This window comes from Phalacrocorax aristotelis, chromosome 2, assembly GCF_949628215.1.
Source record: "Phalacrocorax aristotelis chromosome 2, bGulAri2.1, whole genome shotgun sequence".
Classification (NCBI taxonomy): Eukaryota; Metazoa; Chordata; class Aves; order Suliformes; family Phalacrocoracidae; genus Phalacrocorax; species Phalacrocorax aristotelis.
Genome location: NC_134277.1, coordinates 46,300,159 through 46,444,337, shown reverse-complemented (window position 1 = coordinate 46,444,337; position 144,179 = coordinate 46,300,159). Strand labels below are relative to the sequence as shown.

The 144,179-nt window shown below is 43.4% G+C and overlaps 1 long non-coding RNA gene across 3 annotated transcripts; it reads left to right on the top strand.

Moving 5' to 3' along the window:
• The first annotated feature begins 39,562 nt into the window (after positions 1-39,562).
• LOC142053890 (uncharacterized) lies at positions 39,563-108,669 on the top strand. 3 transcript variants are annotated; one of them, XR_012659358.1, is made up of 4 exons: positions 39,563-39,663; positions 41,576-41,634; positions 70,627-70,733; positions 106,806-108,669. It is a non-coding gene; the product is annotated as an uncharacterized LOC142053890 (long non-coding RNA). The 3 variants fall into 3 exon arrangements; XR_012659360.1 differs by having other exon boundaries at positions 70,624-70,733; XR_012659359.1 differs by lacking the exon at positions 106,806-108,669 and adding an exon at positions 71,070-71,629 and having other exon boundaries at positions 70,624-70,733.
• Positions 108,670-144,179: the final 35,510 nt, after the last annotated feature.

Sequence of the window (144,179 nt, the reverse complement as noted above, 5' to 3'; positions counted from 1 at the left end):
AGCAAAATAATGGAAATCAGTGCATCGGTTTGGACTGATCTCAGTGGCAAGAGGACGAGGTCCTAGGTGCTGGAAGGTGCGATAAACTTCTGTGGGCGCTCAGCCTGCTCTGAACAAGATTGTTCAGCTCCCAGATGTATGGGCGCCTCCTCCCCACATGTAACAAACCCTTTTTTTGCCAGAAAGAGCTGACAGGGAACATGAAGGGTTGTCATTGATTCCCTCTGATGCTCTGAAAATGATAAAAAATAGTAACCAGATGGCATTGGAAAGCAGGGTAGTAGGGCTGGGCTGTTCATGCCTTCAGTGGACTGGGCGAGTCTGGTTTGGGGAAGCGCACAGTGCATTTGCAGGCATCTGATAGTTGCTGCTACTCAGAACCAACATATTCTGGGGCTGAAATCCCACTCTTCCGCCTCTAGAAAAGCACTTTAACCTGCTTCAGAAAAGGACGCACAATTCCTCCCTCTCCATGAGCTCGCCAGCTCCCAGGGGAAGAAGGTGCTGAGACGTGATGTCTCCCTACCTGCTGTCTGCACCAGTGATTGACTAACCAATATGTAATACGAAGTGGTGCATGACCTCAGTGTGAAAGGTCAACGTAAACAGTGTCCTTATAAACGTTCCCTATAGAAAATAGGTACATGGATTTCCTATTCTATTTTCCAATCTGCGCCGGGGGCTTAATAGGTCAGGACCAGAGCAATTCATCACCTTTCCCCCCTGTCCTTTGCCTTCCTAACGTATCAGAGATGCTCTCCTGCACTTCTGGGCTCTGGCTTTGCTAATGCCTCTGGAAAGATAATCTGTCGAGAAAGAATGTGAGAATTATTAAATCAATAAACACGGCTAACCTTTCAACTGTGTCTGTCCAAGGAGATCTTACCACTGCAGCAATCGCCTGCTTTAACAGATTGAAAGCAAAGTGTTCTTATTGCATATGTCAAACGAGACAGGAAAAAGCGTGTTCTTTCTCTGTCAGAAGAGTGAAGGTGTCCATGGGGGCTCACAGCGAGTTCCTCCTATGCCCCAAGACTGAAAGGCTTTGTGGTGTTATGGGGAAAACAAGCCCTAAACTCTGTATGAAATTCTCCTGTGTATACCCAGCTACTGTTACTGGGGGAAAAGCAAACACGTTTACATATAACCAGATCAAAATACATGAATAATGCCTAAAATTATTTTAACAACTTTTGATAGGTTTGGTGGGGGTTCCTTCAGCAGGAAATTCTGCTTTTTTTTTTCCAAATTGTCTTCTGGAAGCCAAATGCAGAACTGCAGCACATGTTTGAGCCTAAGCCTGCCAGGAGATGCAGTCAGTTGCTGGGGCGTTTTAGCTGCTTAATAGTGAGGGGATGGCTAAACTTTTTGCTGTTCTCATGAAGGCTGAGCTCGCCAATAGGCACATGGCACCTTGGCTTGTTGTGACTATCAGCAAGAATTGCACGTGCTTATTTCATTATTCACTTTTAGCGAGTTTGTTTCTTTGGTCTGCACAAGAGGTATCTGTTCTCAAAGCCAAATCTGCAATGTGGCTCTGCAATAATGACTAGGGAGAAGGATTTTCTTCATTCAGGCAATTTCTCCCTCCTCCAAATATCAACAGGATTCCTCAGCTTCCTGGAAAACACATGAATGAACTGTTAATTGGTCTGGTCTCTTGTATTAGAAAAAAAATCTGATAGAATTTGTATTTGAGGATCATCCCTTTTTACATGCCTGCAGGAATCGAAACTGCTTTCCAGAAGCTATTTCCAGATAGTATCAGCATACATTCTGCTGACTTAAAAATAGTAAACTCACTGTTTAAAGCACAGAGTGAAAATCTTTCTTTCTGTAAAAGCAATCATGTTTATGGTTTTTATAGGAGAAGTGTGATGCTGAACCACCTTTATCTTGCAGCGTGAATGGGCCAGGCTCCCATGTTTTGTGTACGCACTCGTGATGTACCAGTGAGCTTCCCAGAGACTGCAGGAGAGGGACTTTCAGGAACAGTATTATCAATGCTAATCCTTTTGGGGAAAAGTACACTGAAATCCACTGCAGCTCTAAATGATATAAGTTGTAGCAAGAAGTGTTTGGCTTTGGGTTTTTCTCCCTTTACACATTCTGAGAAGCAAGAAAAAAACTTCCTTTGTGTGGTTTTTTTTTCAGTAAGAGCTGGTACTACAAGAGTAATGTGCACAGTGAACAACAGGGCAACACACAACATCATTTCCATGGCATGGAGTCCTTTCCCAGCATCTGTTGCTACCAGCTGCAATGCACTACACTGACTCACATTCCCTGGCTCGGCCCAGCTGCGGAAACACGTTGATATGACTTAGCATTGTAACTCCTCAAGACGTCTTAATACTGAAAAGATGTACCAAGCCCTTAGTCATATCCTGGGCACAAACACAGCATTTAAGTTCCACAGGCCAGGCTAAAGAAGCGGTAATTTGTTAAATTGGTGAAACATCCAACAAAACGGATTAGCGCTCCAGCAGGAATATAAGCATGCCAGAAGTCTTTCAGGCTCCTTGGGGACAAGTTGATGGAGAAAGCTGCATTGAGCCCACACTCAGCCTTGGTGGGACTTGCCCGAGCCCCCAGGACAGCTGCACAAGGTACCGTCCCCTTCATTATATGCAAGCACATTTAACTATTGCACCATCCTATTGCCGCCGTGCACTTGAGCTTCCTCCAAGCAAGCAGCAATGTCAGTATGCTCCATCCTTCCTCCCCACATCACCCATAGGACCCGTAGGCTCAGCCAGCTGGCTCAGCCCCTGGGACTGGAGGCAGCAACGGTGGGACCCAGGAAAGCATCCTCTGCTGCCCACTCATCTCCCTGCCAGGGTGCTGCCCGAGGACACAGCCAGTTTGGTGGTGATGGAGGTTGGTGTTGCATCAGTGCCTGTCGCTGTCATATCGGGGTGGGCTTCTCTGATGAACCAGGCACCTTTATCACCATAAGAGTTGTCGGTCGGTCAGTCTGGCAGTGCAGCATGGGGGCAAGGGGGAGACACAGGCTGGCACAGCTCACACTGAAACCCTTCCAAACCTGCCGCTGAGCAGCAGCACCTCCAGAGACTTCCCTTCAAACAGGAGATCCACAAGAGCTACGTGCCAAGCTGCAATAAGAAACGGAGGCTACAAGTTGTATAATATTTACATTTAATACAATCCACTGACATCTGACATTTTTCTGGTAAATTTTACGTGGGCCATAAACACTTCTAGAGCACTGAGTAAATTTTAACTCCTCCAAAGGTCTTTTGCGCTGGTGGTATCTGCAATGAAATATTTTGCTGCCTTACCCTCCATTTGCGTCTGTTCCAGCATCAGGATCTGTCATGAGACTCCTTATGCATCCTTGGTGCGCCGATGCTTCAGAAGTATCCCCCCTTTTTGTGTTTTTGCTGTGATATTCCCCACTATCAGTTCCACCCTCCCAGACACAAACATCATGCAATGACAAACCCAGACTTCCTGCACCACAGTCCTCAGAGCAAGCAGCATCCTCCCTCGGAGGGCTTTGCACAAGCCATCCTCACGGCTCCAGCAGCACTATGCTTTCTTGTGGTGATTTGTACACAGCTGCCCTACCGATGTAATGGTGTCACTAAGAGACACCTTTTAAAAAGCAACAAAAATTCAAAAACAGGGAAAGAAAATTAATAGCTGAGCAACCAGACCACCTCTTGTAATGAAACAGAAAGCAGATAGACCAGGAGAACCTGAGTCAAATGCAATGGCTCCAGGCTCCGTCTCTAATCCCATCCCCTCAGACCTTGGAAGGAGGCCAGCAGAGCATCCTGGTATCTGAAACAGTATCCGACCCTGAAGTTTGTACCAATTTGTGCTCTGCAGCCTATTAACTTTTTGTTAATCCTCCCCACATTGTTCTACATCTTGCCTTCCATCACGGAGAAGGAGGGTTTGTGGCAGTGCCAGGGTGACTAATGGCGAGTCCCCCCTCGAAACTGGGGGATGTTCAAGTTACAGCCAGGTGCGGGGCTTAATGGGCTTTGGTGATGCTGCCAAGACGTAATTGCCGTAAATCAGTCTGAGCCTCATGGAGACAGTTCCCTGTGTTTTGAAGTCCATTTGCCCTTATTGCTTGTTCAGCTCCTTAATGCATTAATGATAAGATAGCATGGGGAATACGCAGTACAGTCATGCCACACCCCAAAATCCTGAACTAATGAATCAATACTGCGCCTATCTGGTCTGACCATGGAGGAGAGGAATGTAGAGAATACTGGATGCAGGGGAGATCTCTCTTTCCAAAGGTTTCTTTGCCAATCCCAGGGGAGGTTAGGCATCTTTAAGGACCGTGGGGGCTAGTTTGCAGAAGTATCTCCCAACTTTGCACATGACTGCAGTACTCCTTCCTTTGCTGCTTGTCCACATGGGTATTATTTTTATTTGTGCCTACCAACGCTCTTCAAGTGCCTTTCTCAACCGAAATGTGCTGCATTAACAAAAAGACAGGGAGAGTACCATGGAAGGACCGGAATGCTTTTTCCTATGTCAGGCAAGCTCTGGAAATCAGGTTGCTGAGTGGTACTTCATGGCAAATAACCCAGCTTTAAATGGGTTCCTGAAGGTCTTTTGACCTTCAGGAAGGCAAGGTCAACTGCGGGCAGTGTCCCTGCAGGTGGCTTGGAGGGCTGTGCTGATGGTCACCGGCACCACCCCCTGCTGCTGGGGCACCCAGAGGCCGTGGCGTCCCTCAGCAACACAGGGTGGCTGTGTGAGGGCCAGGAGAGCTGACGAGCCACGAGCCAGTCAGCAAAGCCAGGGGAGCTGGCGCTGCCTTGTTACTGAGTGACTCCCAAGGAAGTTATTGGGTTTGCCTGCGGATGAAAGAGCCAGGGCACTGTGCACTAGCAGCGGCTCCCTTTGAGCTGGCTGTGTCTTGGCAGGGTTTTCTCCCCTCCACCCCCCTGATTAGTGCATTATAACCGCTTGACAAATCACTTGTGCTTTATTGACACATTTATGCTGCTGCTTTCTTCTCAGCCAGTCAAGAGGATCCTGGCTGCTGGCAACAGGCACTCTTGGGCATTGCAAACGTCACCTGATGCAAGTGTCACCCTGTAAGAGTGAAAGAAGTAGACATCTATGCAGAGTCTATCATCCTTTTGATGCTGACATCATTTTCATTCTGCCCATTTCCTCCTTTATCATGTAAAAATTTTAAAAGCAGGGAAACCCAGACAGAAAGGGCAAAGAGGTAAAAATCACTGCCTGGTTGTTCTTCATCACCTAGTGCAGATTAAGGCAGTGAACAATTTCTACCCACTTAACGATTAAAGCATTGAACAGCCTCTGCCTGCCCCAGTCTGATGGCACATCTCATTCCTGTCCTTGTCATCAGCACAAGGTAGGGGTTGGCCTGACCTGTATCAGCCAGCACAGCCCCAGCAGGAGAGCTGGGATGGATCTCAGCGTGGGCACAGTCTAGCTCACCCCCCTAACCCCTTCCCCAATGCCTAAGCCCAGCTGGTGGGATCTGTGGTGGGCTTGGGAACCAGCTGTCTTCAGATAAGTCATGAAGCTGACTCTGTGGGGTTTCTTATCTTGCCAGGGAGAAGGATGACCGGTCCAGCTCTGCTTAGTTGTCATAAAAAAAATCAGATGAATAATGGGACAAAGTCTGGGCCGCTGTAATTTTTCTCTAGTACAAAAGGCAGTCCCAATACCCTTGTTCTGGTTTGATTTTGAAAGACTTTTTTAACAGTTGCCTGTCGAGAAGCTTTATGCCCCAGATCAATTTGTGTTCTGAGTATGACAATGTACCTGAAATGACTCTGCAATCTGGTGTCACTAGTAATAAAACTCATTTATTCACTCTGCTATCTTTTACTAAATTGCATGCATTAATTCCTCAAAATACTGTGGACTGGCTAACTGGGAGGGTCCTTCAGCAGCGGTCCATGTCTTTGGAAGTGAAGGTCAGGAGCTTTGTTCCTGTTGCTGCCTGTATGCAACTGGCCGTCACCCAGGGCTGGCTCCATTGGTGTGTGCCAACAGACTGCTATGTTCTGCTGCTGCCAGCAGAACTATGTGAAAGACAGGAGATGCTATACCATTAGCAAGTGATATTTCTTGCAGGTTACAAAGCAGAGATGTCTCGTCACAGTGTGGCATCGGCTCCCTTTGAGGTGTGACTCAGCTTGGAGAATCTGCTGTATCAGAGCACGGGGCTCGACAGGGCTGGGGCTGTGAATGATGCTGAATGCAGATGACCAAAGGGTTGCAGGCAGGTGCTATAGAAGAGGGATAAATTGCCCAGCTTTGTTAAACAAAAAAAAATAAAGCCATAATATTTAGACAGAGAAAAGCATTATAACTTACCCAGTGCACCCACTGTTGCTGTGGATTTGTGCCGTTTGTTATATTTTCAAGTGCTTTTCTAGTCTAATGCTAAATAACCCCAGATTTTACTGGGCCCCTTAGGAGAGGATTTCACAGTTCAAGAAATTTCTCCATAAGGAACCATTCCTTATGCCTCCACCTGAATTTTCAGTTGTCCAGTTTCACACATTTCTCTGCATTATATAGCTCCCAGCCTTGTGTGGCCCTGGGGATTCTTCTCATTCCTTGGTGCCCAATCCTTCAAGTCCTTGGAGTCAGCAATTATGTTCCCCCCAGGTGTCATTTAGCTGAGTGATGTGTGTTTAGTTACTTTAATCTTTCCTCATAAATCATCTTGTTCAACCTTCTCTCTCATTTATGAGTTTTTCCCTCTCTGCCCTCTTTCCAGTATTACTGAGGCATCTATAAATGAATTTAGCATCATATTTTCAGCCTTGTGGGGGAGGACCGTAATTTTCTTGAATAATGAGATGGCATTTACTATATGATAGGTATTTTCTGAGCTATATGACTCTCCACTACCATACTTCTTTTTATATCCATTATCACAGCTGGGTTTCTCTCTGCAGTACAGATTTCCTATTAATTACCCCCAACCATCAACTCTGCTCCTTAAATTGGACAACAGGTTCTGGAATAGGTACTAAAATGGTTTTTTTGTGCCCTACATCAGTCTGAGCATTACAGAACTATGTGACCAGCAGCAGGAGATTATTCAACATCTGCCTGTCTTGGATTTCTAGTGCTCTTCTTTGAGGCATGTAATGGCAGGCTTGCCCAGTATCTCATCTCCAATGAGGCTGAAAAATTTGGCAGTCCCTGTGATCTTAACTGAGAGGATTCTTTTCACAGATGAATCCACACTTCTAATATTTTTTTTTCAAGTACAAAACTGAGACTGCAAAAAGGTCCACAGGTCGCCATTCCTCTCAGTTACAGGCAGGTGCTTGAAATAGATGCTTCGTCTGGAAGAGTCCACCAAATTCATGCAGGACGAGGCTCACTCCACCACTGTTGCAAGCACAAGACTTGTAGTACAGAAGACCAAAAGCTACACAAATATCAAAATGCTTCAAGTAAAGAGTAATGAAGGACACTACTCATGTCCTAAATCCCCACACCAGCAAGAAATTTGTTAGCTGAAAATGTCTAAGTGAAAGATGGATCTCCATCCTTACAGTATTTTTAACTGTTCTTCATTGTGTTTTGCCCAGATGACTTCAGTTATTTCATAAATCACAGCTCCACTGAAGACAAGCAAGGCACCAAGACATGCCCTTGTTCAGGGATGAGCAATACTGAGTTGTCACTGTTGGTGCGGAGAAAGGTTTTTTTGATCCCCTCTTAAAGGTGGCAGGTCTAAACCCATATACTCAAACCTCTGCAAAGGCATCAGAATAAGTGGTGTACTCAACCTGGACAGTTGTAACCCCACTTTTTAATACCCTTATCTAGCAAAATACATAAACACCTTACACATAAGGATAATGAAACAGAAGCAGGTTCATAAACATTGATAGATCAGGGTCCACCTGTCAAAACATGGCTGTAAATTTGTTCCTTCACTTGCTACACTTCAATGGACTTCACGTCCATATACTTATTTGTTCTGGTCTGAAATTCAATACAGAGCATCACCATTTATGCAGCAACAAAGCCAGTGTTTAAGCAAAGTGCTTTATGTTTTACAAGGATCAAACAGTTGCAAAGAAGTATGATGGAAAATGTAGCTTATAACATGAAATCCTTGGTGCACTGGCAAAAATGCAGCCCTTTCTGTGGAAACATGGAATCATGGTCCATATAAATGTTGTATCATAGTTTGGGTTTCAACAAGCCCAAAGGACAGGGGATAACAGCCTGTGTCCTCTGTTGCAGAAAGGACTGATTTCTTTCCACAGGAACGCAATCATTAGAACAATGAAAATAATTCATCAGATTAAAGTACAAATAAATCCTGCCCTGACAATTGGATGTTATCGTGTTCAATTTCAACTTAATTATTTTTGTATTTAATTACAAAATGGTTAATTGCTTCATTTTAATTATGTACCTCTTTTAATTAGATTGAGGCTAAAAAAACCTGATAAGGCTGCTGCTACCCCACAGCCCTTCTATTCTTCATTTTATCTCACAGTGTATCAGTTGCTTTCCCTTGCTTTGCTGTCACTTTCCTGTGTCAGGTCTCTCTCAAATCCCCTGCTTCATATTTACCTTCACTTCAGCAAATGCAGTTTGATGCATCTGTATTTGAGTGTTTTTTATCTCAGCCCGTCTGGGTAATTCTAATATCAGAAGAACTATTGAAATATTTATGCTTTGCTTTTGAAGAAAGGCACCTTACATTTAAGAACTGGTCCAGCTGAGATTTATGCTGACTGAAGTCCTGGCTCTTCCTTGGCTTCTTGCTGCGAGAAGGGATGAGTCTCAGAGAGTTTGCAGTCTCCCTGGGAAGTCTCTGGTGGCAAAGTGCCGGAGGTGGGCTCCTGGCCATGGGAGAGCACCAGCGGCATGCACCCCGCTCCCACCTCTCCTATTCCCCACTCTGAGACCAAGCTGAACAGAGCGTGGCCTGGCCTGGTGTCCCTGCCCTCACAGCTTTCAGGCTCAGCAACTACAACACAGGTGGGGCTGGAATATTGCTTGAGTAAAACTGTACCGGGCAGCTGACGTCTGCCTCATGTACAGCTGCCATGCCAGCTGTACACAGCAGTGGTACCCAAGCAGCAGCCTTATGGATTGGAAGTAAATATATATATATATATCACTAAATACATACATATTTAAATACAATATCACTGTCTTCGTCAAAAGGTAGTGGACGATTATAGAAGCATTCATGGTGGAGAGAGCTCACCTTTCTCACAGGACATTCCCCCTTTCCTCTGAAGCTGAGTCATAAAATAGTTTTTAGGTTTTAAATAGAAATGCCTAAGTACCTGAGGTGTCACCAGTTAAAGCTTTCAGAGAGGACCCTGGGCTGGGAAGGAGGAGAAGTCTTCTGGTGTGGTGCCAGGAGACAGATATTTTTGTACAAACACCAGCAGACTTGCATGGTGTTGGGTTTTTCTCTCCTCCTCCCAGAGATGTCTACTCCTGACCTGGGGGCACTTTCCAGCTAAGTCCTGCTGCAATATCTTGTCTCCAGAGATAAGGTATTCGTTTTTTGAATAAACCTGGCCTTTAATAAAATGCCTGTCTTTGTCCTGATAGCTAAGCTTGCCAGGAGTGTGAAACAGCCGACTGTGCTGGTGGTTCTCCCGGGGTGCAGAGAGAAGGGGAATTGGGGCAGTGGTGGTGGCAATGGTGGCAGCAGCTCTGCTCCTGGGCTCTAGCAGAGGGTTGCCAAGCTCCCTGAGTGCTCAAGTGAACAACGATGAGCACAAAAACCGGGCTTAAGCTAAAGTTGTGGTTTTCTCTGCCAGCTCCCCACCTCCATGCTGGACTAAGCAGAGGGTCCAACTGCCCCCAGGCCATCGCTGCTGTTTTGGGTCAGTCCATCCTGGAAAAAAGGAGATAAAGTTTTCAACTCTTGACAGATCAGTGCCATAAAATTCAATATTCAAGGGGCCCTCCCAGATGACTTAACCTTCCTCACTTTTGACATAAACCGTATTGCGACATGCAGCTCAGCACAGGGTCAGGGACCAGCAAGCTGGTTTCAGGGATCAGAGGTCAGAATAACCTGTCACAGCTCCTTCCCACACAGCCTGAATCCAGCTGTGCTCAGCAGCACCATGGCTGCAGCTGGGCTGGCATCACAAAGAGCTATAATCCAATTAACTGATGTAACATGGGGGGAAAATGGGGGAGGAGGGAATATGGTGGTATCATGAGAGAGTTTGAGTGAAACACTTTTTAGCCACCCTTTCAAAAAGCTCCTATCAAGTGCTTTATTTTTAATGCTTCAATTTGCTTTCCTCTTCTTGATTGTAATACCTTCTTGAACTTTGCAAATAAAATGTGCTTTCCCTTTTGATTTTTGTCATCATCTCCCTGGCAAGTTATCAGACTTTTAATTCCAAGCCTCCACTTCCGCCGCCCCCCAACCCCGACTACCAGCAGGGTGAGAAGTTAATAAAGTATTTCTCCTGGATTCCCTGCTCTTCAGTGTATCAGCACTGTGCCCACAGCCCTAGACAAGGTATACTAGATCAGCTGTATTGCCTCTTCTCTTCAGAAGAGGAATGAGTTGTTAACCAAGGTCCAGGACTGGGTAAGTCTATCACAACCTGCATTATACTAACCTCTCCTCTGTCAAAAGTCTTCTTCAATTGAAGCAAGGTCATAGCCCAGTGTCTGCAATGCAAAATGTTCCTTTTCCCCAGGTGTCTCAAATGACTGGAAGGAGAAGAGGTGCCTTAGGGAGAAAATAGGCAGCACTGGAAACTAATACGCAGCCCTTAATGACAAGGTACAAGGAAGTCAGAAGTGCTGAGATCCTATCTATATGGAAATCACAATCTAAATCAAAACTAAGGATGCTAAATTCTGATCACTAAAGAGAATCACAATAAACAAGATGCTCCAGAATAAGACTGGACAGCAGAGAAACAGAGGCAAACTGGGAAGCTCTTCTCCAGGTCATGGTACCAAGAGGTGAGCTCTTCCTCAGGTCTTAGCTGCAGTGTATGTCCTGCCTCCCCACTGGCAGCTCTGGGAAGACCCAGTCATCAGTGAGGATCCTTGCCCCGGCAGCCCCATCAGAGACACTCCTGAACGCTACCACAACTGCTTAACAAGAGGAAAACAATCACAGGGTATTGGCCACAGGGAAGACCAGACTAGACCAGAGCAGAGGTTTAATTTACTTGGTAATTGTGAAAGTCAGATGTGAAGCTGGGGATGGTATGGGTGCCTGGTACCCATGTATTTTGGGGTCAGCAAGAAATAGGAAGTGATGGAGCCACCACACAACACATTAGCCAGACAACTCCATGGGATGTCAGAGCTGACCCCATCCCCACAGATACCTTCTTCAGGGCTGGGGAAGTGAAACTTCATTCTGGGGAGCATGAAGACACCTGTGAGGGCAGTTAATTGAACCAGTGTCACTGAAAATTACGTGGGTAATGACAGATAGTGTCATCTCATGATGCTGTTTCAGTTACCGGAACAAAGGAGAAGAGAAGAGGGCAGAAATAGAAACAAATGGAAGAGAAATTTCTACCAGATGTCAAGGAGAGGGTTTTATTTTTATCTCTCCACCTTTCTTCAATCAGAGAATAAGCAGCTTTTGCCACCAGAAGGACCCTGACCAGAGACACGGCATTGGCACTGGTGTTATGCTGAGGTCCTGGAGGTCCTGGCATGGTGTGTTAAACACCTGCCATTGCTTCCCTGGAGTCTTCCTCTTCATCCAATGCCTAACTGGGGAGCAAGCAGGTATTGTGCATGGGCTGCCTTGGCAGTGGGGCAGCACCAAGGTATCTCTCAGAGAAGCAGCACTGAGCACCAGCCTTGGTATGCCTGCACAACACTTGCATCTGTGAGGAAAATGAGGTGGAATTTGATCTCTGCTGCAACCACTGGCTAAACTTCCCCTGATTTCTGAAGGACTGGGATTTCACTCTGGTGATGTTTCATTTCCTTGGCTGACACTCCTTCCAGAGGGGTTATGCTTTCATGTGCTGCAGCCATCTCCACTCCTTGGGAAGGGATGTTGACTGCTGCAGGCCAGGTGTTATCTTATTGTTCCTCCACCTGAAATATTAAAATCTGACCTGGGGAAAGATAGCACGGAGTACAAACTACCAAGGACTCTGACTGTCTTGCTCTCACTCGCTGGCTGTGTTTTTCCTGGCAGCCAAACTAAAAGGAGATGCAGCCTTGGTAGGAGCAGGATGCTCACAGTATGTTCCTGAGCTGCCTGAGACCAGAAATGGGGGCATGTACAGGAACAAGGGAAAAGCTAGCTCTGCCCTGGTGTGGCTTTGCTGTGCATAGCAGAGGACAAGCCAGCTGTCCGTGACGGAGACTGGGCCACAGCACGGCTTGCCCATAGAACCCTGCCCAGCAGCTACAACTGAGACAAAACAAGAGAGTGTCAAGAGCATCTGAGTAAAGGACTTCTGTGCTCTCGGTGGCACTGAGGGTTAGCCTATTTCTGGCTCATTCTGTGATAATGCAGCTTGTGTTTTGGATGCTTGCTTGCACTTAAGCCTTTTAATCACTTGTTCATTAAGAAAAGGTTTTCAGGACACCTTGCTGAGTGGCAGCATCTCATATACCTCTGAGGAGAAAAAGCAGCCACTTAGTCAAACACTCAAACCACTCAGATCCTAATGATAGAATAGTAATGAGGGTGAAGTGTATTATCAACTTAATGATAACCTAAGAGATTTGGCACCCGTAATATGGGTTCATTCTTTAAGCCCCGTAGCAGGTTCCTGAAGGATAAGTGAGATGCAATTTGTAGGGGCTGGGAACTGGACCAACTAAATTGCATTTTAAAAATGGCTTAGTGCAATTGAGGAATAGTGCAAGATGGTGAAAAAAAAAACCCTAAACCTTCCTTGTGGTGACTCATGGCATAACAGAATCAGAAATCAAATATACAGAGGCGAAAAACCTTATGAAATGCATACTATTTTCTGTTTACCTCTGTGTACTTCTGTCTTGATGTGTAAGTCGACTTTTCTTAACTCGTGTGCTGGAAGAACCAATAGTTTCAGGTGGACATGGAAGTAAAGGCAATGACTAACCCTACCTTGTCCCCAGTTATCCAGGACTTGTACTTAGGGCTGAACCCTTCCCCTACAAGGCTCCTCTTGCCATTGCAAAGTTCCACCCCGGCAAAGCTGGTAAAAAGCTGTTATACAAAAGTCAGATCACAGCTCTAATTAGAATAGATACCAATTTACTTTTTTTTTTCTGCCCAAGTATCAGAAATTGAATCTCTCGGTCTTTTCCTGTTTTGTTCTTGGATCCTCACTACAGGGCAGCCAAGGTGCAAGGCATGAGATTGCCTGTCCTGCATTTACCGCAGACTTTGCTCTGGCTGTGGGAAGATGGGGAGAGATGCCGTGACACCACACCTCCATGAATATTGTATTTGCTAAGAACTGATGCAGCTTTACATACTTATATACACAAACATATTGATAAGTCACATATAAAGCACATTCTAATGCAATGCCATGACAGGCATTGCCCACTGAAGCAATTTGCGACTGCTTTAAAAGATTCCTTTCCTGACAGAGTGAATAATTTCTAATCCACGTAGACATGGGCCATTTAGTGTGGTTTACCTTAAAGAGTGCTCCTCAGCTTGGCCAAAGGGCAAAGCAGCTTTGCTGCAGGCCCAGGGAGCCCGGAGACAGCTAGCAGTAAATCTGGGCTTTAAAATCTCCATCTCCTCAAATATAGAGTTAGTTTTGAGGTGAGTTCATCTCAGGTACTTGGAAGTCTGGCCCAACCATTTCTGGGCCATCCAGGCAGATAACATGCTGTGAAAACAAACCAAGGCACGAACTGCCACAGCATATTAAAGGATGTGAATCTACTAGAGAGTGTCCAGAGGAGGGCCACCAAGTTGGTGAAGGGTTTAGAGGAGAAACCATATGAGGAGCAGCTAAAGTCACTTGGCTCTTCCAGGAGAAGAGGAGGCTGAGAGGAGACCTCATCACAGTCTGCAGCTTTCTCACAAGGGGAAGAGGAGGGGCAGGCACTGATCTCTTCTATCTGGCAACCAATGATAGGACCCGAGGGAATGGCAGGAAGATGTGCCAGGGGAGGTTTAGGTTGGATATGAGGAAAAGATTCTTCACCCAGAGGGTGTTGGAGCACTGGAACAGGCTTTCCAGGGGGGCAGTCATGGCACCAAGCCTGACAATATTCAAAAAACACTTGGAGAATCCCCACAGAGATATGGTGTGAATTTCGTGATTGTCACATGCAGGGGCAGGAGTTGGGCTTGATGATCCTTGCAGGTCCCTTCCAACTCAGGACATTCTATGATTCTTGCACTCAGTTGTATGAGCACATGGGTGGCTGTTGAGGACCAAGGGGGACAGTCATAAGGGGGAAGGCTTAAACTAAATGCTTCTTAAAATACAGATGAAATTGAAATAGACTGCCAGCACGAGTCCAAAATTCTTAGCATAACTCCAAAATGCTCAGATAACTGCATTTTTTCCAGAGAGGGTGTTTCAGTTTTGCTTGGACTATGTGGTTTCAGAGCCAAAACAGACCTCGTGAAACTTCCCTGATTAGGGGGGAAAAAGCATGTTTCAGTCAAACCCATCCTGGTGCACCTACAGACATGGGTGGCCTTGGAGGAGCTGGTTTAAAAATGAGGCTTGAACTCAGGAGCTCTGATTTTCAGTCCCAAAGGAGCAGACATGTAAATACATCCTGCTGGCTTGCACACCTCATCATGGGGCATCAGCAGTGGCTCTTGGCAGCCAGGGACAGGCCTGGTCACATGGAGGATGCTGCTGCTTGTGGCAAAGCTGCTTTGGGGGGCACAGGAGTCCCAGGGAGCCAGGTGCATGGCCAGCATTCTCACCAGAAGACACCCTGCATGGTACCCGTGCTACTGGGACATTGCTGGCAGCATGTTCTGAGCACGTTGGTAGCTGTCATGCTAATACTTGTCTAAAGACATCTTCCCAGAAATGTTGTTGATGCCTCACAGCACTCTGTCATCTCTCATCATTGTGATCTACATCTTGCAAAACCCTGTCCAGTAGCAGAAGGATGATGTGTGCGCGCACACTATCAGGTATCACCGGGGGCTTTTCTCCAGGCAACAGGCTTCCTTCCTGGGTGTGTTGTTCCCTAGCAGCTCCTGGCACTGCCTTTCCTTCTCTGAGCTCAGGCAGATACTGTGCTACCACAGCACGGCTCTGGGGCACCTCATTGCTTGTTTTGAAGGTCTGGAACCAAATTTATCAGAGAAACACAACATTACTGTCATTAGTAATAAATACAATGAATGATAATTTCATTCTTTGAAAATGAAAAGGCATCAGCTTTTACTAAGGTTTAATTTTTCCCCTCAATATCTTGCATGTCTAAATTCAGACCTCTCCAAATCAGCTCTGTCTATCAGCCACCTAAGGCAGTTCCTCCTGTGGTGGTAGGATTGTTCCCCACAGTGACTCTGAATCAGCTGCCTGGATGAACCCTATACTCTCGCTGCTAACCTGAAAGCACACATTCCAGTCTAAAAATTTGGATAAAAAATATTGGGTGTTAATACGCAGCCCCTTTGCTGGTGCAGGGTGTGCACATGTGGAGGAGAGGAGGACAGGGCACACTGAAGGAGCATGGGGAGCCCCTCAGACCACCCACTGCAGCAGCCTCCAGCCTCCAAGTCCCCCTGTCTGAAAATACCTACCAAAATCACAGGACATGGAAAAGCCACATTCCAAGTCTGCTTTAGGATTGATGTGTTGCTGCTTTTTTACAGATAAAGCAGTGGAGTGATAATTAATGAGACAATATGAGGATGATACAATCCGGAGTGAAATCCCGGTTTAACTGAAGCCAGTGTGGTTTTTGCTTCCTGTGTAGCAAGAGTTCACATGCCAGCAGGGAAGCGAAATAGAGGATGAAGCAGCAGTTAATTGTTCTAGTGTTTTTCACTGTGACCAGTAGGCCAGGGACTCCTCTCTCAGCTTTCTCTTTGCACCCACTTTCATCCCTTGCTCCTGCAGGCATATCATGCTGACAGACATACAGAGAAACCCCTAAGATGGGACCCAGCTGCAGGATGCCGCAGCCCAGCAAGGAGTTTGTTTATGAAGCAGATTGCAGTGCAAGGCTAGCTCAAATGCCAGAGGAATTTTCACCTTCGGAGGCTGCTTTTCCATTTCTGGTCACCAGACATAAGATAACAGGAGAACAAGGGGAGGAAGGACTGCAAGGTAGATGTGCCTGGCGCTAGGCATCGCTCCACGCTCTGGGTGTTGGTGTAGCAGGAGATACCCATAGAGAATTCATTCCCCCATCTGTTCCTCTGTAGATCACTTTAAAAATTAACTCAGTCTATTAAAAAGAAAATGTGATTGTTACAGTTAAGTGGCTGCAGTGCTAGAGATAGTTCATCCTCCCCCCCCCCCCCAAATTATATCCAAAAATGCACAATTAATAACACATTAACTTAGCTAGAAATGAAAGAGAATCAGTATGGGGTTTGTTATAAATACATTTTATTTTGTGTAATAAACAGATTTTTTTTCCTGCCCTGTAATATTGCAGAAGGGATAATTCCTCCCTCCATCACATTTCACATTTTCCTAGTTTCAGACAGATTAACACAAATGACATTTTGTGCTCAACTCATCTGATTTTAGAAAGCATTCCTCCATCAAGTTCCACTATGTTCAGATAATTATTCTACAAAAATATTCTTAAACTAAGTGAATGAGTGGAGCAAAACTACAGTTACACCAGCTAGACACCCTCTTCGTGTCCAGCAGAAAATGTAGAGCACAGGGAGCTGCCAGGGTCCTTCCACCAGTGGAGGGAGCGGACACCTGACAAGGTCAGTATTTATATACAGTTCACAAGTAAGGACATAATCATTAACAACAAGGTAATACAAATAAAAATAAGTATTAATGTTCCAAAAAGCTCAAGGCCCATTAATATTTCAGCAAAACTGAATCCTTCGGAGCCCAGATCCTTCTTTCTAATAAATTCAGTTGTCAGACTCTGAGTCATTTACTGCAGATGCTGACAGTGCTCTATCAGTACCCAGGATAGGCTCTGCTTTGGTAGAGTTTTCTTTCTTTGTCTTTAAATTGCTCATGTGATAAAGCCTGCTGCTTGAGCAACAGGTCTTACACCAATTAAACCACTTAGTTTATCAATTTTTTTTTCCGTAGCTAAAAATAATAAATGGTTATGGGTAGCACTTTGCTCTCTATGGACCTGATCTGGGATCAGTTCTCTTATGAGAAAAACACTGCCTGAAATGAGATGTGAGCTTTGCCTTGTTACACTCTAGAGCACAGAGCTGCATAGCAGTGCTCCAGAGAGCCATTTTCCAAAATAGTTTCCTTGCAAGTATTACATTAGTGTCTTGGGCAAAGAGAAATGTAAAAACATCTTTGTGAAATTACCAGTAAATCTGACCTTTGAATGTCAAGTTCCTGTCTCCGTTTCACAAGGTGGTTTCACCACCTTTGGATAAGTCCTACATGAAGGTCCCAGTAGTGCCTGACCTGGCTGATGCTGTATCAATTCCTTCTCTAAAAGGTTCTTTGCAAGATGTCCCTGCAGTTCTGAGTTACTAACTTCTCTGATGGTGTCACTTAGATATTTATGGAAAAGTCACAAAGACACTAGACCTGTTGGTATCAATCCTTGCCCTTCTTTGGGTTTGCAACCTAAGGGGTAGGGTAGTTTCCACAAGTTAGAAGAGATGATCAGCAGCCATTAGCAGTCAGAACAGCTTTTCATTCTCCAGTAAATAGCCAGGAGGTTGTGACCATTCCTTTTCTGTTTCATTATTCTACCTCTCTGCCAGTGCATGGGCTGCTATGTTTCACGTGATGGTTCATCTTAAATCCAGTTAGCTGGTTAAGTTGGTGCCGCACTTGGTGGTATGTGTCCTTTGCTGCAAGCAGTGCCTGTACTACAGAAAGCTGCCCTGGCTCCCTGTTGGCTTCTGGGTGACTTCTGTAGTGAGAAACTTAACTTCAGAAACACCTCGACACTGATTCAGTTTGGGCAATGTCTGAAAGTTCACCCAGGGAAGATATTTGGTGTTGAGCCTTCAACCCACCCAATGCAAAAGAAAAGCTCAGCTGACTGCCCCAAAGGCACATGCAAGTTCTGCGGCAGGACAGGCTTTGAGTCTGCTTTCTTAAATCTAAAAAATGCACCTCCTGTTAGCCTTAATTTGACTGTTCACAGTGTCTTTTTGCAAAACACAACAGAGCTGGCTTTGCAGGCCCAAGCCACTCAAACCCACAGATCAGAGCAGCCCTAACTCAGGAAACCTGGATGGACAGCCAGCCGTACCCCATCCGGTCTTGCCTGCAGGCAACCTGCAGCCTCCCTGCAGTGCTTCCCCACGTTGTCTGGTGGGTCTGGAGGTCCCTGGTTTCCTGCAGCCACCGCCTCAGTGGTCCCTGTCCCCACGCATAGGTGCAGTCCCCTACCAACCCTCCTCCCAGGCTGTGCAGGGATCGAGCTTGCTGGCCTATTCACCAGGCATTCACCCTTTCTGTAACAGAGCCCACATTTTCTGCAGGGAATACTTGCACAGACAAAAATGTAAACAGTCAAAAAAATTCCCCCAAAGGAAAAGGTCAAGAGAAGAGAAAAAAAGGTTTCACTGAGGTTTTTCAGTAGGTCCCAGTGGATCATTTCATTGCAGGCAACTAATTTGTGGGACTTCATGCCAGAGGGCAGTGTCAAGTGTCACTGAGTTTCATACAGGTCCAGAAAAAGTTAGACCTGCATTTTAAATTATGGCAATATTCAGAATGACAATGGGTTTGCTTTAATCACCAAGCAACCTGCTCTGGGAATGTAAACCCTCGTGCTCCAGGACCTACCTCTCAGCAGCAGAAGTTAGTCTATGAGGAAACGGCCTTGGTGCGAGGGGAGGGAAAGGTTTTTCTATATTGCCTACATGAAGTACTGCCTAAATTAATCTAACAGCCTGGACTCGGGTGCCAGCAAGCATTGGGATGTAATGGAATGAACAGAGCTGGTGTCCTCTAGCCTTGGCAACCACTGCTGCTCCTCACCTGCTGGCCTTTTCCCACCTCTCCTCCCCTTCCGTAGCCAGCCATTTTCATCACAGGTACATGTAAACAGCAGCCAGTTTACATGCTATATTCCCAGATACGCAGTCACAGAGTGTGAAGACTATTTGGTAATAAATACTGAGATGTTATGTATATGTATATAATACATTTGAAGCACAAACAGCAGGTATTCTTAAATGTATATGCCAATTATTAGTATTCTTTGGCTGTTTCTGAAAATGTATAGAGAATAACTCTAATAAAAGCTATGTCAAAAAAAGATGGGAGGGATAAAATCCCTGTGAATTTTTAATCTGAGAAATAAAGAACATACTGTTAATACAGCATAACTGTTTCATTAAATATTTAAAATATACCTTCCATACTAAATTTGTATTTTAACAAATATCTTTTCTGTTTATAAACTTGTAACGCATTTTATGAATATTGCATAGAGCCAGGAGAAACTTCCTCAATAAAAAGAACTTAATCCTTACATATTCAGCCTTTTGAGCAAACATTTCCATTTTATATCAGGATACATTTGTATTATTCATTAGAATTTATAAATTTTCTACTTAGAGATAACGTAATTACAAATGTTTCTTGCAAATCTTTCTTACTCCCCTTACATACTATTTCATTTAAATATCATTCTGTTATTTACAATTGCTTCATTTTAATAAGAAAAGATGCTCACAACCAATTATTTAATTGAATGGTGCTTCTCCACACACTATTCATCTCTTTCAAAATAATTTGCATTCTGTGTATTTGGAGCAGATATCGGAAAACATTATTGTCATTTTGTCAAATAATATTTCTGGAATGTGACACTATTTGGGGCAAGAGCTGATACGAGAATGGAAATCAACAGCCTCATCAGCCTTACCAGGATTATATCCTCCTTTTCTACATGGAATAAATATCTTACTGGAGGCAGACCTTCAGCTGGCAATTATTTTATGCCCCTGAAAACTGAGCTGAAAATGTTAATTTGGTAGGGGTGCTTCCATGTGCTTCATTTTTTCATGTTCTCAAAACAGTCAGCAAATCCACCAGAAACTGGCTGAGAGGGAAAGCTTCTCAGCCCCACTGTATCTCAGTAAAGACATCCATGCAGTGCTCCTTTTCCTCTTTATTTATTTTTCCTTTTTTTTACTATTTTTCATTTGCATTTAATGAAAGTCCAGGTTGCATGAGGAGAACAAAAGGAGCTGAATAATGGACTAAAATAGTCTGTAGGCAAACAGCATCTCTGTAGTACAGCAACACCCTTTCACAGAGTTTTGGCATGGGTTTTTATGGTGTGTTTTAGGGTTTTCCCCATTTACACATCATTAAACTATGTATGAAATAGTAGTTACAAGAGGCTAACTAGCATTGGCTGGCAAAAGCGGTATTTGTGCCTTGATGCTCTTCCAAACACAAATGTCAGATTTTCAATTGATATAAAACATCAACATTGATGCAATCATATTATCTTAGACCAACGGGGTGTGCTCAGACCTCAGTTCTGCAAATACCAAAGCAATTGGTGACGTGTATTATGTAAGATCTCCTAAATGAGTGCTTAATTTTGCATGGTTGTCTGAGCAATTGTTACCCCTTCCTATGGGCATGTGGATTATGAAACATCTTTAATTATCTCAGTATACTACTGGGTTTTTTTCTACTTGACCCCTCCCTCACTAATTGCTCCTCAAAATCCTGCTCATCCTCATCATAAATGCATGACTGTCTCATTTACTGCACACTGTTCACACCCTGCTCTGAAAGCAGAATTATTCATGCCTTCCTGGGCTTTGCTGCAGCATACGGTATCAGTGTTTCACAAACATTTAACTTACTCCCACAGTGCTTCTGGTGAGATGAATTATTACTGGAGATGGTTATGCATAGAGAACCAAGACACACTGAGTGTATGGTCCAAACTACCCACTAATTCAGGGTGGAAGGTTTGAAATACCTAAGGCTTATCATTTCATAGTACATCATATTTTCTACAGCACTTCATATGCTCAGAAAATAGCTTCTATTGATTTCGGATGCAACTGTGCACGCCAACGACTCCTGCCAGCCCAATCCTGAGATTTCAGCCTGGATACAGCAACATGTAAACTGCCATCTCTGAAAAACTTGGTTCCTGCGGCTTTCCACCATCACAAAGGGATTTTGTGGCAGAAAAAAGGCCAGGGTAAGATCCCAGGAGGGGATTTGGCTGCGCCATAGAAGACGCCTTTCTTTGCTCACGACACCATGTCCCATGTGCAAACCCATGCTCCAGCTGATGTAAGAAATGAGATGCAGAGAACTGCTCAACTTGCTCCACAGCTCTCATTCAGTCCAGAAGCAAACCCAGGCTGTGCGTAACACTGACCCTTTGCATTCAACAACATAGTTGTCCTTTAGAGAACACAGTTTGGCCATAAGATGCTGTAGATGTACAACAGAGTCAAATGAGAGTTGTCTGGACTGCCTTAGTTATAGCAGCTTTCAATGTTTGAGGAATTTCCTTTATCAGCTTTAAGACAGCAGATTTTTCATATAGTCTTCTGCATTCTTTTTCTAAGAAAGATGGTGAAAAATTAATCCCATCATTTAGCATCAGATAACATCCATATCGTTCATTTGAGTTGGTAGAAATTTCTATATTCACAGCATAAACCTGTGACACTGGAGCCAGCCAAGTAACTGATAACAGTGGTAAGGTTTTGTGGACCAGAAGTAGATGAGACAGGTGAGATTCACGGATGATGCACATAGCTGGGGAACAGCAGAAGTCATGGATTTGGGAATCCATTGCAAGCTCCAGATGCCCGCTCCTTGTCCTTGGGGGCCAGCAATGGGAGCAAAGCTGCTGAGAGCACTGCAGAGTGACATTGCCTCCTTTTTACACTATTTATGCAGGCATTTCAGGTAAGTGTCAGGTGACATCCGTCACCACCCTGGTCTTGGGCACTCTTGGGTGCTCTGTACACATGTACTGCTGTTACTGAGGTCCTGGAGATGAGAGGTGGCATTGAAGCACGTTGTGTGGTGTTGGTCCCCAGGGAGATTTTTAGCCATTCAGTAGGACAAGTAGTCAATAAGCAGATGCAGCCCACAACGGGTTTATTTTTCGTATTCTTGGTTTTTTAAAAAAGCCTGGGATGGGTATGGTAAAAAGCATCTCCTTGACACAAGGTCTTGTTTGCAGAAGAATTTCCAGCCCCTACCTTGAAGCTTTCAAACTTCAGCTGAGAGATAAATGGTTTTCCTCAGTTTCATTCTGAGAAAAAAAAATCAGTGAGCAGTAAACATCCAGCATAGAAAACTTTAATGCAAATGGTTAATACTTTCCTGTGTTCAGAAAGGAATGTTTTACCACAGAAAATACCAGGTCTTTTCAGTAAAAGGTAAATCTGTAATTAGAACAACTTCTGTAGTCCTAAACAGTAATTTTGAATAATAGTATTTTTCAAGTAATTTTGATTGATTAAATAATGAGCCACAAGCAGGAATCCAGAAAGATCAATGAAAGAGTTATTAACATTTGATATGCAATCCTGAGCCTGAAAGCAGGTAAGCGTACCCTGTTTTGCAGCAGGAGGCCAATGCATTCCAGGAGCATCACCTCCAAATGATCACTGAAATGCTTTTAATCTGATATTTCATCTTATACCTTTCTTTTTACAAGTGGCTACCTGACCAACAGCATTAAGTTGGATTTCCTGTAGACACAAGGCACGGGCAGATGCTGGCTTCATTGACAGGATCCCTCTTCCCTTCTTAGCCCCTTAGTCTTTGTAGAACCTACCTGCAAGACCTTTGGCAGATTTTATCGGAAAAGGTTCAAAAGTTAGCAGAGAGGGCAAACTGACATGATAAGGTCACATGCACTTTTATTAAGGAGATGGACCTAGGGAAGGTGTGTGCGTATATAATCACTATATACAGAAGGGCACCATATACAGAGCACAGCTGAAACAGCTGGAGCTGCGCCAGTTGACATGAGCCGAAGATTTTGCATGTATTGTGCATTCTAGCCTTTCACTTGCGTGGCACGCGGAGAGTCCAAATGGTTTGCTTTTCTTAAAGCAGCGCACCACTTGAAGTAGATTTCTAGGACATAATTGCTGTAGCTGCTCCATGTATTTATTATCTTCGCACAATAACTGACTCCAAAGCTTAATAGAATGGGATACCATTTCTTGCACAATAGTGATGCCTTGTTAAATTATTCACATTATTTATTTGACAGATACTAATAACCGTTATTTGGTATTCAAGAGAGAGACAAAAATGACTATTTGTTACATTCCTCCATTATCTAATATTCATAAAACGCATGTGATGCAAAATGCCTTTCTGATGGATGGCCGTCTAGGATGTGTTTACATGTTTTGCTTTATTAACAGAAAAAACAGCTACTGAAACTTATTTACAACTGTCCCCTGGTGCCCAGGCCAGCAAACTTCACTTCTAATCACTGAACCTCCCTCTTCCACATTCAGAAAATATCCTGATTTGGACCACGTCCCACTCCCGCGCTCCTTGGCCTTTCCCTGCATGCCTGCCAGCCCACTCTCATGTCTGCAAAAGTGTGGGCAATGGATTTGTGCTGTGACCCCTCTGCACAGGGTTGAGGTCCCTCAGGAGGTCTCACTTACCCTGGAGGTAAATTGATGTTGACATTTGCCTTCAGAGATGAAAACCTATTATATGGACATCGGCTGTGTTTCCCAGCCCAGCCGATACCCCACCACGAAACAGTACATTCATAGGCTCGATTCATATGAGAGAATGGGCTGCAGGCAGGATTTATTTTCCCATTGTCCGTTCCCATTGAGGCAAGAGGTATTTACATGTGTTAATAGACATTAGTCATGTAAATCCCCGGTTCATCAATGGGAAAAAGGACTCTGAAATGTGTTAAATCTGATTTTCCAGAAGATTCTAAACAAGCCGCACCTAATCATATGCTGCTATCACTACTCCTTTTTTGGTTTTAAGAATGTTATTCTGATTATTCAGATATAATGACCCAAATATATTCAGTTATGCAGAACAATGAAGGGAAATCAAGTGTCCTCGATTCCCTGACATGCTCCTATGGAAATAACTGATCAAATCTTTCAAAGTAACATATTTTCTCATCTTCCGTTTTAATCATCACATTATATACCACTACTGTTCAAATGCAAAACCACAAGTTTAGTTTTAAATGCACATGCAGCAGCTTTCTTGTTTGATTTAATCTTTTTAAACCCCGCAAACAAGTTATCAGCTGATTCTATAACCTCAAGCAACGGGCTTTCATTCTAATTAGCAAACAGGAGCAAACAAATCCCAACAAAGAAGAACCGTTCCAAGTTTCCTTGCCAGTACAGCCCATTCAGGGCACAGCAGCCAGGCTGTCAGCTCAAAAATGAGAATTCCTCATATTTTCATTAATAACTTAGACACTGATTTTACTTGCAGATAAGCCCAAACTAAATGGGTTTACAAGTAGGCCACATGTTGAAATTAGAGTTCAAAACTGTCTTGGTAATCCTGGGATCCTTCCTCCAGCAGGAGATGCCATCCAATAAATACAGGAACAAAGTAAGAATAATCCACTGTACAAGCAGAAGGGCGGTTAGGCAGCAGTGCTGCAGAGAAGGATGTGGGCTTGAAGGGGTTTTCAACCCAAACATTAGTATTGGTGGTGTGCTCTGGAACAGCCAAGACATGAAACCACCCCTCACAGAAGAACTAAATCCAGTCTTGGATTTGGTAGGCCTCTACTGTTTGTTGTCTTAGACTGCAAGTCTTGGGGGCAAGAACACACTTTTTTCTTTATTATTGTCTCTGTACATCACATAGCATTATGGGATCTATGTTAAAGTTAAGGCACTCCATCAGTGATGAAGATGATTATGATATTTACTGACTCCACAGCCCCAGTCAGAGACCCAAGAGATGACGAGGTCTGACCTACAAGTGGGATTCCCAAGTGGGACATGTGGGAGCCACAGGGCAGGTAACTCTCCTCAACCCCAGCTCCTGCAGAGCTCGCTCCGTGTCACACATGAGGGTGAGAACGAAACATGGCGCATGTCATCCAAGCTACTGCAACAGAGACACATCTGTGTGCTTTCCTAAACGTTAAGCAGACAATTTGTCAAAGAACCTGTCATCAGCTTTTGGGGAAGACAAATACGCTGATTCCAGAGGATCATCCTCATCCATAGACATACTGGCTCTTCTGAAGGACTCCAACAGTCCTGCAATGCAGTGCAACCCTCCAGTATCAATCCAACCTATCTGTCTGGTCTTTTTTTAATAGAATCATAGAATCATTAACATTGGAAAAGACCTCTAGGGTCATCAAGTCCAACCACCAACCTAACACCCCCCTGCCTCCTAAACCATGTCCTGAAATGCCACATCTACATGCTTTTTGAACACCTCCAGGGATGGTGACCCCACCACCTCTCTGGGCAGCCTGTTCCAATGCCTGACCTCTCTTTCAGCAAAGAAATTTTTCCTAATATCTAATCTAAACCTCCCCTGATGCAACTTCAGGCCATTTCCTCTCATCCTATCACTAGTAAGTTGGGAGAAGAGACCAAACCTTTTTCATCACACTGCCTGAAAATTGGCTTGGTATGGAAGGCAGACAGACAGACTGTGGTTTCCCAGAGCTTTTTTTTGAAGAGTATCCTCTTTACCACCTCCGTTTCCTGGCATATGACTGATTGAAGGCAGGGGTTACACATCGCAGTTGGTAGTTCAGCAGTCTTGTAACCGAGTCTCCTCGGCAGCCCAGGGTGAACCCTGGCTGGACCTGGTGATTTGTTGCTATTCATTTCATCAGCTAGCTCTAAAACCTTCTCTTCTGACAGTTCAATCTGAGGCAGTTTCTCACTCATCCCCAGTAGGAAAATGCTGTGGCGTGGGAGGCTTCCTGAGGCTCCCCTCCAGCGAACACCAGCACAGAGGGCTCGTCTGCCACTGCTGTTACAGTCCTATTGTCTCTAAGTGCTCCCATTACCCCACGGTCATCTGTTGGCCCTATGTGTTTGCTGGCATGTGGCCTCCACCTGATGCAGTTGAAAAAGGTTTTATTACTGGATTTTATGCCTTTTAGTAAATTATTCCACAAAATCCAGTTTGGCTTATTTTACTATGGTTTTGCATATGATTGCAGAGCTTGTGCTCTTTTACTTTCTCTGGTTTGGACACAACCTACGCTTCTTAAGGTTGTCGTTGACAGCCTTCTTTATCCAGCTGCTTACCTTATGCCTGTCTTACTTCCTTTCTAAAATATTTTCTGATATCTGGAAATACCTTTACTATGACCCAGTAAATATGGTGTCTTTTGAGATAACCTCCTCACCACCCTCAAGCATTTTACCCTATTGGCTCTTGCTTTTAATTTCCTTTTAACAAGCTGCATACCCACATGTCACTGGTCTCTGTGTGAACCGTGCACACCTTTTTCTATCAAGCACCCAGATTCTCTACAGGCTGCGTTATTACTGCACCTGGTGGACATTTCCACCAGGCATGATAACCCACTTATTGGCTAAACAGGTTAAGGACAGGCACCACCACCTTCCCACTGGCCTCATTCCTTTGGATTTGGGGAAAAAGGGAGAAGACTCTGTTTCTTTTTTACCTATCCTACTTTAATCTGTCTGGTATGGACTCTGGAGAGTGAGGGACTCTCCTTTTCTGGATTTGGGGACTGAGACTCCTCTCACCCCCTTCTAATCCATTGCCTTGTCTCACTCAGCTGGAGGAAGCAAAGTGACCGAGGCTGCCCTACAATTCTGTCCAGCCTCCATGGCTCCATACCACCATGACCCAACAAATGAATGAGCCAGCAAATGGCACCCCCTATGGAAACCAGCCTGCTCCACTGCGAAGTCTATGGTCAAAACAAGCAATAACCTCTTTACAGCCTTTAGTTTTGACTCCTGTAAATTCTTCTTTTATGATGCCCGCTCACTAAATATTAATCTTCAAAATGCAATGGCTCATCTTTTTATATGCATATGGCTGGACTCATCCCTGTATGCAGGAGTGTTCAGTAGCTTCCTGTGCATTACACAATCCAATACAAAATCTGCACCCCACTCTTAATGACTTTGTGATTTATTGACTTGCACATCTTGCCTCACTTCAGCTCGCTGAGATTTATTTATTCCTTTTGTACATCAGCTTGGGGAAATAAACAGCACACACATCTCCTTTGCAACCAAATGCATGATGGTGATACAACAACAAAATCATCATTAAGAAAAGTCTTTCCTTCCAGGTACTCACATTCACTACTTTTTCTCCAGCTTGCATAACCAAGCCTACTAAACACTGAGTAATTAGCCCTGCTCAGGATTTCTCCCTAATGCCATTATCCTTAATGGCACTGGCAAAGATTTTGCTTCATGTTCTCCCTCCATTGATTGTGTAATCACCAACACGTTCACACAAATTTTCTCCTGGATGTTGGAAGAGATGTCTTGGTGTAAATTAATGGAATTTGAAAAGCTCTTAGCACAAAATTTTTCGAAATTTATTCCCTCGTTATCTCTTGTGGTTGTCCGCAAAGCAAACTATTCCTCTTTTCAGGAAGAAAGAGATGCACTCTCCTGCTGTGATCCCAAGCCACACTCCCAATTATTTTCCTGAGACCCAAAGACCTAAACGGGCTCTGAATCCACCAGTCCGCAAGGTCCCTCTACACTTCCAGGAAACCAGGTTTGTTCAAAGAGATCCTTCCCTGGGTGATGTGGACATGGTGTGATGCTCTCTGTGCTCAATTCTGCTCTGGCTATTCATGCACTTTGTGTATGCTGGCCAGTCTCATGTGTAGGAGAAAGGGAATAAAAAAAGCGCTGTTGTATCTATGCCCCCCAGTAACCCCTCATTTTCACAATATAACAGACACTTAAAAAAAAAAAAAAAAGGCCAAGATTAACTAAGTCCCAGGACAACTCACTGGACTAGCCTCGCAGTAAAGACTGGGTAAGCCAGCCCCAAAATCTGAGGAGGAGGGATCTGTGCCCTGAAAAAGATGTGGTGGCCATGGAGACTAGCAGCACACGGTAAGGTGCAGTGAGATCGCATGGGTGGCAGGGCTGGCACACCCTCTGGGTAAGTACGGGACAGGTAGCTGAGACCCTCTGTGAGGGTTGCATGTCCATATCCTGGCTTCAGAGGGCCAAAACTCGAGCAGAAGTGTCATTCCTATTAAGTGCTCTTTTATCAAGACCGTTTGGGTCAGCCTCCTACCTGATCAGGGCAGAGTATAGACATAGGCAGCTCAAAACCAGACAGAAAGCCAAAAATAACCTGCAACCACACCTTTCTTTCAAAAAACGCCTCTGGCTATTTGATGGATTTTGGCTTTGGAGGCACTGACCGCTCTATACTGAACACAAGCCCCTTGGGATACTTGGGATCCCTCAATGGTGGGGTCAGACAGAGGCACACTTAACCCTTGCGACCCTCCCTTGCCAAAGCCCTGCACTAGGTGTACCACCCTGGCCATGCTTCCCCAGGCTGCCCTCGTGTACACCACGCGTCACTGATGACACTGAAATGGTCAGGGGGACAAATAACATGCGAGTACGCATGGGGCAGTCCAGGTGGCTTGGACTGGTGGGTCCTTTCAGTAACATACGACACATCTAGAAGCAGCAAATGCTAGTTGCTCCTAGTAAAGACAGGCCTGAAGCCTGGAATGGGTCCTTCAGAGAAATCCAGGGACCCCAATGGCTAAAGAAGAAAGGGCTATTTTATTTAAAAAAAAAAAGTAACTAAGCACGTCTGTATGCAGCACTGGTGAAAGCAAACTGGGAATAGTGAGTGTACTTCTTACATCCATGTTACCAGAAGTATTTGGAAAAAGTCAGCAAGCACAGAAAGAAGAGAGCCCCAAACCAATCGGACAATCAGAGAGCTATTCTCTGGTGAAAGGCTGGGAGTTCAATCTGTTTAGCTCATCAGAAAGAAGACTGAGCAAAGATTTGATGGACAGCAAAATAAGCACTCTAAGGGAGGAAAAATATTGGGTATTAAAGAGTTCTTTTAACTTCATGGAGGAAAAGGACAGCAAGTATCAGACTGGACGGCGAGCTCAGACCTGTTCCAATCGGAAATGTGGCATGCATTTTTAGCATGAAGGTTGATGGGCACTGGAAGCAAACTGCCATGGAAAGTTATGGATTTCCTCACCCTTAATTATTTCAATGAATTATTAAAGTCTTTCTGAAAGATATGCTTCAGGCAAACATGAACATCCTGTGCTTCATACAGAGGTAAGTGAGTTGCACAGAGGGGCAGAGGAAGCAAGAAGAAATGAGAGTATCTTTCTGGCCTTGGACACAACCACCAAGACTAACCTTTTTCATGCTCTTAGGGGCCCAGGTTGCCCCCTCAGAGGAAGAAAACAGATTTTTCTGGACAGCAAGTCAGACCTGGGGGTATGTTTCTGCCCTATACAGGGGAACTTTGATGACTCCAATTCTGGACTTACTTCAGTGCTTGAGGACTTTTGGTAGCAATGCAGAAATCAGGAGAGTCTTCTTTTTGTTTGCATTTTTAGTATTTGCAGAAATATCTCTTCGATTAGTCTTCCTTTCTAACATGCATCCAGTCAGCTGCAACTGTTTGAACTATTGCCTTGTGGGTTTTATCTCCCTTTTCTCTATTAAATAATCTGTCTTGTATCTCTCGTTCTGTAAAATTAACATTATTTGTAGGACTTTTGCTGGTGTTTACTTGGTTAACCTTTAAAACTGTACTAACCACCAATACATGTCAAAACTGGTGTCCACACGCTGCTCGCTGCTGTTGGATGCACTCAACAAACACTAGCTGGCAGCACCACATTTGCTGCATATATTAGCACATTAGCCTATAAAGTTATTGCTACCAAAGTGCATTTCTGCTGTTTAGTTGAAATCCTATCATCTTTATCCTTGCAAGGCTTTTCTTGGCTGAAGATGAGGTTGTTTTTGTCGTTTCCTCGCCAGGCACAACACAAAGGCCTTATTGACTATTCTTTCCTGAGTGAAGGAAGATACCAAGAACAGTTTTGCTTACCTTGTAGGGTCCAGCGCATAAAAGACTTACACTGATACCATTTTCAGCACAGTGGGAGCCAGGGCTTCTGAGAGCCTGGATTAGTCATATTAATTCTGAATTCTTTATCATTGCACCTAATACACGTCAGCTATTGACAAAAACAGTTCTTTCTACACACATTTTCTACCCTGTTACTTCTGCCTTTAGGAAGCCAGTGTCCACAACCCTGTGAACTGGGAACTGCCTCTGGGAACACAATTTTCCCCTTCCAAAAGGCTGAGAAAGCTAAAGCTATTCCTCACCATGCTGAGGAGGAACCTGGCAAAAGGTGTGCCAGAGCTGGGGCACAAGGCAGCAAACGTCCCACTGATGCCCACGGAAGGATGCTCTGGGGACCCCTGCACTGCCTGGCAGCAGGCGTGTGCTGGTGACAACCTCAGCCGCAGATCTCTGCTGTCTCTCAGATGTTGTCCCATGTAACCTCCTGATATATACATAAAATCCCCTGGCTGAAGCTGGGTGACATTTCTGAGCCAGGATAGTTGGTCTGGCCAGGGCATCCACTTCCAGCTGAGCTGGTGAGGATGCAGGACATAAGCACCTGTTTTGTGCTGGTCACTCAACACCTGCAGAAGGATGGGTATGACTCCTCTCCCACTGAAGGCAGGAGGGAAGAGGGAAGCTTAGTGTACAGCAGTTAAGGCAATATGGGCTACATCCTTACCACGTCTCATCATTTGCTTACTGGGATGTAGCCAAATGAAAATACTGTAACTTGGAGATGGAAATTGTTGCTGTTAGCTCTGAAATGAGAACAGACACAACAGGACAGAGGAAGGTCCACATGGCTAATGGCAGAGGAGCAATGTAGTGGGTAGTGCTTCTCTGTTAGACACAGCCTCCAGGTAATAACGGCTCAGAGGGTGCCTGAGGTTGAGGTAGTGCCTTCATATGTAACAACCTTTGTGGGGACTTCTTCCCATCAATCTACATGTCAATCCATGTAATTCCAGAAGCATCACGTCCTGAGACAACCTGTGGGCTGCAAGAGCAGCGTCTCCCTCTTTTTGCTTTGAATCTCCTCTGAGATTTCAGTTGGTGCCCCCTAACTCTCCTGCTGGTAGAGCTACCACAGACATAATTCTTGCTTTGGAGGCAAACCATACTACCAAGACCTTAATCCATGGTATAAATTACAGCAACCTTTGGCCCGTCCAACAGATGCCAGCGCCAGGTGGCACTGGAAAAGGAAATTGAGACTGGTCTCTGACACCCACCTTTATTCCCTTTGCTGAGCTGCCTCCAGCTTTGGCTGACAGTCAAGTTCTACAGCACAAAAATCCTGACACCTTGTATATGTAGCTCACATGAGCAGCTCTTCCTAAAGAAGAAGCCCCTTGCAAGCCAGGGACTTGGCCCAGGAGCAGGTTTTCCTTTCATGAGAAATGGTTGCAGGTTCAAACTCTAATTTGTTTGATAATTTTTTATTGTGCTGGCCAACATGAAAGAAAGAGATTTATTCATGAAAAGGACAACATCAGCATCTATTCCCTGTGCAAACAGATGAGAAAAAAAATATCTGTAAACAGCAGAAGTAAGAGAGAAAGCATGAAGAGCAGCATACTAAATTACCCCTGCCATGTGGGTCACTTTGGAGCATGTTTTTATTTTATTTATTAAACAGCTTCTGCACAAAGTGTGTTTTGCTCAACTAAGGCATCATACAGTGAATACTAAAATGATGCTTTAGCTCTTAAGTGCTGGGGGAGAGTAGAAACACCCTTTTTATTCCTGGAGTTATTGTTTTATAAATAAAAGGTGCTGATGATACTGTGTGTACAACACAGATAGGGCATAAAGGATCACTGCAGTGCCTTGATAGGGATGATCTGTAGCTGAAAACCCATTAATGCAGACAGTAGGTGAGGCAAACGTGCTGAAATGTCAGGATGTGGGATGCCAGGAGAACAACCCTTAAAATAGTTCCACCAAAAATAGCCTCTGTGGACAATAGGAGGTGGGGGGTGTCTTCATTTATTTCTATTACCAGCTCCTTGACACGCCATCCCTCGAGCTCTCCCAGTCACAGACGGAGCAGGAGGCCAGGCAAAGGGCACAATTCCATCCCACACATATGTGGCACTGCTGCAGTTCATGTAGGGATGGGAGCACTGGTCAAAAAGCAAAGCCCACTGCCCCTGGTGTGCTGGGACTGCCACAGCCAGGGGAGGAAACAGTCAGCTTGAATGGCTGGCAAATACGCTGGGTAAAACTACAGCTCCCCAAATGCTTCAGAGCTGCTCTCTGCAAACAGCAGCAAATCCTCTGGTGGAGCCCAGAGGAAATAAATTGAACTGTGCCTACAAGCTGACAGGGTCTGTGCAAGAGGAGGGGACGAGTACTGATGGTGTGGCTCTGGTGGGGAGGTGGAGTCCTACACTCCATCATGCCCAGCACACCCCTATTCAATAACTTGAAAAAATCCCTTCCCAGCATATAGGTTACCTGGAAAGCTGGACCAGCCCTCAGGGACTGCAGGTGGTACCCACACAGTCTTCATTTCCCTGGGCAAGCACCACTTAGATGGTTTTGGAGGAAAAGCCATCGCTCAAGATTAAAATAGAACAAAGCTTCAGGGGGACTCCAGAGATGCTGGGTGGTACCAAAGTGACCTTAACAAGGGTTAAAGGGAAGGACTGAGCAATGCTTTTGAGCTGCCAGGTACATTCCCCAGCCACATCTCACAAAAGCATGAGCCCTAGAGTTCAACTGCATTCCCCCACCCAACTTCGGTTTGTGCAGGAAAAAAAGTCCAAAAACCAGGTGTGTATGCAAGAACCACATGTCCCCAGAGCATGATGGCCGGAGGACTAGTTATGCCAGACTTAGTTCTTGGTACACACTATAGGCATGACCCAAGGCAGGGAGAGGAAGCCTCCAAACAAAACAAAACCATAGGAGATACTCACATTTTGGCATGTGGTGAAATACAGTGATGTCAGCAAAGTTTCATTTGCAATATGTGCAGTGAACATAGGTGGGAACTCAGTGCTTGGGTTTGCAGCCAGCAGCTTGCGATTCAGTGTGATGACTCAGGACTTTCAGTTTCTCTGCAGGCAAAGGCTGCTCAGACCTTACCTAGGCAGAATTTCCATTTTTCATGATAAGAGGCCATGTCTTGCTCTCCTAGTTCTTGCTCTGATAAAGCTAATTTTGCTCCCTCACAGCATTTCAGAAGTTTTGTACACAACCATTGTAGTCCTGAAAAGAGTTGTAGCCATTGTTTGTTGGCTTTACTGTCACCTTTTCTGTGCTTAAAACAATGTTTTCACACTCTTTTTTAAACCAGCTGGTCTGGTGCTGTATCTGCCAGATCTTCCTGGCAGACCAGGAGGTGAAACAGTCATTCCCATATTGCCCTCCCTCAGGTATAGATGTTAAAGGCAACTCTTGCTCCTGATGTCAATTTTGTAATGTGGCCGTGGAGTATTTCCATGTACCAGCTGTGCAACATCACTCTGTGCAAGTCCAAAGGTCCTCGAACCAGAGAGCATTCAATGCATCCAACACCTCCAGTGCTTTACGTCTCTCTAGGTGACAGTAGAAGATGGGAGTAAGATTTACAGCTACGTCAGGCATAATTAAATAACACAGGATTTGGAATAAGTGAAGTATAAACAATTCACTTCAGGTGTCAGAAAGGATGAGGTGGAAGTAAATCTGAGTGAAGCTTTGACTTTAGAAAGATTTGAGTGAACACAGACATTTCAGCACTTGGGAAGGTATCGGAAGGAGGCAGACTGTAGCCTTTGGAAGCATAAATCATAGACTGTATCTATCTTCTCCAGTCATTAGGAAAAAAGAATGAATGACAGAAAAAGAGAAAGGAGAGGAGGTCAACAGAGAAGGGTTAAAGGTTAATTTCCTGATTGCCAGGATATGAAAGGCAATGGCCCCAGATGCCTGTGAATTTCCTTTCAGAAGAGGCATCATCATTTAATGCACTCTTTTATTACCGCTCTCATGTCAGCTTCCTCGTGTTCCCAAACGGTCTTTTCTTCTGCTGTTAATGTGATAACAATTCACATACCATTGTCTTCTGATGGACCTTGGTGTTTTTCATGTGTTAGGGTAGGGCAGTAAATCTGTTAGAAACATAACCTGCTCCTGCTGAAGTCAACGGGAGCTTTGCCACTGATGTCTATGGCAATGCAGAAGGTCCGATTCTGATGACTAATGGCATTAGTCACATCTTTACTGGAACCTGTTGTTTATGAACAATTCCAAAATGTTTGTTCAGAGAGCTCGATTTACATGCAAACATTGCCAGCTTGTACTCCATATTATGATATCAGGAGCTCTCAAACCCTGGTGTATGTCACCCGCAGTCTGCAGGCTGCCCGCTGCTCTCATTTTGAGTGAGGGATTTGCATTTTGGATGGCAGGTAGCATACAAAGGGCTCTTTCTTACAACATGCGTTGTACAGCATGGGAAGCAGTACAGAGAAGCAGTCTATATCTAGCTTTCAAGGTTGGAAGGTTACAAGCAGGTGGTGAGAGTCCTGGTACCTCCCTGCTCCTTTTCCACTGCTAAATGAGTGGGCAGTCAGATTGGAAGGGATGAGCAATAATGCCTTAGATTCAGCCAATTCACCTCAGCCATCCTATAGAAATAATAAATTTCTGTAGACTGTTTGCTATGGGCAATGGCCCCAGCCCCATCATTCCCTGATGGAGGGCAAAGGACATGACAGGGGATGTGCCTTGCAGCTATGTAGTCACATGTGGATTGGTACCTCTCCCTGGGTTTCCTAGGTCCTGCCCCATAGAGGGTTGCTGGACCCACATCTGCTGCAACAGGGTTCAAAAAACATCCTTTTTGGGATTGAGGGAGGGAAGTAGGGGGCTGTCTCCTCCCCAGGTTCTCTGGAAAGAGGGGCAGGAGCAACTAGCAAGCTCTGAAGGCCTGAGCTGTAGTACGCTGCCTTTAGCACTGCTCTTACTCGAAGCATGTGGCCCCACGTGGATACTAGATGGGGAAATCGTTTGTGTTATGCCTTGACCTCTCAGCTAAGCTTAGGACCCAGTTTTGTATATGCTTAGTTTGTGGTCACGAGTGTCTAGGACTTATATAGACACAGCAGAGCGAGGCAATATTATCTCTCTATTGCAAGGACAAAGGGGTGGCGGCTGGCAGGACAGCAATGGTACCCACAGCTCAGGATAGGAACTAAAACTGACTCTACAAAGTCTTGCCCCCAACACAACCACAAGCTCACGCCTCCCCTTTGCAAGGCTTTTCAAGTCAAGTTCCTCTGCTCAGAGACAAGAGAACGAGTCCACAGTACTAAAATGGCTAAATGGGGCTTACTGGCTTCTAACTGGGGTAATACAGCACTTACCCCCTTTTCATGTACAGCAAATAAATCACAGTTCACCTGCTGCTTTTTGGAGAGGAGCCTGAAGTGCCTGCGTAATCAGAAGGCAGTTCTGAACACGTCCTGAGGGTTGCCTGGTGGCTGGACTACCGCATCTGCCTGCCCTCGAAGGATGTGAGAAACTGATGCACAGATCCAGTGCACGCAACTTAATTTTGTATCTTCCAACTATGCCAAAACAGTATTTTACACTTCAGCAGAGAGCTAGTCTCTGCGTAAATGGGCCACTAAACAGAGTTATGCTGTATTGGCACTTCTCAGAACATCAGGCATGGATATTGCCATTTTTTGGGATGTGGGTTGTAAGATGAATAGATTTCATACCATGACTTCCAAGCCTCCCTACTGGGACTTCTGATCAACTGTCCTATTCACCACAGTTATGGCAGTTATTTATGTTAAATAGATTAAAGGCTGAGCAACTTAGATTTTCTCTGAGTGATGTGTTGTTTCAGCTTCTTTTACATTAAAATTTGTTTGCATTAGTGAGGAAATGCCATACTTGCATTCCCCTGGGATAAAAATTTGCTCTTGGACTCAAGTTTACCTGTTTCTTGTTAGAGTAGAATTGTCTTCTGGTGAGGGGGTGAACAGGCCAGTTCCTGGTGACCATTACTTATTAAAACACTTAATTCTTTGTGCACCTTGTAAGGTGACCCCTATGGCAGAAGCAGTGGAAAAGACTTTGTAATTTCCCATAAAAATAATTCTAACACATTTTCAGCCGAGCTCTTTTCCCACAAAGGTCACCAACCAAATTCCTAGAACTGTCCCCTATCAGGCAACTAGTACTTCTCTAAGTACCATAAGTTGCAAGACACAAAAGTAATCAACTCCTTATATTATTCACAGCTTTGCTATTTATTGGGATTAGAGTCAGACTCTTCCGAAACACTTCCTAGCACTGTTTAAAGACTTTCAGTTTTCTGTTTTACGTAATTTAACCACTTTTGTTCAAAAATAACTCTGCAAGTATTCTTCTACCCTAAGTATGATTACATTACTAAGGAAATTCTGGAAATTTCTATAAATAAGATGACAAATCTTCCTCTGTTTGATTCAGGCTGCTTGTGTATGCTTTCTTTCTCTCTCCCTGCCCCACAGTATTGATCTGTGCTGCTGATGAATTAGTAGATTGGTTCTTATTTTCGTACAATTACCAAAACTTCTGTTGTCCCCCTTGTAAGTATCCCTTAGGTAAGGAGGGAGAAGCTACAGGGGTGTCATACTCAAGGAGGGATGCAGCCCTTGTTCTTCAGTGCCTTTGCCAGGCTATGAAGCCCTGTGTCCCCACCACAGGCAGATGTTTACACCTGTCAGCTCTGCAGCCTGGGTGGGAACATCTGGCCAAGGGACAGGGAGAAGAGCTGGCAAAGGGGTGTTTCAGGTGAAGGTGAGCCAAAGGCTTTGCCCGAGTACTGACAGGAGCAAAAGAAAGCAGGGGTATGCATTATACTGCTATTGTAACCTGCTCCTCCTGAGCTTTGCTGCTTCTTAGTAGCACTAAAGGTTTAGAGTATCTGTGCACCAGAAAGCTTTCCTAAATCAATAGTCTCCTGTTGCTACATAAATACCTAACTGGAGCAAAGATGTTTATTTTCAAAGTGGGAGATGTTGCTCCTGTGACAACATTTTATTATAATGATTTTGATCCTGAACCTGCAATCTTTACACCGAGACAAGACTCCCCTTGATTTCAGTGCAAGCTTTGTCTGACTGAGGATTTCAGAATTAGCTCTTTGCTTTTATTTTTATTGAAAAACAGGCCAGCACTTGACAAGGAAAAAACAGTAAGTGGATCATGTCAGGGAGACAAGTTTCTATGAGAAATTTCTAGCAGGAAAAACACAGCTTTACAACTACATGGCAGTAAGTTACAAGGTTAAAGTGTTAAGAGTTTTCCAGGAGAAAAAACCGCTAATGCACTAATGTGAAGGGTACCTATTCCATCAGGGGAAAAGGCCCAACCCGGCATACGCCTCTTGTACCTCTTCATCAGAGACTACACCAATGACTAAAGGTTGAATAATAAGAAAACACGTCCATGAAAATTTGAAACATCCAGGGAATGAAACACGTTTTGACCCAAGAATTTTTGAGGGAAGGTTGCACATCAGTCTGGCCATACTTTATGCCACCAAAGGGGCCCTGATCCCAAGCGGGCTGTAAGCCTACCTGGTAGCAGCAGCCCTGCACCAGCATGCTTCCCTCCATGAGATGCATAAAACCATGCCATTTGCAGAGGGGAGCCAACTGCACACAAATCCTGTAGGGATGGGCAGCACTTAAAGCTCTATAGCTAATAGGAATTGCAGATGCTCTGAAATGGCAGCAGAGGGGCTGAGGTGGGGGCTGCCCGCCAGCCGTGCTGTGCTCTGCAGTCAGGAAAGAAGCACCAGGGGAGCAGGGCAGGTGCAGGAGGCTGGGGGCACTCGGCATGGGACAGGAAATGCAGAGCTGGGGCTTCACTTGGTGCCTGACACCTGTCCCCCAGCACCAGTGGACCCCAAAATAGCCTGTGACAAAATACCAGCAGGCAAGGATGTCCACTGGCTTGTCGGGCGATCAAGAGCAAATGGGGTGTTTGGATGGGTTTGGGTTTTTTTCCTAGGGGTGGAAGGGCAGTTTGGGGAGTCATGGAGAGTTTTTTTTTGTTTCAAACCAGAAATTCCCACTGGGAGCAGAGGGTTGTGAGTACATCGCTCAGCCTGCAGCCGCTTGCTGAGCCCTGGTGTGCACCTTGGTGCCCCGTGGTCCCAAAAGTTCATCCCAGCTCTGGTTTCTCTTAAAGTAAAGGGATCGGTGCTGCTGCAGCCACAGACCCAGCAAGGGGGAATGTGGGGTTGCATTCTCCCAGCGGGGTGATGGTGGTGTGCTACATTAAAAAGCATCAACCCCATTGCCCAGAAGGGGGGTACAGGTGCCAGAATTAGGTAACCCAGTGATCTCAGGCACCAGATTTCAAAGGTGGGGAGCAGCAGGGGCCACACATCCGTCAAGCCTGCCACCCCTCCAGTGCCCAGCGCAGGCAGCAGGCAGAGGCAAGGCCCTGGCAGGGCAGGTTCCCCACACCCCCCCGTTAGGAGGCTGCACCAAATAGTGATCTTCAGAAGCAGAGGAGCACCAGCATCACTCTGTAAAAACGAGCGTTCAGCTCATCCTTACATGCCAACCCGTCTCAATGGGATTTTGCAGCCCCCTTGCTCCTGCTTTTTAAAAAGAGATAACAGCAGGGTCAATATTTTTAATTAAACTCATTCCTTTATAGCCGTGAAGCACAGGCATCTTCCCTCCGCGAGCAAAACGCGCTGGTGGCGAGGGGGCTTCTCCCGGCGCCCCCCGGGCCCCCACGCTCCCCACCGCGCCGCTCACATCCCCGCGGGACCCACCTGCCCACCTCAAGCAGGCCTTGGCACACCATTTTATATTCCCCCAGCCCGCCACACGCCCCAACCGCGGGTACCTCCGGCCACCGCGGCTCTCACTGCGGCGCTATTAAGCGATCGGTACCGGCCCACGGAGGGGGGGTGGGGGTGGGGGGGAGGGGACAGGGCCCCACCCGAGGGCGGCACCTCCGAAGGTGCGGGCCGGCAGGCTCGCCCGCAAGTCTGGCGGCGGCTGCACGGGGTGGCCCCCCGCGGGTGGGCGTGCCGGTAGCTCCCCGCCCCGAGCCGGCAGCACCGGGCACGCGGGGGGGGGGGGGGGGGTGCGGCTCGGGAACGGCTCCGTTCTAGAACGCCGGTCCGTGAGCCTTCCCCGCCTTCCCCCCCCCCCCCCCCCGCCGCCACCACCACCACCGCGGCGTTCTAGAACCCGGTGTGGCGTGGCGTGGCGTGGCGCGGCGTGGCGCGGCGCTCCCCCCCGCGGCCGCCGCCCGGCGGGGCCCGCCCGGCTCCGCAGTGTAGGGGCTGCCCCGTCACCTGATCGCCGCCGCGCGCGCGCGCGGGGGCGGGGGTGCCCGGTATATACGGCCCCGCCGCCCCCGCCCCTGCCTGCCTCCTGCAGCAGGGGAGGCTGCGAGCCGCCGCCACGCCACGCCGCGCCGCGCCGGGCCACGGCAGGTGGGCGAACCGGGGTGCTGCCACGGGGTGAGTGCGTGGGCGGTGGGCGCGGGGCTCCGGTCCCCTCCCAGTGGGGGGCGGGGGAGCGCCGCAGCCGCCGCCGTGGGAAGGTGCCGGTGGGCGGGGGGCTCGCCCGGGCTGTACCTGTTGCGGGGCTCGGGGGGCTGGGGGCGTGGGCGGATGGGGTGCGGAGTTTGGGGCGGGTGGGTGGCCTAGGTAGCCGCCCGCGCCTTCGGGGCGCGGGCGCGTCGCGCCCATGGGCAAGAGCCCCACCGACCTCCGGGGGTCCGGCCGCCGGGAGCGGAGCGGCTTCGCCCAGCCCGCCCGGGGGCTGCGGGGGGCGGCGGGGGCAGCCTGCGCCCGGTGGCACCGGCATTACGGCAGCCGCGGGCGCAGCCCCCGCCCTCGGCTCTCTCCGGAAAGTTTCTAGAACTCCTTCAAATGAGAAGTTGCATTGAAAAAAAATAAAATCCCGAGCACCTGGGGACCGGCCCGGTAAGGGTGCTCGCGTGGAGGCTGATCCTGGCGATCTGCCCTTCCCGCACGATTGCGCCCAGGCTGGCGTGTGCGGTGTCACGGGAAACACGCGTGGTCCTCCTTCAGTCCGCCGGCAGCGGTGCTGGGCACGGCGTGGTCGGGTCTGCGCGGTGCCGGGCAGCAAAGGCTCGCCTTCCTGCGAAGGGCTGCAGAGAAAATGGGTTTGCAGTGCCTCAGTTGTTGGGGCACGTGGGTTTGGGGCTTTTATTTTGGTTAAAATCCTCCCAAACTTCTGCGACCATCACATTTTAGCTGCTATTTTCCTCAGGAGGATCAAGCAAAAGCACAATTTTCTCTTTTTAAAATTTTGTTGGGGAAAGCTGGTGTATGAGAGAACTAATTCCGATTATTGGTGTGTTGGGGATAAGCAGCCGCTCTCCAGAAGCACGCCTTTGCCGGGCAGATTTTGGGATGCAGGTGCCGTGCGCCATGCTTGTGTGCGCAGGAAGGTTCCAGAACGGCGGCGCCGCCCTTTCCCCCAGCAAGGCAGGCGCTGCCTGCTCTGCGGCGTGCCCCACAGCACCCACCTCTCGCTAGGGACCACGCAAGGGGAATGAGCAATCAGGCTTCCACACTGATGCAGCACATCTTGCTGTAACCTGGGGCGGGGGATGACAACGTAAAGGTTCTGTGCTGGGTGTATGCGATGAGGAGGAGATGTCGGCTTCCCTCGTGCAGTCGTCGTTTGATGACCAAGCTGTAGCTCGGTGCGGTCATTAGCAGGGAACCACCAAAAAAAAAAAACCGCCGTTGTTGTGTTGCTTCTACTGAAGTGGTTTTGAGAAATCCGGGTTGCTACAGCCTGAAAGAAGTTGAAAAACGGCAGTAGTTGAGGATGCTCCCTTTTAACAAGCCCTCTCCTCCTGCAGTAGAGCACTAGCTCTCTTTGTAGCATAGGCGTTAACATGCTCTATGCAGCAGGACAGGGTCTTTTTGCTTTCTAACAAACTAGACAAAGTACACAAAATCAGCTGAGAAGGGTTAGACCTACTGGGAGGGAGAAGAGGAAAAAGTGTTTGAGGAGACCTTGATTTCAAACATCACCTTGTGTGTCCTAGCGTTTGTCCCAGCCAAGCAGGGTTATTACCTCCTGAAGGTGTGAAATGCATGGCGTAAAGGCTTGCTTTTTTTTTTTTCCTTGCTGCTTTAGCAGGAAGAAAGTAGTTATTCATGAACATGCATTTCAGGTGTTTCTTAAACATTCTTGCATTACAGCTGTAACACCAAGAGGTTAAAATACCTAGAACGTTTGTTTCTCCTTATCCAGTCTCTCACAAACCGTATTTAAAATTAGAGCATTGTTAGCAAAATCACAGGTAGTTCTGGGGAAGCGGGGGATGCTTTATGATTGAAAGTCACAAAGTCAACAAATAACATCTTCACAAATACCTGGGTCTTGCAGGTCTTCAACGTGGTTGGCACTGCCACAGCTACCTTCCTGCATGCGGCTCAGTGCAACGTGTAAGTACGAGAGGTGTTCTATGAAATTTTTGTGTGTGGATTTTGGTAGATGAATGTTCTTTTCCTCCCTTATTTAAATAGGTGGGTTGATTGCGACAAACGGGGAGCGTAGCATATTGCAGATGTTTTTGGTTGGGAGGCATCATGGGTAATACCTGAAAGGCTTTGCTTTTCATTAAAAAAAAAAGTAACTAGGAAAGAATTTGCCTGTATTTCCAATGCTCACATCACAAGCACCTATTCCTTGTGAAAGAATGAGATGTATTTCAATTAATTGTGGCAATGTTATGGCTTTTCTTGAGCCATTGAAATGTCGGAAGGTAGGTATCCCAAGGATTTAATGAATACCGCTCAACAGTCAATGAATAGATGAAAACCGCAAAGCAAAACTAAGGTATGGTAACAAATACAGCTTATTTCATGTGAGAATAGTGGTTTCAATGTAATAAGAATATAAACTGTCTTACCGGCATGAAACATCTATGTATTAAATGCCTGTTCAGAAGGGAAGAGTTGGCCACACTTCACCACAGGTTAAGTAATCTTGGGGTTAATAGGGTTCTGTCAAATCCGTACTGGGAAATACTAATGTAAGAAGTGATGATTCTTCTCAATATGCCTGCATTTTACCTTGAAAAGAAGTCCACATTTCTGAAAACTTAGTACTGCGTAGATGCATGATGGCTGTCTGGAGATGTAAAGTAGGTTTTAACAAGATGCTGTGGAGGGGAGAAATAATGGATGCTTGTAAGATCAGTTTTAGAAATAGAAGGGGGGAATTGGGCCTTTCCATGAAAATAGTGTCCTACCTGATTATTTTCCCTTTAATACATCAGGCTAAATGATGCTCCATTTTTGACTGGGGTTAACATAATACTGTTGTTGGCTAGTCTTAGTCAGGCTTGCGTTTTAAAAGACAGGTGACGGCTACAAGTTCTCAATGAAACTGGGTGTACGTAGAGAGACCTAGGAATGTGTGCTATTACTTAAAATTGTTCTGGAAACGGGAAATATTTTCTGTACTTTAGCAGTGTCTTCAGTATTTTCTCATAGTGTGTACTTGGTATTTAATGTTAAGGTACAGCTGCCTCAAATCAGTCACATAAATAGTGATGAAGTAAATGTGACGTTCTCTCACAGGAAACTTGTAATTTACTGTTATGAATTAGGTGGTTAAATTCAGATGTTTGTTGAAAATCTAATAACTTGGATTTCACAGGTATAAAGTTTTTAACATTCTTTTCACATGCCATGCATTTGCGTAGTAGTGTCAATACATACGCATGGTGCAAGGAGAGGAAGTCACTTAATTTTAACCATTACACTTTATATATCATATGCGGATGGAGCGAGGTTGATGGGGGTGTGTGTGTGTGTAAAAATCCTTGGTCTCAAAATACTTGTAGTAAAAACAGTTGACCAATCTAGGCTTGCCTGTTTTGGGGAGGGGAGTGGGTGCTTTGGAGAAGGGTTTGAGTTTTTTCTTTTGGTAATTCTTCATTTTTAAATTGGTTTCCTAGTTTAAGAAACCAGCAAGGGAGGGGGAGATACGCAAGATGTTAATACAGGAAAAGGTCCATACTATCCTCTTCCTTCATTGTTTCATTCATGGGGTTTTTCCTCCTCGTGTATGACCTGCCAAAAGATTACTTGGGAGGGAAAGAAGAGAGTGTGTTTTTAAGGTAGATACATGTAATCAGAGGCGATGCTTAATTAGAAAATTGTAATACAGCCCTACAGCCTAATGGAGTGAGAAGATGACAATTCTCAGCCAGCTGGGTGGGGCACAATGCAGTGCTAACTGTAAGCCTTTTGTCTAATAAAAATGTCTGAAACAAAGTGATTGTCTGGCAATCAGCATCCCACTTGACCTTTTTAAAAACCGGAAAACAAAGTTAATTAATGTATCTTTCAGTCGCCACCCGGTACGTCGGGATTTTTGTGCGTTACTACAGAGCTTTGACTCTTGCTGCTTTGGTTCCTATCGCAGCAGTGGCTATTCAGACCTTGAAAGATTATTTGTAGAAAGAGTGCCTGTTGAAATTATTAAAGCCTTGGAGAGAGAAAAAAAAAAGCCCTGTAGACAGCTGCTAAACTACTTTGCCTGACTGTTTTTAAGGTTTCTTTTCTTGTCAGTGCAATGAATTGACTTTACCAGAGTTTCACAGGGTTGCTGGAAAATACAAATCTTGCCGTTCTTAAGCTGCGCTTTAAGTCTCCTGTATTACTGAATAGTTGGAATTACTAGATAATTACAGAAAACCTAGTGCATTATGTAAGTTAAATGAAGGCATTGTTTTAAAACCTTATTTTAATGAGGTAAGGCATTCTTAATTGCTCTTGCTAGAAAAATGAATTTGAGCTTTTTTAAATGCTGAAAATACTGCATGATCATTAAAGAATTTGTAGCATTTCATAAGCAGGATACTTGCAAGACGCTGGTTTTGGTTGTGGGTTTTTTTAGGGCTCTAGAATGTAAAATCAAGTCTAATAATCCCAGACGTGTAAACAGCTATTTGTTTTGTTAAATTCGAAACAGTATAAATTGTATAGCTTGTGCAAGACTCTAATAAGCCTGAACCTATTGAAAACTGTGGTGTACAAGGGTCTGATTGTTCTGATGCAGATCATCAGTGTGAGGGGAATTTTTTATGTGGTTGTGAGACCTTGGAAATAATAAAACTAATATTTGTGCTGGTTTGTTAGTCCATTAAATGCTTAATTACTTCCTTTGAACACAATTGAGGAGGTTCATTTACAAATTAATACTTGTTTTTAATGCTAGGTGACAGTATCACTACTGAAATGCAGAATTCTCTGTGGTTTACGCTTTCTGTAGAGACAAACAATTTAATTTGCATGTATCGAAAAGAAAATGGTGGCTTCTCATCTCTCAGTGAAGACTGAATAGAAAACTGATGTGGTGATGTCTTAACACTGGGGCACTGTTTTGCCAAGAATAATGTATATGCCGATGTATCATCGTAAAATTAGACAAACTTTAAAATGAGCACTGAACATCTTGAGGTGCAGTTATGCTGCTGTGCTTAATATCTGAATGTTATAATGTGTGTCTGCATTAATAGAACACACTCAGGCTTATGTGTTGTATTATAGATAAAACAGGGAATAGGCTAAAGAGGGGGAATGTAAGTGCTATCCAGGAACTGATTTTTCGTAAGCTTTCTGTAGGATATTCAGTGCTAAGATGAAAAAGTAAAAATGGTAAACGGTACACATTTATCATCTGTGCAGTATTGATCTAGATGAAAAGGAAACAAGTGAAAATCAGCATTTTAAATAGAACTTAAAAATGAACCTCGAAGACTTTGAAACCTGTAATCAGTGTAAATTGGAGGGGAGGAGAAGGAAGGGATTGGGGGAACGGTTGCAGGAGTAGAGCACATGCTCTACTTCTTCAGCTCTATTTAAGGAAGCAGGTATCGTGATGGAGAAGATAAAGCGACCACCTAAATTTACTGGATTTCAAAACAACTAGTAGCACTTGTGAATTATATGGGGTATTTCTGCAAATCAGTGTGTTGTGTCTGTGCTTTGTTGGAGCAGCAGACCTATTTGCAAAGCTGTTTGTTACATTCGTTTTTATTATAATAGGGCTTATATGGAAATATTCCTGCAATGCATCTAGAGAAAAGACAAATGGCAGCGTTTATAGAAGGTGGCAGATTATACTGCAACACGCATGTAGGGAGGAGGGGGCTGGTGTCATGTCGTCCCCAGCCCCCTTATTAAAGAGAGATTGACGTTATTTTGTTTAGTCCAATGTAACATGCACCATATTTAATGTAAAGATTAACACAATAGGACCCTTAACCTGGTTAAAGACTCTGGGTCCTGCCCCAAGGTAAATAATGAATATGGTTTTGTTTGCCTGGTGGGTCTTACTGTGTGCAAAAATAGCTGGGAGTCTGTTCTTTTTTTCTTTTTAACTGCTTGTGTCGCATATATATCAGTTAAAATAAGGGGTGTTCTGGAAGAAGTTTGGCTTTCTAACAAGCCAAGAGACTTGGATTTTGTTGTTTTATTTCAGCTGAAGAGCCTGATCCCATTTTAATAATTTTATACTTAAAGAGCAGAACCATCAATTTCAAGATTAAAAAAAATGAATGGTGACCTCTTTAGCTGATGTAAAGCAGCAATTGCTCTGGTGATCTTGTGCTGTATATCCTCTGTAGTGAATGTGGTCCTTAATAATTCAGGAGTATATTGTTCATTTTTGTGTAAATTTGGAATTTAGTTTCTGTTAAAGCATAAGAAGGAAAAACATGAATAAGGAAGGCAGATGAGGAAAAAATGGTAATTTTTTTTCCTCATTGGGAAAGACTGCTTTCCCTGCGGAATAGGTTTAATTTCTCCATTTTTCCCTGCTAAGGGGTAGCGTATGAAGGGATGCAAGTATTCGAGGATGATATAGGCTTTATGTGCAGGAAGGGGCAAAGCTGGACCTGAGTTTTTTGGTGTCCTGATGGGTTACACCTCCCCCACATGGGCCCACCTAGTGATGGATAGGTCTGGCTGAGTTTTTGGTTGCTCTTTGTTCTGGTGAAAACCAGTGCTCATCTTGGAGGCTGACAAATAAGAAATAGATTAAGGATTTACTAAAGTGTGAGCTTAAATTAGACTGCTTCTGAAGACAGATCTAACCTAGATTTAGACTGTAACTGAAAGAAAAGGTGTGCATTATTTGGTTAACTATTAAGGTAATGATGCCACGGTCAGTTTTGGAGCATATTGCAGTAAAATGGCTGCCTCCAGTTGTCTTGGCTGTGCTTACAGCAGCGTGAGCTCTGCCCCGAATCCTTCATCAGTGGTGGTTCATGGTCCCAAAGGCCAAACTGAGAGCTCCTCGCTTTGAGATGCACCTTGTACTTGCATCCTTGAACAGCTCTGTTAGCACAAGCTCAGTGTTTTCACTCAGTTTGCTGGTGTGCTATGGACTTTCATCCTGAGCTGCTTGACTCATCAAGACCTCTTAAAACAAATATTTGCAAGGTTGAGACAAAAAGCACTGGCATTGCTGCAGGCAGGAGGAATGGTGCTATCGACTGCAGTTGAGCCGCCAAGGCGTGCCCCGCTGGTGTCATGTAGTGGCTGTGCATCCCCTTCCCCTTGCATGATGTCCTCCCAAGAGAGGAGAGTCTGCAAAAGGCACCATAAGAGTCTCTTACCACCTGCTTTACAATTCAAAGCTAGGTAACTTACCAGAACAGGGTTACTCGAGCCTAAAGAAATTAAAAATCTCTGTGTAGCAGTTAGTGACTCTTGCACACATCGCACAGCTGCTCAGAGGCGATCGGCAGCCTCGCTGTGCCGGAGCATGTACTAGAGCTTCAGAACTAGCTCTGGTTGCAAGTTACCCTTGAGAACTTGTTTGTTTACTGGAAGCCAGTAGAAGTGCTCTTGGTGTGCTGTGGTAGGTATTGCATCAGTGGAGATGCTGGTGGCTGTGTCTTAAATCCCTGCTGTTGACTGATCACCAGGTCCAAGTAAGCCTGAGGAGCTTGGAGCTGGCACTGGTAGGGCAAAGCTTGCTCCCAAAAGGAGAATGATGTTGCTGTTGATTCCAGAAGTACAACCTCATCACATCTTCCAGTGGTTCTCTAGCTAGGTGGTGTAAAACCAAAACCAAACCCCCAAAAAAACCCAAAACCATTTTCCTTCAAAGCTTCCTCTTTAAAAAAGTTAGAGGTATTGCCTGGTGACTAACTTCAGGATTGCAAGCTGGTTGTGCAGGGACTTAAGACAGCTCAATCTGTCACAGATGCCAAGCCTGACCTTGGACACACAGATAAGCTTCCCTCCAGCACTGTTTTTCTGGCAAAGAATTGGGTGACATGGTGGAAGTGGTGTTTATTAACTTCTTGTGAGCATGCTATCAGGTCTAATGTTTGTAAAGATGTTTATGATGCTTTGGGAAGAAATGCAGCATGCTTCTGGCTGGCACTCCTGCTTCATAACCCCCTTTGTAGGGGTGAGGTGAGAAGCATGGTTTGAGTTTCCACTCCTCCAAACCGGCTCATCATGGGCTCCTTTGAAAAACAAGGACGGCTTTCCTGGATAGAGAGATTGATTCCCCAGACCATCTGAATGCATTATTCAGCCAGCTGTCAATATCAGAGCCTGGTGGAATAAGGAGCGTATGGGGCTGCATGCAGCCTCCTTTTGGGGGAAGGAAGGGTTTTTTTTCCCTTGTTCTGTGTTTTAAGTGAAAGCAATGTCTGCTGGCCAGAGAAGTGACTGGGAAGCACTGTGTGCTCCATAGCCTGCAAAGGGGGCTTTGACACTGCTTGCAGCCGAGCAACCAGAGCGTGGATGGGATTTACTGCTGTGAGTGATGTGCCCTCTTCCCTCTGCGGTGCGCTCAGCAGGAAGGCTCCGCATCTGCCTGCGGCTTTTGCCCCTGGACAGCGTCACTTGCTGGGTTATGGCGGCTGTCGTTTATCATCACTCTCTCTGACTGTAAAAGACAGTCCAGTGCTCCTGAGAAAACAACAGGAGGATTGGCTATGGCCAAGAAGCAGCTTGCAGGGTTGGCAGGCTTTTTTAAGTAGGGAAGTAACTTCAAAGGAAGAAAAGGAGGTTGAGAGGGAGGGAACAACCCCCAAAGACTTACAACAGCAACTTTACATTTGCACAGAGTTGAAATTTGCATAAAGAATGAGAAGTGATATAAATAAATGTACCTGAGCACAATTAGACATAGGAATTATTAAAAACAAAAACAAAAAAAAAAAAACAACAAAAGGCAAGAGGGCATGTTTTCAGAAAGGTCAGGAGGATTAAGATTCCTGCGAGGGAAAGCCAATGGGAAGCGAGTGGAGTTTTCTGGGCAGGAAGATGCAGCACATATCAGAAAAGGGAATGGGTGGGTCACCTGGATGCTGCAGTGGGCTCACGGGGACTTGGAGCATGTCAGGCGCAGGGGACCCGGGAGCACGCTTCTCATCATCAGTGGGCCAAGGGGTTGGTGTCCAGGTGGATAACAAAGAGCCCATATGAGGGTGTGTCAGGGTTGAATGGTAATGGGATTAAGAGCAAATTCTCAATCTAAAAACTAACAAGTCCTTGTACTTGCTAGCTCAATTTTCTTCCCGTTAAAATCTGCTGGCTTTCTGCTTTTGGTTTCAGCAGGTACAACTACTACACTGAAAGTAAATCACCTCAGGGTGGATAAACTGCACAGGCTCACCATTAGCCTCTCTTAGAAAGGTGTTGAGTACTTGTGTAGCAGTTTATACTGGGAGCCATGGTGCCCTGTACTGCTGCTGTTTGGGTTTTTTTCTTTTTTTTAATTTTAGGGCTTGTCTACTCATGCAATGTCAATGCTCTGGAGACCTCCTGGTTTCCCTTCAGGTACGTTTTCAGCAAGGTTAAAGTGACTGTATAAAGCCCATTTGCCTAAACCTTGAGCAGGGTTGATGAGTTTAAAAGGTAATCCAGCAGTGTTAGGAAAACAGGCTGAGGGCCACTAGCAAATTCAGCAAACCCTTCCATCAGAAACCAGAGTGCAAAAGGGCATCTAGCAGGGTGCAGCATGTTACACAAGCAAGGGCATTGGGAAAGCCTCTGGCATCTGGTACCTGTACTGCCCCAGTGATACATGCAGGACCTCTGGTCACTACCAGCAGTTGCAGGAGAGCAGCCTCTGACTTTGTGCCACGTGTGTCCATTGTGCATTAAGTCCTTGCAAGGCTTGGCTGAAACATGTGGCAACTTGCAGTGGAGGAAGCCTGTGGAGTTGGGGTGCAAGTCCTTCCTACTGTGCTGCCTTCTCCACCAAGGTGCCTTAAAAGCCACTAATCTGTCTTGTGGAAAGTGTGTTTGGGGTTTTTCCTGTTGACTGTCAGCTCCCGCCTAGTCACATCAGCATCACATAATCTCCTGCCCCCATGTTTCTCAGTTGCCATCTCGGTCTCGATGACTTCCCCTCATGGTTCACCTTGTTCTTCCCTGGCTGCTGCTGTGCCTGCAGTAGATCTGGGTGCTGTTACAGGCTGGCATTCCTGTGCAGTGGTGCTGCGAATAACAGATGGTACAAGAACTCACATCTTTGATGCATCCCAGAAGAGGCACAGATGCAAGTTCAGGCTCTTTAGGAGCAGGGATTTCTGAAAACACATACCCGATGAGCAGCAATGGCAGCAGCAGCAGTAGAAAGCTTCAGTAGGTACCTCCACCCACACCCCATTTCAAAATAGTAACACGAGCATTCAGCAGTTGGTAGTTTAATGTGTCCTGGGATATACAGATTTTTTTTCTTAAAGCTGGTTTTGCTGGTTATTCCAGAATCATGTGATCAAAAGTTAGAGGTTTTATTTTTCTGCATCTTGAAGGTTAAAGTGGCAACAGTTTTTGTGGTGTTTGACGCAGGATCTAGCCATAGCCTGAGAGCACACAGCTTCCCTTTGGTGTGCGTGGCTGGTGGATGATAACATATCAAATACCAAGGAACAGCTGAACAAAAGCTCTTTTTAAAACAAACAAAAAAAAAACCTAGGCCAAACTTCACAGAGGCCATAGCATTACTGGTTCTTAAACTGGTTTGCCCTGTTGGGCTAGGATTGGAGGCCACATTAGATGCATGTGCTCTGTCAGGGAGATAGAGAAGACCAAGTAAACCCTGTACTCCTGCTTGCAAAAATAATCCAGGCTAAGTCAAGCCATTCCTTAACACCACCTGTCCAGAAACTTGGTCAAAAATGCCATTTCTGCTACTTTGATTAGGTCAGAAGGTGTAACATTGGCGCCTCAGGAAATGCAGAAGGAATGGGATGCCTTTTTGGCTGTAAGGTTGCCTACAGTTTACCTGCTGTTATGGAGCCACCAAAAATGCAGCCAAGTTTTTGCTACAACCTCATAACAAAGTTGGTGAGGGCAGTGTTAGAAACTGTGGTGTTTGGTTGCCTCAAGGCTTTTGGGAATAGAAAATTGAGGTGATGCAGGAGATGCTTCTGACAGGCAGAAAAAGGGATGTGGGTTGCTTTGCAGGTACCAGTTCTTGCATTGTCTGCATCTTGCTTTGCATTGCTTGCTTATGTTATAAATAGATCAAGTCAGGAATATGCCTCCCTTATACGAATCTGCAAAAAACACAGTATGCTTCTGGGCGTTGTATAGCTAACCTACAAGGGGTTTTGTTCATGTATCTGTTTCTGGAGGGGCTGGGCGCTGTGTGTGATCTGCAGCGCTAACAGGAGTGTAGGCAAGAGACGAAAGGCAGAAGGGCCTTTGCAGAGAGCGGTAGGGGAACAACCTTTCCATGGCTCTCACCCAGACTGAGAGGAGTTTAACCCTGCAAACTCTGAGCTGTCAGAGGATTTGAGGGGGAGAGATGGGGAGCGCGTGGTTTGGCAAATCGGCGTTAGGGGTTAATGCTGCTCAGAGTGTTTTGACCCCACAGGCAGGTGCTCTGGGGCTGGTGGGAAGAGGAGCCAGGCTTGGGACTTCTCTTGTTTGTGCATTTGCCTATCTTTTTTTTTTCCCTTGTCTGCCCTTGCAGCCCAGTCTAAAGCCATACTCCAGAGGCTGTGCCCTCTCCTATGACTGAGTAAGCAGGGTGAGGCCCCTCATTTGCTGGAAGCATCCCGGGGGGAGCAAGGGGAGCCAGGCTGCGGGGTGCTGAGGCATCCCGGCTTGGGGACTCCCCAGGCAGCAGGAAGCGCAGCTGTGCCCACAGCCCCTCTCCCTCTTAAAAATAAACCCGTAGGGAATTCAATAAAAGGTGAAACCCAACGTAGTAATTCTAAAGAATAACTAATATTTTTTTATTGGGAAGAAATTGTCTCTCTGTGTGAGTAGGAAAAAGGAAAATGTGAGAAAGAGCCTGTTCTGTAAGGACGACAGGGTGTGGCTCAAGCATCAGTAACAAATGCTGGAAGAAAAAATGCTCTTTGTTCTGCAGTCAGGTGGGTTGACAACTATTCTCACCCATCCCTGGCATGCATAACACCCAATGCAATTAAAAGATTGGAGAAGGCTTGACATACTGAAACTGCTGCAAATGCAGCAAAGAGGTTCGTTCAGCCTAGAATCTTCTTTTTTTTTTTTCTTTTTAAACAATTAAGTTCCAAAGCTCATCAGTATCAAATTTGGTGTATTTGTGTTTCATACAGCTGCATTGTTCTAATATCAAGGTTTTGTGTGTTTAATGCTTTAAATGGTAAGTTAAAACCCTCTAGCACTAAAATTTATACTGGCCTACATGTGACTAGAATTGGACCAAGGTGTGCGTTGAAGTGTATTAAAAAATGTGTACATCCATATACTCATGCAGTACAGCAAAGTGACTCGTAACGACAATCTTACTGATCAGAAAATAATTTCACAGCTCTTCCTTTTAACCTGCTCTTGTTTGTCTGATAGGTTTAATTACTTTTCTTTTAAAAGATTAAATAAATACAAAATAAAAATACATTCATTGTTGCTTTCGAATTGCTACAGGCTAAAGCAGTATCTTGAGCTTAAAAAAACCATCTATTATCCTCTTTTTTTAATGCTTTGTTAGTTCTGCTGTAAGTTGGTTTGATTAAGTGACTAAAATGTTGGTGTCTTTTTTGTGTCGTGTCGTGTCCCCACCACCACCCCCACCTCCCACCCCCCCCAAAGCATTGGAACTATGGAACTAAAACTTGGTCTCTGCAGTTGCTGGCAAGAAGTGAAATCCTTGCGTAAGTGAAATACTATGAACTTTTTTGTCAAAAAGCAAGTGGGAATGAACATATAATGCAACAAAAAGAGGATATGACCTATATACCTCTCCTCTCTCTTCCCATTTTAAGTAAATCCTTGTAAGTTCAGGGTCAGGAATTTGGACAGCTACTAATTTTGTGTGTCTGCATAAATATATGTATATTTTCATATCTTCTAAAAACGTCTTATTTCTTTTTCTGGGAGGAAGAGAAATCTACTTGCAAATTTACATCTTGTGACATTTCCTTACAACTGCACGCTGGTGTATGCACTGGTAGAGGCCAGCCCATCATTTCTTGGTAAAAAGAACCTTTCAGCTCGGTTACCTCCTGTAGAGAGCTAATTTTCCAGCAGTCAGGCTTGATCTGGATAAATAATTAGAGAGTGCAAGAGAGAGACTAAGATGATCACATCAGCGCTGTCTGTAATTCAGTTAATACAGCCAGACCCTGTGATTTCGCGTCTGCAGCGTACTTGCGTGGTCTCAAAAGCCGCAGAGGCAAGCAAGCAACAAAGCCAATCGGTTACATTTGTCTTGGAAGAATTAGCGGCACTTTTCATTCATTTGTCGAAAGCCAGCAAACAGCTGCAGCATGCATCTGCAACACGAGAAGGTGATTCTTGACACGTTCGCTCTCCCCGCACCCCCCCCCCCTTCCGTATGCGAAAATTTCATCACGCAATTAATGCTGGGGTATTTTTTCTTTGCCGTTTGAGACCTTGTGGTGGTTTTATTTCATTTAATATCAGTATCTTGTATAGCGGAGTGAAAGCTGACTAGGTGAAGCCTACCATTTTGGCATTTCTCAATTTTTAAAAAGCTGGTCGAAATGATCTGATAGCAGTACTAAACTGCAGAGATGCGCTTGGTTCTTGAGTAAGTGGCAGCATTTCACATGACTCCTAACATCAGTGGAAGAGATCCAGTTAAAGCAAACTATGTTCTTGTACAGTCTTTGAGGATACATTTGTTATTGATGTGTATTTTTCTCCTGTGTATGGTGCTACAAAGGGGTTAAAAATACATCTTTGGTTCACTTTATTCCCAGTGGTAGCTCCATATCATTTATACATGGATCAGATTAAAATAGGTCAATATGTTTTGTGGAAGGTCTTTTGACACTTTGGTGCATGACTGCAGTACACCTACCTTGAGAATGAATGGACCCGGAGGAAATCCATGCATTAACAAAAACACAGCCTAGGGATACTTTAGGATCACATTCCTTTATTCATCAACTAAATCAAAGGCTTGACAGAGGATACTTTGTCATCAAGTCAGTCTAAATAATACTTTTTGAGGTGACAGATAACTTCTGCTGAAGAAATAAAACCTTGTATTTAGATAAGCAAGAAACATCCCAATCATGTGGATTTCTTCTGTTCTTTACACTGCATCATTTTGCATTGAAATGTATATGTATATGCTCTAGCTGAAATTTTTCAGAACCTTATTAAAAAGAAAATTGTGTATTCAGGATTTGCCTTATGTCAGGAAGTCTTTGTCTGCCTGTTTGCTTTATTGCAGTTGTTTACTGCCTTGAATTGATTTTGGCTACCAAATCAGTATATTGAGGATGGCTGGGGAAGGCAGAGTGGAGGGGGGTGTGCAGTTCTGCAGTTAGCAGGACCAAGAAGCTGTTTGCTGCCTTACGGTGTGTACGGGTTTTTGCCTTTTTTTTTTTCCCTTGGAATTTCCATATTATAAAGAGGAAGAGGCTTCTTTTTGATATAATGGAGCCATTAACATCTATTAATAATGCAGACAGGGTAAGTAGCTGGAGTTGGAGCTCCCTGGGGGCCTCGTAAAACAGATGTGCACTATATCTTCCCGGATTTGATAGCTGCTGGGGTCGAGGGGGTCGCTGTGGTTCCCGTTTATTTCCTCTGGCAGCGGTTTTCTAATTTAAGCACCTCTGTCTCCTGGCTACAGTTGCCTGCTGTGATGTGGAGGGGGTGTTCGTGCATTGTCATGCCTGCTGCCGGAAAAAGGGGCACGATCAGAGTCGCCCCTGCCTCCCGGCTTGCTCGCTCTCAGTGCCGTCTTCTCAGATGTGTTTTCGGTTCAAGGTGGTGGAGCTGGGCTTTTCTGTTGTGTATATATTTTTTTTTTTTTGCAAAAGAAATTAAGGTAAGCATTTCTTCCTCCTTGCAGCTGCAGATAATATTTCTTCCTTCCCATGCAAAAAAAAAATTTCAGCTTGCAAGAGCATGTAGTGTATCGCTTGAGGTGAGGTCTAGCCCCTGGTGGGAAATGTAGTTGCCGTATCCCCTTTTTCAAGATTATGCTTCTCAGTTTTAATTGAATGTATTCATGGTGCTGCCTCTGAATAGATAGTGCTGCATGTTCTTTCTTTAGCTGTCTGCGTTTAACTCGGAGAGGGTGGGGTATACAGAAGGACTTAAAATATTTCATTTTCTTTATGCTGTTTCTTTAGTTGCAGGTTACTTTGCAAAACTAGTGAAAAATATTAGTGGCCATAGTGTATGGCAAAAAGTCTTTATAATCATTACTGTATCAGATGTAGTTCATCATAGGGGTTTGTGATTGTCTTCAGACAAATGAGAGAGGTGAATGTCTGTCCTTGTATGCACTTGCATAGCAATGTAGTCTTGCTGTGCGCATTTAAATGTAGAGGTATGCACTTTTGCTAGCTTGTCGCAGATGCGAGCGGGGGAAAAATCCTGGAATCCACTCTGGATCATTTTCAGCTGGTTACACCAGCTGCATATTACAGGTAAAAGTTGAGAAGCATGCAGAAAGGTAACGTAACTCCTTGGAAAGGAACAGACAGAACAGTTATTTCTCCACCCCTTTTATTCTTCTATTACTATGTATGCAAATGACCATTAGTCTTTCATTGCAAGGAATACTGTATTACATAGGGAACCATAATTTCTGCTGTATATCCTAAAGTAATATCCTCAGCTGAGAATCAGGTTGCATCTGTCTTTTCAGAAAGATGAAGATACATCAGGAAGAAGGAAACAGCAGGGGTGTGAGCAGGGTTTGGGTTTTTTGGAAGTGCTGCGTAACCCAGTCTATGGGATTTCAGCAGGGAGCCTTCAGAATAGGGTGGATGGACCTTACCCTTCTCCCAGTTCATTGAAAACTTAAAATAAAATTTGCCTCTGACTTTATCACATGCTTAAAAATCCTTGCTGTGCTGCAAGGATACTGCACTGTGTGTTCTTTCTCTGTACTGAGACACTGCGTATTAGCTCGCCTGTCCCTGTGAATGCGCACCGCTATACCAGGCGCTTCGCTTTAAAATGGTACTGGCTGATCGCTGCCAGACCTGGGCTAAGCGGGTGTGAATGGACGTGTTAACTTGCCTACCTGGCGTAGTTAAAAAGCATACATTTTTATAAAACTTGTTCCTCAAATATTTCTCGAATAGTGCCCACATCCAAAAGTTGAAAAATAAATAATAAAAAAATTGTATGTAAAACTTCAAGTGGGGAAAAAAAGGCTTAAAAGCCAACCTGCATTTTTATATAAAAACTTTGTTTTATCTTCTCTTTTATTAGATCCAGGATATACTTGCAGATAGTTGTATTTTTTTAATGTACTGATTGTTCCTCTTATCTTTCTGATGGAATTCCAGGGTAATGCTAATGTCTGTAAGACTTCAAATATAAATGCATATATTTTACAAAACATCTAAATTAATTCATTAAATGTGTGTAATTTTAAAATGAGTATATTTGCAAATAATTTTTAAAAATAGAGCCATTTTTCTTGGGGAAAACTTGCTGTCTGTTATTTCTGGGAATTTTGTTTGCTGAATAATACAGAACGTTTGCCCCTCATTACAGAAGAGGTCAATAAGGCTCATAACATAAGTCAAAAGAACAATAAAATACTATATATTTTTAATCATATACTTGAGTCAATGGTTTTTGTTGATATTTTGCTAACTTATAATCTATTTGGTAAACTCTGCTATGAATTTATACAACATTTCTATCATTCAGCCCCTTTTTTATGAAATCAGTGTGTGAAACTACAACTGCTGTTAGTGCTTAATGATTCCTTTTCTCCTGGCTCTATAAAATAATCCCTTCAGAATAAATTCAAGACCTAAAAATTAACCAGCATAAGGAGAGATTGTGGGACTGAGCTCTGTTTTCTAGTTTACCTGTTGTTTGTTGAAACGAAACCAACAAACCTGAAACCTTCTTTTTTTGTTTGTGTTTTTTTGTGTGTGTGTGGCACCAGTCACTTACCTGGGCCCTTTTTGGATTATCAGTGGCAAAAATTTACATCCAAAATGCAGCTCAGATGTGTAATATTTGGTGTTTTAATATTTAATGACTAATTATGGTTGAGATTATATACAAATTCTTCTTTGCCCTGGTAAGAGTTTCTCTGTGAGATGAAGAAAAACTATATAGGACTATATGGATTTTGTGGTGTTGGGTGTCCTTAGTGTATGCTTTCCACTTATTTTCCTGTAAGGGGAAAATACATACGCAGATACGATCAGTAATAGGAAACAGTAATTTTCATTATTTTTATACTATGATAGTCTTCTGGGTGATCAAAACCTTTTTTTTTTAAGGTATAACAATAAACAAAGCTAGAAGGAAAATGGTCCACTTAGGGAACTTTGCTGAATATAAAAATACATTACTAGAAGTCAGGCTTCCGCATTCTTTGGGAAACAAAGGAAAGAGGATCTTTCCTTTGTTAATGGTATTTATCATCTTTAACTCATTAGTTGCTGAATGCAGAGATGAAATGTTGGAGGGATTAGAGATGATCCCTGATAAATTTTACATAGGCTCTTTGACGAATGCCTGTGTGCTGCTATTTTGCAGATAAAATACACACAAAAATACATAAGCTGCAGGCATTGCTCCTCTTTAATGCTCCTTAAATAACAACAGATTTTTGTCCTCTGTTGATGTGTGTGCTTAATGCCTTCTAAATAAAGAAAAACAATTGCAGGATTCCTTTTTATCTGAACTTTGGGTGCGCCCTTGTGTAAAATGGAAATGCTTTGAGTCATCCATGAGAAGAAAACAAAGTAGAAGGTGATATGGGGCTGCTTTATTTGACAATCTGTGTTTAACCTCTTCTGAAAATATATCATAATTTTATCTGAGCAGCCTTAAATTTTTGAGAAGTTAACCTTTTTTAAAGTTACTCTTCAAAGCAGGATCAATTATGGGTTGACACAGAGCAGTATATAAATATATGGATATATCTTTTAAATTTATTTCTTTTTCCTTTTTATTTACATGTTGAGTGAAAGGATATGTGCAAAATGCAAGGAATGCTTTTTTCTTTTCTTTAGGTAGGCATAGCCTTTTGCATGGTGCATATTCTTGGCTTTTTCCAAGTCCAGTGAGTTCTTTTCTATCTGAATTTTAAAGAACGGTGTTTCAGTGGATGCTTCACTACATTGTGCCTTGCTTGCATAGGGCTTATAAATGCATAAATAATTTGCACAATTTTTAAAATTTATTCCCATTAAATCATATATATGTGTTCCTTGAACTTTCTGTTAAGGGGAAAACAAGTCTTCCTTCCAGTGACTCTCATGCTTTTGTGTGAGATCTTGCAAACCACTAACCAGGATCCTTGCTGTAGCTGCTAATGATAACCTCCAGCGTGTTGATGCAAAGGGAAGAGCAGAAATCTAACAGCTCACACTCCAGACACCCACGCTGATTGCAACAGAGGAAACTCTGTACAGCAGCAAAACAGAATAGTAAATAAAGAGTAAGAAATTGTGAAAATGTGGCAAGTTATAATTACAAAGAGAGGACCTACATCCAGCTGAACACTTTTTTCTGTACATGACACTAGCGAGACTATTTTCAGGGGAAAAATCCTCAAATTTAGGTATTGTGTTTACTTTTCAGAAATGTATATTTCTGTCTCCTGATTTCTGATTAACCAACCTTAAAAGGAGGGGCCCATTCTTCTCTGGATTATGGCTCTCGTACTCTTAAGAGTCAGGACCAGGTAGAAAGAGATGTAGCATTGGTAGCAAGAGCTGAAGAGCAGCAGTGACCCTCTGCGGATGTAGTTTTCCCCATGTCTCTGTTTTGTTTAAGTCAGATATACGCAATTGTACATATATTTCTCTTTCTGTGGGGCGTTCTGCATGTGGCAGAGTGGCTGCGAATGTTCCTCAGAGCCTGCAGGGATTCAGCAGGCAGGTTTCATGGATGCGAAGGGACAGTGCTTCTGATACCCTTTCAGTTTCCACATGCAGGTATTTGAATTACTCCTCGCAGAATCTTGCATCGGGGAGAAGATTATTTGGATCGCAGGATATAAATTAATTCTTTATTGAATGTGCCTGGAAAGACAGGAGGGTGCATTTGTGTACAGAATAGGAGACAACTACTGATTAATTATGCTATAAACCACACGTGGCTTATAAATGTGCATGTGATAAATGTCTGTATTATACACCCTTTTCCATTTTATCCGTGGACAAACCATTCATTTGTCTACCTGAGGACTGCTGCAAATATTCCAAACACCCATCCCTTTTAAAATAAAACCTGTCGAGATAGTAGGTTTGTTTTTTGTTTTTTTTTTTTTTTTTTTCTTTCACCTTGCTGAAATGGTGAATTTCCCCCTCCCGCAGATCATGCCTGTTTCTTGCTCGTAAGAGGTTTGAAGGTGACTGGCATGTTGTAAGCAGCCTGACCTGAAGGAGGGGGAATTGGGGCCCCCCACACTGGCTGCGGGGCACAGTGTTTGCCTTTGCGGGAGAGGTGAGTGCTGGGCTCTGTGTGGGAAAGGAAGGGCTGGGGGCAATGCTTTGGACAGAGCCCCTTGTCTCCATCCCTTTCAAGGCCTCTGCTTTTGGCCCTCTGATGGGAGGGGGAGCGTTGCATTTTGGGGTTGAAGGAGTTAAGCAAATGTGACTTTGTACCACCCTGCCTTTTATGCCTGCATTTAGTAAATGGTGTTTTATTAAAATGCGAAGTCACTTTCCTGACACTGTAGCTGCTTTGCTCTGACCTTCCCTCAAGGGCACCTGTTATCCCAAAGGTATGGTTTTCATCCTTGAGGAAATAATATCACTGTCCCTCCCTCCTGCTTGTTTTATGCCCCAGCATTTCATTTCTGTGAGAATCAATGTATCTTCTTTGTGTGTTTAGACCACGAACACTGCATAGGGAGATTAAACTACTGTGCATGACAATTATGTGTACATGAAACTCTTCATTAGCCTCAGTACTAAAGAAAGAAAATAAATGTCACAGAAAAATTTCTGCCCAGTTTTGCTTCTGCAGCAGATGAGTGGGAGTGTTGAAGTACCTCTTCTGACTCTGGAGCGGCAGCCTGCGGGTTTTCAGGCAAGCCTCATCTCCAGTACTAGATGAACAGAGACTGCAGCATGCAACCGGGTGGTCCTGGTTGCATGGCTGTAGCAGGAGCTGGGGTACCTCTCACGTGAAGGTGTCTCTGGGCCTGAGCATCTCTGCATCTGTATCGCTCTGTCTGTGATTTCCTACCTCCGAAATCAAGCAGCCAAGCCCAGTCATTCATGAGACCATGACCCCCAGTGGAAGGGCTGGAAGTACTCAGTGCGTGGTGAGAGGGGGCTCAGGTCTTGCATTCATGTTGAATCACTGCCAAAAGCCAGGCTAAAAACCCACTGTGGCTGGCAAGGCGACGCATCATTTTCTGCTTGAACAGCAGAGGGGTTTTTCTCAACATCTTGCAAGCTTCTTGCTCTGTTGGAGATGAACTTTGAACCATTTTAAATTCATAAAACATCTAGGAATATGCAGATTTTCATATCAAAAGTCAAATCCAAGAGCCTATTAAATACTATAAGTATTCTATAATTGGCTTGATTAGGCTAATATTAACTCCAAGTGACACTTCAGTGACATCAACTGTGACAACGGAAGTGACATTTCTGAATTGCCTTATTTTTAGGGAGAATGTTGATCATGGCTTTTTCAATTGTTGCTGTGGCATAATGCTCATAGACCAACATATTTCTGGCAAGCGTGACATGCCCCTGCTCTCTGGTTGCAGGGGTGTGGATGGTCAGACTTGCTGCTGCTCGGTAGGGTTCCTGCACTGACAATATGCAGCAATGGCATTTCTGTCAACAGAAACCCATTGATTTCTGTTAACCTAATCAGAATTAAAAGATTTATTTAGAAACAGCTCTCTATTAGATACTAGTAACGTTTACCAAGGCAAGGAGGAATAAAGACTTCCAATATTAATGGTAAAGCCTGTGAAGCAATGGCTTCAGAGGGCTGAGCATATGATAAAAGACCATCAGCAGTGCAGCAATCCTTTCTTTTTTTTCTCCTTAGCAGTGACTGCATGTTTTCAATTCTGGTGTAGCTTTCAATGAATAACAGTTTCAAGTACTTTGCATCTAGAGAGGGGCAGCTCGTTCCACCATCTACATCCCATGTCGTTCTCTGACTCCCAGGCTGATACCAGATGTAGATAGGCATCTTTGCAAAGTGCTATGCAAGCATTCATTAAGCCCCACTTTAGATCTTGAAGCTTGTGTTAGCCTCGATAGTATAGGCCAATACTCTTCTTTGAGCTCATGTCCTGTCAGGCTTCATTCCCAACAGTCTGTAAAGGCAATCTCTAAAAATGTGTTCCCTAATCAAGAGCCAATGACTGTAGGAAATCTTTTTATTGAGGGGAAAACTGTAAAGCTTTGGTGAAACTTGCTCTCTTTTAATGATTGTTTCAGCTACATTTATAGTAATGCAGAAAAAGATGGATGCAGAACAATTCTAATCGTGAAAGTGATGGTTTAACTAACTTCTCGTCTTGGTAGATCGCCATGATTGGGGTACCACTTCTCAAAATATTCAATGCAGAATTTCTGGTTTGTTTGTCATGTAGGAAGTGCAATATAGATTGTAGCTAAGCAGATGGAGTACTGTCATTGTCTCTTCTGATTGACTAGAAATAACCGTATCTGCTGTGTTGTTGTTCTGTTCTCTTCACCTAGTAATTTTAGCTTTCAAGACCCTTGAGATACAGGCGTGTACTTTCTTAGTCTGTTCCCTGGACAATGGAGCCTTGGTCAGCCTGGCTGATAAATTCTGCTGTAATATATGATATAAGCCTGGGTAGGAACCTAATTAAATTGGCCTGTGCTTCCCTTTTGATTCACATCTTTCAACCATCGATTGGACTTTTATCCGATATCTTCTAAGTAACTTGAAGGAATGCGGTGTCTGTACAGAACCTGTACTGCAATATAACACGTATCCAGCTTCCTCCAGTGTACCCAACCATACGTGCAGTAACTTAGCTTCATACCCAGATCTTAAATATATTTTCTTGATATATTTTATATAAAAAGAACATTTACACACTAGTTATTTTCCCTATATACTCCTGCTTTATTTCCTTTCCAACAGGCTTATTGAAATTAAGCCTGTGATAAGTCTGTCACTCCTAAAAATCAGAAATTCTTGTCTGTTGTTCTCATGATTACATGAGATAAAATTTATAAGAGATACTTACTACAGATTTGGTTTAATCCAATTACTTGATTTTGAAAGTGAGGCTTTTTTGTGTTTTATGGCTTTTGTGGTCTTAAATTCTGATGTTGAACATTGCCTGCTTTGCTGCCATTGCTGATAGCAAAGTGTTTTATTAGTAATTTAATATTTTCTGTATAAACATTCCAAAGCCTCCTTATCCTTACTGCTTTGGATATGACAGTGTGAAATCACGTGTGATTAACCAGGGCAGTACGTCTTGTTGCAAGCCTATTCAATGACACTACCTACGTTCATCTAATATGTTGCAGCTCTGAGGGTAATTATCCAAGAATAATAGTCGTGTTTAGTCTACTTGCATGTGATGCAGAGTCTATTCATTGTTGTCGTGTGATCTTCTGGAAGACCATTTACTATGATAACTTCGTAATTTAGAACTTGTTTAATGGTTATGTTCAGGTGAAAAGGAGCAAATAACCTATTGTGTGCATCCTACTTCATTTGAAATGTTTTTCTTGCCTAATCAGTGAATTTATTTCATGTTCTAACGTAAGACACTGGTTTCCACCACAAAACTGTAAGGCTATGTTTTACGTGTTTATAGCAGCCCAGATTACCTGTGTTTTGCCGAATCCAGCTTTCCTTTCAGCTTTTATCAAGCTGATTGCTGTAAAGTTTGGAACAGCTGGAAGGATTGTTATCTGCTAATGCCTGGAAATATGTTTGCTATCCTGAAGTCAAGGGAATGTAGTTCAATGCAAGAGCCACCAAAAATAGGAAGTTCTTAGGATGGTTTAACATTGTAGTGGATCAGCAGCCTTTAGTTGTGTGCTGTTAGGTAGACATGGCGTGTTCATCACTTCAGCGTAAATCTAAAGGATTTTGCATGCAGCTCTGTATGTTCCTAGCAAAGATCATTAGATGACAGCAAAGTTCATTTATGGGATTGGTTGAGAGATAAGAGCACCTAGAGGTGACCACCATCCCAGCAGAAGATTCTTGTGAATTTTGAAGTTTTTTCGTTCCTATTTTCAGGACTGGCCTGTGTTTGGTTAATGAAAGGCTGTTGTTGGCTGAGTGACTGACAAGTGTAAGCCCTGTATTGTATGCCTCTGTTACCCAATTAAAAAAAAAAAACAAACCTCTGTTTTAAGCACTGCTACCAAGGATCCTGCATAGTTGGTTGTTTAGGTTTTTTTAAAATATCTCTAAAAAGAAGAAAAATAGAGCCATCTTTAAATTCACATGAAAAAAAGAAGGAGAAGCACATGGATTGACAGTCACCTGGACTGGAACATCTGCTAGGTGTTAAAATGAAGTGCTTTTCTGGTTATTTCCATTGATTGGGGCTCACGAATGGTTTTCTGTTCCAGCTGTAGCTCTGTAAAACCTCTGACCATGCAGATGATCTCCTTAATGTATCTGGTCAGTTGTCCTGGTTTTGCTCACATCTGAGAAAATCCTGTAGGAAATAGCAGTAGAGCTATGCTCTGTGGTCATGCCCTAATACTTCACTTGCTGAATAATGCAAACCCTTAATTACAAACTCAGCCACATTAAAAAAAATTGTTGAGGTCTGACATTTGTGCAGGAATTAAATGTGCGATGCATTTGTTGTGGAGGCATGAGGTTGTAATTAAGGTTTTATATGATATTGTAAAAGGAGATTAATGTATAGGGTGTTTCCTTATCAGCGGGAAGCAGGAACCAGTTCCCTGTGACGGCGCAGAGCTGGTCCCCATCCCTGGACGTGTGCTGTGCAGGCATGGACTTGAGGACTCCATCTAAAAGGGTTTTCATTAAATACCATCTAAAAGTACTGGAGAGGCAGAGGTTGGTAACATAGTCAGGAGTGCTTTTTGGGCTTAATTCCAGGATTTCCTAATTTGCTGAAGTGGCAAAGTGCTCCCTGTCTGACCATGACATAGTGCTTGGGTACTTCAGTGGGGCTGTCTGGGGGTACCTAGAGCCCCTTCAGAGAGGACCCCAGGGCTGCTGTTGGTAGCCCTGTTCTCCAGGCTGCGAGTCAGTGAGGAGGGGGGCAGTGGCGAGGTGGTCCAGCTAGCGCTTGGGCAGTTGGGCACACTGTGCTACTCACGTTAAACGTCAGGCAGCTGTACAGGGGCACGACTGGGGGACTCCTAGTAAAGTCCGTCTATCTTTTTTTTCTCCAGGGATCTGCTGTGGTTCCCAAGCTTTGCTGCTCTGCAGAGCTCGCACACAGAAATTCTTGTTTCATCCCCAACCCATCACCGGCCAAATTTTCAAACCAATTTGCTTGTCTATCTGTCTCCCCCTTCCCACACCTACGCTAAAATCTTACTGTTTTCTTCCTTCTGCCTTCTCCCATCTTCTCCCTATACCAACTGAGCTGCACAGCGAAGGTGGTTATGAAATCCTTTGCATACAGCAGGGTTGATGTTTTCTACATCTCTCCTCTATTGAGTCAAAATTATATTTTTAACTTCATCTGCAAGTCTTGCTTTTTATGTCCAACACAATGGATGGGACAGGCCCAGCCCTCTGTACACACACTCTGCTATTCTTTTTCTCCCTGGATGGGAAGCCCCTATTTTGCCATCTTGTTGACATAATTTCAGCATTCCTTAAAGCTACTCATGTGCATGTGTAAGTGGTTTGCTGAGCCGTACATAACGTGGTCACTTGAATGCTTCTGGAATGCATACGTATCGTGTGAAGATAATGATCCATATAAATGTATTTCCTAGCAAGAGACTCATCTATAGATGATGTGCGTGTAGGTTGCCTTAAGCATTGGAGCTGCTTTTGTGTTTCGTTCCTCTCTGCTCGCTCAGTTTTAGATCCCTTCTTTCTGCTTTGTATTTTTAAAAATGTTTTCTTTTATTAGCTGCGTTAGAGATATTAATTGTACTTGCGGAAAGCCAGTTAGGCACATATGTATCAAAAACCACTATGCTTCTCACATAGAGGAAAATTGCAGATTGTTTTCTTTAGTGATTTGAGTGGTTGGTTGCTGCTCAGTGGGAGAAGAAAGTAGGACTGTGTTTCATAAAATTTCTACATTCCTTTTCTTTTGTTTGAGGAAAAAGCGTCAGGTTTTTCACACATGGTTCATCCTGCATCTGCAGCCTTCCAGAAAAGTTGTTCTGTTCTTAAGGACTATGGAAACAAAAAAATATAGATTTGCAAAGCTATTAATTAAAATCAGCTCCAAAATACATTGCTTTCTTTCTCAAGTGAGACAACTGAGATAATTGACAATTTTAGGTGTCGGTTGGTGAGGGCTGGAACTTCCTTTTCCTGTCCGTATGTGTAAAACCATGGCTTGTCTTTGATGTGCCAGAACCTCATTGTCGAGTCATCCCCATGGCCCTCGGTCCTCTTACTGTAACACTTCACATCACTGTTCTGCTGCACAGTCCCATCATTTCCTGCTGATGCCGTGAATCATGCCCTGCGGATGCCTGAAGCTGGAGAGCAATTTCTGCAATTACTGAGTGTAAAAAGTAATATTGACCTCAGCATGGCCATACAAAGACTGCAGTCTGATGTCATGAGTCAGGTCTTGGGCTGGAAAGGAATCAGGTCTTTGCTTAATGGGGAGCGTTGATACCACCAGTATGGTCTTTTTAGGGCTTCTTAGGCTGATGTCACATCACGTGTCAATCTCAAACACATTTACAGTGTTTTCTTATTTTATTCTCCATATATTGAACTTCTGGGAAGCCTGGCTTGACTTGTGCCTCTAACCCTGTTCATTCACACGGGCTGGAAGTTACTGCTGCATCTGTCTGCATATCCCACATTTTGGGTATTGAATTAAAACACATTAGCCAAAAAGCATGCTCCTTGTTCATTCGATGTCATTGGTCTGAAAGTGCTTCATCTGAAGCATATTGCGCAAAAAAAAAAACCCCAAAATTAGACCAGTTCATGACTTGGGAAATCAATACCTTCTCTGACCTCATGCCAACGGGAGGGTTCAATGACTTCTTGTTTGTATGTTCTGAGAAAAATCTCACTACAAACATGTGAACTGGAGAATAGGGTAAGATTAAAAATAATCTCCAGAAGATATTTGCTCTGTTAAAAACAGAAGAACGTAAATTATAATTTTTATGCATATAATCTTGCCTTCATTTTGGAACAATACAACCTATGAAAACAAGCTTGTTGGTCACAAACTAAAGCTTTCATAAATGTTTAAATTTTTAAAAAACACTATTAGCATAAATATGCTCAGAAATGTGAACAGTAGTTCAATTTAGAAAACCATATTAACATTATTAATCAAAATCCTGAAGACACTGCTGACAACACTGATCCATGTGCAGCACATTAGTGAAACAAGGAATAAGGCTTGTACTTTGAGATCATCTTTATACTGCAAAACCGGGATGTATCCATCATGTCACTAAATGTAATTTATAATCCACTGTAGAATAAAGTCCTGAGTTAACATTTTTGCACTGCAGGCTGCTAGAAAGAGCAATAAAGCTTTTTAACGCTGTTCCTGATCTGAAAACATTCATAATTTTGGATAAACATAAAAATACTGATAGAGCATCCCTAACAGTCTATGAATTAAGAGAATGCACTCCAAGGGAGTCCTGGCTACACAGCAGATTATTGGGTTTTCAGGAGAGTAAATGGATAAGCTTTGCTCGCAGCCAGATAGCCACAAAGGCATTCTTCCTTGGGCTGAAGTGGTCTTGGCATGAAATCAGTTTGTAAATCACATTGTGCATCACAATGCTACCTCTAATTATTATATGTATTCAAACTTCCAAATAATGTCTTCTCCAGAGCTTTCAAATACTGACTTATGTAGTCAAGCAAGACCTTTTTATAATGATTCAGCACATTCATGTGTGTAAAAGGAAAGCTGTGACAGGGTTTTGCAGCTTCTGAGCAGGCAGTTTTCCCGCTACCATTTGACCCAGGAACATCGAGCTGGTGAAATACCTAACCTTTCCTGCCTGGCAAACCCCAGCTGCATTTGTTCTGGCACTGCAACATCAAACTTCTAGCTTCTTGGAAATAAATGTAGCACTGGAAAAAGGTACCTGCCAGAGAACAGTGGCAGGATTTTGGTATCTTCCTCTGCTGAGGGGACAGGAAAGCTGTACTGGCTGCTTCTAGTCTGTTGTGGTCTAAAAGACTGAAGGGCAAGGATTTTGTCTCGAAACTAGCAGTCTTTGGCTTGTCTGCCAAGGTTGCCAGCAGTTTTAGGGGTGGGGCACCCATTCCCTGCAAGAGCAGTAATCATCCTGCTGCATATGACGAGCCACCAAACAGCTGCCATGCACCGCTGACTTTTGGTTTCTAGCAAAGTGCAAGAACTGTACTTCGCTAGGTAAAAGATGCCAAGTTGTCATCACACTATTTTTTTTATCTTTACCAGTTCTGTAGGATGTTGCTTAACGCAATCTGTGTGAAAAGCGATAGCTATTTGTCTTCCTTCTGTCTTGTCCCAGTATACTACTTATATCGTACCGTGCTATATTTATGTCATCGAACATGCTCCTCATTTTCATTTTGGTCTGTAGATTCAGAACAGAATACTGTCTTCTTTTGGATTTCTTGCTAATTCCTTCAGTGAGCAAGTAAGACCACAAAATTCATGGTAAATGTTGTTCCCAATGAACATTTGAAGGAAAACTTAAAATACTTTCCTTAAGAACACTTTTGGGTCCCCTGTAAGAGACATGGTAATTTGTTCAGATGTACAGAAATGTTAGTCAAATTATTGACGTGATAAAATACTTTAATGAAGGATTCCTACCAGATTTAATCACAACCAGAGGAGTTTCCACATGACACTTGAAAAAGGACGAGCCCTGAAGTTAAGCAAAGCATACAGAGAGAGAGAAAGGTGTGTTTGCACGTTCTGGCACCGGTCTAGATGCTGGCACTTGGTACCTTTGACTGTGTAGTTCAGCCTTTGCAGTGGCATTGGACTTGCACATACCAGAGGTGGGAAATGAAGGAGACCTTACAGTGATTAACTTACCTGAGCAAGCAAAGACACACGAGTACGAAAAGCCTTGTGCACTGGGCAGTGTTTGCATTACAGCCAGAATACCTTCACAGGTTCCATTTTTTTACACTAATTAAGGAAATTGATCTTTTTTCATTAATCGGATTTGGAGTCTGTGTCTGCTCCTTTTGAAGTCGGTGGGGATTCTTCAGTTGACCTTGGGGCTGTGTCAGAAGAGGTGAATGTGATACAAAAGAGTGCTTGGATTTACAGGGGGGAAACCCTTGAAATTATCATCACACCTTCTGGTGTAATGTTAAACCCCAAGCAATGATTTCTGTGAATTGTTAGCATTGTTGAAGAAATCCACAACAATGTAAAGGTTAGCTAAAAATACACTACCTGGCTCTTTTGTAATATGTGTTAAGGTCCTAAGTTTTTTTTAAACAGTATTAAATTTGGGTTGAAATACTACTTTGCAATAGGACAGATTATTTGAAAATATGTTTTCATTTACATGCCTCTGAGCTAGGATTCAATGTCACCTTTTACAGGTGGTTTCACCGATGTCGTTTGGGTCAGAACCCAGGCATGTGGCCCCCATGTTGCCCAGCCACGACATCATTTTCAGTTGCAAAAGAAATACAGAATCTGAAATGGAGGAGGAGGTGGAAGCGACTGCAGGCTCTAGTCTATAATTGGGAATCTTTACTTTTATTAAAAAATGTCCTAGCAGAAGCTTTGTTGTTCATCTTTCCATATAAGTGGATATATTCTCATTGTCTGCTGTTAAGAGGAATATTTTTAACAGCTATGGAAAGGTCCTTGGGGTCCATGTGTGTAATAATAATTTCTGACTTTTAAAGGAAATCATCTGTAAATCCCATTAGTTATCATTTTTCAATTTTCATCTTTCTAAGCATGATTTAACTTCAAGTGTTGCAGTTCTTAAATCTAATTAAAGAATTGCCTTTAGTTCCCATCAGAAAGTCGACCTACTGTAGATTGTTTGATTGAACGTTGGAGATTAAGAAATTAAAGCCCATACCCATTCTGGTATGAAAGAGCTACAGGGATGTTCCTTGGGTGTAGAGTGGGGCTGAATGTGGCTGTCTTCCCCGTGGGAGGTGCAGACCTGATCTCATGCCAGTGGGGCTACAGGAGGACCCAGTGGCACTGGCAGCGGGTGGATGGAGGAGGCATGTTTCCATCCAGTGCAGCTCTCCTGATGCCTTCCTTGGATGTGATCTCTGCCAAAGAAGAGAGGGCCATGAAAGCAGCTTTAACTTTGCCCCTTCGGCCAGGGTCCTGGCAGGCAGGTCCGTCTCTCCATCAGCATGGTGCATGGCCTCCCCTTCCCCCTGCTGCTGCAGCCCTGCTTTGTGCTCTTCAGCATCCGATAGCAGCATCCATGGAAACTGTTGCTGATGGTGGCTTGCAAAAGAATTTGTTTATTATAATTTTAAACGTCTTTTAATTAAGTCGCTATCTTAAATCCAACAGGGTTATTGCAAACAGTATCCCACTCTGCCATCACTCTCCAAAGCTGAAATGCAGCTGGAGATGAAGTGCCCCTTTGCACCCAGTTCTCATCTTCTGTTATCTTAGCTCACAGTCAGAAGGGATGGATTAGTATTAAAATTTCCATAGCTGCAGAAGTAGGGGCTTGACCCAATCCTGTGACCACCCATAAACTCTCTTATCTGTCCCCCAGTTTAGCACAGGGTGAGGAGCCTCTGCAGTGGAGCTATTCCCAAGAGCACAGAGGAAATAAAAGGGGGCAAGCAAGAAGGGAATGAAACTCAATAGCCTGGAAAACAGAGCAGAATCACTGCAAAATTAATGTGAGAGCTAAGATTGGACTAACTTCTCGCAGGCTGAAGGGAAATAAAAAGCTAAAATCTCATTAGAGACTTGTGGGTGATTGAGCTGAGGAAATGCTACATGTGCTGAGTCTGGGGGTGTCCCACGGGAAGTAACAGACATTGTCTTTGTGTTCGAGGCCTGGATCTGTGCAGCATGTGAAACCAAACATTATTTGCTGCTTTTGCATGCAGGAATCACATGGTGCTGGAGGGTTGTGAACATGAGAAGTTAGCAGTCTTTGCTAAAAACAGCTCCAGTGTAACTTAACAAGCACCTAGATGTTATTTTTTAAGAAAAGATGATGTTCTCTCTGCGTGGAACAAAAGCAGGGAAAAAGTAGAAGCCGGTAAGGGATGTCCTTTGGGGTAGAAAAGTTGATGCAGTTTTAATATTAGCCTCTGGCTGATCATTTCCCTAGGGTAATTAAAGGTGACAGCTGTAAGGTTATGGGAGAGTCTGGGAGTAGATGGGCAGAAGGCTCAGCAAGGCAGCGCTTCTGCAGGAGCTTGCATCCAATGGGATCCATGTGATGCGAGGCTCCACATAAACTCTGAGGAAAGGGTGTCTGACTTCTTATGGACAAACAGGCAGATAAGTTCAACCCCTTCTGTTTCAAGACCTCTTTACTAATATGTTTTGGCAGTTTTCCCTTTCCATCAATGAGTAGGCTGTGAGTAGTTCTTGCTAGCATATAGTAGCTCTGGTAGCTGACATTAAGACTTGAAAGATTACGTGTGGCATGCAAATAGGGGGAATTAATCTGTTGGTGTTTTCTTTTCAGCAAGAAAGGACAAACAACCTGGACACTGAAAATGGCTTTTTTGTTCTTACATTAGTTCCCCATATAAAAGAGTATAAAATAAAAGCTGTATCTAATTTTTTCCAAAGAAAACTTTAACTTATTGTAAGGTCAAAACTTCTCAAATTCTAACCCTGTTATTTCATTCTAATTCTTATCACAAATTGATTTTTTCTCCCAGCAGAAATAATTGGTTCTGGCCAATAACAAATCATCTCGTTTTCATTGGCTTGTATCTCGGGCAACACGAGAGACATTCTGTAATGGCTCAAAATATCCCTTCTGGATAATGTAAGTAGACCACTAAATTAATCCAATTAAACTTTTTGTCCTTTCAAAGTTAAAAACTAAGGATTTGGGCACTGCCCACAAACGGAACTGAACATGCTCAAATCCTTTTACTATCTGTCATTTTTGTATGTTAACATAAAATTAAATGAAAATGCAGTTATTCCTATTGGTTATTTCTGTTTACTAGTATCACCAAATAATTAATTTTACAGTTAAAGCAGATGTATTAAAATGGAGAACCTCGTCCCAGCAATGTACCTGCAGTTAAAGAATATTACCCCTCCGTGTGTTGAGGATTCAAACCAGTCAATTTGTAATTTGTTTCCTAATCTCCAGGAGGAACAAAAATGAACTGTACAGAGAAAGAAAAAGAGCAGAAATTGTATTGGCCTGTCTTGCTGAGTGAAGTGATGGATAAAGACTAATTCTCCATGAACAGCACAACTTATTTTATTGTGGAATGAAACAATGTGCTCAGAAAATGGTTGTTTGCTCTCTGTCTTCCTGACATAGTTGTCTCCACATCTGACACCTAGTGCCATTCACAAGGGTGCTGATGGCAGCTGAAAGTTGCATTAAGAGGAAGGAAAGCATTTCAAGCTGACTCATTTCAGTAAATGAACAAAACTCATGGATCCTCTGACAAGGGCAGTGAAAAGTACGTGTCCGTCTCTCTCCTTTGCTAGTAATGTGAAGTAGGAGTACAAGGGGTTTTCACACCTTTCCTCCCCTCCCTTACATGACAGGGTTGGTGAGTGGAGGAAGACAGCAGGGAGCTCCATAGCAGTGTCCAGTCTAATTCAGACTGCTGCCTACGTCAGGTGCAGGAGTCTCTTGTCTTCCCTATAAAAATTATGCTCTCAACCAGTAAAAAAAATATTCCCCAGAAGTTTAAGATTGATTTGTTTGAATCAGGTACAAGTGTATGTTGATTTGACCTCATTTTATCAAACTAAACAGAGTTTTTGTTTACTTTTTCTAAGATTTCATGTTGCTAAAGTCCCATTCAGCTATGGTGTTTCAGAGCAGAGAACTGTTTTGCTACAGACTCCCTCAGCACTGTGGCCTGAAGAAGGGTTTGTTTTCTGCTTTCACTGTAAAAGTCTGATGCAAGTCAGAAAGGGGGGGGGGAGGCGGGGGGGGGGGAATATCCTTTTTGCTGGTGTCAGGGTTGTGTTTCAGGAGGAGCCATCCCTGACCCATTCACAGAGCTTCCGCCTCAAGCAGAGACCAGATCGTGTAGGTCTCATTTTCTGGTTCCTGGGGAGGTGGGGAGCAGTTGCCTTGTTGTGAACATTTGCTGGGTGGTTTCAAGTCAGCAGCTGGGGTCAGGTTTGAGCGCTGGGCTGCTCGTTTGCCTCCCAGCTGTGCTTGCTGTGCCCACCAAGGATGGAGTGAGACGCCAATGGTGAAAGGTGGAGTTGAGCAGTCCCTGCAGGAGAGGTGGCCCTACCATGGTCTTCCTGCAGCCATCAGTACTTGGCTTTCAGTGGGGACCGTGTTCTCGTGCAGGGTGCAGTTCTACGGGACAAGTGATAAACATGGCATTTAGGCAGAGACAATTCAGTGCCTGAGCAGGGGTGACTCCTAAGGGGTTTCTCTTCTGAAGTTTGAAAGTTAGAAAATGTCAAACTAGGTGCAAGTCAGCAGTGATGTACTGTTGCAAGACAACAACTTGCTGGATCTGAACAGTATTGCATGTGTGACGCATGGATTAATTCTTTTTCAGTAGCTGGTACCAATAAAGACTCAGCTAGGGCATTTGTATGGCCACTTTGGGGCACAGCACTTCAAGGAAAACATAAAAGAGGGCAAAGGTTAACAATAAGAATGAGGAGGAATTTAGAAAATAGGATGTAGGACAGTAAGTTGAAATAATGCAAGCTGTCATCCAGTTCTTGGCTAGGCTGTGCAACCCTGGAAGGTGTAAAAGGCTGATGGAGAGAGGGGAGTAGCCTGTGATCTGCTGGATAAAGAGCAGTAAGTTGCAGTGAGGAAAATGTATACTAGATTTTAAGAAAACCTCTGCAGCAAAGAAGAGCAAAGCACCCGAGAGTCTGTTCGTGGCAGTCCTGGGGTCTTCAGCACCACGGGGTTCAAGAGCAGCTGGATAAATGCTGGTCAGGAGGAGTCTAGGTCACCGGTATTGCTGCCAGGGCAAAGGAGTGGGTGGGGCACTCCCCACAGTCTCTTTGAACCATGTGGTTCCTTCCTTTATTTTTATGATGGTTAATAGGGGAAAATTATCACTGCAGGTGTGAAAAGTGGGACCATACCTGTGTCAGTGGCCAATGATCAGCACTGTGTGCACGTGGGGACAGAGGCAGGAGGTGCGGGAAGGTAGCTCTCCTAACCTGCTCACCCCATCCTGGTAATTGCAGATCACTGCATCGGGCTAGCCCTGCTTCTTTTGAAAATATCCCATTCTCTGCAGGTTATAATTTCTTAAGATTTTCCAGTGCTTTTGATTATGGGATTTATACTGATGGCTACATAGTATTTGTGTATCTGATGTACACTGCATAGAAATAATATCAGTGCATCTTCCAGCCTGGATTCTGCATTGCCTCATTGGGGCTTTTTTGTCATGTGTCAGGTCACTAACATCACTTCAGTAGGGTTTTATAATTGCATTTAATATGTCACTTACTATGCATGCCTCATCTGATTTCTATGGTAATAATGAGATAATTTATCTTTGCTGGGTTGCACAGTCAGTAGTGTGTTGATAACGCATTTAATTTTACTGAGTTAGAAAATCTTAGTTGATTTTAGAGAAGGGTCAAAGCTGAGATAATTTTGTATTTTAAAATACTTATCAATTCCAAACCCTTAATGTTAGCTTTCTCTTTGCGTTTTCAGATAGGGTAATTCCATTCTGAATTTTATTTAGAGAATTCATAAAACTTTTGTCATCTAATGGAGAGAGGAAACACAATGAGAAATTCTGTGCTAATGTTTGTTAGCTCTTATGGGCTCCTTTAGGGGAGGGTAGATGGAGGGTGACAGAGCCAGCTTTCCAGTATCAGAACTATCAAAACAGCAAGCCTTCCTACCTTGTAGCAATAAAAGCACAGTGAACAAACTAGTGGCAGGAGATGGGGGACTGTCTTCCATGATTTTTTTTTTTTAATTTGACAGGAATCTCTGGAGCTGTCTTCTATCATTTTTAGCTGAACAAGGGATGTCACTTGTAGGAACAGTTTTAGTTTTTAGCCACTTTTTCAAGTACTGTATTTCACTTCTGTACAACAGTTTGCTTGTGAAGTTAATTGCTCTTTTATTTTAGTGACCTTGACTGTGTTTCATATCTAAAGAAAAGCGACATTTGGGTTTTCTAATTTAGAAGCACAAAAGAGGTTGAAAGAGACAGCGTTAGTACCCGATTCGCATGCTGAAAAAAGGTGCTTGTGTTAAATTATAGGCTGCTGAAGCTGGGACCAAAGATAACATTATTAGACTTTTGCAATAAATGTGATTAATGGGACAACAGGGCTATCATTTGGGCCACCTCTTATGTATATACCTTATTTACTTTCATGAGTATGATTTCATCATTTCAATTAAATATGTGCATGCATGTATTTTTTTAAATCTCTCGTTCTCCCCTTATTTGGAGGTTTAAAATGTTTCCTGTCTAAAAATATTCATGTTTTCTGAAGTCTACCCTGGCAGAATTTTTAGAAAAGGAGGAACTTCCCCTCGTGTATCATCTCTTGCCCTGGTTAAGATCTATGAGGCTTAGGAGAACACAGGATTATTCTTTGTAATGGAAAAAACTCACCTGAGATGTGAAAAGAGTAGTCAGTTAGAGAGAGCTGCCAGTTTTTTAAGGCTATGAAAAGGTAAGATAAAATGAGCGCTCTGGCTTGTGCTGAGCTCTCTGGGAACAGCTGCTGTGCAGGATTCCTCCTGAAAACCTTGTCCAAACAAATCATCATTTAAATACAGAATTGTTGCTTTACCAAAGCCTCAGTCTTCCAAGACCTTGCAAGATTCTGGGGAGGTCCCAGTTGACTGGAAGTTAGCAAATGTGACACCCATCTACAAGAAGGCCGGAAGGAGGATCAGAGGAATTACAGGTCTGTCAGCCTGACCTCAGTGCTGGGAAAGGTTACGGAACAGATCATCCTGAGTGCCATCAGGCGGCAGGTACAAGACAACCAGGGAATCAGGCTCAGCCAGCGTGGGTTTATGAAAGGCAGGTCCTGCCTGACCAACCCGATCTCCTTCTAGAGCCAGATGACCCTCTCAGTGCATGAGGGAAAGGCTGTGGATGTTGTCTACCTACTTTAGTAAAGCCTTTGACGTCCTTCCCCACAGCATTTTCCTGGAGAAACTGGTTGCTCCTGGCTTGGATGGGCGTACTCTTTGCTGAGTAAAAAAACAGGATGGATGGCCGGGCCCAGAGAGTGGTGGTGAATGGAGTTAAATCCAGATGGCAGGTGGTCACAAGTGGTGCTCCCCAGGGTTCAGTGTTGGGGCCAGTTCTGTTTAATGTCTTTATCAATGATATAGACGAGGGGAGCAAGTGTGCCCTCAAAGTTTGCCGATGACACCAAGTTGGACAGGAATGTTGATCTGCCTGAGGGTAGGAAGGCTCTGCAGGGGGATCTGGACAGGCTGGATCGCTGGGCCAAGGCCAATTGTATTAAGTTCAACACGGCTCAGTGCTGGGTCCTGCACTTGGGTCGCAACAACCCCATGCAACGCTACAGGCCTGGGGAAGAGTGGCTGGGAAGCTGCCTGTCAGAAAAGGACCTGGGCGTGTTGATTGACAGCTGGCTGAACAGGAGCCAGCAGTGTGCCCAGGTGGCCAAAAAGGCCACCAGCATCCTGGCTTGTATCAGGACTAGTGTGGCCAGCAGGAGTAGGGAAGTGATCGTGCCCCTGTACTCGGCACTGGTGAGGCCGCACCTTGAATACTGTGTTCAGTTTTGTGCCCCTCAGTACAAGGATGACACTGAGGTCCTGGAGCGCGTCCAGAGAAGGGCAACAAAACTGGTGAAGGGTCTGGAGGACCCTGTGAGAAGCGGCTGAGGGAACTGGGGTTGCTTAGCCTGGAGAAGAGGAGGCTGAGGGGAGACCTTATCGCTCTCTACAACTACCTGAGAGGAGGCTGTAGTGAGGTGGGTGTTGGTCTCTTCTCCCAAGTAACAAGCAATAGGACAAGAGGAAATGGCCTCAGGTTTTGCCAGGGGAGGTTTAGGTTGGATATTAGGAAACATTTCTTCCCTGAAAGGGTCATCAAGCATTGGACCAGGCTGCCCAGGGAAGTGGTTGAATCCCCATTCCTGAAGGTATTTAAGATGTGTAGATGGGGTGCTTAGGGACATGGTTTAGTGGTGGACTTGGCAGTGCTGGGTTAATGGGTGGACTTAATCTTAAAGATCTTTTCCAACCTAAATGATTCTATGATCTTTCGTGTCTGTGCTTGAGATGGATGATTGTAGTGCAGAAGCCTACAATGCATCTTTCAATAGTCTTTTAACCTCTGTTTGGTCCGAGGGGAATCAAAGCATTGGACAACGCTCAGCTTGTGCTCACTCATCTTTTGCAGTGGCTTGCTTTTTGTCAAGCCTGTAAAGAATTTTGGAGTCCAGGAATGATGCTTCCCCCTGCATTGCTTCTCCAACTATGGATATAAATTGTATAAATTTCCCACTATTTTTTAAGACTGAGATAAAGGAAAAAATATCCTTTCACAAAACCAGTAGTTTTTGCAACCTTTTAAAAGTACAGACTTGATAGATACTGGGTGGACAGTGGCATCTGCGTGAGGGATTGGCATGATTCCTGTGCCTCCTATGGGGGTTAGCAGAAGCACGCATTAGTCTGACACGTTGTTTGGTATGGAGGAGGGGAATGTTTCAGAGCCTTAAATCATCTTTTGTGAGCAAAGATCAGAAAACATTGCTCCAGCAGCTGAGCTAGACCTATCAGCTTTTTTTTTTTCCCCCCCTTTAAAACACTGCAGTTCACTGTCTTCCCCACTTCCTTGCCTTGACTTCAGTCTGCAGGACAGAGCGCTGTGGCTTCGTTGTGTATGCCTGGTTTTGCACTAGCCTCCATGATATTTGTGTTTTGAAAATAAGTGTCTGTCAACTCCTCCCTGGGAAACAGCTGATTTCTTTGTTTTGGCAAGCCAAAATAAAAGATGCAAACAGAATAAGCACATTTTTCAAATACCGGTATGACTTAATAAGCTAAGCGGTTTTGTTTATGCTTGTGTCGCTGACCAAGATGTTAATTGACATCTCAGAAGCTGAAAATTAGTTAAAATGGCAAAAAAAGAGAGTTTTTGCCCACCTGAAAGATGAAATTTTTTTTTTTCCTAGAGGTCTGGAAAACCCTTAACTGTTAGCAATATAAAATATTTTGACACGTGACCTAATATTTAACAACCTACCAAAAGCATTTAGGGTACTTTTCATGCTGGTGAAAAAAATAACCTTTTAAGCCTGTGGGTCACAAGTATTTTCTGCTTGTAACGCTACCTGGAGGTGGTAATCGAGTGTGGCCTGAGTTCTAGCAACAGTATGAGATGAAACAAGGAGACCATCGGTCCTGCTTGCGATCCTTCTCCAAACTGCCGTAACCACTGCGTTTGGGAGTCAGTGTGTCACGGGGAGTGGGGGCATAAAGCTGTTGGTCTTGGATAATGTGCAACGTATTCTTCATGTTTGTCAAATTCATTGGGGTTTTACTAAAATTGCTTTGGTCCGGGATTTACATTGGTGTCCAGTGCCATGTCAGCAAAGCTGTGTTTGCTCACCAAACAGGTTTTTGCTGAGGTGGTACATCAGCTCTAAAACCCTAGATATTGATCCCTTTTCCAGCCTTTCTTGTGCAGAGAGTAAAACAGGATGTGCAGCTTCCCCAGTGCGTTGACTTATTTCTGTCATCCAGGATAGATAAAATGTGTTTTGAAGGCACGGGCTCCCTCCTAGTATGCCTGTTTGAAGTTGTTTTCCCTGCTGCAAAGCTGGCTGCCTTCGCCTCAGCTAAAATCCAGTGCCTGTTCAGGAATTGTTTTTGTAAAACCAGTTTTAATCTCTGCATGGCATGGTAAACTGGTGTCAACATGGGAAAGGGACTGTCCCAAAAAGCGCAGTGGATTGCGATCCATTCTGTAGCGAGTGCTGTCCTGTAGGCTATCTCTTTTTAAGGGAACAATGCTGAATTTAAACAAGAAGCAGGAACAGCTTGGCTTTTTGATCCCTATGCTGAAATACATCCTTATTTGAGGATCAAGGCAACTCTGGAAATTCCTATATCTTGAGCTGTTAAATGATGTAAAAACCTCCAAAACTAATATACATGCAGTGCAAAGGTGTTAGCTAAGTGCCGAAAGCAGCATAACTACATCGGTCCATGCCAGAGCCCAAAAGATTAAATCCAGCCCCCAGACTTTTCCTGGCAGGCCTGAGCTGGCTGACAAGCAGAGCTTACTATGACCATGCTGCTCGCCCTCCCAGTTCTAGCAGAGCTTGTGCTTGGGCATTTGCACTACTGGCCTTTGCTCTGTCAAGATAGGTGCTCTGATATTTGAAGGGACTGTCTGTGGGGAAGCTGTTTGGAGAAACACCAGGGTTGGGTCACATCTATTTCCGCTCTCTGCTGTTTCAGGTAAAGTGGCTGGCGGCTGATGGATGTGATGCTTAATGGCAGTGGTGAATGCATACATATTTCCCAGGATGTCACTAGAGTTGGGAGGGGTGGGGGGGAGAGGTCTACAGTTTAGTACTGTGTCTTCAAAAGAGCGCAGCCTCCATGCTTGTTAGTGTCACAAATGTGCGTTTAGAAAGGAAACCTGCAGGCTATTTCTCATTCCAGATACTAACATAGTCCTGTACCAGTAACATAGAAAAAGACTCAGATAACTCTCCATAGGTAGCATCTATGTATTTGGGATTAGCCTTTTCTTCTTTCTTATTTCTTTTAAGTAAGCAAAATATTTTTATTAAGGATCCTTACATTTCCTCACATTAACTGAGTGAGTAGGTATTTGCATCTGGCTGGTCTGTGGCCAGTTTAAGAAGTGTCATCGCAAAGAATTTATCTGGGAACCACATTTAGCTCTCAAGTGTATAAATATAGAAGAATGTAGGAATTTCCTGAAAACTGGTGCATGATAAAATTGAGGAAGAACAGGAGGAAGTTCAATTTAATTTCTGGCAGGTCAAGGTATAGAAATACTTACTTGTGTGTGTCTTGCTTTGTAGCATTGAAGACACAGAAATGTTTTTCCTTATCAGCTTAGGAAACAAGATGTGCATTGAATTTTGACACCAGTGACAGCCCAAGGAAGGGATTGGTATGATTTTGGTACCAGGTGACATGGCTGTACCATACTTCAGCAGCTGGCTTAGTGATCTCCAGGGTAAGAATTTCTTCCACTTCATTGCCAGTATCCTCTTCTGAGAAAATCAGTGCGGACTTTTGCAAATAGCTTTGTCCTTTCTCCAATAGACTGTGCTCTTAATAATCAAAATGAGTTGCAGGCATCCCATTAATTGTCCAGATAATTAGCTTTAGGCAATCTGGCATTTCATCTTTGTCTCTGACTTAATCTCAGCTAGTTTTTGTTCAGTCGCTGGCATGTGTAATTCCTCATCTATTTTGACATTTCTCTGTCGCATTAGCATTTGCCATACTTCAATTCCTCTAGACTCGAACAAGCTTTAATCAATCGTACTGGTTTGCAACTTACTTATGCTACATAAAATGCAGGTAGTTATAACTTTTGGGGTCCACGGATTTCATAAATATGTTTTTTCTGCTCCTAATGCGCACTTGCCGTCTTAGCTGGCTTGCCTTGCATTTCTCGTAGCGCTTCCACATAGGTTGCTTAAAACCTCCTGTAAGAATTCTCCTTCCCTGGGCATGTATGTGGTATTTTAAACCTAATTTTGTTTTTATTAATCCCTAGAATGATGCCAGATGGTGAAATGCAAGGATATGCAATAGGGCTGTGTGTGCGCGCGCCCATGTGCACACACACACGTTTTTATCTCTGTGTGCATGAACGCACAGGGCGATTCAGTGTGATGGAAGGTTTTATTAGATAATAAAGCTGCATTTTAAGTTATGCAGGTTACTTCAAATGAGGACTAAAAAAAGGATTTATTTAGCTCTATGCTGTATATGGCTTCATAGAAAAGCTGTTTAGAAAGCTCTGCTATTACTGATTGGGAGCACTTACATTACCTTTCCCCAGAAGTTGAATGCCTTCTGCTGCTGGGTCCAGATGAAAAAAGAGAAGCCGTTATTCTGTGTTCATTTGGAAAACTATGAACCTCCCAGTTAGTTATATTGGTCCCAAAGTGCTAGTCTGAAACGCCGCATGGGCATCAGGGGCTAGCCCTTAAATCTGTCACTGGTTCCCTTGGTGTTGCACACTTTGCATCTGAAACCAGTAACGAGGTGGAAGGATTTGGCAGTAAAAAAAGAGGAAAACATCTTTCTGCTAAGTAGATTTTTCTTTTTAATTAGGTATGTAACTGCTGAGAAATTCAGAACATTAGAGCAAGATCTGGTGGAGAGGTGTTGCGTGTGCAGAGGTAAAACAGAAGTGTGTTCCCTATTTAAAAATTGGGGGGAAGGTATATACAACGTGTGCATATTCATGTCTGCTCTACAGCAGAAAGGAAAAAAGGCTCTTGAAATAGTTCATTTGCTCAGTTGTTCTACATTTTACTGAATTTCCTATCCTTTGTTTGCTTTTAAAGGGGAAATACTGTGGCTTCTTCCCGTAAGGCTGGAAGAAGTTTCCGTTGGTCTTTTCTTGTTGTTGTTGTTAGGGTCAAGAGCAGTCAGGCAGAGAAAACTTTATCAAGACACAAGTGCTTTGAAGAGGTGTGTAACCTTGTGCAGCAGCAACCACCTTTCAGGCGGGGGACTCTTCTGACTAAGATATGCCCATCAGGGTGGGCGCACCAGCAGCACTGCATCTGGCATCCCAGTGCCATAGAGCCCTCCTCCCACATGCTCAATCATACTACCTCAGGCTGAAGCTGCCATGGACTTTGCTGATTAATTGATCAATGAAATCATTCAAGGGTGCTACCTAACACTCAAAAAAACCCCCAACAAGTTTGCACCTTCCTAAGGAGCCCTTGGGCTAACTGCCCGGTGCGCCGTTGGAAGTGCTGTAAGTGGGACGTAACCAGGGCCAAGCACCGAGCATCCCAGCGTCACACAGATCCTTAAAGATCGTGGTGTGTTTTTCTCAGTGATATCTGAGTATTGTGTCCATTTCTGTGCGGGAAACCTGCCTCGTGCTACTTGTCTTTGAGGGAAAAGTCCAAGGGGTTTCAGAACTGCTATTTCAGCTGTGAAATGCAAGTCTGTGGCTCAATAGTTCACCTTCAGAGATGTCTGCTTCTCAGGAGGGGTGTCAGGTGCAAACACCAATTTCAGGGAGAGTAATACATAGGGCTCTCATTTTGCATGTAACCTACAGATAGATAAATTCCTAACCGTGCACGCAACTAATCCTGCTCAAGTATGCTGTGGAGTTGGAACCCATAAAATCCATTACTTCACTGATATCGAGTTGCTGTGTAAGTCCCCTAAGAAGAGTTTAAGTGCAGTTACGCATTTTTAAAAGACCCTAGTCCCCTTTGGGTTGAGAGGAACAGGCTGCCACAGCTTTTTTTTTTTCTTCTTTTTCTTCTCTCCCTCGCCCCCCCCCCTCCCCCCCCCCGATATGGTCTCTCTAGCCCAGGAGGCTGTGTAATGGCTGGATTTTTCACATTAGGGTTCAGTTTCTGAAACACTGTGATAGATGAGGTATTTCTAGCTTTTAGTAGAGTTAAATTAGATTCATACTGTAATCTGTTCCTCTTTATGTATGATTTCTTCTTCAAATACACTGGTGTTTTATGGCAAGAGATGTTATTTTAGAGCTTAGTGTACAAACTGATCAAAAGTTCCAGGCTCGAAGATTTTACCGTAACTCGTCTGATCTCTTTCATAATGACATAAACCTCTTGTCCACTGGCTTACGTGGGGCTTTGGTTGATTGGTTTTACTATTTTTCAGGCCCAAGTTTACTCTTCTTTTGGTAGAAGAATTTGCAACCTGTTGTGCAATAGGTAGGTTTCCCTAAAAGATTTTTAAAGCCAGAAGGGGCTATTGAATTATTTAGTCACTGTGACACAAGCTATAAAATATGATTTAAACTAGGTTTTTTTCTGCAGTGAATCACCAAAGTGGAGGTGGAAGCTGTTCCAGCTCCCTTGGCTGAAAAAGCATGTCCTTTTTGGTCTGCTCTGGAGCACCTTGGTCTCTCCTTGCATTGACTGAAGGAAGGGAGATGGACGAGGTTGCCTGTGTACTCCTTTGGTAAATACATACCGTTTGTTTTTAATAAGGACAGCTTTAAGTGGTGTGAATCCACGTACTTGCAGATGACTCTTTCTCAGCCTCCTCACACATTTTGCAGCCGTGGGAGGAAGTATTTGAACACAGACACAATTAAGGATTTATGGAGACTGCTCACGTGAGTAGAGTTATTCATTTGCATTACTACTTGCCGGCGTAAGTTCGTGCATTATGCTCTGCCTTTTATTCTCCCCCTGTGGATCCACTACCACCCTTCATCGCGATGAGCTTGCGGGGAAGAGTACAAGCACATGGTGCGATGGGTTCAAGCTCCAGCTTTAGCCCCTGCTTTTATACCCCTGCCTTTCAACATGTGGGCTAAGAGCTTTTCTCTGATTTATTGCAGATGTTTCTGGAGTATGAGATGAGCTACTGCATCTCTGCCACATGTGCTGGCTGTAGATAGGCATTTGTATGAGATTACCTGAGAAACGGGTTAGGGAAACTTTAAAGCCGATGGCACTAATCAGCATCCTGCATGCCTGGTCTATCAGGCACATCAGATTCACGGGAAGGACAGAAATACCGTGTGCAGGAAATAAGGGTCAGAAGTGACTGGCAGGGAGGGGGGAGAGGGGTATTTAAGAAATATCCAGCAAGAAAATGGAAAGACTCAGAAATGTGTTTGCTCTTGCCTGCCTGTCAAAAATCAGAAGCTGACGCATGCTTGTAAGAGGAGCCATTTTTTTGCTTTAATATCTCAAATTGTAGATTGTTGTTTATTCTGCAGTGCCTGAGCAGAACATAGCACGGTGAGGTCCTGGGCTGTGGTGGTTGTTGTTGCGGTACTCTCCTAAATTATAGTAATAAATGTAATACATTAGAGTAATAAGATATAAAACTACTTTTTTTTTTTCTGGATGTGACAACGACAATTTGCCTTTGATCAAGAAGTTATATCCTCCTGAAATTTCATTTATAGCTGTTTCCTAAAATTAGGAGCTTAGACTATTTCCTGTCAGTCTTAGTCTGCACTATTTCTCCTAAATTATTTAAAGGTATTAAAAATGCATAGCACATACACTGTACAAAGTTTAATGAAAGAAAAGATTGGTCCTGACTTTACATAGAATTACACATTAGCCATTATTTATTGTTGCACTTTATTTCATTTGGGAAACAGTATTAACTCAGATGAGTACTTTCTGATGCGCATTACTCAGCAATACCCCCTATGCTATTTAACATATTTTGTAGATCTATGCGGTATGTTTCCAAAGCAAGCTGATTTTCTATTAAAATTGAAATCATAGAATGGTTTGGGTTGGAAGGGACCTTTAGAGGCCATCTAGTCCAACCCCCCTGCAGTGAGCAGGGACACCTTCAACTAGATCAGGTTGCTCAGAGCCCCGTCCAACCTGACCTGGAATGTTTCCAGGGATGGGGCATCTACCACCTCTCTGGGCAACTTGTGCCAGTGTTTCACCACCCTCATTGTAAAAAATGTTTTCCTTATATGCAGTCTAAATGTACCCTTCTTTAGTTTAAAACCGTTCCCCCTTGTCCTGTCATAACAGGCCTTGCTAAAGAGATTGCCCCCATCTTTCCTATAGTCTCCCTTTAAGTACTGAAAGGCTGCAATAAGGTCTCCCTTATGGGCAGAGTCACCTCTTTAAATTGCAAGAATTTAGCATGATAAACTCTAGTGGTTTTTAAAATCAGGTGTCTATTTCTGTCTCCAGTCAGCCTGGAGAGAGTCAAGTAAAAATTAAAGACAAATCCTTCCTCTCCTTTCTCTGCCAGTCTCTTCTGCAATATAGTTATAAGAATCTGGGGTTTTGCCTTGAAACCATAAAAGAATGTCATCAGCAACCTTGTTAAAATACTATGAAATTAAATATGAGTCTCATACAAATCATTGGCCATTGTATTAGGTATCTCTGTTACTTAACACCTTCCTTTGACTGGAGAATCTAATAGGTTAGTAAATAGTAAAGCTATTTCACTGGTAATTGGACATATATTAGCCTGGCTTGATACCGAAATACGTTCTTGGAAGAACATGTATATTAGTTACAGAAAGACGTAATGCTTCTCTCCTCGTCATCCATGCAGATATAAGCAAATGCTGGCAATGCCGGGGACTATGGCTGAAGATCTCTGAGTGATAGCTGTGCTCTGCGTCATGGTTACGGGAGGAGTATTTGCACGGAGAGATGAACACTATTTGATTCGGTTCATGTGCCCTCATGTATCAGCAAGGCTCATGGGTTGGTTGTGATCCTCTAAATCCACCACTTCTTCAAGAAAAATTTAGGTAATTTAAACAACTGTCCACAACAAGGCTGTAGTTTTGTTGCTTAGGAGAAAGGTACTGTATGAGGTTGTAGTCGTCCAGATCTCTCTTTCAGGCTTTCAAGATGCTATTTGTCAAGGGGTGTCCTATGTAAAGTTTTCCTTAAAACCTGCAACCAGGAGTGGGATGGTCCCTTTCCCTGCTTGAACACCATTCGGAGCCCAGGCAGTCCCCACGTCTCTCATTCAGCATCTTCTAGTGGTTGCTTAACCTGAGGGCTGATCTCCCTGTTTGCTGGGGGATTTGTCTCCTGCCTCCCTGCCGCGGTACCGCCCTCTCAGGCAGCTGAAGCCCCAGCATTAGAAATGGTCTGTCTTGTAGCAAGACATCCCCAGCCAATGCTGATGGTCTCCGCCGAGAAAATCTTAGACAAAACAAGGAGTGACCTTATTAGTTATGCTGGGTGCAGTAATTATGTACATTTGCATAAATGTTGCTAACATGTGCTATTGCTTCTAGATGAGCTGGTCCTCACTTAACAGTAGCACAGTACTAAGCCATTAATTATAGGAGTCAGAGGAGAGGTACAGCTGCAGATCTGCCCCATCAGGATTTATCAGGCTCCATTTTGTAATCAATGGTTTATTTATTAAACCATCACAAATCGTGCATGCGCTCTAGCAACAGCCGGCCGCAGCTCTGCTTGGATATTTCATCTGAATCAATGGAAGCAATCATCTGCTTTACATCAGGTATTGAACCTGTGCAGGTCCTCAGTGATAAATGACTTTATTGTCTGGGTGGAATTGACTGGAACTGATGCCTGGAGCTGGGGGGGTGGCAGTAAAAACACTGAATTCCTCTGTAAATGGTGCTTTTGTGCCTTCCCCCCCTCCCCATGCCTCTCCATCTTGCTCTAGCTTCTGCAAAGCAAATCAGAGTCTTTGCCTCTGCATGGCTGATTCTGGTGCAATGAGGGGAGAGGCTTGTGAACCAAGGCAAGAGGGAACGTGGAAAGCAAAAGTGAAGAGGGTTCGTTTGGTATAAGGTGCATTACAAGTCAAGGGGGTGCCCAGAAGTGGTGGCTGCTGCACTGGTCTCGGCTCTGACCTCTCTGGAGCAGATGTCACACAAATGGGCCCAATGGGCTTTGGGGATACTGTGGGGCCCTTTGGCTGCTGCCAAAAAAAAACAAAACCAAAAAAAAAGGCAAAGCAAGCAAAAATGCATTTGAAGCAAAGCAACCCTCGAACCCCTGGAAATACCTCTTCAGCCCTTCTCACTAATGTTGACCAGGTGGGGAGTTGACGCTAAGGTCAGTAGATCATAAAATTTCCAAGCACAATAGCGCTATCCTTTTTATTTTTCAACTTTAAAAAAAAAACACACAGTGTTTCTCTGCATTTTTGTGGCAGTTGATTTGTTTTGGGAGATGGCAGGGCATTGGCTTAGGTTCACTTCTGCACACAGGACTCTGTTTTTAACGTGGGCAGTGTGTCCCCTTATATCCCTCTGACACATGGAGCTTTGGTGCTCACAAGTTTTGTGTTCTTGTAGCCTTCATTTTTCTCTTACCTCTGGCCAGAGACCTGACACAGAAGCCAGGGTTGCTCAGCGCTCAATTGGTGTAGCCCCTACAATGTAGAAGGAGACTACTTGCCTAAGGACATTTCGGTTGGAAACTCACTCCAAGGTCATCATTCTTGCACCATGTAGTCATTTCTGTTATTCGAACAGCAGAGGGTCTTCCTCGCCTGTTAATACAATGTGGTAAATAACTTTGGCTGGGTGGCCCAAGACTGGAAAGGAGCCCAATTTAGGGTGCTTTTCACAAGGTCTGTTGAAGTCCATAGAGATTGTCCTATCTTCTGCAGTGAGCCCCAAGCCCATGGATGTTGTAAGAGAGAAATCTGAATCTGTGTGAAATCCTTGCCTCTGCACCGGGGATAATTTCAGCCCAGACCTGCATTCTTGAAAGCTAATTCGCCCTCATGCAGGCTGCTTTACAGGGGCTATATGATTTGCATGTTGCGTGAGGTCTGCTATTGACATAATGAGGCTTTATTGGATTAAAGGGCTTGCTGCCAGAACTAATTGTTCAAAAGAATATACGGGTTTTTATAAGCCTCCAAAGCTAGCCTTTATAAGATCTGTATTAATATATTTCACGCCCATGCTAGCAGTAATTCACGCATACTGTTCCTCCCTTATGACCAGTATGCAGAGGAAGGGAGAGGATTGCCAGAGAGACGTGTCCCCTTGTAAGACCTTGGTGTCCAATAGTGTTACACAAAAAAAAAAAAAAAGAAAAAAAAAGGCTTGGGCCAGTGTATTATAAAAATACTGCATAAAATATTTACAACCTCTACCTGTTGAATTATATCCGTGATACTTTGTACTCAGCCCACTGTCCTAAACATAGAAAGGGGCGGGGAGATCATTTTGTTTTCTCCTGGTAATAACATGTTCTTTTGGTTTTTTCCAAATTAAGTCTGAGTAGGCTTCTGTACGGGCTGCTCTTGGTGGTGTTAGACAGCAAAAAAACCAAGGCATTGAATCCTCAAGCGATTCCTCACCATGCACTCACTTTCAGAAGAATATACAAAACTTTAAACTAGCAAATGTAGCTACAAAAGAGCAAATCTGATACAGATACGTCTCTGCCAAGAATGCCTTGTTACGTGGAGTTACTGACCCTTGGTGTGAGCTGTGCAAACCTCCTGCCCAACTCCCAATGCCTGTGTGTGCTGCTGCCACTCGCAGCCTGCACCATGCAGGACCTGGGGTCATATTCCTGGCTCTGCTCCTGGCTGCTGTTTGACATTGAGCAAGTCACTCAACATCAGCATGGCTGTCTTCCCTCTTCTTGGGGCTTATTTGGTGACGCATAGCTGTAAACTTACAATGCAGAGTGGAAACTTTCCTGAGTAGAAGCAAGGGAGAGAATTAATTTCCCACCGGAGCTTACAGTTGATGCTGTGTGATGGGGTAGCACCGGGGAGTAGGAGATAGATAGATACATAGCCATCTGGCAGCCACAGCCCGCTCCCTGCATTTCTTTAATAGCTTCGGAAGAGCTGACTGGACCATATGAACTCGACCTGCAGGGTGGGAGACGAGGGCAGTTACACATCTAAATCACATAGAGAGATAAATATTCACCTGTCATCTTGGGCAGCTGTTACAAAAACCCACTCCCAAAGGGCAACTCTGAATAGGAACAAAGCAGGATTTTCAAGGATTTGCAGAGACAGATAAAGAAACAAAAAAAACCCTGAGTGTTTAATTCAAGACATTCACACAGTAAGTGTCATCATAGAAATGGAAAAGCACAAATACACCTCGTCCTAAAGACCTGTTCCTGCCCGTTAGTGGGTGGTCTGTTGTGAGGGGAACACCAGTGTAATGTATGGGTAAAGAGGTCAGTTCCCGACAGCACCAGGTTTTGGGGTGTATCCCCAAGACCTGCAGCCTGAACACGCTTTTGCTCCTGCCTGGGCTGTCCCCTGGGAGCAGGTGAGGACCACATCAGTGATTCCATTGATGTCAGTGGTGCCTCAGCAGTTGATGTTCCACAGTGACCTTAGTCATTGTGATGCTTACTGCCATGAGACTTTCAAAAATGTTCATAGCTGAAATTTCAGCTTGGAGTAAGTCAAGCTATCTGATTTACAAACAGGAGAGCTGCTATTTTCTACTCTAAATGTATATCCTAGTCATTTTTGGTGCTGTATTATAGCGAGAATTTTTGTAAGCGATGGACTTTCTAACTGGTGACCAATACAGTGATACCTTTCACCTGTGTGTTTACTTTTAATGTTCTCCCCTCCAGTACTGCTAGTAATAAAAATGTAGTGAATATAAGAAATGTGTAATGCTGCAAATATTATATCTTCTTTCCGTCAACCCATTTTCTCTATAAAAGACGTCAAATCACGTTAGGTTTTTACCATTGAGATTCCATGGCTTCTAACAGAGCCATGTGAATCTGTTCAATGGAAAATTAAACTAATCTGTGTTTACATAAACACATGAAAACCTGCACTGATTTTTTTTTTTTTAATTAGAGAAGTTAATTATCTGACCATAAAGTGTATGGTAAAAGATCACGAATGGAAAATGATTATTCTTTTAAACATTTTGTTGGACAACAAGTTACACAAAAAAGCAGAGATTGTTGCTTCTGAGTTACTGTCTTGCTCCTCACTTGGGTATTAAATGCATTCAAATTTATACTAGCCAGTTCTTTGGTGTGCAATTTCTGTGCATGTTGATAGGGTTTCAAAAAATGTTGGGTTTTTTTTAACCCTCTGGGGACTCTTTATGTGCAAGCCAAGTGCTTCTGCATGCATGATAGAGCAATTTCTTCACTCTGGAAAGTGCTGCCAGATAGAAATACAATAGCAGAGCAAACATTGACTTCCTCAGAATTGTTCAAATTACGATACCATAACAAAATCTTACACGGGGTCAAAAGTGCTCACCTCTGTACTGACAGCATCTCTGGTTTTGGTAAATTTCCAAAGAAAGGGCATAGCCTATTGAAAGTTGGTGCACAGTACAGAGAATCAGCTTATATATACTCCTGATCTGGAAAATCACTCAATTTAAACCTTAAATCTATTACTAAGTATTTTTCTAATGATTTAGGGCTTGTTCCTTAGCTAGAATAGATTTGCAGAGTTTTGTTTTGGTCAAAGGATTCATACTGATTTGCCCTTTTGGAAAATCAGAAGATTATTGGAGATGTTTGGGGGTGGTGTGGTTTTTTTTGAAAGTTTAGCACTTCATCTCATTGGAATTGTTTAGTGCAGTGCCAATGAAGCCTAGAGTGTAAAGGCATATGTTTTGGGGTTTTTTAAATTATTTCTTTTATTTTTTAAAAATTCCTTTATAAGAGGAAGAGTGGGTTACCATACTGTATAATATTATACCAAAATCTATCACGAAAAGTTGAACCCAAGCTAAGCATGTACATTTATTTGCAGAACCCATTTCAAGAGCAGATTCACAGCACATACTGATTTTAAGGGGATTAATAGTCTATGAATAATACATATCCAAGATAATGCAGGGTGGATTTGGAAATGGAGAAAACTTCAGTGAATGGTGGTGGTTTTGTCCACACTGAAAATGGACTCACTGGGGCACATCTACTGATGGTGCGAACCAGCACAAGGTCTTTTGGCTTTGGAAAAGGGATACCGATATAAAACAGTGGAGCATCTAGTTCAATCCATATAGCATACAGATCTATTACTATGCATATAAGTAACAATTTCATACTTGCATTTTGAACTATTACTCCCTTCTTAATCCGTATGCTAATTTTCTTAAAGAGGAGTCTAATTGCTCTCTTTATATGCAGCTCCAAGTCAAAAGCTTAATTTATCCCTCCAGTTGGATAATTAAATCATACAATGTTCATCTCTTGTGACTCTTCCTGTCCCAGAAATCTTAAATTCTTCTTCTCTAGCTGTCTTCTGCAGAGCACAGCTCCTGACAAAGCCTTCACCTTTCATTTACTTGTGCCAATAAAGACAGCAGTTTGTCTCAGTTCAGAGGCGAGGCTTCATTTTCCTTTCCTTGAGTTTCACTGCATATTTTTTCTTCTAAAAAAAAAAAAAAAAAACCACCTCTCCCACACGTACCTTCTTCAGGCATTATAAAACAGGGGTTTTTTTTTATTTGCCTGTGACCTGATTTTGCAAACCGCCAAGTACTCCCATTTAAATCAGCAGCCTGGCTTGCGTGGGTATGTTTTTGGAAATGGATTAACTTCAAAATCAAAAAATCCAGTTTGAGTTCCTGTGTAGTGCAGTATGGGTATTACGGTTTTGGGCAGTTAGAGCTAGAGCTGCAAGGGTGAAGCTGCTGCACGGAAACAGATGATGATACCCTGCTTCGGGGAAGTCCTGGGAGTCACTGATGCATAGCACCCCAAAGCAGCAGGCTGCAGAAGTATAGACTTGTATTGGAAAATAAATTGAAGGTGTAGAAGAGTTCACGCTTGGTGAGGCATTTCTATTAGAATTCCTTCCTTTGTGAGGTTCAACCTCCTTGCTTCATTTCTTTTCTTCAGCATAAGAATTTTTTGAAAGCTCAGCTGTAGATCAAGCAGACCTGGGCGTGAGCAGTCCTCTTAAAATCAGGAGGACCATGTATATGCCAAAAATGAAGATGACCTAGTCAGCCTTGCTCAGAGGTTTTGCAGGATTGTATCTGGTAAGAGGGATCTCTGAAGGGCCTTCCTGTGGGGTGCTTGGGGGGTTATAATAGCTGGTACAACAGTTTGTGAAGTGGTAATTCTGGTGTTGAAACATTGGTTCTGATATTATTTATTGGGTCTAACAGTACCTATACCTGCAATTGCATTAACTTGGCTTGGCCATTATGCCTTGGTGGAACTGCTGTGTTGGTACATCTGAAGGCAAAGGGTTGGTGAAGCAAGAGAAGCTGACCATAAAAAAGCTATCGAAGGACTGCCTTTGTGCTTTGTGTTGTGTTAGGGTACTGGCTTGCTTCTGAGGTTTCACAACGTAGCATGTCTACTAGCAATGCTGACTTTCCTTTACTGGAACTGTAGATCGGCATCTCGTACTTTCCCCATTGATTTTTAAGTGCTTCATGTTTTCCAGCACATTCCATTCATGCCACTATTCAACATCAGTATTTAAACATCATTTAAAATTACTACACTGGTTTAGCAGGTAGCGAAACAGTGCTTGCACCCCTTCCCTATCTTCCCCAGCATCAGCCCCGTAGGATCTTCTGTCTCTGCTGTCCCCTTCCCAGCTGACTGAGGGTGACCCCACAGGAATTCCTGGTGGAAAAGCCAGGACATTCCTAGTATTTAAATTAAATGTGCATTTACTTGCTATGTGTCTGGCTTGGGTGATACAGCAGTCTATCTTGCGGTGCCAGTACCTTACCGAAAAAAGGCATCACTGCTCCTGATGGCATTTGTAGTGTTGGCTTAACACTGATAAAGCCCTGACTGCTTTGGGCTTAAACGGGACCAAAGAAGTGATCAAAATTTCACTCTCCCTGCAACTGGCTGGAGTGCAGAGGTGGGAGGCATCACAACTACGGATTTTTTTTCCTTCCCTTTGATTTTGAAACAGCTTATTTGTCAGATTTCAGGTAACAGTCTTTGCTTTGGCAAAGGTTGTGGTTCTTAAAGGGAGCAGGTTTCTGTGCAAATGTGCTGCTGCTTATTTTGCAGGAAGGTAGACTCTTGTTTGGCAGTAGGGTGGCCTGCTCCTACGTAGGCATTCTTTAAGCATCGCTAATGGTTCTTTTAAGTGTTGTTTTATTTAAAACTTGTAGAAGAGTGATGCTTAAAGAACAGACTGTAGTTGAAAGAGGGGGCTGAATTGCCTGAATTTCCAGAATAGTGCACTACATACTGTGGGTCAGTTTTAGCATCTACAGGCAGGGTTTTTTTTTGTGTGTGCACGTTAGCCTTGAGACAGCAAGGAGCCACGCAGGAGGAAGCACTGTGATATTGGGGCAGTGATTTTGGCAGAGGTCTTGTATGCATCTTGAAAGGTCTGCTCCTGAGATACCCAGATTGCTGAAGTTGCACAGAGATGTGGACAAGGAATCCCTTTGAACACTGACCTTTCGCTTTTCCCTTTTTAGTGATAAAATATTCAAGGGAGCAGAAAGTGACCCATTTTGTGCGCTGCCTGTCAAAGCAAGCAGAGGAAGGAGAATACAACAAGGGCCCAGGTGGAACCCAGTGAATGCAAATGATTTATGGAGTAGCTGCTTTAAGCATTTCCAATTACTTCTGTCATCATCCAGTGGTGCCTATTTATGGGTATGAGCTTAAATACATTGCCTAGAAGAAACGATGGCACAGGCAGCTGCAGGACTGATATACACTCCAGCATCTCTCTTTGTCCCTCTTGCTATCTGGGTATTTCCTAATGATATTCACAGGGAAGAGAAGCCCTGCCAGGCAATTCCTGTGCTTCAGCTTGGCTTTTCTTCACTGCATTGCAGCTAAGCAAGCAAAGTTCGGTACTTGGTGCATCCTGAGCTCAGAAATGCCTTGCCAGCTTTAACAGTTTTTTTTTTCCCCTGTAGGCTGGAAAGGAAGGCAGTTCACCTGACCAAGCTGCACCTGAGCAGGAAAGATGTTTGATGTGGCAGCTGGTTACACAAGTGTGTGCTCTTCATGTCCAGCCCAGAAGCATCCCTGGGTTCTGCCTAGCTGAGGAGTGTCTGAGCACCTTTGTGAATCACAGCCACACCACCCCATAGGTGCAGAAAAGTGGCAGTCGCTGGCTCAGAGAGAGAGAGAGAGAGAGAGAGAGAGAGAGAGAGGGCTAACTTATCTAGGCACAGCCTTTCATTTCAAAAAAGGTGCCATGGTATGTCTGGTGGTACATGTTCTCCCAGGGACTCCTTTAGAGTAACCTCATGTAAAAGTGAATATTTCATTCCTCCTAGGTGTCAGAAGTTTCTTCTGTGGTTAAAACAAAAACAAACAAACCCACCCCACCCCTCAAAAAAAAAAAAGGGGGGGGGGCCTGTTGGAAATAACATTATCTTCAAACCGGAGTGAGTTTGCAAAAGGAGGAGGTTGGGTAGAGCTGACAAGAGTCTGAAGTTACCAAGAAACACCCAAGGTAAAGGAATCAACCATCAAACTGCCTATCAGCTCTGCATTTTACACTGTTTAAGGTGGGCTTGGGATAGTTTGTGAAGTTGAACAGCTTGGCACACAGTGGAGCTTTTATAGGGCTTCAGCATCAGGAGCACACTTCACACTTCTGAGGCTTAAAGTATTTTTTCCTCCATAGTATGGCCACACAGAGAACATATATAATTACAAGGGATAGCATAGATCAGATAAAGGTAGAGCTTTTGGATGTGACTTAAAGGATATTACCAGTATTCTGCCTTTATGCCAGAATTCTTGTCCATTTTTAGGAGTGAGAGCTATTTCAGGGCATCTTCTTTATCTTCCCTGCTGCTTTTTACCTTTTTTTATTAAACTGTGTCCTATTTCTGTTTAATACACTGAAGAGCAAGCATTACACTGATGACATAGCTCCAATTCATTAGTGGCATCTTTAGAAAATGAGAAGAAATCAAATTCCCTTGACAAGGAGGAGCTGATTTAGAGATCCCTCTTTTCCTAAAAATATAACCTAGGGATAAAACTTTTAAAAACTGCAGCCCAGATAGTAATTTATGTGCATTTAAAATGTAAGCCAGGGCAGTTCGTTGTACAAAACTGTTCACAAGCAAATAGCCTCCAGAAGACCACTGTACTATCTTTTCTTCATAGGTACTTAGGTCCTACGTAGTAACCGATTTTATGAAATACAGTACGTCTGTTAACCAACAGAACTGAACTCTTCAGTTGCTTAGTAACTAATCCAATCCAAGGAGGAAATATAAATAGCATACATAATTTTAGAACCTTTAGGACCTTTGCCAAGCAAAATATTCTCACTAGCAGCAGTCAGGTTTGTGATTTGAATGGGTTAGCTTAATAGAATAGATTCTATTTGTTTTATGTAGATAAATGGTCCTTGCTTTTCAAATCTGATTAATTACGTATCCGGGCCATTAGATCTTGTAGTTTCTGTACTCTTCCACAAGTTTATTTAACTAAAAATATAACATAACTAAATATAATCTAAATAAAAATGGAAAAAATGTTTTAGTTGCCGGCTTCTTTTCAGCCTTAATCTGGTTAAAAAGCTGAAGACTGCAGTATAACTCAATAAATCACATTATATTGCCAGGAGGAATGTCATAAGCATCTGCGTAATTCAAGTGTGGCTTTTTCCTATATTCATCTGTAAAGCTTTTTGAGAGGGAAAAGGATAATACTTTTAAAAAGAAAAGATATTATTGCCACCATTGGTGGAAATTGCCATATGGTGCCATAGCACCACTTATTCAAGCAAGGTAGGAACCTGATACATTTAGTTTCTCTAAAAATAATTCTTTAGCTGACAAAATATGCCTCCTGTTTTAAAATACATCTTCAAAAATTTAGCTTTTGTCTGCATTTCTAGATGCTTGCTCTGTTTATGCACATTGCCTGTGCATTTGACAAGTTTCATACACAAGGCTTTTACAAATTACGGTGAGGATCTTTTTTTCCCCCACAATTTTATCAGCATTGCCACTGGATGAAGGATTTGCAGGACTAATTCCTAACGTGTATGAATAACGTCGCCAAAGTGAGCTCTCTTGCCTTTATTCCTGAATAAGGTAGGCGGTACGGGATCCGATATTCATGTAACGCGTGTATTCTGAAGCAGTCACGGTGCGTTGGGCTATCAAAACAGATGGAGTGCTCCTTTAGCAAAACAATTCGAATACCAACTTCCAAGTACATGAATTCTGATCTAATTCCCCGCTCCTCTGAACCATGCATTTGGGAAGGTCTCAGGTATTCCTTAATCTGTTTCAGTTCAGTAGGTATTTTAATGTAGGGTGAAAAGCACTCAGATTCAGTTTTACGTGGCTGGTACATTTTGCTTGAAGAAGAATAATATTTTTTTAGATGTAGTGATTCAGCATGTTTTTCATTCCACTTTGGGATTATCATCCCGTAGGGTAAAAAGCTAAATATAGCAAATACATGCCTTGCACAGCAGTTTTAATGCATTTTGCTTAATGCTTTTTTTGCTGGTAGAGTTTCAGGTGCTGCTATTCTTATTTTCAGCATTGTAATTTATTAATACAGCTAACAGGCTCGTCTGAAGGAAATTAAGATTTTTCATCATTGTGTGCTGAAAGAACAGCGTACCAAATCAAAGCGGAAGTTTCCACTGGAACATGGTTGTAATTAGTTTACATGCCTGAAACCAGGAGAGATGTAGTAGGTATGTCCATGACTGAGAAATAGAGCCGCAGGATTTACCTTGCAAGCCCATCATGTGGCCCATTGGAGATGCTTGGGGTGGAATTTCTGGGTGCAGCAGCAGGAGACATGGCGTGATCCTCTGTGTTGGCATTTGGGGTGATACCAGCGGGAGGGGAGCTCTTGCAGGGAGCCAGTGCTCATTTTCTGCCTGGAGCTCCTGGTCTTTGCTGCCCTGGCAGCTTGCCGAACCTCAGAGGTCTGCCTGAATGACTGTATTTTACTGAGGATTAAAAAAAATGCAGGTGCTGTGGTAAAATGCAACTTGATATGCTACTAATTTTTTTTTTCCCAAAGAAGTTCAGAAAACATTGCATTAATACAAGTATTTGTGGCCAAAATGTATTATGCAGTTAATTCGAGTAAATTGCAGTTACTCTGTAGCAAATAATTACCACCTGTTTCACATCTGCCTCAAATCCACTCAAAACACAGCAATCTAGTCATCATTCTTGTGTTATTTCTGTAGTTTTATTATTTGCAGTTAGACCTCTATTTACTTACCCGACTCACAACAAATTTCATGCCTTCTGTACACAGAATGGCAAATTTAATAACCTCCTTTGGATTTGTTTATAAAACCTTTCAAAATATGTTTGTAATGGATGACAGGGCTTCTGATACGCTGCAGACACTCAGTGGCCTTTTCCATCATGAACTGCGTTGGGAGAGTGCTGTTTGCTGCCCTCAGATCTCAACGCCTCCGTTTCACCTTCAAAAATGGTTCACATTAACCTGTCACACACGTGGTCTCCTGAGCGTTGCCAAAGGCACCTTTTGCTCAGTTAAGACGGGAGCTCCTGCGTTGCTCGTTCAAAGCATTGGGATGCTTTGATGTTGGGATGGACAGTGAGGTAAATAATGAATTCTAGCAAGAACGATCACCGCCTGCAAGGGTGGCCAGGTATGATGGAAATGCAAAGGAAAGACAGGGACAAGAGCCAAATGTACGCTGCTTTAAAATGCTCGAAACACTCTGCAAGCAGGGCTTGGACTTCTTGTGCTTTGTGCCGATCGTTCTCACTCACAGCAAGATGTGTCGTCGTAGTGGTTTCTTTTGATATTACACTTCAAAACAAAACAGCAAGTGCAGGAAGGAGGGCGAGGGGTTAATTCCTTGCAGCACATCTAGGCCATCCCCTGAAATCACAGGAGCAAAACCAGCTGAGCAGTGAATCAGGCCACCCTGCCTCTCCGGGACAGGAATAGCAAGAATCAGAAATCTTGCCCTCAGCTGTGCTGGCGTGCAGGGATGCAGAGGAAAGTCATGGGGAAATACAGCCAGTTTCTTGCCTCTGAGTTTCAGGTCTTCTCCATTACACCCAACTGGTACGTATGGTTTTGCAGCTCTGATATTAAGAGCAAAACATGGTTTTCCACACGTTCAGCCTGAGTTAGGGTGATTTGCCTCCGAAGATCTATTTCTGTGGCAATACCCTGTCTCCCCTTAAATTTTCCACCTTAGGTAAGAATTGGTTTTCCACACGGGCAACTCAATTTCATTTCTGTAGTGCCCTCCTTACGTTAACCTCTCTCACAACAGGAATGGCGTTCCTCTCCACTAGAAGCATCTCTGTTTGGCTGTGATGCAGCGCTTGTGCCCAGCACGTGCAGACGAGGGAAAGCTGGATGCAGTTTCTGTTCTGACATGCTTCTTCAGTAGGGGAGGGCAGCGATTGGCTGGGATCACAAAGTATTTGTTGAAGGTGGAAAAAAAAGAAATATTATAGCTAATAAAAGTTCAGCTTGGAGGATTCCAGGGGAATGAGTCGCAAACTCAGCAGCACTATGGCATGTCTTTGTGATACCTCTCAAAACTGCCTGTCAAAATCTCCCATTAAGGAGCATTGCAGATTAGTAATTATGCGCATCTATTAGCTAAGCATCCATTCTTTCTCTCCAACGCTTTGTGGCAATATCTTTCCAAAGCAGCGCATATCTCATCTAGGTGTCTGCTAGATGGTGGTAACACCTCCCCAAGGGAGATGCCTCTGATAACAGTATATTAAAGACAGGGCTTGGTTTTGTCTTTTAAACCGCTATCACAGAAGCCAGTGCACAAGGAAAGACACCTATTATCATTTTGTAGACAAATGCGAACAAAAGCTGCCTGCACGCATGCACGCACAGAAGAATTCAGTGTTAACATTGCAGGAGGCTGTGATGATGACAGGAGTACTTTTATTGTCAGCTTTACTGGGGAAGAAAAAAAAAAAACTTATTTGTGCAAATAATCCTGCCTTAGCTTCATTCCTGAGCATCCTATTTGCACATGTGAGTATGTTTTGTCAGCTATGTCTTTAGGTACCGATTCTCATCTTCAGATATTTGTGCTTGTTTGCGTTAAACAGATTAGTGCCATAATAACACACACACATGTAGAGGCATGAATATTGTATAGTAAGAATCCCAAATACATGATGGCTTTGATGCCTTTTTTTTTTTTTCCCAAAAAATTATTGAACTCTGTTATGCTTAATTGTCCTAATTATATTCTGTTCATTAACACAGAGCAAGTCTGACAAAGAACTAAGAGCAAAACTGGAGGCAGAGGATAATAAAATCCATTGCTTATTAATTAAGCTGAAATCCTCGAACATGCCTCTTTCCAACTTGTTATCTTCCAGACTCTAGATTACTTCGTTCTTTCAGTGACTACTGCTAGACAGACACATCCTGTTGTGATAAAGGAGACCAGCTGGATTTAGGACTGTGGCTTCGTTTTTGGGGTATGACTGACCATATGTGATTCTCTGTCAAGTTTGCAGCTTTAATGGGAAATCTCTGAAGTATTTGCACTTTGATTCATGTTTTGTCACATGTTTGGTAACAAAGGAGGGGCTGGCTTTGTGCAGCTGGCTTGCACTGACATAGGTTGCAGTGTGGTCCCTGCAAAGGAAAGGGAAGCTCTTGCATACTTAACCTTAAGAGTTGCTTTGGGCTGGGTTTTTTTTTGTTTTTTTTTTTTTTTATTTGCTCGGGAATGTTTTGGCTTGGGGGTTGGGGTTTTGGGTTTGTTTGGTTGGGTTGGTTTTTTAGGAAAAAATACTGGGACCAGAAACTACATTTCATAAGGGATATAATTTTTAATTCTTATGCTGATCGTGGTTTTTATCTGGCTTCAACAGAACGGAATAATTCTGTTAATTGTTATTGTCTTCCTGCCTGCTTTGAGAAATATGTGTCTCCAACCTCTGTAGGTCTGGGAACAAAAGGGTAGCTACTTGTGAAAGAAGTTTAACAAACAGCAGACAGAATTTGAAGGAGATGGGGACTTTTTTTCCTGAGAAGTAGTGCTGTCAGACCCATGGTGAACTTTTCCGATATTCCCAATCTCAGTGTAATTTGATTTGGAAGTGTGTAAAGAACATGTTTCCCATCCCTTTGTCCATGTGTCCACCATGTCTAACCCCCTTTGCTAAAAAATCAAAGCCTATATATTTGTATACGGTCACAGACCCGAATTCCTCATTTAAGTCTTCTGATGCATATATGTTGTTCTCTTGCACATATGGCAATGGACAGCTGGTATCTCTGGCTGAAGGGAGAAATGGTACACTGTGCAAACCTTGCCTGCTGAACTCTGCTGGTGCGTCTGCGTCCTGACCTACAATATCCTTGCTGATCTCTGAGGTCCTGTCCCAAATGCTGAATATCCTTCCCATCCACTGAAGACTGTAGCAGTGTTCCCTTAGGAGAGGCACCATGCCACAACACTGGAGAAAATACCAAATTCCTACAGCTTTATTAGACCTTCTGTTAACCTGGCCATCATGTTATGTTAGCTCTCCCTATCCCCGGACTATGACTTGGCTATTAAAGGTATAGTGGGCAAGAGTTGAAGGTGCCTCTGTCATCTGGCTGAGGACAGGAGGGAGGAACTAGCATTAATATTAGTCTTTAATTTTATAAAAGCAGAGTGATGAGGAGAAGGACTTGCTTCAGTCATCAGGATTGATAAAGTAATTGCAGCCTGAAGATGGGTTTGCATTTATTGGTCTTCCAGACTTGAGAGGACTACACGTAGGAGCAAAGGACAGGGATGGTCACATGGATGTGGAGAAAATACGAATAAGAAAATTCCCTTTCTCACTCTACACAGGTTTTACTCAGAACGTGCAGTGAGTTTATTATAATTTTTAATGGGTTACTTTCACCTCCAATCTGTCTGCCTCTCTGAGCTCTCTGGGTTTCAGCCAGAAAAGTCAAATGCCACAGGAAAAATCTCATCTTCTAAGATTTGCAGCCTGAAGGCAATTGGCGAGGCATCAAAACTTCCAAGACAGACACAGAGAGAAAGTGTAAGTTAACACTCAATACCCAGCCCTGGGCTTACCATTTGCCCTTTAGTTGAATACTTACCACGTTTGTATTTTATATTGCCAGTGGCTTGTGGCTGGACTGTATCTTCTCTGCGCCTTATCAAACACTGAATGTTTGAACAATGCCTTAATTTTAGCAATCGGTGTTTGCAAACAGCATCTTTTAAGAGAAGGTGGCAGAAAGGGAGCAACTCAGACCTTTTTCACCCTGCTTTGTCAAAACCCAGGGACTAAGCAAAGCAGGATAAGCAGGGAGCAGACCCTCCTCCACCAGTGAGAATGATGCTCAGTAGTGCTGGTTTACAAAAGACAGGGGAGGTGAGATGCTTCTTACTGAATTGCTGCACCTTTATATTTTTCATCCAGGACTTTCATGGTAAAGGAGGAGCAGAGAGGAGGTATCCCGAGAGTCATGCAGGTGTGTGAGCCTCTGCCCACCTCACAGCTGCAAAAATCTCCATGCTTGTGCTGAGGGATGCACAAGTGCTTGATGGCCTTGCATGTGTTCGGGCGAATTCTTGTCCCTCCGCTGCACCCCAGTGCTGCCAAGACAAGGGAGGAAGAGGCAAGGAGCTGGGCACCTGAATGCTGTTTCTGAAGCCTCCCTTGTTTTGGGTTAGGTACCAGCAGCATCAGTCCAGGGGCTGTGCCTCTGTCGCAGAGGGAGCAGGTGAATAGAAGTGCAAAGATTCAGATTGGTGATTTGTCACTTGGTTTTGCTGGTAATTCCTCTAAATGAACAGGCAATCTGGTAACGGGCCGTAGGTTTGCCAGATGAAAGCCAGCTTGTTATCACATAGACGTATTTTCTGATAAAGGGTTTCTAAAATGGAGGCACTGGCATCCAATTCTTTATGAAAATCATATATATATATATCTAAGTGAAGGTTGCATGACTGAAGTATACCAAAAGAAAATGGTACACTTAAGTATTTTGTGTGTATTTGAGATGCTTTAATTTTTCTAGAGCTAAAATATGTTTAAATTAAAATGGAACCGTACAAAATAAAAATGATCAGCCTCTGTCCCTGAAGAGGCCGTACTGCAGCAGAGCATTTAGGAAGGACCACATCACTACTTGCTCCAACGGTGGGATACTGGTGGGCAGAAGGATGCTTCCAGGCCTTCACAGGTCCCACTGATGTGGCTGTAGAGTTGACAATCAGGTAGATAATACCATTTTATTTTAAAGTGTTCTTTTACTTGCCCTGTTCTCTATTGTTGTAAATCAGTTTCCTAAAATGTATGTGTTGGGTTTTTTTCCTCCTCTCGAACATGTACAGTTCAATACTTCTGAATATTTGATCATATAAGTATTAGACTATAATCTCCAAGCCTGTAAAACAGGTTGTGTCACGTACCACAGAGTGAGCTCTGTCATGGATGGAAGTAGCCCTGTCCTGCTTCTACTTGGGTAATGGGGAAAAGGCTCTGACTTGTCTCAATATTGCATTCAGCAAGCAGATCTGTGTATTATTCCTTTAAATCAAAATGGGCAGTGACATCCTAGACTAGCACGGTGCCTATCAGAAGTGTACATTTCATCTAAACATGTCTGGGAGACTATTTATTTTCTCATAAAGGATATGCTGGCCTAATGTAAATGTCAGTGAGCTCAATGCATTTTGTGCAATGAAACAGACAGATCTAAAAGAGTAGCAAGATTCAGGCCTGCGTCCTAGGAACTGCTGAACAGCTCTTGTTTTCCCATTTGTTTTTTAACCACTCTGTGTTTGAGTCCCTCTGCCCACTAGTTTGAGTCTTGGTCGGCCTCAGAAGGGCAGTAACTTTTTCACACACCTCTTTCCCTGAGACGGTGAGAAATTATTCTTAATAAAGTAGATGATCTAGCAGGTTGTGGTGTGGGGGTTTTGGCTTATTTTTTAGCAAATATTTCTTTAGTCTGCATTTTAAACATTCCCATACACACTAAGGAAAATGTGAACGAGACATCCTTCATGAACAGATGTGTTGGTGGGAAGGAGTCTCCTATGTGCAAACAGGAGAGTGACCAAACCGTGTGGTGTTCAGTTTTGTTATCCGCAATCAGTAACACTTAGCAAGAGACAGTAAAGCATCTGGAAGACTATTTTGAAGTACGTATGTATTGTTTTAGTGAAAACATCAGGAAAAAGCCAGAAAATCCTTTTGAATTTCACTGCAATGACACAAAGTCGCTGTATCAGGGCATCTAAAAGCAATCCTGAAGTCCCCAGTTTTAACAACCAACATTGATTACAAGGTGATTTTTCCAACAGAGAATCAGCTCATTAAAAAAAGCATCTTGCTTTGCATATATAGCACGTACCGGCCTTTATTAAGGGATCAGCTGATTATTATTCTGCTCCCAGCTTTTATTTTCTTCTTCTAGTCCCTCTCTTGCAGGAAGGCTGCATACAAATATAGCAATCGATTGAGAGATGTTCTTCCTTTACGAGATTAATTACAAACATAGGGATGCTGTGTCTAGCCTGCATGTGTGATTGATCTTGTAGGAGGAAATGCAATAGGAAACTAATGCTTCCTTTTATCCAGTAAGCAAAGTTCATAGATGTTTACATTCTGCTAGGTAAGCACAGCTGTCTAAAGACGTGAAGACGGATGGACTGTCCTGTCAGCACAAATTCATGCCGAGGTAACAGGCTACACTGTCTCTGTGGAGCTCTTTCCGGCCAGGAGGCTGTAGGGCCAGAATCACTAATTTAGCAAACAGCTTAATTGTTTTACTTTTTAATTAACGGGGAGATCCAGGCAAAGCCGATGAGCTACAAGGGGCAGCAAGGGGAAGGTGGTGTTGGACTGCGCTGGTGGGGCTGTGGGGCGAGGAGGAAGGCTCCTGGTGATGCCGAGTGTGGGGCGGCCGTTGCAGGGCAGCTTTTCAGAAATTACAAGGGGTTTTTGTTTAAAACCTGGCTGGCATCAGGAGGGATCTGTGCATCCGCTCTCAGGGGCTCACAGCGTGTAGTTGTGGAAGCATCTGCAAAAAGTGCAGTGCTTAGCTGCCCTTGTTTCTATTTGTATATAACTATAATCTCACAAACTCTGGATTTGGCTCAGGGTCCTTCTGAAAAGGTTCGTTTCATTCTTAGGCACAGGCTGGCACTTGTATTTAGGCTGAGAAACAGTGTCAGAGGTGACAGATCCTGCTTAGTGACTCAGCCTTCTTCCTCACAGTATTTTAAATAATGGATGTGCTACTGCTGATATTTAACTCCTGACGGAGCTGCTGAAATATATAGCATGTTTAAAATACCAATACAACATTGAATCTCTGCTCAGGCAGAGGAGGAGAGTTCCACCTGGGATTTGCTTTCTTAAAAGGAAAAAGAAATCGGAGGAGGAGGAGTGGGGAGCCCAATCCATAATATCTTGTAACACTGTAAAAATGCCCTTCACCTGAGGCAGTAAAGCAGTCAGCTCTAGCAGCATGTTTACAGAGAATCCTGAAATCGATGCTGCAGCCTGCGTTATATTTATACAAGCATATACACTGCGCTGATGATGGGGGAAAGAAGGGGCTGTTCCCTGCATTAAAGCAATTAGTGTAATAAATACAGCCTGGCGAGCACCAGAGGAAGTAGGGATCCTTTTGTTCCCATCTTGCCACTTAGAGCTGGGTAAGCAAGTCTTGTGGAGTTAAGCTCAGAATTTACTTACCCTTTTATTCTCTGTCTAGAGGTCTCAAGCAGGATGCTCTGCTGATGCCAGAACTATCAAGCGACGCTGATCTCTGCTGCCTTAGAGCAACGTCGAGGATTTCGGGGGTCTTGCCTTTTCTGTCCATGCAAATCCTGCCTGATAAACATGGATCCATTTGCTGTTCAGCAGTCAGTTTGCTAGGCTTGACAAAGGTTATTGCAATAATTGATGTTCCTCTTCTAATAATTAATGTTAATGAGTCCACTAAACAGTAAACAAGACAACAAAGAACTGTTAATGAGACAGTCTTTACTCATTTGTTTAATCTTTTAGTAAGATAATGGGCGATAAATATATTGCTATTCAGCTATCTTCAAGTCCTTAATGCGTGGAGAGTGTTTTAAAAAGAGATTTGAGCTGATTTTTTACACTTCCATTTAGTAAATTCAGCTGACTGGGTAGGTGGGGCGCCTGAAAGAGTTGGGAGACCTATATAATTAAGTGCCTTGACATTCTGCTTCTGAAGGACATTGGCAGATATCCAAATGCTATGTTCTGCTCTCAAACCATTTAATTGAAACCATACAAGGCGGGGGGGGGGGGGGGGGCGGGGGGCAAAGGGAGAGAGGTCTTGGCAAAAACCTTATGTGCGGTTTTTTGCTATTGGATTGACCAGACAGGGCAACAAAGCTGATAAAACAGGATTAGCAAAATTGCATTGTTGGATATTATATGCTGTGTGACATGTACTACAGCAACGGAATTTGGCAGGATTAACCTGCAGAGGATAAAGATGTACCGGACAAAAGGGCTGAATTAATAGACTGCTGTGACCAAAGCAAGGAAATCTATTTGCATGGGATATTAAGGGCAGTAATAACCTTGCGGGGTGGGGTTGCAGTTGATGTCCCAAGTCCTGCGCTGACCCCATGCCCGAGTCCTTCTGACTGCCCAAAAACTCAGTGTACAAAAACCAGCTTGTTGACATGGTTTCTCATTACACTTTCCTGTTTCTAAATATATTTTTTAAAAGCTAATTCCTAGGCAGGATTATCTGTGTTATTGAGGATCCCCCGCCCCGCCCCAAAACCGAGAAGTTTATTTCCCTATTTATAAGAGATGAGATTGTTCTTGTAATACACTAGTGTCATCCTAATGTAAATATTTGGGTTTGGTGGTTTTCCTCAGGGCTTCTAGACCCAGCTGGCCAGCCAGGCATGGGGGAATGCAGTTCCCTAGCTGCTGGTTACTCGGCTGTTTAGGAAATTGTACACTTCCATATACATAACCTTACTGAAATCATATGGAAGCTTTCAAACCATGTAGTGTTAAAGAACATGAAACCTATTGCCAATAGATGAGTGAATAAAATCATACTAAGTAAAAATGGGACAATATTAAAATTAAAGCTCAGATATACTCTAAGGCTATGTCTGTCTATTTGACTGAGAGGGTAAAGAAGCAGAAAACCAACCTCCATCTCAGGTAAATAAGGGGAGGGAAAGTCTTAGATTAAGTGTTCATTTCTTACTTGTACAACATATAATACTGTTTTTTACTTGAAAAGGCTTTTAAATTGGCGTCTTTGGGAAGCAACCAATGCATACACAATAGCCTGCTTTTTTAAGCAGGCTCATATACTTCAGCGCAGATTGTATGAAAGGTTTCAGAAGGATTTAAACAACCTTGAAAAAGGCTTATATCATTTGTTTTTCTTTTCCCGCCCACAGTACTAGTGGCAGACTTTAGTGTTCCCAGGGAACAGAGAACGTACAAAAAGTATTTGGCATTACTCTGTGTGTGACACAATGTACTTCGTCAAGTGTGCTCAGTGCCATCTCACGCGGTGAGAGATCTGCTCAGGGGAGACAATTCACCTTCATCCGGCATTATCGTGTCACCATTGATCAGCACCAGCCACAACACAAGTTCAGCTTTCAGGCTCTTCCTTTCAGAGTTGAAGGCTGAATAATAGATACGCATAAAATATAAATACATTGGGTTTTTTCAACCTGTTAAAATCCCAGAAACTGCTCTTTAAATAAAAGCTCTGTTAGTAAAACATGACTGAGACTTTACAAGTGTGCACACATGCACAGGTGTCAAGAAATTCAGCTCCGTTTCCTACGACAACTAAATTGCGTAAGCTGTGTCTCTGGGCTGTCTTCTCTTAGTGCATATGTTAATCACTCTTCTGTCCAGGGACTAAATGTGACTATGTCTCCCTTGTCTGCAGGGGGAAGACAACATGTGAAGTTTCCTTTGGATTAAACTGGGCCGTGGGCATGGATGGCGGGGGGACGTTTCCTTTGTCAGCAGAGTCAGGAGTTTTGCCTCGTCTCACCTGTTTCAGGAGACCCATTAAAACCAGTAGTTTCTCCCTGGAGGTTTGCTAGGCTTCACATCCCTTTCTCTCTGTACAGTTTTGCTTAAGGACTTCTGCGATGGGCCCTCATCCCAGGGATAGTCCTGAGCTGATTCACAGAAACGCTGCTTTCTTTTGGGTTTTGGTTGCTGAGGAAAGTCTGTAGTACACAGGATTAAGTTTATTATTTACTTATTTTTTGCATGTGCCTAGATGAATTAGCCCAATAGGGACCTGTTGGTAACCCCTTAAAAAACATGTCAAGCAAGTCATTGTACCCCCCATGCAGCATTTTGAGGGGAACGGGCGAAAAGCACGTGTCTGTTTCTACCTTTTTTTTTTTTTGTGTCTGCTTGAAAAGCTGCAGGACCACCTAGACCCGTGCTGTCCCAAGGCCATTCCTGTCATGCTGCAGCTTTGCAACGCTGAACTTTGTGCTGCCTGAGATAGATGCTGTGTGCAGGCTACAATGGTCAGCGTGCTCGCCAGCATCAGCCCTATGCAGCCAAGGGAGATTTTTTTTTCCCTTGAGCAATGCAAAAGCCCCAGAATCTGTAACTCCCTGTGTGGTTTTAAAAGAAAATCGGCTTTCCTGGTCAGCAGCAGGTTGTGTCCCTCAGCTTCTGTGAGCTCTTGAGGATGGGCATTGGAAGGGAATGGGAATGGAAGGCTGCATCCTGGGAAATTCACAGATCTCAGCAGGACTTCTGTGGAGTGGGGGCACCTTCCTGAATGCCAACACACTGGGCAACTTCTGGGGAACAGACCATGCATGTGCTGATGTCTCACCCACCTCGGAGGAGCAGACAGGGTGCAGGCATGAGGGTTAATGGTGGCGTTGCGCTCAGGATGCCATGCGGTCCCTGGGGCACCGCTCTCCTTCTGACTACACCCTGGGATCTGTGAAAAAGCAGCCTGTTTCTTCTGTGTCTCTGAGGGCTTGACTGAGTTTCTAGGTTGCTTCCCACTCCTGCAAGCCTCTATCCCTCCTGAGATGAGTGCAGGAAATGAATAGCAGGAGCGCAGCTCTGCGCGTTACCAGCATTGTGCTGCAGTGCCCACCTCTACGAAACAGTAGATCTTCAGTGCAGAGACAGTCTGCCATTTTTATTTATTTTTGTTTTCTTCTTGGAGACATATACTCTTCACACTTTCTTATTTTAAACAGGCAGGGGTGTATAACCTGTGGGATTGATGGACCTAACCCTGTCATTTTGCTTTTCAGCACACAGTGGGATGGAAGATGGACCCTGGAGGAGGGCAGAGCGTGGAGGAGCCTGGCGGCAGGCAGCCCGGCCAGGGGGCCCCCTCGGGTGCCGTGCAGCAGCTGGTGTTGTGAATCAGGCCGTCACCAGTCGGAGAACGGCTACTTCACAACACCAGGGTCGCACCGCACCACGGTTCGACCACGTGCCGGAGAGGAGCGGAGCTTCCCGTGGGTAGGCAGGAGACATGGAGCACCTCCTGGCTGCCACCACCCCAGCCCAGACCTGCAAAGGTAATCAGGTGCTCAACTCCTATTTAGGCACCAGCCTCCCACTGAAGTCTGAAATAGAAGTTAGGCCCCTAAATATCTCTGTGGGTCTGGCCCCAAGGCCCTGCCTTGCTGTGCAGTGCAGAGCAGTGCTCCAGCAGGCACAGGGCAGTGCTGTCAACCATGTCGTCACTGCCTGTTTGCATGCCATGTGAATGTTAAGGAACAGGTAACTTTTATTAAGCTAGGGAAAACAGTAAAAAAAAAAAAAAAGCCTCTGCACGCTCCATGTGTAGTTCTCCCTGACAGTTGTGTCTGTGGGTCTTGCCTGTGACTAGTCCTGATCCCTTCCCTATCTAGATGCGTAGATGTTATCTGCATAAGATGCTGTATATACAAGGAAAGAAGCCAGACTCCTTGGAAATGACACTAATATTGTCCTAGGTGTGTTGTAATGAATGAAAAAGCACCAAAAATAAGCAGTGGTGCTGTTCAGAAGTGGTACCAACAGCTGCTGTCCTTAAAATGAGAAAAACGTTTGATTTTGCATTGCTTAAGTGACCTCGTACAAATTATTAGGCGTAGAAGGAGGGCAAAGCACACTCAAACCCACCCTGTCCAAAGTGGCCCTGTAATATGTGCCATGTGTTTCAGGTCTGAAATGCAAGCTCTTCCCTGCTTCCTCCCTCATACTCTAATGCAAGTGCAATGTTAGTTTGAGGGGAGTGGGTTACAGCAGAGTACTTTCCACCCAAAACCAGGTCATGTTCGTGGAGGTCAGCACAAAGCTGATGGCCGTATACAATCCCATAAGTCAAACTGAAATGCTGTTCGGTTTTGATCTCTGCAAGCAGCCATCTGCTCTTGGACTCAGGATGGTGTTTCCTCTGGTGGGTTTTCCCAACTCTGGTGAAATCCCTTGTTCCCACCCTGCAAGAAAGACTGGCTATATGCTTTTAGGTGTTAGCTGGCTGTTTTCTTGTGTGACACAAAACACTGGATATGTCTAAAGCAGAATGGAGAAATGCAGAGAGCAAACAATCAAGGTAACAGAACTGATAAGGGAATTTTTTTAAAAGTTTTCTTTGTTATCCTAACTAATGTGATTGAAGCTGGTAGTAAAAATTACTTAAATCCCATTGTGGATGTATGACTGCTGACAGGGAGATAGACATAGGGAAGGGTTAGGATATACAGAAGACCAGAAATAAGATGGGACAGCTGGAATTGCACATGAAAAGAGACAAAGGTGGTTACATTAGACCCATCCTAATCTTTCTGTTCAGGTGTGCTTCCTACAGAAGTAACCCTGAATTTCTGTCATAGCAAAAAGTCTGCAACCAACACCACAAACAACAGAAGAGATACATGGGAGGCTCCCTTATACATTAGGAGAGGGCAACCTGTTGATGCAGGTTAGCACTGTTTTTTTTTTCATTGATCAGAGGAAAAGCAAGACCGTGCTTCTAGTTCAGGCACTATGGCAAGGTGGAGTATGAATTTGTCAATCCGACATGCAAGAAGTCTGTTTTATTAAACTTGTTCTCTGTTAATGCAAACTGTGTGCTCTGTGTGGTAGTCTCATTGTTCATTATAAACTTGTTTTAAAGCTTGATACCTTTCACTCCAGGGTTGGTTTCATGGGATAAAACACGCAGTTCTTCAGCAAGAGGAGACAACAGTGAAATAGCCCCAATAACCCTTGCACACACACACACACACGCACACTGATCTACATTCATATATAGAAAAAAACACCATTTCATCTTTCACTGCAAACCAAAAACCCATTTGACCTATTCAGCTTCTGGCAGTAAATACGCATAACATTTGAAATAGGTTAATGCTTAATATCTGCTGGCAGGTGACCTGATAGACTATCTCCATACTTCTCTGAGTGTGGTATGTGGAGACAGGCCATTTTCAGTTCCCTTTGTTAAAGAATTTCTTGGGAATGTCACACTTCAGAGGTACCTTTGGGGCATTTATTGTAGTCCCTGTCTCTAACTTGAATCCATCACACTTTATGCTCTTTTAAAGTGATTTCCTAGCAACTTAATGCATGCCACAATGTAGCACTGCTGCTGAAAACCAAGCACTCCTGCTTGTCATTAAGGAGTGTCATCTCATGGGGTAGATCACAGGCTGAATAGCCAACCGTCAGCTTCGGGTGATGGAAGCAATTTCTGTTTGCTCCCTTTAGCAGTTAGGAATACTTGATGTTAGGATATGACACAGTGAAAGGTGAATGCACAAAACAAATAGTTCAATATGGGTTTTAAATTTGTGTGAGTGTTATTCTTAAATAAGCGCCCACAGTTCTTGTTCATGTCAACCCCAGTTTTGGCTGCTGAGCTGGAAAAACTGGGGCTTGCAAGGTTTCTGGGTAGCCCCCAAAATGGGAGGCCCTGGCAGTCTGTAGGTACACCTGGAGAACTTTCTGGTGCTTTCCAGATCCTTTCTTCTACTTGCATAGTATTATAAAAAATGGTAGTTTACCCCCCAAAAATACCCCTTTAGAATTGTTGAAAGGCCTAATTTTATATTCTTAATAAAACACTGTGCTCAGCGGTGGGGAGAAAAAAGAGCAAAGTCTATCAAAGCTGACATGCTGTGCCATAATCTCTTGTGAGATTTTTTTATGTTTAAGGGGTTGTTATTCCAAAAGTGATTTTTATATTTAAGCAAATAATATTACATTTCACCCTTGAACCCTTTAAAATCTAAATCTGATGGGTTTATTTTCTCAGCGCATCCACTTAGTACTACAGATGTTCTTCAATTATTTTGAATGGCTGTCTTTGTTTCTTTCCTGGGCTCGCCAGCAGTGCACGTAGCACTTCAGAGAGTAGCATCCTTGTAAATTTTGTTCTCTTTCCCCTGCATGCAAAAGCCAAGCTGACAGGCACAGTAGGGCTCAGCATCTCTCGCTTTCTGTGCTCACATGCACACTGCTTTGTTATCGTGGGGTTCCTCATGAAAGTGCCATCAATGGATTTCCTTTTCGTCTCTTTAATTGGGCTTCCTCTTTTGCAAAAAACTAATATGAAATAAAAATGCTATTTCAGGCAGCGTTGCAAAGCAAACAGTAGGTGGGACTGAATTTTGGTACCCACAAACCTGCGTCAGGTTTTATTTCAGTGCTATAACAGCATCTCAATAGGAGGGAGAAAATACAGAAACAGTTTTCAGGCATCTTAACACAGTAAGCAAGAGGTGATGCTAAGGAGGAAGAAAAGGGGCTTGTTCACAGCTACCATTTTAAAAACCAAAGTAGAATTTCAATAGGAAGTCTGATCAGATTAAATAACCGATGAAACTCCCATCTGTTTATTCTGTGCTTGGTACTTTGAAGTAGTTTCTGATCGACTTGTGCTTTATCCAGCACAAGGCAAAAAGATGGTCGGTGGCAAAGAAAGCAGGAAAACAGAAAAAAAGGTAAAATGAACAAAGAAAAAGGAGTTGGGAGGGAAGAGGATGGTGTCCCTGCAGCAGACATTGAGGCTGTGAGGCTGGTCTGCCTCACTGCAGCCGCCCACCCCACCAGCAGCAGCAGCAGCAGGAAAGGCAATGCTAAAACCACGAGCCGGAGAGCAAGCGCTGCTCAGCTGACGGCACCGAGTGGACAATTATCTCGCTATGGTTGAGGCAGATGTGAAATGTAGGTCTTGGTCGGCAGAGAACGTCGTGCTGCTTCAGGACTTGATTTCCATAGCCCTGTATGCGTTGCTGTAAGGTGATTGCTCTGCAGCACAGCGTGCCTGGTGATGCCCAGCTTTGTTGCCCTGTAGTAAATGATTGACAGAGATTTTTATAGTTCACAAATGCAAGTGTATTTATTAGATATGTATTTTTTAAAAAAAATCAGAGTCCTTCACGTGTATAGCCAGGCCCCAAGCATGCACGTAAAAGGGCCTGAAACATCCTCATTGTGCAATGAAGTGGCACCACAAAGAGCATAAAAATCACGAAGTAAGGCTAAATAACCGTTTCACTCAAAGGTTGATGTAAACAACAGAAGAGAGTAAGAAGACTCTGAAGATCACATAAGCTACTCAGAGAAGTTTTATAGCCCATCCTATAAGGCCATTCTCCCTGCTTAAAAGCGAAAGCAATGGAGACTTTGCTGTGTCATACTCCTTTCTTTTTTTCATATGGGCAATTCCAAATATTATGACTCTTCTTTGACAAACAGTTGCCACTCTTCTTTGACAAGACTAAATATATGTGCCTCAAAAATGAGTTTTTATGTTGCATTTGATTAGACCAAGTCCTCCAACCATGCATTAGCAGGAAGGAGCTGCCTACAAGTGCAAGCTTAGCGCATGCAGCTCTCGCCACCATAGAGACCATTTTGAAAAAGATGTGCAAAACAGTCCAGTCAGAGGCTCTTGGATGCCTGCTTCATGCCAGGAAAACTCCTCTGCTCCCGGGGGGGCACAGGCACTATGCCAGGTGCCAGGAGGGAGGCTGGGACTGGGTGCCCACCCCTGTGCCACTGCAGCTTTGACCCTGCCGCTGCTCTATCTGCAGAGCCCAGGGCAGGGGCTGGGGATAGGCTGGATTGTTTTTGGGCTGGGACAGCGCAGAAAAGCAGAACTGGGAAGAGACCTGAGGTGTGTATTAGTATTTTGAGTAAGTGGCATCTCAGTGATTCAGCTAAAAATTTCAGTGATTTGGGAAGAAAATCCCAAGTCTAGAGAACTCTTCGCTGTATATCAAAACTCAACATCTGAATACATTGTCCCCTGTACGCCTTTAGTGAAGTGGTTATTAAGAGGACTAAACCTGTATTTTAATTCCTTCCTTGGCACAGGGGTCTCATGACCTGAACTCTTTCCACCCTGGTTTCCTTGCCTCCTTGCCATTTGGGATGTGTAGCTGCAGTAGCACACCGTGCCCCTGGGCTCTCTGGAAGAGCCGCAGCTCCTCCGTGTGAATAGCTGTGGACTGAAGCAGCTGATAACACAGCAAATTATACTTCATTTCCAAAACTCTGGCTGAATTTTGTAGCTACAGATGCCAGATGAGGTAGCGGTCTGAGGAGGCAGCACTTTGTGCTGGTTTTACCCCTCCCTGCTGAAGCACATTTCTGCAGAACCTGAGAAATTCCTGTAGCTCACACCCATTACGATAGCGAGGAGCCCTTGGATCATGTCAGAAAACAAGCCTTGTGAGCTGGCGTAGAAAGTCCTCGGGCAGGCCAGGAAAGGCAGTGAGGTGGCAGCTTGGTCCCTGCCGGGAGGAGGGCAGTGATGGACACCCACCCAGCTGCTCCCCTCTCCAAAGCCTCCCCTGAAGGCCAAAACACACGTAGGTGCCCACCACCCTCAGCCGATGAAGAGCAGGACGGTCTTCTGGAAGAGGCACCACTCTCTCTGCACACCTGATAGCTGGCCATATTCCTCACCAAATGGCAAAAGGCTTTAGTACTGACAGCCTACAGGGGTTTTACATGACTATTTTTTACAATGTAAAAATATAAGTTTCCATAGTAACAGCCACATGGGCCAGCGCTTACCCCAACACTGGAGATGCACTGCAGAAGATTCTCAGAAAACAAAAATCCCTGTGTGCCCCAGGAACACATCCGCAGAGCGTTTCCAGGAAAAGTACTCCTGCACTCCATAACCTCTTCCTTTGCTGGATTTCAACATATCTAGTTTATTATTTTATTGTTCCAAATAAAATTCTATTGTTGTTCGACCGTAGGGGTCTCCGGAGAGACCTGTCACACAATAGCAGCATCTCCCATGTCAGCTGCAGTGTGTGATAACTCTCTGGTGAGAAGAAGCAGCCCTTTTCCTCCAGGAATGGTTTTTGATCTCTTCCCACTTCCAGCTAGTCTAAACCCAAAAGTATTAAATCACATTCTGGCAGCTGCGTTGCCAAAAAAGCCCTTCTAGTTCTATTACTTGAATTAAAAGCATACTGTCTTCAAGACTTGAATTCAAAATGGCAATGTCTTTGCTGCTTAATGACAAGGTAAGGGAAGCGGAGCTGGCGACTGCTGCCAACAGCACGTGCCGAGGGAACAGCATCGCTCATCTGGCCATGAGGGAGGAGTGTCTGCTGTCAGGAAAAAGTAACCTAGAAATGCTCCCCCCGCCCCCCAGCAATGCGGCGGTGAGCGTGCAGGCAGCTGCCTGCAGTGGGAGGTGGTGCATGACCCAGTGCCAAGGCAAGAATAACCCCAGGGCTGGGGCAGCTAAAATGAGCTTTCCATGCTCTGGACTGCAACAGGCAGCTGGGTCGTGGGCAGCTTTGTGTGGAGTTGGTTTGTTTTAATCCATGTGAAGGCAAGCCCACCTAGTCGAGGGCAGGGCAGGAGGGGCAGGGGGAGGTGGGTTAGCCTTTGTAAGCAAAGTAGTCATATTTGTGGGGAAAAGGGAGCCATCAACCAAAAAGCCTCCCCGCCCCTGCCAGGATGAGCAAGCAGCTTTCCAACATTAACACAGACACCTCTGGCATGGTGCAGCTGAGCTCCCAGCTCAGCCCCTGCCCTTGGCTGCCCATGTCCCAGGCACTTCACAAATTCAGGCACCTTTACTGGGGCTGCAGCTTCATTCACAGGAGCTGAAGACTTATACCTTCAAAGCCAAGACCCAGAAAAACACCAGACTGCAAAATACAGATGTTTCATAGTGACTGAAACAGTCGATGCCCAAGAAAACCCTCACATGAGTTTTCTTTTTTAATAAAGCAAACCACACTGCCTTGTCATGTGAATTAATATCGCCACAGCATGCCTTTGTGTATTTATTCCTTGCTGATGTTGGTTTTGATCACTACTAGATGAAAATGAAATCGTGGATGCTTCAGGGCTGCTGTTAGGACAGATTCAATGAGATAAAAACACATTTCAGGAAATACCACTGAAGTCAGTTTCTGTTTTAATTTCCAGGGACACACAGGGCTCCATTTCCCCGGAGACAGGAGGAATGGCAGTTGAAGAAAGACACACTGAAAACATTCATTGAAAGTCTGTCCTTCCAACCCACAGAAGCAAATGTAATTCGGAGGCATTGCTGTTACCCCCCTCAGTCACAAGACTCTTCCTTTTGAGGGCAATATTTGGGAATTCAGGTCCCTTTCTTCACAGGCTTTTTGAAGATGATGTGGTCACTGAGCACAGACTGCAGCCAGGGCTGTAGCACCCCAGCACACTCCTTATGTGCTGGTCCCACAGCCTCTGTCCATCTGTCCGTCAGTCCTGTCTCCAGGTTACTCAAAAACCCACTTTGGTGCCTGGCTTTCTGTCTGGCTTGTGGCCTCGCAGGCAAGTCCCCAGCTGAAGGCATCACCCCTTGCTTGGGGAACATATCCCTGGCTAAGGTCCTCTTCTCACTCTAACAGGGGTAACCTCCTTTCTCGAGTTTATATCCCCACATCCCCATCTGGGAGGTGTACCTGGTTGGGGAGGTGGTATGAACATCAGGTAAGGCATGAGGTGTGCCTTACTCAACACTTGTAGTTACACAACCAGCCTAAAGTAAATAGTGCCAGACCAGATGATTTATGCTGTGTAAATCACTGCTTTTCACAATCTGCTTGGTTCAATCCCAACATCAATCAGCTTAACCTGCATCTGAAGAATCAGGTCTCTTCTTCTAATTCAAGCACATGAATGGAATCCACCAAGTGTCATAGTTAGATATGGTCAGGAAAAAAAAATTACTTTTCCACATGCACTCACAGAAGGAAAAAGTCAGACACTCTGTTATTGAACATAACCCAGGTTAATAGTGACAAACTCCAGGATTTTCTCAGGGGGAAAAAAAATATCCAAACCACTTCAAAATTAATTTTTTCTTACAAAAATTAGCGTTAGGTGGGGGACAGCAAAACTTCTGTCTACACCAGCCTCCCTCCACAGCACAGTGGCAAGGATCTGGGTGCCCTGAGTGTCTCCTGCAAGGGTGTAGGGTGAGCAGGGACAGCTCTCTCCTCCTGCCACTCCTGCTGTACCAAGGTGGCTTAAAAGGCCAAGAAATTTGGCCCCTTTCAGGTTTTCTTTCAGAATTTCCCCAGCTTCCTCCATAACACATAATGGCAGTGGGGTTATGACACACAGCAGGGTTTTCTAAACACTTGTAATAATAAAAAGCAATAATAAAAAGCCCTGATCATCCCCATCTGGGTGTCCACATAAATGGATTTAAAGAACTCATGGTCTACAGACAGAGCTTGCAAAGATGCTGATGAAATCCCACTGCCCTGTTGCAAGGTGGGGAGGAGACCTCTGATGCTCTACAGCCCCTAACTGGGTCTCAACCACCCACATCACCATTTTGACCTAATTTCAAGCTCAATGCCGGCACCTCTCCAAAGACAGATTAAGTTTGCTGCCATATCAGCCAAAAAAACTCGTAGCAAGGAAACAGACATTGGACCTGATGTTCTTAGCAAGACCAAATGAAACCCCCTACCATGCATGAGGCTTGCTGGGGCTCTGTTGCTGTGCACAGACCAGCATCAGTCATCTGCAGTATGAATATAATAAAAATATACTTGTGAAGCGATTCAGGAATTAAGGAATAAAAAACCTTGTACCTTCCTCCTGTCCAAAACTTAGGTTGGGAGGGGAGGAGATAGCTGAGAAGAGTCCCAGTGTCTTTGGGAAGAAAAAAAGTTATATCATGTTCATTTTAATTACCCTGTGAGGAAGCACAGCTGTTGTCTCAGCATAGTAAAATACAGCAGAACAAATACAACCCAGATGGGAGTTTCTGAAACTCTCCATCAAGTCTTCCCTCTCTCCCCAGATAACCCGAGCTCTCTTACATGGCCACAACACAGTAATTTCACCTTCATTTAGAGCAAGATACTGAAATGGAAACTTGGGGGGGGGGGAAAACCCTTCCAGAGTGAAATAAAAACAAATCACTTTTTGCATATTAATAAGGCTCTTGATTGAAAGTGTTCTAGCTGTTCACGGAGGAATATCAACAGTAGATGCTGCTAATTTAAGCCTGTCTAATTAAAAGCAAAAAGAAAAAAAAATCACTCTCCTAGAAGCAACCGCATGCAAGATGCAGTCATCCAGCACATTTCATCAACCTTCGCTTCTTATATCTGGGTTTAGGGAAACAATCCTATGGCTTTTTTTCTCTCTTACTGGATGGGGTTTTCCCACCGCACGTTGCCTCCGGCACCCTGCCCCTCTGCGGAGCAGGCTGCAGTGACCAGCGGGGCCGCGGAGCGTCTGTGGCTGCGACTGGTTTGGGGCTTTGGCAAGGGATCACCAATGGCGTGGGGCATCAGAGGTGGCTGAGCTGGGACCATCCCTGCAGCAGAGCCTGTAAAGATTGACAGTTGCCAGAGTGCCACTGGGAACTTGTTGCAGGTGTGCTCTGTTCCCTTACCCAGTTCACTGGTAAAAACATTAAACTGTGCCAGCCCCAGAACTGATCCCCTAAGAACCAAACCACATCTCACCAGTTTGGCTACAAGGATACTACAGAATATTGTGGCAAAAAGCCTGCTAAAGTAGGGACAAATGGCATCCACCACCATCCCCCCAGCCACCAAGGCAGCAAGCAATCTGGTCAGGCATGATCCTGCTTCCCCTTGCTCTTACTGATTAAAGATCAGTAATTTCATTTGACAATGACACACAGAAATGATGCAAAAACGCAGGGGAAAAAAATAATGCAGGCAAAGTGTAGGAGGAAGGAGGGCCGTACCCTTGACTGCAGAGCGCTGGTGGTGTCCAGTGGGAATCAGGAGAGTGGGTGGCAGCAAGATGCCACTTTCCCCAAGCAGCAGTTTTGAAGCAGAGCTATTGTAGGAAAAGCTGCTGATGGGATCTCAAAAAGCCACTGAGCACTTTGCATTAACGGCTCGGAGGCATATGGCTCGGGCAGCGCAGCTGCTTTTACGTTCACCGGTTCAAAAGGGATGAGGGAAAGAGCCGGATGTGTAACCATTGGTTCTGCACAGACTGAGGGTACCTGCTGTCAGGCCAGTGCTCATCTGTGGCTGCTCTGCGAGGCCACGGCTGGGCAGACCCATTTTATGGCTACCCTTTCAGCAAGAATCCCCACGCTGGGTCTGGGCTCTGCAGCCTGAGCAGGGAGGAGAAATATCTCTGCAAGTCTGCTGTCAATCAGCACATTCGCACTGAAATGGGAAGAGGGGTTTTGTTCTCCTCCTTTTTCTTTTTTTTTATGTTGTGGTTATTTATTGTGCCTTTTTGAATTTGCATCCCAAGGGCTTCTGTATGACAGAACGTAATAGCATTAGTCACCATTTTACACATTAGGGAACATAATATTTAGCACTCATAACAATTTCTAGCTTCAAAGTGCCAGGCAAACATTAAAAATACACTGTATTTTTCCCTGTTTTTTTCAGGGATAGCTTGTTCTTGCCTGAAGCTGTACAACTTGTCTTTGTATTATCCCTCATGAGAAATGGGGCTTTTCTGTCACCACCTCTGTCACACCAGAGGATGCCAGTTTTCTGACCTCTCACTCAGCAGCTCTGAACAAAAGGGGTTTCCCTGGCTCCCTCTTTTACCCACCTGCAGCTCCCTGGCACCTACTATATTCCTGGCTACTGAAGTCCAAGTCCAGCATTAGACAGCACCAGCAATGGTCAGGCAATCCTTCCTTCGGCAACTTCTCCCATTGCCTGTAGGATAAAAACTACAAGATGTTATATTTCTTTCTTCTTTTCCACTGACACTTTGCTCATCCTGCCAATAAGTTCATTCTCTGTATGGGACTAGAGACATGTGCTGTAATCCACCTCATGGCCCCATGGTTTGAATCTTGAAAATGACCCAGGTAACTTGCAACAGGCACGTTTGAACAGTGGAGGTCTGCAGAGCTCATGGAGGTAATAGTGAGACTGCCCTGTTGTGTTCTGGGGATCAAAAAGACCTTGTCTAGTAAACCTGTACCCTGAGAGCAATGCTGAATGCATCTGAGAAGTAGTATATCTGACATGTTTATGTGGGAGTATCCAGCTTGTGATATATTCTCATAACTTTCACTTGAATTTTAGTTAGACCAGAAGAAATGCAATTTATGTAATGGGTGACATAACGTTTTACATGCTATGACATATTATGGCTTCTTGGTCCCATACAGCAGCATAAGAAAAGTGGTTGAGAGTTTAAAATCTGTTCTCTTAACACAAGTGATTTTTCCACCTGCAAGAGTCTAAAGCTTTTTCACGATCTATGAATTTCCTCGAAGTGTCCTGCAGAAGAGGACTAAGATAAATTAGCTTGTCTGTTATTTGGTACGTCTGCCTACACTACAATTGCAAAGCGCTCTGCACCTCTGCTGGAAAACATTTGGGATCCCCAAATCAAAAAACATCCCTTAATGTTATGTCTCAAGAAACATTTTTTTCATCCTTTGCATAACAGGTCTTAATCTTGCCTTCAATTTTACTGCATTTAGACAACTGAGAAAGGAAGATTAAAAATACTGTCTTGGAGACATCACAAAGGATTTGTATTCATTCCCCAACTGTGATTTGTAGTGAGATGAATTCTCAAGAAATATCTTAGCTTGGCAAGTGTATTCCTGGAAAAGAATGATTCAGGCTGGATGGGATCTCTCTTGGGTCATCTAGCCTACCACCCAGTAGTAATTTCTTTAAAAACCAATGCTATGACATTGGTTGCATTGAAAGGTCTTCAGCGAAAGAAAAGCAAAGAAGTCTGTCATGGTATGTATGTCACACACGCTAGATTTGACAAACAGAAAATCCCAAATCTAAGAACAATGAAGCATATAAATATGCCAATTCAGGAGTCATAACAATCCACAGTTTCCACAAATTGCACGCATTTTTCTTCCACCAGCCCCAGCGTTACACGCCTCATGCATTTTAATGCACACTTGCAATGTAAATGAGTTTCGAATAACTCCTGTTTGTCAGCTGAACAAAACCCAAAAGTCTCAACCACAAAATGTTTCTGCAGACTCAACAGATGATCAGCTGCACTTCCAGCCTCAGCCTCTGTGGACGAGCCAGTGCCTGAGCTTTGGCGAAGAAAGGGCTGGGACACTGGTCCACAAGCGCACTGCTTTGGGAGGGGGGAAAACTCACGACTGGGAGTACGTTCTCTCAAATTAAATTCCCTGCCTATGAGCAATTGCCAGGTAAGTGAATTCTGTAGCACATTTTCAGAGAGGAATAAAACATGCTGCCTAGCGAACCACCACAGAAGCATCTGTAGTTTCTGCGGTGCTCAACTGGAAGCCTGTAGACATCTCAGCTGAGCAGGAACTGGGACCCAGTGCTCCTATAAGGCCATGCGGCCCCGGCCCCTCACCTCGCTCCCTAGTGCAGACAGCCAGTGGCCATGTCTTTTCCACAGTATTTCAGCCGGTGCCTTTTGCCACTTCCTTAATTTTATTTCATGATGGGCAGGGAAAAAGTGTCAGGGCTTATATCTCACTGAGTGCTTCGTACAGTTACTCATTTACAACAGATGTAAGCTTGGATGGATTTGGTACAACTTCTTAGCCGCACATCCCCATGAAAAATTTCCCAGCCTGATCATGATAGCACCAAGTTTCATACGTCCATGTGCACATCCCTCCTCTTTTGCTAGTTGTCTGCAGGGACAGAGCCCTAGAGCAATGTCATCATAACCCTCCTGCAGTGTCCAGGTCTCAGCCACCGGCCAGAGGCTGCCTGTAACATGCCCAGTAAGGCTGGTACCCACTCTCAAACTCTCTTTTCTCCTGTCAGATTTAAGCAGTGTCTTGCCATATGAATATGTGTAGTTGATCACCTGCAAAGGGAGAATAAGGAGATAGGAAGGAAAAGACACCACTAGGTTAGTTTTCACAGATTACTATGAAGTAAGTGCATGTCAGTGTGCACTGGTATAACACACAACATGACCAGTCCAGGGTGCAAACCATTGGTATTCTGGGTCTTCAAGGGGCTTTGCTTCTGAACCTGCAAAGTTGGAAGCTCTGTTTTGCCTACCATCACAGGAGATAAAAATGGTTTGGTGCAAATTATGCCCTGTGTTGTCCCTGTTTAAACTGGCTTTTAGCACAACTCCTGCTACAGAGCTGCCTCCAGCCTAACTAGCCAGTGGTCTTTGTTCCCAGGCTGGAGGAGATGTGGCAAAGTAGTCTCTGTGCAAGCATCATTTCTAAACTCCTCCCAAGCCTTGCTCTTTGCTCCAGTCACCCAGGAAGCTCCAAGGAGGCAACGTAATCACCTTGGCTCCGATTCCCAAACCAGTCACAGAGTCCCTAAGCTTTTGGAGGGCTAGGTGTAACTTGCTGGTATTTAGCTGAAGATCTTTAACGTATTTATTTGCTTGCAACAGGCCAGAAGTGAAACAGGGCAGATACTAAAACACAAATCTGAGACTCCTCCACTTTTGAGACTGACATTTTCTAAAGACTTGATAAGTCTTTAGAATGTCTGCACCGCTTGGTACCCAGCATTCTCCATCTTAACATTTGTAAACGATGTTTTGAAGCGTTCCAGTTCTTTTAGGACAGAGATATTTCTCTGAAGGGAAAACCAAGTCAGCTATTATACATTGCTCTGCCTCTTCCCTTAGCAGCTCTCTGCATCAGAATCTGGATGTCACACTGACAGGCAGCTGGTGAACCGCAGGCAGAAGTAACAGCCAGTTTTTAAGCAGCATAGGTTGTGAATTCCAGTACGGAAAAAGTGGGTGCATAGCGGCACCTAGGATCTAATATGAGGTTAAATCGGGGTCCTAACCTTGCCCAGGCTCACAGCAGAAGCAGGTAATTCAAGGGTTATTGTCAAGGGGCTTTGCTCCAGGCAGACACTGATACAGCAGCTGGAAGGGGGCTAATCTTCCCCCTGCTGGCTCCTCTGCATAACAGAGGATTAGGGTTGTCCAGGTTTACACTGCACCTCTTAAAGAGATGGTGGAAACTGCTCAATTTCTGTTTCTCCACCCAACCCACAAACCTAAAATAGACTCTGGATAAAGCCATGGCCTTGTGACCTCCTCTTGTGCTGACTGAATTAAAGCTAGTGCTGAAGGTGCCCTATGGGCAAAGCCAAACGGTTACACATACCGCGTTTGGACAATGCAAAGAACTGATAAAAAGCACTGAACAGCTTTAGAACTATTAGAAGATGTCACCTTCTTCTCCACCTGAAGAAGGAGGCATTCAACCAAAGTCTGTTCATTCCCTGTGACCCAAAAACCAGACTCAGGGCCACTAACTGAGCAAACAGAGCAGGAGAAGTAAGCAGCAAAGAGAATCTAGAGTGACTGAAGATCAGAATGGGTAGAGAGGTCATAAAATAAATAACGAGATAAGGAGCTAGACATGAAGCAGAGACGTCACGCAGAGCATCAAAATGAGCAACTGCCAGTGGGCAGCGCATCAATAACAAAGACATAGTATGTTGGAGGAATCTCACAGGTGACTAGGGGAAGCAGAAGAAAGCCCTGCGCTGCTACAGGACCCACTCCATGCAGGGGGCTGTCACTCCTCCAGCAGAAAATAGGAGTATAGGTGAGCAAGAGCCTTTATCTGGGAGTCAGTTAATTTAATGCTGCTCACACTTTAAGTGCAGCAAGAATGCAGAACTTCAAGTGTCAAGTAAGTAAATTTGTATTAAAGTAACTGAAATTATACACAGCCTGCACTCACTCCCATGGGAGGCTGTGGCAGGTTTGTGATGGACTTCACTGGAAGCAGAATTAGGATGATAATCGATACAAGCACAGCCATCATTTTGCATTTTCTTGTAGCTGCCAAAGCCTACGATAGTAAAAAGCAAAGGGCTTTTTAGATTACAGAGCAAAGGCCTGCAGAGATTTCAGCTACTCTCTGAATAATGGCATGTGATCAAGTCCTTTTGTGAACAAAAAAAAAAAAAAAGAATTTCCCGCTACGTGCATGTAATTCCAATGCTGTGATAAGTTATTTGTTTCACCGCTAGTTAGATCGCTGCACAGTGTTCAGTGGCACAGAAGGTTTTGGTCAATCAATGCATTTTTCATCTCTCATATAAATACTGGTTTGTGCCTTAACTGTGTTAGTGCAAATGGATCTCTGGTATAACAAAAGCAAAACTAATTTTAGTGCTGTGAATAACCCACTGTGCTCAAAAATTAACCACTTCCTTCACTTACGCACACAACAAGGTAGCTGAAAAAGTCATTCAGTATATTATGAGTTTGATTGCTTTTTTTTTAAAAAAAAAAAGTAATAATGGAAAAAACAGCAGTTTGCCCATCCAAATGGCAGGGGGGCAGAGGGGATTAATGGGAGGCAACTAGTGCTGCAGGTGGGTAGTGAAAGTTGCTCCCTCAAGGCATCTGAAGTTGGTTGGGAAGAGAAAGGCTTGATGAGCACCACTACCACAGAAAATCTGAGGGCTGCAAGACTGAAGGTGTGATTACACCAACGAACAGCCAGTGCAAACTATGATCTGCCCTTCCCAGATAACTGCAGCTCTGAAAACGTGGAATGGCAAGAAAATCCTCATTTGGCTGCCATGCCCGGCTAACCTAAAGAAATAACAAGCTCCCTAAACAGAATTTATTTTCCAAGCAGATACCTCAACCTGCTTCAGGGCGAGCCTCAACAATTCCATGGACTGCACACAAGGTGGACTCTCTCACCATCTTCTCCAAGAGCCCACCTGCCTCAGAGCAACCAAGAAACAGACAGGAGAAAAGGAAGAGCTAATCACCCACTGTTCTTCCAGGGACACTAGCTTTCTATTGATGAGACCTCTACATTTCAGAGGGTACCTACTGAAGCGTAGTGAGAATGACTTGCAAGGATCCAGACGCTCCCTTTTGCATCCCAAAGCAGAAATTCATAGTTCGCTTTCCTCTCGTTTGGGGCCAAGGATGTGTCTCACCAGAAAACTTCAGTGGTTATCACTGAAACAGACTCAGAGAGACAAGAGGCAACAGTCCTGCAGAACAGCCAGGCCAAAAAGATGCAACTGTCGCATGAGCCACTGCTTGGGGAGCTGAGGCCAAGCTTCCCCGCGTTGGGTCTCTGCGTGTGCACTGCCAGCCCACTACTACCTCCTTGAATTCCCTTCCGAGCAGGATCGGGTAGTGCTGCTGTTTTGTGGGAGAGCAACACACAGGGCACGTTTTGGCTTTCGGATGCTTCAAGGGGAGCTCAAAGACCTGAAGGAGCTTGAAATGGAGAAGAGGGCCTATCCACTGGTAGGGCGTGCAGAGATTCGGCTCCAGACAGAGTTGGAATCCATTTTGCACAGTGCTGGAATTAGTAAAATACTGTGCACAAAGCATCTCTTGAAGAGATTGGCCAACAGCAGGTGGAGACAGGGAGACGACGGGAAAGACACTAGGACAGTGGCAGAGAAAATCCTTACCTTAAGCTGCCACGCAGAAATTGTTCAAAAAGAAGAGAAGAAAAGGAAGGTAATGATGACGAAATGAGACCTTAGGCTTGGGAGTTGGTAGATATTTTACCTCTGCTGTATGTTGAAGCTCATGGGAGCTGCCAACGTGCTCCCTGCTGCCCATTGGGTGTACATGGGTGAGAAATAGGAGAGTGGACCTTCACGGTGGTGGTTCATGATGATAGGGAGTGGGAGACACAAAAGGGGGATCCATCTCCCTGGTTTTTTACTAGTCCCAAAACAATCACCGTACCCTTTAATGAGTAAAATCCTTTCACCAATGGCTGGCAGGATTTCTGCAGTTTTTACAGTCTTTGGGTTCCCTATATAGTCTTGGGGAGAACTGGTCTCCTCTTCCTAAACTAATCTCCTCTCTGCAAAGTCTCCCTCTCCACTGGCTGTAAAGCAAATCGTGCCTCTTTCTCCTGCAGCCCGAGTTAGAGGGGATCACTTCCGCCTCAATGCCAGAGGGCAGAACAGGACACATCCTCCCTTGCTCCTGCACCTTCTTGAATTTCTCCCGGGGCGACAGAGAAGAGCAGCAAGAATTGTTTGTGCTCTCTTTTTCTCTGGCCCTGTGATAGTGCAACCCTGAGATGCAGGGCTGGCACGCTTGCAATTTATCCTGAACTTTGCTCCTCTAGGGAGAAAATGCCAGAGCCTGGGAAGGCGCACTTTTTTCCCTTCCCCACCTGCTTTCATCTGCATGCAGTCAGGGGCAAGGATACATCTGAAACAGTTGTACAGTTGTCTTAGTAGCAAGTCCTGCTACTATCCAGCATGATTGCTGGGATTAAAAGGGTTTAAATTTTCAGCACTTTCCTCTATGTACACTCTTTTGACAACGTTATGTCCTATTGAAGCTATTTTGCAAATCTTTTAGGCATCTGGGAGCAAGGTGTGATGGAGAGATTTGGCTATTGCCTTCTGCCCTCAGACAGGGCACAAGGATAAGGAGGGTCACAGGCGATCTCTGCCTTCCCCCAGTTGCAGTGGGGTCAGCCAGATTTAATGCTTGCAGTTTGTTTGATTCATTCACGACACTATCAGCGTAAGCCAAGACAACATGGGTGACATTTGTTGTGAGCTGGCCCCTTTTTCATTAAGAATTGGCCTAAATCCACACATTTAATGGTAATTGCTAGGCAGGCAGCACAGAGCAAATACCTTTTATTTCAAATCCAAGACAAGTCAGTGCTGGGTGATAGTTTGTTGGCGCTTTCCTACATTAATTAAGTACCTCTCATCTAATATTACACACAGTCTTTCTGAAAACCTCTAGTGAAAAGTCTATTTGTTAAAAGTGCCAGTTGAAGTCAAAACAACATCCAATATTGCAAATTAGGATTCCAGATTCCAGGATGAGATCTATTAGTCTTTCCCTGTTTAACTAATTAAAAACATGGAGGGACAGAATTTGTTTTGTCATTCTTCTGTCCATAGGACTCCTTACAGTAGCTAAGAAAAGAAAACAAAATTCCCTTCATTTATCTTAAGATATCGGCTGGCTTACCCATCTGTGAGCAAAGAATGTTTTTGCTTAGCTTGCTTAACTAAATGAATCTTGGTTCACTTGCTCGCAGCTGAAGACAAATTAGGCTGATTATATACGAAAGGGCATACAGTACATCTAGGAATTAATCTGTGACTGGGTATTTAGGATGAATGAAATGAATAGGCAGCAGCAGCTTTGCGTTGCTCCGAACAATCAGCAGTCTCCTTCTCTTGCAATCTTTTTAAAGCACTTTCAAAATAATCCCTGGTGTTATTCTTGTGTATAATTTGCTGGTGTGCAAGTACAGATTTTTAAAGAAACAAAAAAAATCCCCACGCAAACTTTTCCCCCTTTGGTATGGGAAGCATTACTGAGCTCAGCAGCTCACTGCAATGCTGCCTTTCCTCCTCAGCTGAGGAATTCCTGCCACACCATGCTGCCAGGCTTCGTGTACAAATCGCAGAGGCAAGTAATAGCATTGCATCCTCCAGCACTTTTATTTCCCGCTCCTCTTTTACCCTATAGGTGCCACAGAACGTATACTGTGTCTGCTGCAAGTGCTTGACAGGTGGTATTTCACATTCGCTGCTCTTGGTGGTATGGGGAGTAGGCTGAAATACTGAGTTCTTCACGTGTCGATGGTTTTCAGTAATTAGCATATTTCAGCCCAAATCACAAACATCCTCCCTTGAAAAGAATGATAATTGGTGACAAAATCCATGGCATGCAGTTTCATCAAATGCAAATTTGGGCTAATAACACAGACACCAGGCTATATTAGGAGAATGAAATGCACCACAATTTTGGTAAAAAAGTAATTTTTGCTAACATTTTGGGCATAATGATTTTTGAGAGGACATTTGTAATTTTAGTGTTTACATGGTAAAAGTGGGGATTTGAAATACACAGGCAAAAAAGTCTTATACAACTCTTCTTGCACCTTACTACTGACGTGAGCCCATCCCTTGTACTTCTCAGTACAACCGCAAAAGATCCATACATCTTAAACAAACTGGAGCTTTAGTTGTCCAGATGCCCTCTAAAAAACACACGTCCTCATTTGTGCTATTCCAGGTCCTTGCTGACATGCAGTAATTCCAGTTTTGTGCTCTCCTCCCTCAGTATCGATTCAAAACAGAGGTGGAAGACTGCCTTTTCAGTTGTTCGTGTCAACACAAGCTTAGGTTGGTGCTAGCTCCTTTGCAGTGCTGGTTTTGCAGCTTCATAACCCAAGCATAGGGTCAGGAAGATGTTTGCTCCTGTGATTGATGTCAATAGGGGAAAGAAAAGCAATCCCTCTAGCAACAGAAAACATGCATTTCTTGAATAGTGGGTGTTGCCCATACACTGAAATCAGATGAAAACTGAAAGGCAAATATTTGTGCCCGGGCAGGGCAAACCTCTTTTTTGAAAGCAACAGACAGCTTCTGGGAAAGGTGATAGAGGGCTTGAACTGGCCAGAATCCTGCCAGCGAAATTCCTAGGGTCACATCTCTAAACAAAGAACTACACTAAGGTGTTTGGAGGTTGTTGACCAAAAGTCTTTCTACATTGCGATCACCTTAAGGAGAGAAGGTTGATTTGTATTTGAAACTACATGTAACTCCTCATCCGTTTGGTACTGCATGCAGATACACTGCTACCTCTCCGGTGCCCATGGTGACTGGAAGACAGAAATACTGAAGTTGTTTTACCCACTATGACACTGGAAGCCCAAGCCAAAGCAAATACTGAACCCAGGTCCCTGGGGTCTCAGCTGACAATTTCAGCTAAAGCCATCTTTACTTCCCATCACTTTTTTCCAAAGTCTGATTGTTCTTTCCACCTGCACTTGCTTTGCTGCAGCTTGGTTATCCTCTCTCCCTGCAGACCCCTGCCTGTACTCCTCCCTCCCCAGCAAGCGGTGACTCAATCCTTACGGGTGCAATGTCTAATGCCTCCAATGCCTGGCGTGTTTTCTGCGTGCTGTTTTAGCAGCATGGATAGTCATGGTAGGCTGACTCTTTTGCCTTCTCATCTCAGCTGCTCTAACAAATACTCAGGCTATTGAGAAGCAATAGAGCACTTCCTAAACCACAGGCACAAGCTTTTTCTCTTACTAAAAATACCCAAACTACCAAACTACTACAGCAACTGCAGACCCAGCCACTCTCTGTTGACTGAAACGTGATTCTCATCTCAGTAAGAAATCAGAACAAAAGTTTTCATTCAAAGACTTTCTGACTGCAAAAACATGGGAAGTAAATATAACAAGTCAAATCCCCAGCCCGAGATAACATAGTACAAGGCAGGACATGGCTTTTGGTCTGAATTAGATGTTGTCTTATAAAATGCTGATAGGTGCTCATGAATATAAGTTAGCAGTTTCCTTTTATCTAATGTTTTTGTTTTCCTCTGATATGACAGGCTCCTGTTTTAGTATATAAACTTGCTTTTGATGTATTGAGGCACAAAGAATTTATCAATCATGGGGAAAACAAGACAAACGATCATAAATTGGTTTTTTTTGTAACACAATTGTTGAGCTTTCATGATATAAGCATTGTAGTAAAATGATTAACTACATACAGGAGTGCAGATCCAGCTTGCTTTTGAAAAATTGCATTCCAAACACACACACATATATTTCTATAACAGCCATATAAATGCATACTCAGTCATATCCTACCCTACAAAACATACACTACTGGCAATCAGAGAGATAAACCCTTGTCTAACACTGAACAGCTTTGTCTCTTCCCTCACTATAGCTCTCTACCATGTTGAAAACAATTTTGCATCTACTGCTGAACACAGGCTCTGAAATCTGAAGACTGTTCTATCACTGTCCTGTACAATCACCAAATGCCAGATTAAAATATACACAGGCACGGTATTATTCCATTATCAGGAAAGCACAAATACGCCTCCTCTCAGATATTATTTATACGGTTTTAAGAAGCTGCATTTATTTCCAGAAGAGATTGTTTGAGAATTTCCATCTTTATAATATAGTAATGCTACAGGTATCTAAAGGAAAAAAACAAATGCAGCAAGTAATTTTATACATAATATGTATAGAATGATTAGCATCTTAAAAATGAGGACAAAGTCACACCCATCAGAGATGTGAACATTCTGTAAAATAACAGTGCTTTCCTTGGTGTCACAAAGGATGAAATTTAATTAAAATTTTACAGAACTGCCGAAATACATTTAAAGTAACAAAAAAACCCACCCACCCCTCTTATTAATGTTAATAGCTAGCTTGCTTTAACAGCTATCAATAACTGATCCTCACAATGACTTCATGTGGCACAGAAAGCCACAGTATCCCCAGAAGTCTACATGCAGGGAAATTTTAAAAAGCAGTCACACAGCGAGCGAAAAACCAGGATCAGAACAAAAGTAACCCCAGAAGCTGCGTGTTTTTTTAGCAGTAAAGGCGTGCCAGTCCTTCTCTCATCTGCAGCATCAACGTTTCCTCACGGACCAAGAGCTCGGCAGCTTGGGGAACAGGCAGTCCTGGGGCTCGGCATGTGTCAGGAAATTCCTCCTCTTTTCCGCTGGCTGAGCTGCAGTTACTGCGCTGGCCGTGCAGCTCAGGGAGCAGAGGAGGGAGATGCACTGCAGGGGCCCGGGGAGGTGGGGAGCACCTGGGAATAACCCAAGCCACACTGGCCTTCTGCCTCACAGGCATTTGCAGGAGTTTCTGTGGGAAAAATTTGATTTACAGACAAGCCAGAGAGCATCCGTTTTCTGTAACGTGTGAAATCAGGCTACGCAGCATACACGTGAAATTAAACCTGCCTACATGCAACAGAACTGCAGTCTCAATTCAGCTGTATCATTTTCCATTGCTGCTGTATAAAGAATAGCATTTAAAACCTGACATCAGTCCTTTTAGGCATACAGGGCTTCCCTAGACAGATGAATAAACAACTGTGCAGGCAAGAGGTGTAATGAGTATTTTCGAGACTATCTTTCTCTAGAAAAGATCCCTTTGCACAGATATGAGCTGTGGCCAGAATGTTTAAGTGATTCATAAAAGGCTAGTTGTTAATAAACTAAGGTTTCTCATACAGGGCTTCCTCTCCACTGGAAAAAATGAGGGATTTACAAATTATATATACTTCTTTTAAAAAAAGGTTTAAAACTGTGGAATTGGCATCACTAAGATGCACAGACAAACAGCAGGGAAGGACAGTGTCACTAACCAGAAAGACTGGCTGCACCAGCTGCCTTCACTATCCTGACCAGTGTGTAACTGGGAGGCTTCCCTGGGGGACTGACTCATAGAAACACCAGCAGGTTCCTCGTGCAATGCATGGCAGAAGAACAAAGCCAGAACTAGAGCTTATTTTGACTAAAATTCATCTGCATGATGTGCGTTCAGACAGGAGACACCAAACCTCTCCCGTGTGTCCCTAACACTGAGCAGACACAACACCGATGTGTGAGGCACAGGCGGCTGTTCGTACAAGCCCACTGCAGAAAGAGCGAGCCACCCTGGAATGAGTCAGTGCAAAATGTTTCCCAGGATAAAACTGGATTTAGTCCATTTTGGTTTCCTACTTTTACTCGTTACCTTTTGGTTTTTACACTGACATTTCCAGTTCTGAGTGAAACTGCACAGAAATGCCAGCTCCTTCCACAGAAGCAGGAAAGCGCAGACCCCTCACAACACTCCTGGCCAAATTTGCACACTCACTCCTTTCCCAAAGCATCTAAAATCTTTGGTTGCTAATTCAAATCTACCCAGCAAACCCTCCACACAGGATTTCCTGGAAATGACCAACCCTTTTAGCATACCCAGCAAGCCCTCTTTTCTGGGAGGTTCAAAAGCTAGGAAAATAAATGTGTCAAACAGGGATTTTAAAGGAATAATTAAGGTAGCAGGAAACATGCGCCAAAAATGGAGCCTGTACCTACTATCCTCTAATATTTTCCCTTTCATATTATCAAAAGATCAAGTTCTTAAGCCTGCCGCCGAACTCCAATGGCTACGAAAACCTGAGCTCAAACAGAAGCTGCTAATGAGAGGCATTTCCTAAAGCTTCTTTAGCAGGTGCTTCCTGCTGAAACGGGGAGGGTCACGAATGTAAATCTCATTTGGAAAGTTTCTAACCCCGGGGATAATATTCAGTGGTGCTGCCACTCTCACTGCCATCTGCACTAGAAAGTGGTTCAGACTGAACTAGATAGCACTTGATCCCACTGAGTGAGCCCAATTGTTTGCATTCTTGCACAAATGTGTGAATGGCAGCCTTCCGGCGAAGCAAATGGTGGGTCTGCTCCCTTCAAAGGCTTTTCCAGTGATCCTTGCCCTGCTGGCTTCATCCTTAATTGGCCTACACGGTGGGGAGCAATTAAAAATAAATGGTAGCTTGCTGCGCTGCTGTAAGGGGAAGTTTTGCAACTCCAGGCATGAGTGCAGCTACCTTAGTCCGCTGCGTACACTATGCACACGGAACAGCAAGAGGGAAAGGGGAGAGACCTGGCTGTTCTGAGTAAGCACCAGGGGAAAAAAAATCACATTGTAGGCTGCAATAAATCATCATTAGCCTTACGATTAAAGGTTTGATTGTCTGGGGCAAGAGCACGCGTTCCCTGGTGTTTCTGCAGAGCGTGGGTATGGCATTTCTGATTATGCCTGTAGTCCAGAAATGGGATTTTTCATACTGTCTTCACCAGACAGTATGCCACCCCTTCCATAGTCTCAACAGAAAGAGCAGAATGGCTCTTAACCACATGGAAAAATAGGTTTCTTCAAATGAAACATCCAATACCAGAAGTAAAACTTGTCTTCAGTGAAAGACAACTGACCTCAAAGAAACACAGCATCCCATAACGGCATCATCAGGCTCTCTGAAACTTCAATCATAAAGGGGGGAATTTTGAACCAGCGATTAACTCATCATAATCATCTGTATCAAGCAATGGAGTTTCTCAGATAATTTCCTACTACTTATTAATGAAAGTCACTATCAGGATGAACTGAAAATCACTATAATTTATGGAATTAAAACCTAAATTAAAAATACAGACTTTCACTACACACCAGCCCATAGTTTCATGACATTCAGAAGCGGATTAAAGAACAAAAATAGGAGGAGCTAAGAGTCACTTGATTTTCCTTTGTTCCCTGAAGATATTTGACACTGAAGGCGGTCAGCTTCACCCAAGAACTAACCAAGTAACTCATATCAGCAACAGCCATTTTATAAACACCACATGTATGTTATTTCCTAATGACAGGGTTGCACATCATTTTTCAAATCTTGCTACTTTACTATAAAGCACCTCAATGCGTCCTATATTAGAGATGTGTGGTACCTTCAGGGATGTCGCTTCATTTCATGGTGGAATAAAAAGGGAAGAAGACTTCACTGGAAAATCTCCAGGACACCCTTTTCTCTCACCTCTCTTTGTTTATACTAAACTGAGGCTAACAAAAGGCTTTTCTCAGATGACATCCTAAACAATCTGTGATGCAGTTTTTCAGAGCTTACCATCTCTGGAAAAAGCTACCACTCTTTTTAAGCAGATGCAGTGAGCATGGAATAGAGCTAGTGTATGGACGTACACTTCTTTCTACACTCATTTTTATGCCCAGTGTTTAGAATGAAAATCTAGACGTACCTCTAAAAATTCTTTCTCCTGTAGCTAATGTGTGATGTTCCAGTGCCTGCAACACATGTTGAGAGTGGGCCAGAAGAGTATATTGGCTATGTACCAGCCCAGTTCAACTTCTGTGATTACAGAATGCTCCCCTCTCCCAGGAGATGACCTACAAGAAGCAGCAGAGAAAGATTTTTTTGCAGTAGATTTCATCTTCAGAGGGGAAATAGGTTATATAAATCGAATTTCTGCATAGAAGTATCTTGTGTGTTGTGCTGCAATGTAGCAAACCATCTGAATTGCACTGACAGCATATGATTTACTCAACTGCTGAACTAAAGACATTTATGTGCAAGCACATACCTTTGATATACTGTTTGTAGGCACCTCCAAAATTCGCCTTCCCCAAAACCACACGATTTCAACAGCAGTAGGATGCTGTGGGGGCTGCAGAGACACTTTTCATGTTCTCTCCATAGAAGGCTGGAAAAGACAATGTAACCCACAATTCTTAAACAAAGAAATGTCACTCATCCAAGGCACTTTCCTTTTACTCCATTAATTTGTGATAGTTTCTAAAAAAGAAAAAGTTTGAAATTATGCAAATCTCTCTAAACCAGTTCTGAGCAGAGAGACCGTGAGGGGCCAGTTGCTTAGTGATAACCACAAAGGCAGGGAAGAAAAAACTGCAAGCCCTGCTATATCTGCGCAGTCAACGTGATGAGGCGGCCATGGCCTTGCAAGGGAAGCAACTTTGAGCTGCTTTGTTGTGTTGCTTGTGAAAATTTCTTATATGTTCATTCTACTTGATTACACTGAACATTGATAATCAGGTCTTTTGACTCCAGGGTTAAAGATTTCCTACTAAATAATGTTAAGGGTTCTAATATATTACTATGACCTTTGTAAAAGGTCTTTAAAAATCAGGTGGTATTTCAAAGCACAGGGAAGTCCATAGCATTTTGCATATACTTTGTGTTCCTCCCACATACTTACAATACGTTTAAGCGCTACAAAATATGTTTAGATGGGGCACAAAATATGCCAATGATATGAAGCCTGCCCTAAAAAGTTTGTCTGCTCAGAGGTAATTAGACAAATTATGTGGGAAGAACGTAATATTAAAAAATTACTATTTCTAGGGCTGGTCTTAGGAGCCCTAAGGTCGTTTTATGGGGTCCCTTCCCCATTTCTCAGGAACCTTGATCCCGTATTAATCACTCCATGGGCCACAGGCAGCTGGGCCTCCATAATGCAGGAGGATGTTAGCACAATTGTTTCTGACTGCTGCCAGTGTTTTCCTGTTGGAGAAATGCAAGCCAGAGCTTACTGAACTCACATTTTTAGAGTCAATTCCCGAGTACAGCGCTTGTGATTAGAATAGCAAAAATGTGACTTTATAAAACAAGTATAAAAATTGCAGTTTTGCTTACCTAACTGCTAAGTGCTTTTCATATTTACAGGTCAGTCCAAAATAGTAGAGTATGAGGTGATCCAAAGATTTTTTTTTCTTTTTTTACCAGAAGGCTCACTAATTCTTTAATTAAGAGTGGAAGAGGAGCACTGCCCTGGCCCATCTAAGAGGATTAACAAAATGAGGGTGCACATTATTTCTAGCCCCTGAACTATGCTGTATATTTATACAAATTATGCAAACCTTGAGGAAATACAATACAAAGCCAAGAGAGCAAATGAACTAAAGATTAATGCAAAGATAACGAAATGCCACAAGGGGAAATTCAGATTGTGCAGCACCTACGCGTATGCGCAGAGAGACCACTTCCACATCGCACGCTGGTGTCCTCGGGATCCCTTTCTCTCAATAAGTGTTGCATCTCAAGTTGCGTATCACAAAGTGCTGGACAAGAGCTGGTACCGGGACGAGGAGCAGCCCTAGGCGCATCCCTTGCTCACGGCCACCAGCGCAGCACCATCTGCTGGGAACACACACGCTTTGGACAAATCTTTCCAGCACCAGCGTTTGTCACCACCCGCCTCCCTAAACAGAAGCCACCTTGAAAAATTCCACCACTCTGGTTCTTCACCTTTCTTTTCAGCAAAGATTAAGCGATTAATCGCTGCAAGTTAATCAGATTGTTACTTGAGCAATTGGCAGCTTGGAGGACTTGGCAAAGAGCACAGTATGGTGCAAAAAGCATGCATTTTAAGGTCCGTTTTGATACAGTAGCCTCTAATACCTGTGGGCTAACTTCATGGACAAGCATTTTCAAGAGACTGGAACAGGCTAGTGATGCCAAAATGAAGCCAGGAACCTGAGGAAGGATCCCTTCGACTGAGCAATGGTTTTGGATGTTTGACCCTTCCAGGGAGACTGGTTTCAGACATTCAAAAGTGAGACAGAAAAGGCAAGGGTTAATTCAGCAGAAGGTGCTGCTAGGTGAGAGATCTAAGCTAACAGGCATAGCACTGACTATGTTATTTTGCCAGCATTAAATCTGTGGAAGAATTAGCTAAATTTCCACAGTCAAAACTAAGCTTGATTATAAAGTAGGACATCAATATCTTTATTAGCTATGAAAAACACCATGCATCTTCCCCACATTAACAGCAAGAGCCAGCTGGAAAATTTTGGCAGGCTTTTTTTTTTATCTCTCAGAAATTTTTTTCTACCCAGAAAAACATCCATTGGAGGAGTCTGAACCTTTGATGGAAATCAGAAAGCTTTCACCCTGAAAGGGTACTTCAGGACAGAACTTCTGCAACCTCAGAAGGGCTGGTTAGGGGTATGGGCAACATGCTGAGACAACCATCCTGCTGCCGCTGTGGGAAATACCTGAATTTGTCCTTCCTCAGGGATCTCCTCACCCCATCCTGTTGCGTGGCACAGGCAGGGCCAGAAAGACATTACTGAAAAATATGCAAACTTTTTCCTTGCAGAAGGAAGTACTCTATTCAGTGATAATCCTGAGGGTTTTCCAATTTGGGGGTGGGGCTTTTTTGGCAAAACCTTAATTCTTGGATCTCTTTTAAAAGCAAAACAAAACCCCCAAGAGCTAAGGATCCTTTAGAAAGATCTAGGTAAGAGTGAGTGAACTAAATGATATTATCTTAAGGTATAAACTTTACATTGAGTAAAAGAGATAGGAAAGACACCCAGGAACCCCTGATAGGTTGTAGGCATTGTCTGGTATCAGCTAACCAGTTGTGCATAGTGTAAAGTGGTTTGAGATGACAAAATATATCAGAGACTTAGAAATCAGATGCACTTAGGAAAGCCAACTAATCTAGTTTGCTAAAGAAAATCTTTTCCACTCTTATTGGTAATCCCAGTGGACTGAGTTAGCACAGGCAAATCTGCTTGTGTGTTCCGACTTTCAGCAAGAGCTAACTTTTTATTCACTGAGAATATCATCAGAGATTAACAATTAAGTAAGGGCCATCCACTATGTTTTCCAAAAAAATGCCTCCTGTTTACAGTTGCTAACGTATCAAAATATTACTAGGTGTTCATCACTATCTGTCTAGAGCTTTGCTAATTGTGTCTGCCACTGTGTCATTTGCCCCACGATGGTATTTGCAAGCAGAGCAGCCATTCCCTCCTGAAAAATCCAATCTACTACCCACAGCCTATATTTCTCCTAAAACATATTTTGATTCTGGAAAACCATTTCTATCCCGAGAATTTTGCAAAATAGCAGGGAAAACTGAGCATATAAATCTATATAAATGCCTAACCATAACACTTTAATTCAACATAGATTAGTTTTCTCCTCATAAAAATGGTTTCATTTCACAAAAGTTACATTTTAACATAAAGATTACTAGAGTTTGAATAATCTGAATGACATTCCTGATTCATTCTTTTTTCCAACTACTTCTAGTAACAAAAAATGAACAGGAGGGAAGGTCACTGTGACCAACAGTGTTCTCTGAATCCAGCTGGAGGCTGCTAGCAGTAGCTATTTACAGTTTTAGTAGACAAATCCACAGGCCCCAAATATTTTTCAAGTGCTAAATCAATTAGTCAATATTTAAAGGCCATATATGATAAAATTCTTCATTCAGTTGCCCCTCCAAACACTATTGGTGTTCCCTCCGGTGTACAGGGCACAGCAGCAACTTGCAGGCTCCACCAGCTGGTGCCTCACTCTGTGAGTCAGACACACCCAGGACAATGGCCCCTGACCCAAAAGCCTGCAGTTTAAATGGCAAGTTTCCCCGAAAGGATGACACAAATGAAGAGTTGTATGAGAGGGAATAAGAAAAATGTATAGGTTGTGCATTCTAGTGAATACCATTGCAGTGCATATAATTCCTTTTCAGAACAGTATCTCTGATTCTCCACCCAACTAATGAGGCGTGCTGTTTTAGTTTGGTTTTATTTCACATAGGCTATGTACTAATTCATATTATAAAGCTTGAAGCCTTCATGCATGCTGGGGCAGCAAGCAGAGGAGGGAAAAGAAATGGCAGTCTCCCCACAAAGCATGCCAGCATTTCTCTCTCCAAAGTCTCCTGCTTCTCCTTTTTCTTCTTCTCCCAAAATGCAGAGGTTTGTACATGCGCTTTGTCTGGCTGCGGTGGCAGAGCACAAACTCCAGCTCACGGGGCCAGCATGCACTGGTCAAGGAGGCTACCTGTCTCTCTGAAAGAGAACAACAGATACAAAATCCAAGGTGAGGGTCCAGGAGTACTGGTTCTGGCATGGAGGTCTTGTATGAATACTAGTTTTCATTCACACTGGAGTGTGCCCCTAGCATCTGCTAACACATAAAAGAGGAAGACATAGGTGTCAGGGAAATTGTTGGCCAGGCATTGATTTCAAACAGCTTTCAGGCCATCTTTAAATCCTTACATCATGTTATTGAGAGAAAAACGATGTCAAATGCCAAGAACGTGGTCAGTCATTCAAAATGAAAGGTCAGCTAAAACATCGGCTAAGGCTTCAAAGCCCAAGGCCAGGGCTCTGCAGAAGTGAGAGCAGAGCTTCCTAGCAGCCCCCAGGCTAGCACCAGAGGGCTGTGCCTGCCAGAAACAGGTGCCGGAGGGTCCTGCCTCATTTTTACGTTTTAGCAACACTTGTGTTGGCTTTTGTCCTGCTAATAATATCCAGTTGAATCCAACTGAAATTACACTCTCTGCCTAGCATTCACTGCTCAGGACTGCTGGGGACAAAAAGGCATACCAGAGTGCAAGGGTCTTTTACTAAGAGATCAGGCAGTGGCTTGCATGGGACCATTTCACTGCTGTTTCTCTGGAGTTAAGCAATACCAAAAATACCCATCGCAGAGCTCTACACAACCCCATGTGTAGCCTCTCGGCATTGTGGTATGCCCAGCTGCACCGATAAATTGCAAAGCGAAAGACCCTGGGCTAGTTACAGTAACCTCCTTCCCATCTTATTCCCTGGAAAACAGTTATTTAGGCAAAAAGAGGAGGATGGGGGTGTCAGAAAACAGGTCTCTGAAAAAGCAGCATCAAAAATAAATGCTGTACATAGTGAAGCATTTCTGTTTTAATAAATACAGCCTATAAAGTAAGGGAACATATTGCATTCACAGAAGTCTGTAACTACATCAGCGGAAAGATGTTAGTTAAAAATACCCAGATTCCTGATTAGAAATAATTATTTGTCTTTGGTTACATCTTTTAATTTCCTCAATGGCCAGGAATACAAAGATAAACACACACACCCCCGAAGACCACAATGTAGATTTATGAGACAAACCACTACCTGAAGATGAAATGTAAATGTTACAGGATGGTGGGGAAAAGACAAGGTACCAAGTCTACCCTGCACCACAGGTAGAGGCTTCAGTTCAGCATTTGCCTAGCCCTGATCACCTGAATCCCTGAAGGCATCATTCTTAGCCCATATAGGGCAACTGACTGACTTCACTTATCTCCTTTCAGACTTCTGAGCATGCAGAATGAATACAAATTATTACCTGGCTCTTTTCAAGGTTCAAAACAGAATAAGAAACTCAAACTTAGGCTGCAAAGATAAATAACTATTTGCATATTTACAAGAGCAACTTACATACTTTTAATGTAAATAAAGATATTTATTTACATCAATTTATTCTTCTATTACACAACATAAACTATATATAAAAATGATTTTGCTGTAAATTCACATGGAGCAAGGAAGAGGTTCATTTATTGGAACAGTCCTGAAAAATCACTCAGATGCACCACATATGGAAGATATAAATCCACATATTGATTACTACTGCTTTGCAGCTACTAGCCTGCGTGCCCCAACTTTAGGAAACCCTCAGGAACAACACTTAGGGCCTTCTGGTCATTAAGATCTGCTAACAAGTGTAATTCCCATGGAAGCTCTCTCCCCTCCAGCAGATCTTCTCATAAGCAACATGTCCCCTGACAGCAAGTCCTGCCTGAAACCCTGTTCAAGAGCTTATAATCAGTAGCTCTGTAAGCAGAATGACAAGACCTCGTATCTGACATTGCTCTTTTCTGTGGATTCTCTGATATTTAATAAGGGGTGAGCCTTTCTTTCCATGGACGGTTTCTCATGGATGTCCATCTTCATGAAATACACGGGAACTTAATAGCTCTGTGGTCTCTATCCCATCACAGTCAAATTTAGGCAAAATTGCCCAATGTTTGATACTTACTCAGGGGCCAGGAAGGAACGACTGACATAAGCAGGCACACAAACAGTGAGTGCAACACCATCATTGCAGCCAAGAAGGAAATAGACTGCCTTGCTGTTCTGACTTGCCTGCTGAATGGTGACAACATTGCTATTAATTGAGAATTATCACTTATTGCCAGCCATATTACAGGTAAGTAAGCTTTTGAAAGAGAGGCTCCTGAGGTGCGAGGAAGGTACTTCTGCATAGATACAGTAACATAAGAGAGGACCTACTCTTCTTGATTTCTGTACCCTATGCCGTGCGAATGTGTAACCTCACTTCTCACCTGATCGTCACAATATGACTAATGCAAAGCACTCCAATTCTCATGTTGAGCAACAAGCCAAATAAGCATTGAAACTACAGTTTTAATTATCATAATGAATAAAAGTCTTTAAACCATCCATGTATAGTCTCTGCTCAGAAAGCCTTCATGAAGCTAGCATTGAGATGGCTCGTTCACCTGTCCTGAGGTGGCTGGCCTGGGCACCAGGAATATAATTACTCACTTTAGGATTCTACCAATGTAATAGCAGTAGTAATATTATGCAGAAAGCCTGCAGTGGAGACATGACCCATAATGGGGTTTCAGAGCTGTTGTATTATACCATTAAAGGAGTTCTTCTTTATTTAGAGTCAAAGGAATTGCTCTAGAAAGCAGCAAGGCTGAAGGGCAGTCCAGCAAATAATTCCTCCTTTAACAGTGAATCATCTAATTTCTTCAGTAATTACATATTTGTCTACACCTGACAGGTACAGAGACATTCTGATCAGCTCTCTGCAGTCACAGAGTTGCTGTTTGTGGGATATTGACTCCAGAAATAACAGTTTCCACAATTACTTACATGCTCAGACTGACCCACTGGATGACAGCCAAGCAGAATAGTGGACACTCCTGCAGTTAACACAGTATGGAACCCAGGCCATCACAAACACACCAACAATCCTCTTGCTGATTAGAAAAATATTTATCTAGGTGAAGAGATGAAAAAGAAATTAGCCCCAAATGCTGGTATGTAGAGCATACAGGCAAGGAGTAGTCAAATTTTAAATGAAACTATCTTCTCATATGCAGAATACAAATAGCTTAGATACCACTTAGAGGTTATGACCCAGCCACTCAGCTCATCAAAGTATGAAGATATGCAAGTGATGTCGGTATTAACTGAAGAATTTATGCTGGATGCAACTCCCTGCTGAATGGGCGCCCTGCTTTGACTTTGCATCAATGAATTTTACCTCAAATCCTCACTACATCACTTAATATGTACCTGATTTATCTTAAGATCATTTTCTGTTGTTTTCAAATAGCATAATTAATTACATATGAGGAAGTAAGCAGACGAATGTAAAAATAGGTAAATCTCTGGTCTCCTCCCACACAGCAATTTGTTGCACACTTGAACCAACAATGTCAACTTTCATGCCACTCGTCCCATAGATTATCCCAGATATGCAAGTGGGAAAATGTTCAGTGGTAAAGTGAGCATATGTTTTAAAACAATTGTATGCTGTGTTGGTTAGGGACAGCTTTATAGTCAGTCCATTGCTCAATACAGTCAGCATGGCTGAAAAAAAACTGTGTTTCATTAACTGTAAAAGGTACTTTCATTGCTAGAGAGCAATACTGTCCAAAAAATAAAAAAAAAAAAGAGGTAAGCAGCAGCCATTTCCTAGATCTGCAGCTTTAAACTCACATTCAAGTTCTGAACACATATAGTAACTGCAAATACACTCCTTGGGTTCAATAGGACATATACAAACTATATAATATATTGGGGAATGTGGAGTGATCTGATGCTTACAGATGAATCACCCAAGGAAGAAAAGACACAGCAAGTTATTCTGAGGCTCCACACTTTGTACATCAGCCACCTTGACACTATTAAGCAGACAGAGATGAAAGGGCTTAATGGATGACCATGGCACAAGAAATTGAACCTAAGGGCCAGTTGCTGTTCCATGCCCAACAGCAACATTAACTAAGATTCAGATTTGGATTCTAGTTTGCTATTGATCACTGTCACCAGTCAAAGTTCAAGGCTCTCTTTACTTTTCCTAGGAGCACTGCAGACGGTCCTCCACTGTTTCTTCAGTCAGACTGAACCACAGAGAAATTTCCCATTACTCTGTTTCATCTTCACTTCTCCTTTCTTTTTTTAAGGGTGATTTTCAGAAACAATTTGCCTTTTTGTCCAATTTCTGTCTAGCACTGTTTTCCCTGTTTACTTCCTGTTTTATTACATTGCCTATAACTTACCCCACCCCTACTGTTTCTAATCCTATGCCTTTTCTAGCTCTGATTTACTGAAATTTAATTTCCTCTTTTCCTTTCTTGTTTTAGTTTTCTCATTCAGAAATCACATTTCATAATCCTTTCTGGCAGCAAGATGGAGGTGTCATGTACTTGCTGGTATGCAGATGCTTTCCCCTTAAGTCCCAACACCTTTTTCATCCAGCCACTAAAAGTTGATTCTAAGGCAGATTTAGTGGTAGGTACATGGTTATGTACCATCTAGGTAAAGCAAAGACATGCTTTACTTAGAGCATTTTAAAATAAATTGAGACTGAATGTATGGTCTCCTATTTGACTAGTTAATCCTCTACTGCATCTGCATTTTTTTTAAATCTCAAATTCCAGCTAGCTAGTTAGTTTATTTCTTAAACTCCTAGCAGTGGAAGTTTAAGAAAGAGCTATAAATGAAAGGGAATAAAACAGAATATGAACCAAACACTGGAGCTCCCTTGTGGAACCTTAAAGCCAATTAGTGCCACTTTCTGTAAGGTTCAGATCAGATGTGATCATCTGGAAAGTCGGTCTTCCAGAATAAATGTCAAGCAGTATGATTACAAAAAAATGGGCAAATGGTATAGATGACTTTCAAGCTTTGCAAAGCTCAGTCTGAGAGGCTCTTATCCCTCCTATGACTACTCTTTGACAGAAACTGAAGGAGCACAAAATGTGCCAGAGGGAAACACTGATTCCATACAATCAATAATTTTGATTTTCATGCTGTCACAATTCAGTAGTAAATTAGGAATCAGAGGATCTACCAAGAAATGCCAGATGGTTCATTATGAAATACACCAGCTGTCCTTTTTCCTCCAACGTCTCGTTTTAAACTGGTGGAAAATGAAGTTACTTTAATCTACCCTGTACAGCTCTATAATAAAAACAGACACCAAAATAAAGGTTGAAATATCCAGCTACTCACTGGATTCACCTAGTCTACCATCATGATGCCATGCAGTGTAATTACCCAGCTACTTCACAAAACAGATCGCGTATTTCCACTGAGGTACCTCTTCTCTTAACACCACACTGGCCCTTGCTTAATGGAGTAGTGTCAGGGTAGACAAGCAGACAAACAGCTGTCAGTATAAACTGGATCAACACCTATACCATTTAACTACCAAGGGCATGAGCTGAATGCATATGTTGTACCTCAAGCTTAGTAAGGGCAGTTAGCACGATTCTCATTAGATGTCATGTTGAAGGTGGCTCCTGTATTATGTGCCTGGGAATGGAAAGCAAAGGAAGTTTTGGAGGGATATACATGAATGGCTTGAGACAAAACTCCTTAGCTCAACAGATTAGCAATGCACCTACTTCCAAAACACCCACGTATTTGAACTGAAGCCAGGGGGCAAAGAAGTTACTTAAAAATCATATTTATGTTTACTATCTTTGGGTGCTACCCTTGCAAAATAGCTCAGAACTGTTAATAAATAAATCCCTGGGGTTATAAAAGGATACTTTCTTAGACATACTGGACTAAAACTCTTACCTATTTCATTTTAATTGTATTACTTAAGGGATTAACATGGCACGTGTTAAGAATGTAATAGACTACGCATATTCTTCAGAGCTCAGTCTCAGTTATTACAGCACAGCCAAACTCCTTCTGCTAAGGTTTGCTAGAGATAACAAATCCATCCCTCAGCCAAGCATGAAGATGTAAGCAGTGCACAAAGAATGGTCCAGGAGGACATTTTTCACATTGCTTCACAAAAAACCCAATTCATTTTCAAGTTAATTCTTTTCAGCTCCCTAGCTAAAAAAGACGATTTAATTCCTGTTGCTAGGTGAGTGTATTAGCAAAGTCCAAAATACAGTCCAGTAAAAAATTTATATGATTTGCTCACCTTTGTAGCTGTTTTATGTGTTTATAAATGTCAATCCTTCAAAAAGTTTTGGAAAGTTACTCAAATGTATTATTGTTAGATCTACAGCCACAATTTTTCCACACTAGTAATGTAAACTACATTAGCTGGGGGGCTAAGTGCACACACTCCTCTGAAAGAAGAAATAATTAATGATTTCATGGACTTTACACAAATATAATCACAGAAGTTCCTTTTTACCTCTTGGAAATTGTAAGGCATCTCTGAGTGTACTGGTTATTCTGGAAAAAAAAATGGTTTTAGGCACCAGGATTCCCTTTTTACTTTCAGACACTCAGTACCTCATATTTCTATTACTGTGTTTAAGTGTCTAGGATGAAAAAGAAACCAGTGAAACAAAGCAACAGATCAGCAAGAGTTGAATTTGTTCTAAAATTTGCATGTGGCATTGAGATACAGGACTTAAAAAAATCAAAAGAAACAAGCATTTATCTTTATTTTGAAACAATACATAATTTTAAAATAAAGTTTAAAAATTTCCATGTAGTATTACTAATTCAAATGTTGTTGGAATGTGAAAATAACTAATTCTTTCCCTTTAAGATGTTTATATGATTTTTAGAAGTTATTTCCACTTTAATAACCTACAGTTTTAATAAACACTTGACACAGAATTTCTTTAAATAATATGTCTATGTATTAACATTCTCTCTTCTTTCAAGTATTTTTAAAAGATGGTTTAATTGATCCACTTTGTAAGACAATGTTTATACTACCTCTTTTTAGCGGTATTATAAACTGAATGCAATCTGTTTTTTAACATAATCCACAGCTGCTTCAAAATGTCCTTTCTGAGGCTCTAGCCCTTCTTTCAAAGGACTTTAATGAAGAATGTCTTTTTATTAGTATTCGTTTCAAGTACATTTTTTATTCATTTCATAAAAATCTGGTCTGAGTAGAGTTCTCATCATTGTAAATAACTGACTAAATACTCAAATCTTAAAAATTATACTGCAGAGCAGTAAGATAATTCATACGCCGTTCTTCCAGATTTCCGTTACTACTGCTTTTCAGCATATCTTTTTCTTTCTTATCTTGCTATCAAACTTAAAAGACTATATAACACACTGGAGAAGGTTATATTTGAACTGGAGAAGCTTAAATTTTGCCAGAGCTGAATGTTTTATGTAACACTAGTCTTGCAGAACACTGACGATGATAAATGCTGTGCAGTTAACTCCCTTTTATTGGGTCCTTTCTGTCCCAAGGACCTGAAGTACAATACAGAGCAGGGGGAGAAACTGCCTAAGAAATCTGTATTTTCTGCTTTTATTAGCTTTAGGTAGACACTCACTGACTTTTTTGTTGTACTTAAGCATGTACGTGCAACCTAAGAAGATGATAAGCGAAAGCAAGTTAATGACTTCCCTGCCTGCCTGTTCTTTGCTCATCTATGGAGAGCTTTTGCCGAAAATCCAGTGTTCTCTATCTTTATTTGGACAGTGATGTATTATCTCTACCTACAGATGGAGAAACAGATAAAATGAGTAACATGAGCTGAAGTCACATAGTGAGCCAATGTCAGTTAGGCAAAAATGCCTTTACTCTTCAACTACTCTTTTACATCCACAGTACTGCACTTCTAGAAAGTACTGACACAAAAAACTTTACTTCTGTCCACGGGTCTCCAGCTAGGACACATGAAATGTGAACACTGCCAAGCACTAAGTCAGGGTGAAATTAATTTGAATAAGGCATTTCATTCCTCAGAGACCACCTGTGAACAGAAAGGAACTGCTTGTAGGACACATTTATTGACTACGTGCAATTTTGCCAATTGCATGGTTGGCATTAAAGTGTCACCTTATTAAATTTAATAATTTATGATTTTCAGAGCATTCACCATTTAGA